This window comes from Chiloscyllium plagiosum, unplaced genomic scaffold (genome assembly GCF_037043375.1).
Source record: "Chiloscyllium plagiosum isolate Xiang-an unplaced genomic scaffold, Cpla_swu_hap1 HiC_scaffold_40, whole genome shotgun sequence".
NCBI classification, from domain to species: domain Eukaryota; kingdom Metazoa; phylum Chordata; class Chondrichthyes; order Orectolobiformes; family Hemiscylliidae; genus Chiloscyllium; species Chiloscyllium plagiosum.
Window position 1 is genome coordinate 38176443 of NW_028270178.1, and position 144179 is coordinate 38320621.

At 42.9% G+C, this 144179-nt stretch overlaps 1 pseudogene; it reads right to left on the bottom strand.

Moving 5' to 3' along the window:
• Positions 1-57864: 57864 nt before the first annotated feature.
• LOC122547006 (U2 spliceosomal RNA) lies at positions 57865-58039 on the bottom strand (annotated as a pseudogene).
• Between the last annotated feature and the right edge of the window lie 86140 nt (positions 58040-144179).

The following is a 144179-nucleotide window of genomic DNA, read 5'->3' on the forward strand; positions in this document are numbered from 1 at the left end:
CGTCTCAGGCGACTGACTGTGTGGAGTTTGCACGTTCTCCCCATGTCCGAGTGGGTTTCCTCCGGGTGCTCCGGTTTCCTCCCACAATCCAAAAAGATGTGCAGGTCAGGTGAATTGGCCATGCTAAATTGCCCGCAGTGTTAGGTAAGGGGTAAATGTAGGGGTATGGGTGGGTTGCGCTTCGGCGGGGTGGTGTGGACTTGTTGGGCCCAAGGGCCTGTTTCCACACTGTAAGTAATCTAATCTAAGAAGGACTGCCATATTCTATAAAATAATTCGGTCTTTCGGTGCACCATATTTGTAAGGAAGTCAAGGGGAATACATTCCATACTTAATCAGTGCCAATTTGAAAGTCCAGGGGGGCCCTCAGCCACCCAGTTCACCAAAATATTTTTCCTTACACAGAAAGAGAGAATGAAAAATAGTCTCTTCCTGTACATGTCCAGGGAGGGAAAGTTCAAAAAGCCCAAATGGAGAGATACAGGGTCCACTTTAATTTCCGTTCCTAAAATTTCTGTCAGGGTACTTGCTACTTTAGTCCAATATCTACGGATCTTATGACAGGTCCATGGGCAATGTACAAGAGTGCCCACCTCTATTTTACATTTGGGACACATTGGAGATGCTCCTGCCTTAAATTTTGCCAATCGAACCGGTGCTATATGGGCCCTATGAAGTATCTTCAGCTGGATAGCCTGGGTTCAATCACAGACAGTAATCCTTCTAGCGTCTTCCCAAATATCATTCCATGTTTCTATAGAGATTTCTAGTCCCAAATCCTGATCCCATGTTTTAAGCAGATTATCCATATCTCCCGATGCTTCATCATGTAGTAAATGATAAATAGTACTGACGGAAGATACCCCCACTGGTCATAGGACACTACATTCTCTATCTGATTTCTAAAGACTATCTAATAACGTAGTCTTCTTCTGTATATAGTCTCGAATTTGGAAGTATCGAAAGAGATCTCCATTAGGTAATCCGAATTTCTGACGCAGCTGTTCAAAAGACATCAGGACCCCATCTTTAAATAGGTCCCCTAGACATGAGATACCCCTGGATCTCCAGAGTTTAAACGTGACATCTGTAAACCCCGGTTGGAATCCCCATGCTCCCACTATCGGTGCATAGGGGGATGTTTTATGTGAATTACCCTCATTTTGCCGCATTATATTCCAAGCCTAAATTGTGTTTAGTATTATCGGGTTTTTACAGTGATCTGTAATGATTTTACTCTTGTCTGAAAATAAAAGGTTAATAAGTGGGTATTTTACTTGAGAGGCCTCGATGTCCAACCAGATTGATTGTGGATCAGACAAGACCCAATCAGCTATGTAACTTAATAGGGAACTTAACTGATATTTCCTAAAATCTGGGAAGTCCAATCCTCCCCTTGCCTGTGGAAGCTGTAGCTTCTTCAGCTTAATGAGGGGCCGCCTATGATTCCAGATAAAGGAATCCAACCAGCCATATAATTTACGTAGAGCCATCCTCGGCAGCATCACTGGAAGCATTCTCATAGGATATAGGAGACGGGGCAGGACATTCATTTTAATTAGTGCTAATCTACCCAACCAGGAAATTGGTAGGTCTTCCCATCGCTGGAGGTGCTGCCTTATCCTTTTCAGTAAATGCACAAAATTAACCTTATACAACTGACCAAATACTGGGCTAATAAAAATGCCTAAATATAAGAAGCCCTGCAGGGACTAACGAAAGGGAAAAATGGATCTGTCAACTAAGGCTTATGCGGAAAGTCAGGAGGCATGGGATAGAGGGAAATTTGGCCAATTGGATAGAAAACTGGCTAACCAGTCGAAGGCAGAGAGTGGTGGTAGATGGTAAATACTCAGCCTGGAGCCCAGTTACAAGTGGAGTTCCGCAGGGATCAGTTCTGGGTCCTCTGCTGTTTGTAATTTTTATTAATGACTTAGATGAGGGAGTCGAAGGGTGGGTCAGTAAATTTGCAGATGATACGAAGATAGGTGGAGTTGTGGACAGTGAGGAGGGCTGTTGTCGGCTGCAGAGGGACTTAGATATGATGCAGAGCTGGGCTGAGGAGTGGCAGATGGAGTTCAACCCTGCCAAGTGTGAGGTTGTCCATTTTGGAAGAACAAATAAGAATGCGGAATACAGGGTTAATGGTAGGGTTCTTAGTCAGGTGGAGGAACAGAGGGATCTTGGGGTCTATGTACATAGATCTTTGAAGGTTGCCACTCAGGTGGATAGAGTTTGTAAGAAGGCCTATGGAGTATTATCGTTCATTAGCAGAGGGATTGAATTCAAGAGTCGTGAAGTGATGTTGCAGCTGTACAGGACTTTGGTTAGGCCACAGTTGGAGTACTGTGTGCAGTTCTGGTCGCCTCACTTTAGGAAAGATGTGGAAGCTTTGGAGAGGGTGCAGAGAAGATTTACCAGGATGTTGCCTGGAATGGAGAGGAAGTCGTACGAGGATTGGTTGAGAGTTCTCGGCCTTTTCTCGTTGGAACGGCGAAGGATGAGGGGTGACTTGATAGAGGTTTATAAGATGATCAGAGGAATAGATAGAGTAGACAGTCAGAAACTTTTTCCCCAGGTACAACAGAGTGTTACAAGGGGACATAAATTTAAGGTGAAGGGTGGAAGGTATAGGAGAGATGTCAGGGGTGGGTTCTTTACCCAGAGAGTGGTGGGGGCATGGAATGCGCTGCCCGTGGGAGTGGTGGAGTCGGAATCATTGGCGACCTTTAAGCGGCATTTGGATAGGTACATGGATGGGTACTTAATCTAGGTTAGAAGTTCGGCACAACATCGTGGGCCGAAGGGCCTGTTCTGTGCTGTATTGTTCTATGTTCTATGTTCTATGTTCTAAGTGGGGTATCATAGCAAGGCCACCCATTGGCATAGCCCTCCGATTTTGAAAAATTAATTTTATAGCCTGACAATGCGCTAAATGTATTAATAACTTGGATTAGGTGAGGTACGGACATCAGAGGATTACTGAGGAATATAAGAACATCATCAGCATAAAGGGCAATGTTATGTTTACCTTTACCTGTAGCAATCCTCGGGGCCGTTATATTAGGATCAGCTCGTATAGCTTCTGCTAGTGGTTCAATTATTAGCGTAAATAACAATGGCGAGAGAGGACATCCCTGACGGCAGCCCCTACCCACACTGAAGCTATCCGAACCTAATCCATTGGTAACCACAACTGCTTTGGGATCACTATCCAATGTTGAGACCCATTTGGTAAACACCTGTCCAACTCCAAACCTTTCCAATGTGTAAAACAAATATGACCATTCAACCCTATCAAATGCCTTTTCTGCATCTAATGAAACTACTAATCCTGGTATGTTTCCCTGATGACAGGCTTGAATCATATTCAAAACCCTTCTAATATTATTGGAAGATCTACGGCCCCGTCTGATCCTCCTTTATGATATGTGGCAGTACACTTACTAGTCTCAATGCTAACGTTTTAGAAAGGATTTTAAAATCTACATTTAGCAAGGATATTGGTCTATATGATGTACAATCTTCTGAATCCTTTCCTTTTTTAAGGATAAGAGAGATATTTGCCTCTTTCAGCGAAGGCGGAGACAGCCCTGACTATATGCATAGTTATACATGTCCATAAGTGGACCAGCCAATATTTCTGTAAATTCTTTATAGAATTAAGCTTGAAAACCATCTGGGCCTGGTGCCTTACTGCTCTGAAGTTGCCTAATTGCATCAAGTATTTCTTGGACTGTTAGAGGAGCATTTAGGACCGATACCTGTTCCGGAGTTAGGCCCGGAAAGGTCACATTTTTAAAAAATGACTGCATCCTCCTAGTCCTATCTTCACAATCCTGCGATTTATGTAACTCAGAATAAAATTCTCTAAAGATCGCATTAATCTTTTTATGATCATGAGTCAAAATACCCGTACTTTCCTTGATTGACGTAATAGTCTGAGGGGCCTTTTTTCCCTTTGCAAGAAATGGTAAGTATCTACCCGGTTTGTCGCCGTATTTATAACCTTTGTCTTGCAAATAATATTTCCCTCTTAGCCGTTTGAGTAAGCGTAGTATTTAGAGTTGTCCTAAGAGCTGTAGTCCTTTGCAATTTAATGATAGAAGGTCTATCAGTATATGCTGTTTCAGCTGCTTTTAAGCGAGCTTCACGCAGACGCTGTTGTTCTCCCTTCAATTTTTTCTGGGTCGCTGAGTAGGAGATGATCAAACCTCGCGTGTAAGCTTTGATGGTCTCCCACATAATTGATGGGTTTCTAGCCATACCTGAATTAATTTCTTAAAAAGTTTTAAATTCTTGAGCAAAGTACTTTATAAATTTACTATCTTTCATTAGAAAGGGGTTCATACACCAATGTCGAAGGGATGTCCCATTGTTCCTAGCCTTAGTTTCCATATATACAGCAGCGTGGTCGGAAATTGCTATACTACCTATTTTACAGGATGATATGGAATTTTAAAAAATCGAGGGCGCAAAAAACATATCAGTTCTGGTATGACATTTATGTGGATTGGAGTAAAAAGAAAAATCTCTGCCCTGTGGATGAAGACATCTCCAAACATCTACTAATCCTAATTCTTTGTTCAGATCCACCAATTGTCTAGATCTGGGAGATACTCCTGTAGTACTCTTGGGAATCCTATCTATTCCGGATCCATAATACAATTAAAGTCTCCCCCTATAATTGTATGACGAGCACCAAAAGCAATCAATTTTGAAAAGGCTTCCGTTATAAATTTAAAGGGATGTGCCGGGAGGCAGTACAAATTTAAAATCCCATATTCCTCTCCATTTATAAGGGCTTTAATCAAAATATATCGTGCAGATTCATCTTTTATCTGATTTAGGATTTTGAAAGGGAAATTCTTCCGAACAAGAATAACAACTCCCTTGCTTTTTGAGCTAAAAGAAGAAAAAAAGGCCTGATCAAATCCACCCAGTCGTAATTTCAAGTGTTCTTTATCCGACAGGTGTGTTTCTGTTAGGAGAGCTATATCAACTCTTTCTTTCTTAAGATTTGATAATATTTTCTTCCTTTTGACTGGCGAATTACTCCCCTTGACATTCCAGGTGCACCACTTAACCGACTGATCAATCATAATCATCCGGACAAATCCGAGACCATTCGGGAGGGGAAACCCTATCCAGAAGTTCCCAATCATAGAGCATATAAAATTTACAAAAATAAAGGCTCTTTAATACACTCACAACAGTATAATAAAAATCTATTTCTAAATAATAATAATAAAAAAACGTATCTAAGTGGAGATTTCCTCCCTTGTTCCCAGGGAGTGTCACGTCCTTTCCAAAAGTCCATCATATCCTCTCCAAACCAATGCCCCACCCTTGACCCATGCGCTCCTCAATAAAATGAGGAGAATTCATGAGGAGAATTAAGCCAGAGTTAACAGTGAGCATTCTACCCCCACCAATACCAACACCTGGCTATATTTGGTAATGTTAATACCATATATAAACATATAACTGTAAAATTACAACCTCAACAAATAATAATTAAATATAATAATGCAAAATAACAAGGGAGAAACAACCCCGCTCCTAAAGACAGTGGTAAAATAGAATATGGTAACCACCTCCCCCCACCAACATTAACCAAACCCACTGGCTTATATATATAAATATATATATATATATATATATATATATATATATACACACACACACACGTATACATACATACCCACACATATACATAAAATAATAAAAGAAAACAACCCCAAGGGTGGGGGGGGGGGGGGGGGAAGGAGAAAATCAAATACATCTCCCCACCCCCGATGATAATATTAAACAGTAAGTAAGAAAAAGGAAAAAAAAGGGGGGGGGGGTGTTGATATAAACCAAAGCGGGGGGAAAGGCAAACCAACATCCATTATCTCTTACAGCTTATCTAAGAGAGTCCAAGAATTTCTTAGCCTTTTCTGGTGATCCGAAGTTATACACGGATCCTTCATGGTTAAAGCGTAGCGTCGCTGGGTAGCATAAGGACTACTGAATATTTAAGTCCCTTAAACGCTTCTTCACCTCATCGAATGCCGTCCTCTTTCGGACCAGAACTGGGGAAAAGTCCTGGAATAACATGATCTTGGATCCTTTATAGATCATAGCTTGGGGGTTTTTTCCAAGATTTCTGGAAGCTTCTAGGAGTATCTGCCTCTCCCTATAGCTCTGCAGCCGGAACAGTACCGGGCTTGGGTGCTGGTTCGAGCCGGGCCCGCGTCGAGGTCGTCAATGTAATTCTCTAAGATCCGGACTTGCTTTTCGAGAGTCCGGACCTGATCCACGGCCGATTGCGCTGTAGTTTCGGAGGTCGCGGCCTTTATCTGCGCCCCTCCAACTCGGCGCTCGATTTCCTGGATGTCTCGGTCGTGCTTCTGCAGCGCGGCCGAGAGTGAGTCCCATCGATTTCGGGATTCTTCGATAAAAGCGTCGATTTTCGCATCCAGTTTGGAGATCATTTCCACAAGGCTTGTCACTGTGGGTAAGTCCCCCGGGACGGCTGTGGACGCCTCAGCTGCAGCTGGAGAGGGTGGGGGAGGGGTTAATCCTTGCCGAGAGCCCCGGGCTCCCTTCCCTTTTGTCATTTTTACTAAATATTAGATTGTTTAAATTTAATACTAAGCAACTAATTAAATTAAATAGCCATTATAAATGATTTGGTGAGTGTGGTGGGGTTGGGTGACCCACTTTACCCAAGTCTTGCGAGGAGCACTACAGACTCAGACTTGCGAGGTCACCGTCATCTTGGATCCCCCACAGATTTATTTTGATGATATCATTGCAATTTGCCTTTGTAATTGAATACCTCAAAGACTAGATTAATCTCATTCTATCAGGCATCAAAGGTAATTTCAATTTGTCTTCAAACAACAATAGTTGTATTATTTCACATACTATCAATGCCACAAATACCTAAATATCTTCTGTTATTCTTTTCCGTGAAGCCCTTCATTTTGCTGAGGTTATTCAGTATCGAGCTCATACTATCGAGCTCCTTGAGAGCAGTTCAGCTGCACTGTTATCCCACTGTTTTTCTTATTCATTCAGTTTTCCAACTCATTTGGGAAATTCTGTCTGTGAATGAGAACTCTAATACAAACTTGAAGCTCATACTGACCACAAGAAGTACTGGAACGTCTACTCAAACAAATACGAGAAAAGTGGCGAATTCAGAACCTTCACTTCAGATTTATACTATGACAGAATCACACAGAAGGGAAGAAACTGGGCGGCCCATCATGTTTGTCCAAACCAAAATTATACTGAATCCACATTCATCCCATTTTCTAGCATTTGGCCCAGAGACTTGAATGTTAGTGCTCATCAAGTATTGTTTAAAGGTTGTGAGGTTTCCCGTCTCAACTCTCCTCCCGGTCAATGTATTGCAGGCCCCTTCCATCCTCGATGTGAGAAGACTTCTCCTTATGTTCCCCTAAGTCTTTCAGCTTAAAATTATCCCACCTTGTTATTGGACCTTCAACAAATGGGAAACAACTACTTTTTGTCTGCACTGCCCATGTCCCTCATAGTATTATCTACCCCGATTCCTGCTCAAAAGAAAGCAGCTCGAGCTTATGAGCCACCCTCTTCAGAGGTGCAATGCGACACCCACTGCAACATTCTGGGAGAATCTGCTTTGCACTCCCTCCAGTCCAATCACATTCATCCTTTGGTGCAGTGACCAGAACTGCACACAGTTCTCCAACTCTGGCCTTAAACAAAGTCCTGAGTGATTTAGTTATTGAAGTGGGAACCAAGAAGGAATGATGAAGGGCTCATGTCCGAACCGTCGATTCTCCTGCTCCTCAGATGCTGCCTGACCTGCTGTGTTTTTCCAGCACTATACTCCGGACTCTAAATCTCACAGGATCCAAGAGAGCTACCAACTGGATCCAAAATTGGTTTGATCGTAGAATGCAGAGAGAGACGATTGTTTTTCAAACTGGAGGTCTGTGACGAGCGGTGTACCACAGGTTCTGGGTCCACTGTTATTGATCATTTATATCAATGAATTGAATGGGAATTTCAGAGTTACCATTCATAGGTTTGTGGATGGCACCAAGGTTGATGGTACAGTAGGCAGTGAAGAGGTTCATGTGGAAATGCAGTGAGATCTTCAACAACTGGACCATTGGGCTGAGGAGTGGCAGGTTGAGATTAATTTACATAAATAGAAGATTTGCATTTTGGCAGGACTTACATTGTAAGTGGTCGGGCCCTGGGAAGTATGAAAAAGCAAAGAGTTTTTTTTCATCGGTTAGAGCACTGAGATTGGGATATCTTGTTGTTGCTGTACAAGACATTAGTGAGGCCACATTTGGAATATTGCATGCAGTTCTGCTCGGCTTACTACAAGAAGGATATTATTAAACTGGAAAGAGTGCAGAAAAAGAGTTACTAGGATTCTGGCAGGACTGGATGATTTGCATTATAATGAGAGGTTAAATGGGCTGGGACTTTTCTTCCTTGGAGAATAAAAGACTGAGGGGTGACCTTACAGAGGTGTATAAACACACATGCACTCAATTCACACACACAACACAGGAACACTCAGCACGCACACAGGCACAGATGCACACACATGCAGTTCACACACACACACACACAAACGTACGGAGACATACACACACACCCAACACAGACACATTCAACACGCACATACGCACAGACACACATACACGTGCACTTTAGATACACACACGCGCACACATATAAATTTACTTTATATCTTTTTTCTGGAATTCCTTCCTTTGCTTGGAGACACCATTGACTCTGCTCATCCATAATTCGTTCAAGCTTCCCACAGAGAAAATGTGCTAACCCGTCTCCATTACAAGCAAACTGGACAATCTCCCAATTTATCAGCGATTTCAAGTTAATGTAGTCCACCACTCTCACTTCGTCTGTCTGTATTCCCATTTTCTAAGGACCGAACAGAGACAAATTGGTATTTCACTGAATGATAAATGAGAAAATTAAGGTTTATTGGGTAATTGGAACAAAAATGTTACCTTGGATTCTTAAATGACCCAGGAAGCCAGACATTGAATCAGCTCCATATCAAGATACTTCAGAATTATTATTGTTCACCCCAGACAAATCCTATCATGACAGACCTTCACCATAACAGAATTATGACTCTAACGTCAACCAGGAAATTGTAACAAACCAATTGGTTTAGTAATGCCCTATAGGGAAAGAACAATGCTGTTTTCACATGTTCAGTTGCAAAAAAACAATAATGATATTTGTGTTAAACTGTAACAAAAGAAGATGGTGATTGACGGGATTGTACTAAAGCTCCTGCCAATAGCTGGTTGGAAATTAAGGAGTAAATACATACGGAGATCGCAGACAGCTGTAAGAAGAATCATGTTGCAACAGTGTGGGACTTTAACTTTCCAAACATAGACTGGGATTACCACAGTGTTAAGGGCTTGGATGGGAGGAATTTGTTCATTGTACTCAAGAAAACTTTCTCATTCAATAAGTAGATGTCACAACGAGAGAAGGGACAGAACTCTCCATCATCCACTGAGAAATAGCACAGGCTGATGATATCCCAAATGGAGGGATCATATATTGCTTTTAGTCCTCATGGGTACAGTTGGACCATACTTCAGGGAATCCTCATCTAACCGCAAGAGCAGGTTGTTATGGATCAGGCCAGATCTCCTCAAAATATTCCAAGATGGTAGCCCACCCATACTTTCGCTTATTTTAAAGGGACATGTGAACTGAATATTCCAGGTGTGATGCAGCTGGTCAAACCACTCGGCTTTAAGCAAATATTATTTATTTTAACACTACTGTTGAAGCATGAATAAAGAGATAAAGAATTTAGAATAACTTAACGAGTTGAAAACCATCCAATTCGATGCAGCAACTTAACTGAGGAACTTGTCCAATTCCCGCAACATCCCATAAACAGTCTTTGGCAAATGGTAAATTCAAACACAAATTCTAACAGATAAGAGAAATTTCAGAGAGAAAGCTAGTCAGGACTAAGTACTGAAGCTTGTAAAATTTCTGCTATTGAAGGCAGCTTCTTCCTGTTACAATTAAAAAGAACTTCGAAAAAACAGAACTGGGGAGAACTCCCCTGCCATTGTTAAACTAGGCTCCAACCCAAACATTCCAACACCTCTGCTTTTACAACCACTCTTGGAAAAAAAATCAACAAAATAATCTTTTAAAAGTGACAGCATCGTCACAACTCGTATACAAAGAATGGCTTTATTTTAAACCATTTCGTCTTATTCTATTAGTACACGACAGCACGTATACATTGCGTTGACGATAAACATGTAAACATGCACTACTACATTCTATTTCAGTCTGCTAACTCCTGCCATTGAACACATTTCGTCATTTATTCAAGTCTCGACAATGCATTGGCAATTACGTTTCTCATCCTACTACATGTATAATTTTCAAACTGAATGGCTGCAATAACAAGTTCCATCTCATTACAAATCACACAACACCACGTTATGGTCCAACAGGTTTAATTGGAAACACTAGCTTTCAGAACGCTGCATCTTCATCAAGTGGTCGTAACTTTGTATACCCCAGTCCAACACTGGCATCTCCAAATCAAGCTGCAATTGAACAGTCTTAAAATTTTGTCATTAAATTTCTCTAAACTTTACTGGTTTATGATCAATATATATGATTAACTCAGGCACATTACTGGCAACAACAGTGTTGAAATGTTGTTATGCCAACACCAATCTCAAGGTCTCCTTCTCAACTGTGGAATATTTCTGTTGATGGATTTCCAATCTCCTGGAGAAGCATCCGATCGGTCTTTCTATTTTCCCATCATCTTCTTTAAGAGTACAGCACTAATATCCACATCACTCACATCATAAGCCACCTTGAATGGCTTTTCGTAATTAGGTATGGTTAATACTGGGGCAGTGGTTAACACAGCTTTCATGCTGTCAAATGCTTTCTGACAGTTTGCCTTCCACTGAAACTTTATGCGTTTCTGCAGCAATTCAATAATTTCGCCAACTGCTAAAATTCAGGATGAACTTCCGGCAAAACCCACTCAATCCCAGGAAGCGTACTAACCCTGTATTCGTTGATGGTATGGGAAATTCTCCAGTAACCTGTTTTGCCTGAACCATTTGATCAACTACTGTCTGTAAGAATTCTACTTCAACTCCCTTATCTGTGTGCTGAGATTCCTCCTCCTGGTGACATTTTGGCAGCACTCCCATTAGTGACCCAATGTATTGTTAGCAAGGACAAATGCTTATTCCTGTTGCATACAGGCCATCCATTACTCCTACCACCACTTCCCCACTTTCCACTGGACACTCTAACCTCACTCGACATAAATTCCATGTGCTAGCACCTTTTTTTTGGCAAAACTCTGAGTTACATATTTCCTCATCTTTCAACATCAAAGATTGACATGATCCTGTATCTCGAAATGCTCTAACCTCTATCTACTGCGCCTGAGCTATGCGAGTAAAATTTACCTTTGCAAGTAAATGGGTTAAGGTCTGGCACTTGCACCTTAACCAACCTCTGACCAGGTTGTACATTCTGTGCAGCTTTTGAGCTTCCATTGTGCTTTTTATTGCCACTTCTACAAAACTCACTGTCTTATCCTGTTTTCCTGCCTCTGTCTTCCCCGTGCGTTTCCTAACCCACCAACACTGCGATCACATGCGGCCTACTTTATTGCAGTGAAAACACCGGAGCTTTTAAATTTCTCTTTCTCCTCAAAGGGATTCCTTTTTTCCCTGTGGGAAGTTATCTTTATGATCTTCACTGAGAGCTACTATTCCTTTACCTCATGAAGAATTTTTAAATCTAATTTCCATCCCTTCCGGATTGAAATTGTTGTTGGCAACCAACCTTTGATTTATGTATCAACTCATAATGATCAGCCATTTCAGCCTCTAATCTTGCTGTTTTCACTCTCTGCTCTTCCACATCAGCTCTCACTCCGCCAGGAAGTGAATTTATTAACTCCTCTAAAATAATTGTCTTGAGAGCATCATGTTTGATCTATTTTTCATGCCCTTATTTACCTATCAAAATTGCTTTATTTGATCCTTTCAAACACAATGTATGTTTGACCAGGTTCCCTCCTTAAATTCCTGAAATCTTGTCTGAAGGCTTCTGGCTCCAGCTCATATACACTTAAAATGGCTTTCTTCACCTCCACATATTGCCCAGATACCTCCTCTGATAGTGAGGCAAATGCCTCACTTGTTCTACATACTAACTTTGTTCAGACCAACAAAACCCACATGGTCACTGGTTACTTCATTTCTTTAGCCACTTTCTCAAATGCAATGAAAAAGTCTTCTACATCCTTCCTCTCAACTTAAGACAATGCTTGGATATAATTGAACAGATCCCCACCAATCCTTGGCAGGGATGGTTTACACATCCTCACTGTTCTCCTCACTAAGCCTACCTTCTACCTTCACCTCCATCCTTGTCAACCAACTTTCCTGTTTAACTGCCAGTCGACATTCTGCCAAAGCGATTCTGTCCTTTCCTTTTGTCTTTTTTGTGCTCGAGCGACTTGCACTTTTTCTGTTTGATCTGCTTTTAATCGGAATTTAAATTGTTTCTACTCTTTTCTATGTTCAAACTGTTTCATCTCCAATTGAATTCCAGTCATTTCCAGAGATTCCGATGACATTTCCAGTAAATATAAATGCCGAGCTATTGTTGGAATTGTCTCTCCTTTTCTCACAGTTGAACGTAACCACAACTCCTCCCTATCTGCCAGGTCCTACAGCTTTGCCTTGCTCACCTTTTTGAAAACCCTCAAAGTCATTTCATCCACTCCCAGAAAACTCTTAGTGATTGAAAGAACAATTACTACACCAAGCCCTGTTTAAACCAAAATAATCCAACCCCCAGATGGTCGAGGTCACGGTGAAAGGTGTTAGTGAAGCTGTTGAACTGTTCAAACTCCTTGTAGGAGCACGATGTAGCAGATGAAAAGGTGGGGAATGATACTGGTGTAGCTGCTGAAGGTGGAATGTTCCCCATAACCTACGAAGATGAGTCGACTGGTGCAGTCAGGCTTGTGGACCTCAGAGAGGAAGTAGAATTGAGTGGTGCAGGGTTTCTGGACTATGAGTTGGCGGTTGCGTGTGGGAGATTCCCTGAGGTGATGAGGTTGTGAATGTTTTTGGATATGATGGTTTAATGATGGAGGTGAGGTCATGGTCGAGGGGGCAGCAGGGGGAGGTTTCCCCGAGTTGGCACCTAGCTTCAGTAGTGTAGAAGTTGGTATGCCAAACTATTACTGTGCCCCCTCTCCCTTGTCCGCTGGTTTGATGGTGCGGTTGGAGTTGGAGTGGAGGCAGTCGAGGGCTGCGCTTTGCGAGGGGGAGAGGTTGGAGTGGGTGAGGGGGATGGACAGGTTGAGACGGTCAATGTCACAGCAGTAGTTGGAGATAGATTAGATTAGATTACATTACAGATTAGATTAGATTACATTACAGTTTGGAAACAGGCCCTTCGGCCCAACAAGTCCACACCGACCCGCCGAAGCGAAGCCCACCCATACCCCTATATTTACCCCTTACCTAACACTACGGGCAATTTAGCATGGCCAATTACCTGACCTGCACATCTTTTGGACTGTGGGAGGAAACCGGAGCACCCGGAGGAAACCCACGCAGACACGGGGAGAACGTGCAAACTCCACACAGTCAGTCGCCTGAGGCGGGAATTGAACCCGGGTCTCAGGCGCTGTGAGGCAGCAGTGCTAACCACTGTGCCACCGTGCCGCCCATAGAGGAGGGGGATGGACAGGTTGAGACGGTCAATGTCACAGCAGTAGTTGGAGATAGAGGTTGGGAGGGTGGGTAACAGATCAGGACGGAGTGCCTAAGTGGTTGGGGTACTCGGAGGGTGGGTGGGAATTACGGTGGGAAAGTAAGCACGGAGGTGGTGGAAGAAAAGTTCGATATCACAACGCATATGGAATTCATTCACAAGGGAACGTAGTGGGATGAAGATGAGACCCTTACTGAGGACTGATCGTTTATCCTTAGTGAGGGGGAGGTCTGGGATGATGATAAAAAACTGGCAGAGCTGTGGTCTGGAATTTAGCGAGCAGGGAACCGCTGTGAGGCAGTGACTGGTTGAGTGTAACTCTTCTCAATCAGGCGCTTACCCTTAGAAGGACTGCTGTTGATATGGTTGTTTGGTCTTCCTGAGTCACCGGGGAGAGGGGGCACATTGATAGGGATAGATATTGGTTCATATGGGAGCAAAGGCGTAGGAGTGAGAGTGGTGTGTGAAAGGAAAGTTTAGGAGTCACAGAGCAAACGACAGAGAACTGGCAAGTAATTTTAAGTTAGCTTTTTATGTTCATGACAAAGATACTGTTAAGTTAGGATGCATAGAGGAAAATGTATTATCTCTGTCAGTTGAGAGTAGTTTACTGCTCTCGGAGAACATACAGGCACATTAATCTGTGTAGTTTGTGGCAACTGTCTTATGTTCACTTGTTGGGTATCACTTCCTCTTGGTGTTCTTTCATCTTCTTGGTCGTTAAAAAAAGTAGCTGCTTGATGGGGACTGCTCTTGGTCGCCAAGCATTAACTTGACTGAGCAACAGTGAAAGGACAGCAACCTCATTCCAAGTCTTCATGGTGTATCACTGGGTGGGGATCTTGCAGATTGTTCCATGTATCTGATGCCCATGTCCTTCACTGTGATCGAGGTTACAGGTTTGGAAGGTGCTGTCTAAAGAGCCTTGATAAATTATTGCAGTGATTCCTGTCGATGGCAACACTGCTGCCACTGGGTGTTGTTTGTGAAGGGAGTGAATTTCGAAGGTGGTGGTTAGGATGCAGAATAGGTTGGTGATTTGACCTGTCAGATGAGAACCATTTTGCGTGTTGCAAAGTTGGAGGATGTTTCATAACATTTGTGACTCGTGCCTTGTAGACGGTGGGTGCTTTCTACATCTATTCTGTCTTTCCCATTTCAAGAATGTTGAAATTTTCTGAGAACATTGTTCACTCATCTAATCTCCAGAGAAAACATGCCCAGTCTCCTCAATCTCTCATTGAAGAGAGATACTCCAAGTGAGATCTCGATTTTAGGAAGAAAACCCAACAGGTAACATACAATTTGCTTTCTGCATTGCTTTTTGTATCTGCATGCTAACGTTCAGTGCGTTGTGAACAAGGATATCCAGGTCCTTTTGAACCCCAACATTTTCTACCAACTACTGTTTACAAAATGCTCGGCAGCGTCAAGTCTCCAAGCAAAGGGGATAACCTCGTACTCATTCACATTCTGTTCCAACTCCCCCGCTTCTCTCACTCACTCAGCCTATCCCAGTTCATCTGACACCTCGTGGTGTCATCCTCAATATTTACATTCCTACAACGTTTTGTGTCATCTGTAAATTTGGAAATGTTACAATCATTCCCCACAGCAGGGACCAAGCACTGATCCTTCTGGTCACAGCTTGACAACTGAGAATGACTCAGGCATGATCTTACTAAATAGCAGCACAGCTTGAGGGGCCAGTTGGTTCCTTGTTCATATCTGCTATGGCATTGTTAGTCCATGTGTCGATTTACAATGAGATGTCTGGAATACGGGGTGGATTGTTGGTATTAAAGATCCGAGTGAAAATATCACCAATGTTGAAATCTTCATGTTGAGTACAGAGTAAACGCCACTGATTATTGCATCATTTCTTGATCATTGTCCATTTTTAAGTGTTTGTGTTAACAGGTTCAATTGCTCCACACAAGTTGATTGCAGCTGTAAATAAAATCTGCAACAGTTAACTCAATAGTAAATGTTAAATCATGAAATGGTTTTGAGAAATTATTGTAATGACAATACAGCTAACATTGAGAACTGGTAACTTTCTGATCCAGTTTTGATGGTGTTCAGCGGAAACACAAGGTGATGCTCCAGGTACAAGCTGACAAACAATGTGAACACTGGCCTATTGAATGAGAAGGTAATCAGTTTCTAGCTGGCTGACCGATACACTGAGGTACCGCTCATCGCTAATATACGAGAGTAGACATGTTTAAAGATGAACTGCTGGTAAGAGGCCAGGACCATGAAGAGTGGAGAGACAAACATCTCCAGAGAGACCTGGAAAAAATACAAACATCAGTTGTTCCAAAGTAGTTTTCATCCCACAGAGAAACTCCACATCTGGGAGTACAGTAGCTGTGATTGGAGACCCAGGGATTAGAAAAACGATTGATAATGCTACAAAAGTTTGTGATGGCAGGATAACGGAGGAAATATAGCCAGAATTTCAACTTGTTTTCAGTTTTAAATTCCAGGGTTTGAACGCTATTGACTGTAGTATAAACCTGAGGAAGCTGACACTGGATCAGTATCCTTACTTTGGGAATGTTTTAGGAGATCTCTGGAAGAAACCAGAGGAGTTGCTGTTGATATTCGATGGTTTGGATGAATTCAATGACAGTATTGATTTTTCTGACAGTTCGAGAATTACAGAACCTCAGTTCATGTGCACGGATCCTGAATACTGGTGTGAAGTGTCTGACACTGTGTACAATTTAATCTAGTACAAGCTGCTCCCAGGATGTTCAGTGCTAGTGACCAGCTGTCATACTGCGTTATGTTTACTGGGGATTTGTTGGGGATGAGTGTAAGGAATATTTCAACAGGTTTTTTGAGGATCAGATAATGACAGCAGCTGATTTCAGACACATGGAGCAGAACGAGATCCTATACACTATTTGCTACAACCCTTCATACTGCTGGATCCTCGGTCTGTCACTGGGACCCTTTTTCACAGAAAAAGACAGGAAACAGCAGCAAATTCCCAGGACCATCATCCAGCTCTATTCCTACTATATTTATAACAATCTTCAAAACAATGGCCAAGAGATTAAAGATCCCCGTGATGTGTTACTGAAGCTTGGTGAGATGGCCTTCATAGGAGTCGCTGAGAAGAAGATTGTGTTTAGGGATGGAGATTTGATCCAGTACATCCAGCAACCCTCCAAGTTCCTGTCTGGATTCATGATGGAACTTCTGAAGAGAGATGATTCAATCTGCAGTGTGGTTTACACATTCCTAGATCTCATCATCCAAGAGTTTGTAGCTGCACTCGCACAGTTACTGTCCCCAGAACCTCGGGATATCCAGAAGCTCCTCAGTGAGGCCCATTGCAAGGAAGATGGAGAATTTGAGAGATTTCTCCAGTTTTCTGCTTGCATCGCCTCCCAACTCAGCACTTGGAGGAACTTCAGGGTAAATGGCTTCATCAAACAACCTGCAAAGTGATTGGGTAAAGGAGAATGTTGAAGAACGAATTACAAACACAGCAAGTGAAAATGATAAACGGAAACTCCTGACAACATGGCAAAATCTGTTTGAGCCTCAGATCAAAGCACTAACTGTGTCCACACTGTGATGTCTAAAAGTCTTTAAGCGTAATGGATTGAGGACTGTGCAATCATATCTTATGTGAGTGAGTTCTATGACACACTCAAACACCTCGATGTAGGTGACTGCTACACTCATTATGAAGGAATGCAGTGTCTGGCTCCCAAATGGCAAGCGTTGAGGTAATGCAACGTTGTTTTCTGTAGCTGCTGCTCCATTGCTAAATGTCATTGTCTAGGTTAATATTTCGCTGTCATGAGAAAACACCCTCTTCTTCACCCGAATAAAACCAGAGGCAAAAAGCTTTATTGAAGAAGCAGTGGGATCATGCTGCCATGACCTGACAGGCTGGAGAATGAAACCTTCACAAACAGTTGTTGGAAATGTTGCAATTCCTCCCAGCTTTTAGAAGAAATTCTTCATGAAATCATGATCAAACATTTTTATGTGCATGATTTAACAATGCATGGACATATTAGGAATTTCAAGCATCAATGTAGTTAAAATAAAATAGCAATATTTCTCATATTACGGCTTCTATAAACTGTTCACGAGAGAAATTAAATGCCATATAACCTATATAGTCAAACAGACTTTGACTTAGAAAATTAGAGAAATAATTTTTCAAAGAATTGTTTGATAGAATTGTTCTCAATTATAATTGAATAATGAAACCTGATAACTTAATGACTCCTTGAAGACCGATTAGAGTTACATCCGATTTGATAGATCTGTATTTCTGCTGGTTTCCACAATCACTGGGTGGTAAAAACCCCATTATAATCATTGACCGGTTATCAGGTCTTTGTGTCTGAGGATCTGAAGAATCATGGAACTTTCAGAAATTATCCCCCCAAAAAAGCAATAATTTGGATTGAAATTCATGCAGGCATTTTGATTGTAACTTAAGATTGAGGAGATCATTCATTATATAACAGGATATTTAAACTTATTAAACTATCAGAATAAAGTTCTGTTATTGAAAACTCCTGGGTAACATGTAAAATAACATCTAATACGACTTCACAGTTTGGCTTACACTCGAATATTTAACTGAGCAATATATTGGACTGAACAAAGAATGTTAGTTTATTATTTCTCACACAGAGTCATTGAGTCCTGCAGCACGCAAACAGACCCTTTGGTCCAGCTCATCTACACTGACCATGTTCCCAATCCAAACTAGTCCTACTTCCTTGCGTTTGGCCCATAACCATCCAAACCTTTCCTATTCACCTACTTATCCAAGAGTCTGTTAAATATTATAATTGTGCCCATATCCACCACTTCCTTTAGGGGAGGAGGGGGCAGCACAGTGGCTCAGTGGTTAACACTGCTGCCTTATAGCACCAGGGACTCGGATTCGATTCCCACCTTGGGTGACTGTCTGTATGGAGCTTGCATGTTTTCCCTGTGTCTGAGTGGGTTTTCTCGGGTTGCTCCGGTGTCCTCCCACAATCCAAAGATGTGCAGGCCAGGTGAATTGGCCATGCGAAATTGCCCATCGTGTTAGGGACATTAGTCAGAGGTAAATGTAGGGGAATGGGTCTGGCTGGGTTACTCTTCCGAGGGTGGTGTTGCCTTGTTGGGCTGTTTCTATACTGTGGGGAATCTAATGGAATCTAATCAAGTTAATTCCACATATGAGCCGCTCTCTGAATTTAGAAATAAATTGCTTAGTATGTCCTTTTTAATATCTTGCTCTCTCATCTTAAAAATGTGGTGCCTAGTTTTGAACTCCACTGCACTAGAGAAAATACCTTTGCTATTCACCTTATCTATGCCCCTCAGGATTTTATAAATCTCCAGAAGGTCATCCCTTAAACGCCTGCACTCCAGTCAAAGCAGTCCCAGCCTATCCTGCATGTTTTTATAATACAAACCTTCCACTTCTAACGCCATCCTGGAAAATCTTTTCTGAACCCTCTCCAATTTAACAAAATCCTTCATAGTGTACACAGTACTCCAAAAGTGGCCTCATCAATGTCCTGTACAACGTCAAGATGACGTCGCAATTCCTACACTCGTGGTCTGAGCAATGAAAGCAAGCATGTTAACTATCGTTTTAACCACCCTGTCTACATGTGACACAACATTAAAGGAACAATCCCTCGGTGTCTCCGTTGGACAAAGCTACCTGGGGCCCTTCCATTAACTGTACAAGTCCTGACCTTGTTAATTTTACTAAACTGGAATAAACTCCATTTGCCACCACTCAGTCTGTTGTGCCAATTGACCAAGGTCTCTTTGTAATCTTGGATAACCTTCGCTGACGACAATACCAACAAAGAGATGGATATGAGGGCAACAGTTCAAAGGAATGGGGATGGGGTGTAAAGAGTTATAAATATAGGAGTCTCTGAGCTTATATATGATAGTAATAGAGAGACAATTGCCTGAAATGCAATTGGAGCACGTGAAGGCAGGAGAGAAATGCCATTGAATACCGGGAATTTGTGGAAACTTTAAACAAGTTGATGAAGTTACTCCACATCGAGATGATCAAAGGGAATGTTGCAAAGACGGTCGTCACAGTACTGGCTGTAGTAAGGCAGATGAATAAGACTGGAACAAAAACAAATACACAAAGACAGCATAACCAGCACTCAGAGAGGTTCCCACATCAATACCATGGTTTAAGTGTGGATGCACCAGTGTCTACATCCAGCACCCACACAAACATCCTTTCCAACAGCACATTCGCTAGCCGTAGGAAGAATTATGCTATTCACTCCCGTACCAGAGCCGCTGTTTAACAAAGGAATTCCAGCAGTACTGTGTCAGTGAGCTGAAATAAATCAAGTTTAAATGGGGCTTTGGGACCCACAGGATGTTGTTGGAGGAATCTGACATGGATAGAAACTGATATGTCCTCAAAGGAAAATCCCCAAGAACTGATTGTTTCTTCAGCTCCATGTTGATCTTCCTCTAACTGGTGTGAAGCTCAGTTAACTATGGCCAAATTTTGAATTAACCTCTACATGATGTGGACTACAGTACACCCAAAACAATGAATAAATCCTCATTCTGACTGAGCTCCATCACCAGACTTACCGACCCTTGAACTGACTATCTCCTGACCCAAACTGCCCCAGTCAACCCATCATCTCCACCTGCTCCTTACCCATCAAACGTATCTCCTCACATCTCTATATCATCCTGTCCCCTTTTGTCCAGAAACTCCCCACATACATTCGAAACACACCCACGACCTCCACCTGCTTCATGACTTGCGGTTCCTCAGCTCTAATTGCCGCATCTTCACCATGGACATCCTGTCACTATACACGCCCATCCACAATAGCGAAGGCCTCAAAGCTCTTCATTTCCTCCTCTCCTCCCAAACCATCCAGCATTCCTCCCCACTCATTCGATTGGTGGAACTGGTCCTCACCCTCAACAACTTTTCCTTCAAATCCTCCCTCTTCCTTCAGACCATGAGCACCTGCATGGACCCTAACGGTGCCTGCCTCTTCATAGGATATGTGGAACAGTCCATCTTCGGCAGCTACACCGGCACCATTCCCGACCTTTTACTCCACTATATTGATGACTGTACCGGCACCACATTGTGCTCCCATGAGGTAGTTGAAAAGTTCATCAGCTTCACTAATACCTTTCACCGTGACCTGTACCATCTCGGACACCTCGCTCCCTTTCCTGGACCTATCCGTCTCCATCTCTGGCGACCAACTCAACAGAGACTCTATTTCAATCCCACCGATCCAACAGCTCCCTGGGCTACACCTCTTCCCAACCCCTCTGCTGTAAAAACGCAACCCTTTTCTCCCAATTCCTCTGCCTCCGCTGTATCTACTCCCAAGAGGAGCAATTCTACTCCAGGACATCCCAGATGGCTTCCTATTTCAAGGACTGCAATTGCCCCCCCACATGAACAACCATGCTCTCCAGCACATATCCTCCACTTACTGAACCTCTGCCATTGAACAAGACCTCTCCAACTGGAACAAAGATAAAACACCTCTGGTCCTCACCTTCCAAGCCCTGATCTCCGGATAAAGAGCATCACCCTCCGCCAATTCTGCCATCATAGTCAGACCCCACGACCAGAGACCTCCCCACTCCTATCAGCATTTCGCAGACACCATTCCCCCTGCAACTCCGATGATAAATCCACGTTCCCCACCAATACACTGTCCACACCCGGCACCTTCCCTTGCCACGACAAGATGTGTAAAACCTGCGCTCACACCTCTCCACTCATCCCCATCCAAGCCCTAAAAGGATCTTTTCACATCCAGCAGAGATTTTCCTGCATATTCAAACACCTCATCTACTGTGTCCGTTGTTCTCGACCCACCGACTCCTCTACCTCAGGGAGACAGGAAGCAAACTCATGGAAAGTTTTAGGGAACATCTCTGGGACACATGGACCCAACAACCCCACCACCATGTGGCTGACCACTTCAACTCTCCTTCCCACTCCGCCAAGGACATGCAAGAGTTTTGTCTCCTGTATCAACAACTCCAAGCCATCTGACGCCTGGAGGAATAATTTCTCATCTTCTGACTTGGGACCCTTCAATCACACGGCATCAACATAGACTTCACTTGTTTTTAATCTCCCCTCCCACCACCTCATCCCAGATCCAACCCTCCAACTCAGCAGTGTTCCCTTGACCTGTCCGACATCTGCAGCTTCCTCCCCAACTATCTGCTCCACCCTCTGCTCTAACCTATCACTATCAGCCCCCATCAGCGTCTACCTATCGCCTTACCAGTTACCTTCCCCACACTGCCATCCCCACCCTCCTATTTATCTCTCTGCCCCCTTCCCCCACCTCCCCTATTCTTGATGAAGGGCTTATGCCCGAAACGTCAACCTTCCTGCTCCTCGGTTGCTGCCTTACCTGCTGATATTTTTACCGTATTTGAAATCCATCTGCTACTCTTCGGCCTATTGGCCCATCTGATTAAGATCCTGATCTACTCTGAGGTAACCTTCTTCCCAGTCCACTACACGTCCAAATTTGATGTCGTTTGCAACCTTAAGAACTGTATATCCTATGTTCACATCCAAATCATTTATATAAATGACAAAAACAGTGGAACCAGCACCAATCCTTGTGGCACCCCACTGGTCATAGGCCTCCAGTCTCCTCCTTTCAAGCCAATATTGTCTCCAAATGGACAGTTCCCCATGTGATCTAACCTTGCTAACCAGCCTTTATTGGATAATTCCAATTTGGGTATGGGATTGTCAGCAGCTAGTCGGTGCTAGTGCCTTTTGTTCTGGGGATTGGATTCGGGTGGTTAAAACAGGGCTTTGTACATTAGTGCCTCTTTCAGTCACTAAGAGTTTTCTTGTGGTGGACAAAGTGTCTTTGGGGAACTTACAGAAGGTGAGCAAGGCAAAGCTATTGGAACTGGCAGATTGGGTGGAGTTGAGGTTACCTTCAGTTGTGAGAAAAAGAAGATAATTCGAGCAATAGCTTGGCATTTACATTTGCTGGAAGTGATTGGAATTCAATTGGAGAGGAGGCAGCTTGAACACCGAAAAGAATGGAAACAGTTTAAATTACGATTCAAAGCAGATCAAAGAGGAAAAAGTGCAAGTCACTCCAGCAGGAAAAAAAAGCAAAAGGAAAGGAAGGGCCAAGCAGAACAAAAAGAAAAGGACAGAATCGCTTTGGCAGAATTAAAAAAGAAAAGAGAGAGAGGAAAGGGAGAAAGAGAGAGAGAGTTTGACATTCATAATCTGACACTTAGACAGGAAATTTGGTTAAAAAGGATGGCGGTGAAGGTAGAAGGTAGTCTTAGTGAGGACATTAGTGAGGATGTGCAAACCCATCGCATCCAAGGGCTGTGGGAATCTGTTTAAATATATCCAAGCATTATCGTACGTTGAGGAGAAGGATGGAGAAGACTTTTGCATTGCATTTGAGAAAGTGGCTAAAGAAATGAAGTGACCAGTGACCATGTGGGTTTTGTTGATCCGACCAAAGTTAGTATGTAGAGCGAGAGAGGTATTTGCCTCACTATCAGAGGAGGTATCGGGGGGAGGTGTATGAGAAATTGAAGAAAGCCATTTTAAGTGTATATGAGTTGGAGCCTGAAGGCCGCAGACAATGTTTCAGGAATCTAAGGAGGGAACCTGGTCAAAGAAACGTTGAGTTTAGAAGGATGAAACAAAGGAATTTTTACAGGTGAATAAAGGCGTGAAAAATAAATAAAACATATGATGCGCTTCGGCAATTAATTTGGAGAATTGAAAAAAATCACTCCCTGACGGAATGAGAGCTCATGTGGAAGAGCAGAGAGTGAAAACGGCAGAGATTAGCAGCTGAAATGGCTGATAATTATGAGTTGATACATAAATAATATTTTGGCTTCCAACATAAGTTTCATTTCATGAGGGATAGAAATTCGGGAAAAGAGAAATCCTCATGTGGTAAGGGAACATTAGATCTTGGTGAAGATCACAAAGAAAGGTTACCACAGGGTAAAAAGGAAACCATTGAAGGGGAAAGAGAAGTTAAAAAATCTCCGGTGTTTTCACTGCAATGAAGTGGGCCGCATGAAATCACAGTGTTGGTGGATTAGGAAAAGCACTGGGAAGACGGAGGCAGGATAACAGGATAAGCCAGTGAATTTTGTTGAAGTGGTAAAGGATAGCACAGTGGAAGCTAAAAAGCTGCACCAGAATGTACAACCTGGTCAGAGGTTGGTTAAGGCGAACATGCCAGATCTTAACCCATTTACTTGCAAAGGTAAAGTTTATTCACATTGCTCAGGAGCAGCAGGTAAACAGGTCAGAGAATTAAGAGATCAAGTCGATCTTTGATGTTGAGAGATGAGTAAATATTGAACTCAGAAGGACTATTGCCAGGTAAGAAGTGCTCGTACGTGCACTTTTTGTAGAGTGAGGTTAGGTGTGACCAGTGAAAAGTGGAGAAGTAGGTGGAGTGGAAGAACTCTCGGCACCAGGAATATAATTTGTCCTTGATCACGATATAGCTGGGTCACAAGTATAAGTGCCGTCTATTGTGGTTGAAAAGCCAGTGTAAAATCAGGCACCTGGGCTATTGCAGAAATCATGTCCTGGGATTTTTTTCCTGACAGTGTGGTTACAGAATCACAAAGTCACCAGCTGAAAGAGGAGGAGAAATTACAGAATACAGATAAGGGAGTTGAAGTAGAAGTATCAGAGTCTGTGTTTGATCAAATGGTTGAGTCAAAGCAGATTATTGGGGAGTTTCCCATATAATCAATGAAGACAGAGTTACTACGCTTCCTGGGATTGAGAGGGTTTTGGCGGAAGTTCATACTGAATTTTAGCAGTTGGCTAATTTATTGAATTACTGCAGAAATTCAGGAAGTTTCAGTGGAAAGCAAACTGCCAGAAAGCATTTGACAGCCTGAAAGCTGTGGCAATCACTGCCCGACTATTAACCACACCTAATTACGCAAAGCTATTCAAGGTGGGTGATGTAGGTGTTAGTGCTGATATCCGTGATGTGGGTGTTAGTGCTGTACTCTTACAAGAAGACGATGGGAAGATAGAAAGACCTATTGATATTTCTCCAGAATCCGAACATTCATCAAAAGAAGTATTCAACAACTGAGAGGGAGATCTTGAGCTTAGTTAGCGTTACAACATTTCGACACTTATGTTGGTAGTAATGTGTCTGAGACAAGCATATATATTGATCGTTACTCTTTAAAGTTTTTGGAGAAATTTAAGAACAAAACTTTAAGGACTAAACCTGTTATTGGAGCTTGTAATTGCAATCACTCAATTTGAAAATTATGCATCTGGCAGGAAGAGAAAACGTAAATGCCGACACATTGTTGAGACTTGAATGAATAAACGAAGGCGTTCAGTGGCCGGAGTAAACAGGCGGAAATAAAATGTAATCGGGCATGTTTGCATGGTTTTAGTCAACATAATGTAGTGTACTAACAGAGTAAGGTAAAGTGATTTAAAATGAAGCCATTTTTGTACTGGAGGTGTGACGATGCTGTCACTTTAAAAAGGTTATTTTGTCTTTTGTTTTTTCCAAGAGTGGTCGTAAAAGCAGAGGTGCCACAATTCCTGGGCTAAAGCCTAATTTAGCAATAGCAGGGAAGTTCTCCCAGTTCTGTTTTTTTCTGGGTTCTTTTGGTTGTAACAGTAAAAAGCTGCCTGCAATAGCAGAAAGGTTTCAAACTTCACCGCTGTTCCTGACTGGCTTTCACTTTGGATCTTTCTTGTCTGTAAGAAACTGTGTTTGAATTTACCTTTTGCCAAAGAATGTGTTTATGGGATTTTGTGGGAATTGGGACAGTTCCTCAGTTAGGTTGCTGTAACGAATTAGATGGTTTTCAAATACTTAAATTATTCTAAACTCGGTTTTCCTTTTAATTAGATTTTTTTTCTTAATTAGATTAGATTACTTACAGTGTGGAAACAGGCCCTTCGGCCCAACAAGTCCACACCTACCCGCCGAAGCACAACCCACCCATACCCCTACATTTACCCCTTACCTAACACTACGGGCAATTTAGAATGGCCAATTCACCTGACCTGCACATCTTTGGACTGTGGGAGAAAACCGGAGCACCCGGAGGAAACCCACGCAGACACGGGGAGAACGTGCAAACTCCACACAGTCAGTCGCCTGAGTCGGGAATTGAACCCGGGTCTCTAGCGCTGTGAGGCAGCAGTGCTAACCACTGTACCACCGTACCGCCCTGTTTGTTCGTGTTTCAACTGTAGTGTTTAAATAAATACTGTTTTGCTTAATGCCGAGTGGTTTGACCAGCTGTATCACACCTGGAATATCCACCTCACATGTACCTTTAAAATAAGTGAAAGTAAGGGTCTAGGCTTCCCTCTTGGAATATTTTGAGGGAGTCTGGCCTGGTCCATAACAACCTGCTCTTGAGGATAGATGAGGATTTCCAGAAGTATGGTCCAACTATACCCATGAGGGTTAGTAGCAATAAATGATCACTCCATTTGGGGTATCATCAGCCTGTACAATTTTTCAGTGGATGGTGGAGAGCTCTGCCCCTTCTCTGTTGTGACATCTACTTATTGATTAAAAAGCTTTCTTGCTCACAATGAAGCAATTCCTCCCATTTAAGCCCTTAACACCGTGGCAATCCCAGTCTATGTTTGGAAAATTAAAGTCCAGACTATTACAATATGATTCGTCTTGCATCTCTCTGCGTTTCGTGGTTATATTTATTCCTTAATTTCCCACGGGCTATTGTCGGGAGCTTTAGTACAATCCCGTCAAACTGATCACCACCTTCTTTTGTTTCAGTTCAACACATATATCGTCATTGTTTCTTCAACAGAGCGTGTAAATACAGCATTTCTCGTTCCCTATAGGACATTAATGAACGAATTGGCTTGTTACGACAATTGACGATCGTTTCCTGGTTGACATTAGAGTCATTATTCCGTATAGTTATTAAGTTGAATTTCTGTCATGATAGGGTTTGTCCACAATAATACTTCTGAGCAATCTTGATATAGAACGGATTCTGTGTCTAGCTTCCTGGCTAGACACAGGAAGAACCCAAGATAATATTTCTGTTCCAATTACTTCAATAAACCTTAATATTCTCATTTATTATTTAGTGAAGAACTAATTTGTCTCTGTTTGTTCCTCAGAAAATGGGAATACAGAGAGTTGAAGTGAGAGTTGCGGACTACATTAACTTGAAATCTGTGATAAATTGTGAGATCGTCTAGTTTGCTTCTGATGGAGACAGGTGAGCTCATTTTCTCTGTGGAAAGGTTTAAGGAACTATTGCTGAGCAGATTCAATTGTATCTCCAAGCAAAGGAAGGAATTCCGGATAAAGGCATAAAAAATATTTATAGTTTTGTGTGTGATGGGTTATTTATAGGTTTAACGACCACTGTAAGGTCACCCCTCGGTCTTTTATTCTCCAGGGAAGAAAAAAAGCTTCCAGTCCAGCCAGCATGCTAGTGAATCTTTTTCTGCACTCTTTCCAGTGTAATCATCTTCTTCATATAGTAAGGCAGCTAGAACTGCATGCAGTATTCCAAATGCGGACTCACCAATATCTTATACAGCTGCAACAAGGCTTCCATTTCCAAATACTCAATGCTTTGACACTTGAAAGGAAACTCTTTGTTTTGTCACACTCCCCAGTGCTCTACCATTGAATATGTAAGTCCTACCGACATGTAACATCATCCATTTATCTAAATTAATCTCAATCTGCAATTTCACAGCACAATGGCTCAGTTGTTGAAAATCTAACTGCATTCCTAGATAACCTTCTTCACTGCCCACTGTACCTTCAATCTTGGTGGCATCCACAAACCTTCTAATGGTACCTCTGAAATCACTATCCAATTCATTGATATAAATGATAAATAACAGTGGACCCAGAACTTGTGGTACACCGCTGGTCACAGGCCACCGGTTTGAAAAACAATTGTCTCCCCTACCCTCTGCCTTCTACCATCAAACCAATTTTTGATCCAATTCCCTCGGACTCCTGGGTCCTGTGACATTCATGATGAAGCGCTTATGCCCAAAACGTCCACTCTCTTACTCCTCAGATGCTGCCTGACCTGCTGTTGTATTCCAGCACTACATTCTCGTTTTGATCTCCAGCATCTGCAGTGTTCACTTTCCCCCCATAAGATTTTACCTTACTCAACAATCCACCCATGCAATACCTTGTCAAATATCTTTCTAAAGTCCATGTGGGCAATGGCTGTCGCACAGCCCTCATCTACCTTCTTGGTTCCCACTTCAAAAAACTGAATCAATCAGGAATTTGTTTAGGCCAGATTTGGAGAATTGTGTGCAGTTCTGGTCACTGCATTAGAGGATGGATTTGATTGGACTGGAGGATTTGAAAAAAGAGATTCGCCCAGAATATTGCTGGGGGTGTCGCAATGCAGTTGTGAAGAGGGTGGCTCATAAGCTCGGACTGCTTTATTTAGAGCAGGAATCGGGGTATATAATACTACGAGGGACATAGACAGTGCAGATAAACTGTAGTTGTTTCCCCTTTGTCGAAGGGACAGTAACAAGGCAGGATAAGTTTAAGCTGAAAGTCTTCTCACCTCGTGGGTGGAAGGGGCCTGCAATACACTGATCGGGAGGGGAGTTGAGACGCGAAAACTCACAACCTTTAAACAATACTTGATGAGACCTTGAAATGTCATAACATTAAAAGCTATGGGACAAGTGCTGGAAAATGGGATGAATGTTGATTCAGTATAATTTTGTTTGGGCCGCCCAGCTTCTTCTGTTCTATGTGATTCTGTCATTCTATATTTCTGAAGGGAAGGTTCTGAATTAGTTTCTTTTCTCGTATTTGTTTGTGCATAATTTCCAGTTCTTGTTGTGTTCAGTATAATCTTCAAGTTCTGTATTAGAGTGCTAGCTCACAGACAGAATTTCCCAAATGAGTTGTATAACTGAATGGACAAGAACAGCAGTGGGATAATAGCGTGCAGTCGAACAGCTCTCAAGGAGCTCGACAGCATGAGGTACTGAATGACTGAGTAACCTCAGCAAAATTAAGAGCTTCATGGAAAAGAATATTAGAAGATATTCAGATGTTTATGGCACTGATAGTATGTGAAATAATACAAGTGTTCTTTGTGTGAAGACAAATTGAAATATACTTTGATGCGTAATAGGTTCAGATTAATCCAATCTTTGGGGTATTCAATTACAGAGGCAAATCTCAATGATATCACATCATTAAAATAAACTTGTTGTCATAATTTGTTTCTTCAAAATCATCTCAAGAAATTTGAAGGTTTAGTCACAGTTTCCCAGTGGAGATGCCATACAGTATTAAAAGAATCACTGGAACTGCGTTAGTTCCAATTTCGAGAGAATTTTCCCGTTCCCACAGATTGCCAGCAGCAGGGAGAGATTGTTTCACAAACAACAAAATGCATCTTCCAGCACAAAATGTAGCTAAAGTATACTATACCAGCCTTGCTGTTGTTGGTATTCCTGATAAGTATTGTAACAACTTAACTTGTATACACCTCTGCATTAAATCAGACTTATTTTTGACTCTTAATCATTTTATTTCCATTTAGCAAGACAATTACTGTTGCCAGATGTCAGTAGCCTCATTTACTGAGTCGAAAGCAAATAGTTGTTTTGTTAGGAGGTTCCTCAGCAATGTGCAGCATTGTCTGTTTCTCAATCCCGTGCAGAATGGATTTATCCTCTGGTCACATTGATGGGGTTTGGCTGAGCATCAGACCTGGCTGTTCGAGAAAGTGTTTAGCAAGACCGCACTCTCTCTGTGGGAGTTTAAAGCCTGCTATTGGTCAGATGGGTTTTATAACAACCCACCTCTTAGTGATACCTGGTGTTTCCCATTCCTTAATCTGAAGGGATTGTGTTGGTAGGTCTTGCTCAGGCAATTCTTTCCAAATGAGAGCTCACAGGTGGACACGATCAATTTGAGCAAGTCCTTACAGAGTGATAAGTGAATGTCAACACGGATAGTTTTGACCATCTTGTCTGTATTTTTTTAGTCAGTGGATGTGTGGAGGCATGATATTTGTGAGGACATTTCTCTGGGAGAGGTGTTGAGCATAGGGTACCAATTATGATGCGTATCATTGAATTATTTGATTGTCAAAAAAAAAGAGTGAGTTGTGTCATTGGTAAAACGTTGGACAGTGCTATGTCGTGGAGTTTATTAAGACAAACACTGACATCTGGAGTATAGTGGTAACAGCTCTCACACCGAGGATCAAATACCTTTGTCCAACAGGATGTTTCCCACGTTGCCGTTTGTTGCTGTTACCCTGTTGCAATTGGAGCACGTGAAGGCAGGAGAAAAATGCCAAAGGTGGTCCATTGAATACCGGGAATTTGTGGAAACTTTAAACAAGTTGATGAAGTTACTCCACATCGAGATGATCAAAGGGAATGTCGCAAAGACGGTCGTCACAGTACTGGCTGTAGTAAGGCAGCTGAATAAGACTGGAACAAAAACAAAGACAGCATAACCAGCACTCCGAGAGGTTCCCACATCAATACCATGGTTTAAGTGTGGATGCACCAGTGTCTACATCCAGCACCCACACAAACATCCTTTCCAACAGCACATTCGCTAGCCGTAGGAAGAATTATGCTATTCACTCCCGTACCAGAGCCGCTGTTTAACAAAGGAATTCCAGCAGTACTGTGTCAGTGAGCTGAAATAAATCAGGTTTAAATGGGGTTTTGGGACCCACAGGATGTTGTTGGAGGAATGTGACATGGATAGAAACTGATATGTCCTCAAAGGAAAGACCCCAAGAACTGATTATTTCTTCAGCTCCATGTTGATCTTCCTCTAACTGGTGTGAAGCTCAGTTAACTATGGCCAAATTTTGAATTAACCTCTACATGATGTGGACTACAGTACACCCAAAACAATGAATAAATCCTCATTCTGACTGAGCTCCTTCACCAGACTTACCGACCCTTGAACTGACTATCTCCTGACCCAAACTGCCCCAGTCAACCCATCATCTCCACCTGCTCCTTACCCATCAAACGTATCTCCTCACATCTCTACATCATCCTGTCCCCTTTTGTCCAGAAGCTCCCCACATACATTCGAAACACACCCACGACCTCCACCTGCTTCATGACTTGCGGTTCCTCAGCTCTAATTGCCGCATCTTCACCATGGACATCCTGTCACTATACACGCCCATCCACAATAGCGAAGGCCTCAAAGCTCTTCATTTCCTCCTCTCCTCCCAAACCATCCAGCATTCCTCCCCACTCATTCGATTGGTGGAACTGGTCCTCACCCTCAACAACTTTTCCTTCAAATCCTCCCTCTTCCTTCAGACCATGAGCACCTGCATGGACCCTAACGGTGCCTGCCTCTTCATAGGATATGTGGAACAGTCCATCTTCGGCAGCTACACCGGTACCATTCCCGACCTTTTACTCCACTATATTGATGACTGTACCGGCACCACATTGTGCTCCCATGAGGTAGTTGAAAAGTTCATCAGCTTCACTAATACCTTTCACCGTGACCTGTACCATCTCGGACACCTCGCTCCCTTTCCTGGACCTATCCGTCTCCATCTCTGGCGACCAACTCAACAGAGACTCTATTTCAATCCCACCGATCCAACAGCTCCTTGGGCTACACCTCTTCCCAACCCCTCTGCTGTAAAAACGCAACCCTTTTCTCCCAATTCCTCTGCCTCCGCTGTATCTACTCCCAAGAGGAGCAATTCTACTCCAGGACATCCCAGATGGCTTCCTATTTCAAGGACTGCAATTGCCCCCCCCCACATGAACAACCATGCTCTCCAGCACATATCCTCCACTTACTGAACCTCTGCCATTGAACAAGACCTCTCCAACTGGAACAAGGATAGAACACCTCTGGTCCTCACCTTCCAAGCCCTGATCTCCGGATAAAGAGCATCACCCTCCGCCATTTCTGCCATCATAGTCAGACCCCACGACCAGAGACCTCCCCACTCCTATCAGCATTTCGCAGACACCCTTCCCCCTGCAACTCCGATGATAAATCCACGTTCCCCACCAATACACTGTCCACACCCGGCACCTTCCCTTGCCACGACAAGATGTGTAAAACCTGCGCTCACACCTCTCCACTCATCCCCATCCAAGCCCTAAAAGGATCTTTTCACATCCAGCAGAGATTTTCCTGCATATTCAAACACCTCATCTACTGTGTCCGTTGTTCTCGACCCACCGACTCCTCTACCTCAGGGAGACAGGAAGCAAACTCATGGAAAGTTTTAGGGAACATCTCTGGGACACATGGACCCAACAACCCCACCACCATGTGGCTGACCACTTCAACTCTCCTTCCCACTCCGCTAAGGACATGCAAGAGTTTTGTCTCCTGTATCAACAACTCCAAGCCATCTGACGCCTGGAGGAATAATTTCTCATCTTCTGACTTGGGACCCTTCAATCACACGGCATCAACATAGACTTCACTTGTTTTTAATCTCCCCTCCCACCACCTCATCCCAGATCCAACCCTCCAACTCAGCAGTGTTCCCTTGACCTGTCCGACATCTGCAGCTTCCTCCCCAACTATCTGCTCCACCCTCTGCTCTAACCTATCACTATCAGCCCCCATCAGCGTCTACCTATCGCCTTACCAGTTACCTTCCCCACACTGCCATCCCCACCCTCCTATTTATCTCTCTGCCCCCTTCCCCCACCTCCCCTATTCTTGATGAAGGGCTTATGCCCGAAACGTCAACCTTCCTGCTCCTCGGATGCTGCCTTACCTGCTGAGATTTTTACCGTATTTGAAATCCATCTGCTACTCTTCGGCCTATTGGCCCATCTGATTAAGATCCTGATGTACTCTGAGGTAACCTTCTTCCCTGTCCACTACACGTCCAAATTTGATGTCGTTTGCAACCTTAAGAACTGTATATCCTATGTTCACATCCAAATCATTTATATAAATGACAAAAACAGTGGAACCAGCACCAATCCTTGTGGCACCCCACTGGTCATAGGCCTCCAGTCTCCTCCTTTCAAGCCAATTCTGTCTCCAAATGGACAGTTCCCCATGTGATCTAACCTTGCTAACCAGTCTTTATTGGATAATTCCAATTTGGGTATGGGATTGTCAGCAGCTAGTCGGTGCTAATGCCTTTTGTTCTGGGGATTGGATTCGGGTGGTTAAAACAGGGCTTTGTACATTAGTGCCTCTTTCAGTCACTAAGAGTTTTCTTGTGGTGGACAAAGTGTCTTTGGGGAACTTACAGAAGGTGAGCAAGGCAAAGCTATTGGAACTGGCAGATTGGGTGGAGTTGAGGTTACCTTCAGTTGTGAGAAAAAGAAGATAATTCCAGCAATAGCTCGACATTTACATTTGCTGGAAGTGATTGGAATTCAATTGGAGAGGAGGCAGCTTGAACACCGAAAAGAATGGAAACAGTTTAAATTACGATTCAAAGCAGATCAAAGAGGAAAAAGTGCAAGTCACTCCAGCAGGAAAAAAAAGCAAAAGGAAAGGAAGGGCCAAGCAGAACAAAAAGAAAAGGACAGAATCGCTTTGGCAGAATTAAAAAGGAAAAGAGAGAGAGGAAAGGGAGAAAGAGAGAGAGAGTTTGACATTCATAATCTGACACTTAGACAGGAAATTTGGTTAAAAAGGATGGTGGTGAAGGTAGAAGGTAGTCTTAGTGAGGGCATTAGTGAGGATGTGCAAACCCATCGCATCCAAGGGCTGTGGGAATCTGTTTAAATATATCCAAGCATTATCGTACGTTGAGGAGAAGGATGTAGAAGACGTTTGCATTGCATTTGAGAAAGTGGCTAAAGAAATGAAGTGACCAGTGACCATGTGGGTTTTGTTGATCCGACCAAAGTTAGTATGTAGAGCGAGTGAGGTATTTGCCTCACTATCAGAGGAGGTATCGGGGGTGGGGGTGGGGGGTGTATGAGAAATTGAAGAAAGCCATTTTAAGTGTATATGAGTTGGAGCCTGAAGGCCGCAGACAATGTTTCAGGAATCTAAGGAGGGAACCTGGTCAAAGAAACGTTGAGTTTAGAAGGATGAAACAAAGGAATTTTTACAGGTGAATAAAGGCGTGAAAAATAAATAAAACATATGATGCGCTTCGGCAATTAATTTGGAGAATTGAAAAAAATCACTCCCTGATGGAATGAGAGCTCATGTGGAAGAGCAGAGAGTGAAAACGGCAGAGATTAGCAGCTGAAATGGCTGATAATTATGAGTTGATACATAAATAATATTTTGGCTTCCAACATAAGTTTCATTTCATGAGGGATAGAAATTCGGGAAAAGAGAAATCCTCATGTGGTAAGGGAACATTAGATCTTGGTGAAGATCACAAAGAAAGGTTACCACAGGGTAAAAAGGAAACCATTGAAGGGGAAAGAGAAGTTAAAAAATCTCCGGTGTTTTCACTGCAATGAAGTGGGCCGCATGAAATCACAGTGTTGGTGGATTAGGAAAAGCACTGGGAAGACGGAGGCAGGATAACAGGATAAGCCAGTGAATTTTGTTGAAGTGGTAAAGGATAGCACAGTGGAAGCTAAAAAGCTGCACCAGAATGTACAACCTGGTCAGAGGTTGGTTAAGGCGAACATGCCAGATCTTAACCCATTTACTTGCAAAGGTAAAGTTTATTCACATTGCTCAGGAGCAGCAGGTAAACAGGTCAGAGAATTAAGAGATACAGGGTCAAGTCGATCTTTGATGTTGAGAGATGAGTAAATATTGAACTCAGAAGGACTATTGCCAGGTAAGAAGTGCTCGTACGTGCACTTTTTGTAGAGTGAGGTTAGGTGTGACCAGTGAAAAGTGGAGAAGTAGGTGGAGTGGAAGAACTCTTGGCACCAGGAATATAATTTGTCCTTGATCACGATATAGCTGGGTCACAAGTATAAGTGCCGTCTATTGTGGTTGAAAAGCCAGTGTAAAATCAGGCACCTGGGCTATTGCAGAAATCATGTCCTGGGATTTTTTTCCTGACAGTGTGGTTACGGAATCACAAAGTCACCAGCTGAAAGAGGAGGAGAAATTACAGAATACAGATAAGGGAGTTGAAGTAGAAGTATCAGAGTCTGTGTTTGATCAAATGGTTGAGTCAAAGCAGATTATTGGGGAGTTTCCCATACAATCAATGAAGACAGAGTTACTACGCTTCCTGGGATTGAGAGGGTTTTGGCGGACGTTCATACTGAATTTTAGCAGTTGGCTAATTTATTGAATTACTGCAGAAATTCAGGAAGTTTCAGTGGAAAGCAAACTGCCAGAAAGCATTTGACAGCCTGAAAGCTGTGGCAATCACTGCCCGAGTATTAACCACACCTAATTACGCAAAGCTATTCAAGGTGGGTGATGTAGGTGTTAGTGCTGATATCCGTGATGTGGGTGTTAGTGCTGTACTCTTACAAGAAGACGATGGGAAGATAGAAAGACCTATTGATATTTCTCCAGAATCCGAACATTCATCAAAAGAAGTATTCAACAACTGAGAAGGAGATCTTGAGCTTAGTGTTAGCGATACAACATTCCGAAACTTATGTTGGTAGTAATGTGTCTGAGACAAGCATATATATTGATCGTTACTCATTAAAGTTTTTGGAGAAATTTAAGAACAAAACTTTAAGGACTAAACCTGTTATTGGAGCTTGTAATTGCAATCACTCAATTTGAAAATTATGCATCTGGCAGGAAGAGAAAACGTAAATGCCGACACATTGTTGAGACTTGAATGAATAAACGAAGGCGTTCAGTGGCCGGAGTAAACAGGCGGAAATAAAATGTAATCGGGCATGTTTGCATGGTTTTAGTCAACATAATGTAGTGTACTAACAGAGTAAGGTAAAGTGATTTAAAATGAAGCCATTTTTGTACTGGAGGTGTGACGACGCTGTCACTTTAAAAAGGTTATTTTGTCTTTTGTTTTTTCCAAGAGTGGTCGTAAAAGCAGAGGTGCCACAATTCCTGGGCTAAAGCCTAATTTAGCAATAGCAGGGAAGTTCTCCCAGTTCTGTTTTTTTCTGGGTTCTTTTGGTTGTAACAGTAAAAAGCTGCCTGCAATAGCAGAAAGGTTTCAAACTTCACCGCTGTTCCTGACTGGCTTTCACTTTGGATCTTTCTTGTCTGTAAGAAACTGTGTTTGAATTTACCTTTTGCCAAAGAATGTGTTTATGGGATTTTGTGGGAATTGGGACAGTTCCTCAGTTAGGTTGCTGTAACGAATTAGATGGTTTTCAAATACTTAAATTATTCTAAACTCGGTTTTCCTTTTAATTAGATTTTTTTTCTTAATTAGATTAGATTACTTACAGTGTGGAAACAGGCCCTTCGGCCCAACAAGTCCACACCTACCCGCCGAAGCACAACCCACCCATACCCCTACATTTACCCCTTACCTAACACTACGGGCAATTTAGAATGGCCAATTCACCTGACCTGCACATCTTTGGACTGTGGGAGAAAACCGGAGCACCCGGAGGAAACCCACGCAGACACGGGGAGAACGTGCAAACTCCACACAGTCAGTCGCCTGAGTCGGGAATTGAACCCGGGTCTCTAGCGCTGTGAGGCAGCAGTGCTAACCACTGTACCACCGTGCCGCCCTGTTTGTTCGTGTTTCAACTGTAGTGTTTAAATAAATACTGTTTTGCTTAATGCCGAGTGGTTTGACCAGCTGTATCACACCTGGAATATCCACCTCACATGTACCTTTAAAATAAGTGAAAGTAAGGGTCTAGGCTTCCCTCTTGGAATATTTTGAGGGAGTCTGGTCTGGTCCATAACAACCTGCTCTTGAGGATAGATGAGGATTTCCAGAAGTATGGTCCAACTATACCCATGAGGGTTAGTAGCAATAAATGATCACTCCATTTGGGGTATCATCAGCCTGTACAATTTTTCAGTGGATGGTGGAGAGCTCTGCCCCTTCTCTGTTGTGACATCTACTTATTGATTAAAAAGCTTTCTTGCTCACAATGAAGCAATTCCTCCCATTTAAGCCCTTAACACCGTGGCAATCCCAGTCTATGTTTGGAAAATTAAAGTCCAGACTATTACAATATGATTCGTCTTGCATCTCTCTGCGTTTCGTGGTTATATTTATTCCTTAATTTCCCACGGGCTATTGTCGGGAGCTTTAGTACAATCCCGTCAAACTGATCACCACCTTCTTTTGTTTCAGTTCAACACATATATCGTCATTGTTTCTTCAACAGAGCGTGTAAATACAGCATTTCTCGTTCCCTATAGGACATTAATGAACGAATTGGCTTGTTACGACAATTGACGATCGTTTCCTGGTTGACATTAGAGTCATTATTCCGTATAGTTATTAAGTTGAATTTCTGTCATGATAGGGTTTGTCCACAATAATACTTCTGAGCAATCTTGATATAGAACGGATTCTGTGTCTAGCTTCCTGGCTAGACACAGGAAGAACCCAAGATAATATTTCTGTTCCAATTACTTCAATAAACCTTAATTTTCTCATTTATTATTTAGTGAAGAACTAATTTGTCTCTGTTTGTTCCTCAGAAAATGGGAATACAGAGAGTTGAAGTGAGAGTTGCGGACTACATTAACTTGAAATCTGTGATAAATTGTGAGATCGTCTAGTTTGCTTCTGATGGAGACAGGTGAGCTCATTTTCTCTGTGGAAAGGTTTAAGGAACTATTGCTGAGCAGATTCAATTGTATCTACAAGCAAAGGAAGGAATTCCGGATAAAGGCATAGAAAATATTTATAGTTTTGTGTGTGATGGGTTATTTATAGGTTTAACGACCACTGTAAGGTCACCCCTCGGTCTTTTATTCTCCAGGGAAGAAAAAAAGCTTCCAGTCCAGCCAGCATGCTAGTGAATCTTTTTCTGCACTCTTTCCAGTGTAATCATCTTCTTCATATAGTAAGGCAGCTAGAACTGCATGCAGTATTCCAAATGCGGACTCACCAATATCTTATACAGCTGCAACAAGGCTTCCATTTCCAAATACTCAATGCTTTGACACTTGAAAGGAAACTCTTTGTTTTGTCACACTCCTCAGTGCTCTACCATTGAATATGTAAGTCCTACCGACATGTAACATCATCCATTTATCTAAATTAATCTCAATCTGCAATTCCACAGCACAATGGCTCAGTTGTTGAAAATCTAACTGCATTCCTAGATAACCTTCTTCACTGCCCACTGTACCTTCAATCTTGGTGGCATCCACAAACCTTCTAATGGTACCTCTGAAATCACTATCCAATTCATTGATATAAATGATAAATAACAGTGGACCCAGAACTTGTGGTACACCGCTGGTCACAGGCCACCGGTTTGAAAAACAATTGTCTCCCCTACCCTCTGCCTTCTACCATCAAACCAATTTTTGATCCAATTCCCTCGGACTCCTGGGTCCTGTGACATTCATGATGAAGCGCTTATGCCCAAAACGTCCACTCTCTTACTCCTCAGATGCTGCCTGACCTGCTGTTGTATTCCAGCACTACATTCTCGTTTTGATCTCCAGCATCTGCAGTGTTCACTTTCCCCCCATAAGATTTTACCTTACTCAACAATCCACCCATGCAATACCTTGTCAAATATCTTTCTAAAGTCCATGTGGGCAATGGCTGTCGCACAGCCCTCATCTACCTTCTTGGTTCCCACTTCAAAAAATTGAATCAATCAGGAATTTGTTTAGGCCAGATTTGGAGAATTGTGTGCAGTTCTGGTCACTGCATTAGAGGATGGATTTGATTGGACTGGAGGAATTGAAAAAAGAGATTCGCCCAGAATATTGCTGGGGGTGTCGCAATGCAGTTGTGAAGAGGGTGGCTCATAAGCTCGGACTGCTTTATTTAGAGCAGGAATCGGGGTATATAATACTACGAGGGACATAGACAGTGCAGATAAACAGTAGTTGTTTCCCCTTTGTCGAAGGGACAGTAACAAGGCAGGATAATTTTAAGCTGAAAGTCTTCTCACCTCGTGGGTGGAAGGGGCCTGCAATACACTGATCGGGAGGGGAGTTGAGACGCGAAAACTCACAACCTTTAAACAATACTTGATGAGACCTTGAAATGTCATAACATTAAAAGCTATGGGACAAGTGCTGGAAAATGGGATGAATGTTGATTCAGTATAATTTTGTTTGGGCCGCCCAGCTTCTTCTGTTCTATGTGATTCTGTCATTCTATATTTCTGAAGGGAAGGTTCTGAATTAGTTTCTTTTCTCGTATTTGTTTGTGCATAATTTCCAGTTCTTGTTGTGTTCAGTATAATCTTCAAGTTCTGTATTAGAGTGCTAGCTCACAGACAGAATTTCCCAAATGAGTTGTATAACTGAATGGACAAGAACAGCAGTGGGATAATAGCGTGCAGTCGAACAGCTCTCAAGGAGCTCGACAGCATGAGGTACTGAATGACTGAGTAACCTCAGCAAAATTAAGAGCTTCATGGAAAAGAATATTAGAAGATATTCAGATGTTTATGGCACTGATAGTATGTGAAATAATACAAGTGTTCTTTGTGTGAAGACAAATTGAAATATACGTTGATGCGTAATAGGTTCAGATTAATCCAATCTTTGGGGTATTCAATTACAGAGGCAAATCTCAATGATATCACATCATTAAAATAAACTTGTTGTCATAATTTGTTTCTTCAAAATCATCTCAAGAAATTTGAAGGTTTAGTCACAGTTTCCCAGTGGAGATGCCATACAGTATTAAAAGAATCACTGGAACTGCGTTAGTTCCAATTTCGAGAGAATTTTCCCGTTCCCACAGATTGCCAGCAGCAGGGAGAGATTGGTTCACAAACAACAAAATGCACCTTCCAGCACAAAATGTAGCTAAAGTATACTATACCAGCCTTGCTGTTGTTGGTATTCCTGATAAGTATTGTAACAACTTAACTTGTATACACCTCTGCATTAAATCAGACTTATTTTTGACTCTTAATCATTTTATTTCCATTTAGCAAGACAATTACTGATGCCAGATGTCAGTAGCCTCACTTACTGAGTCGAAAGCAAATAGTTGTTTTGTTAGGAGGTTCCTCAGCAATGTGCAGCATTGTCTGTTTCTCAATCCCATGCAGAATGGATTTATCCTCTGGTCACATTGATGGGGTTTGGCTGAGCATCAGACCTGGCTGTTCGAGAAAGTGTTTAGCAAGACCGCACTCTCTCTGTGGGAGTTTAAAGCCTGCTATTGGTCAGATGGGTTTTATAACAACCCACCTCTTAGTGATACCTGGTGTTTCCCATTCCTTAATCTGAAGGGATTGTGTTGGTGGGTCTTGCTCAGGCAATTCTTTCCAAATGAGAGCTCACAGGTGGACACGATCAATTTGAGCAAGTCCTTACAGAGTGATAAGTGAATGTCAACACGGATAGTTTTGACCATCTTGTCTGTATTTTTTTAGTCAGTGGATGTGTGGAGGCATGATATTTGTGAGGACATTTCTCTGGGAGAGGCGTTGAGCATAGGGTACCAATTATGATGCGTATCATTGAATTATTTGATTGTCAAAAAAAAAGAGTGAGTTGTGTCATTGGTAAAACGTTGGACAGTGCTATGTCGTGGAGTTTATTAAGACAAACACTGACATCTGGAGTATAGTGGTAACAGCTCTCACACCGAGGATCAAATACCTTTGTCCAACAGGATGTTTCCCACGTTGCCGTTTGTTGCTGTTACCCTTTGATATTCCATTAACAATAGTGTTCAATGTGAAGGGGCTGCCATGTACATTCGTTTGGGATTGCTTTTTTATTGTTATTTTGTTGGTACAGATAGATGCATCCTCTGGATATATTTTAAAACCGATTCACCATGAGGCCATAGTGTTACACCATGGAGTGCAGTGCTCCTACAACGTTGTGACATCTCTGTTCTTGACTCTGGTCTACGCTCAGAACAGTGGAGATTGTGTGATTCACCAGGATTTTTCATTGATGGAAGACAAGTTGGTTTGGGGTGACAAATGTGTGATTTATGATGTTTAATATTTCTGTGTTGCTCCAAGGTCCAATCAGAATCAAGAACTTCCGGCCATACGGACTGATAGTTCGCCCTGCTGTTGGGACGTTCAGTTGATCTGGTGTTTAGGACCCAGGGACTCAGTGAGTTGGATAATATATCTGGGTCACCAGTTGATTCATGTCGGTCAGTAGCACACTGCTAATAGAATATGAATTATGATGTGTGTTGTTGAATACTTTGATTGTCAAAACGACATGTGTGTCGTACTGCCTGTTGATCCGGATTTGCATGGTGTTCTTTGCCCCATAGCATGGGACAACTCTGCACCAACTGTCACACGGGATGTCTGTCCAAACAGTGATTGTGGTTAACAGGTGGGGTGGTTTATTGGAGATTACATTTAGGTGCTGAGTAAAGCCAGACTGTTTTATGGCTATCGAGGGGTGGAAATTGCGTTAGAGTGGGCGTGAGTTAGTATGAAGGGGAGTGTTATTGCCAGCTCGCACTTGGAGGTTCATAAATGTTTGCAGTAACGATAACATTGAGCTGTTCACTCCCACACAACATTGTAAATCTCAGGGCTTCTGCATCAATACTGCTGGCTGGGATGTATCTGGCACAGTCGAGAATGTAGTGCTGGAAAAGCACAGCAGGTCAGGCAGTATCCGAGGAGCAGGATAATCAACGTTTCGGAGATACGCCATTCATCAAGAATGAGGCGTGTGGGTCGGGAATGAGAGATAAATGGGAGGGAGTGGGGTGTGGGCAAAGGTAGCTGAGAAATCAGTAGGTGGATGAAGGTGACGGAGAAGGTGGTAGGTCGGGGGTAGTGAGGGACAGGTCAGGAGGGTGGTGCCTAGTTGGAGGCTTAGGGCTGGTATTACATAATGAGAGGGGAAATGAGGAAGCTGTTGAAATCCGCATTTATCCCGTGTTGTTGCAGGGTCCCAAGGTGGAATATGTGGTTTTCCTTCTCCAGGCATCGGTGGTAACGGTTTGGTGGTGGAGGAGGTCCAGCACCTGCTTGTCGTAGACTGAGTCGGGGGGAGTTGAAGTGTTTGGCAATGGGGTGGTGTTGTTGGTGTGTGCCGGTGTCCCAGAGATGCTCCCTGAAATGATCCACAACAAGGCGTCCTGTCTCTCTGATGTCGAGGAGACCACACAGGGTGCAACGAAGGGAGTAGGTGACACTGGTAGAGGCACAGGAAAATCTCTGACAGACATGGAAGTAGGACCTTAGATGGAGGTGAGGGGAGTAGTGTGGGGACGAATTTTGCACTTCCTGCGGTGGGTTGGTGGGGGTTGTGGACCTGATGAGGGAGTCGCTGAGAGAATGGACTTTTCGGAACACTGATGGGTTGGGGAGTCAAATATATTCCTGGTGGTGGGGTCCGTTTGGCGGTGGCGGAAATGGCTGAGGATGATACATTGTATGTGGAGCTTGGTGGGGTGGAAGTCGAGGACCAGGTGGATTCTGTCCTTATGGCATTGAGAGGGGTGGGGTACAAGGGCGGTGGTGCGTGAAGTAGAGGAGATGCGCTGGAAGGCATCGTCAATCACATGAGAAGTTGTGATCGTGGAAGAAGGAGGCCATTTGGGACTTTCTGAGGTGGAATTGGTCATCCTGGGAACAGATGCGGCGGAGGCGGAGGTTTTGGGAATAAGGGATTACATTTTTACAGGAAGTGGGGTGGGAGGAGGTGTAGTCTCAGTGTTTTACATCAGGGAAGTGGCACTGTGGATCAACCTCTCTGATGCAATAGAGTCCTGTTTCTTCCATTCCAAAATAGTTCACCAGGTGGAGCGTTGGGTAGGAAAATATCAAACAAATTTCATATGGTAGCCAATAACTCTGGAAGATTCAGAAAGCGTGCCAGCCATAATGCCAGAGGTCAGTGCCATACAGAAAACTGAGTCAACAACAATAACAACAAAATCCAGATATTGCTGGAAAAGGTCAGCAGGTCTGGCAGCATCTGTTGAGAGAAATCAGAGTAAACGGTTCAGATCCAGTAACTGCAGATTTACTGTGATTTCTCTCCACAATGTCGCCATGCCTGCTGACATTTTCCAGAAATTTCCGTTTCTGTTTCTCATTTCCAGCATCTGCAGTTCTTTTAGTATTTTTTGAGAAGACAGAGTGTTCTGGAGCATGAGCATTCTGTGATTCCCTGTGTTTGGAGCTTTTTTATTCTTCTCTTGAGATTCAGTCTTTGCTTCCCCAAGAGCTCCTCCTCACTGATGTCGGGTGCTGAGTGATCCAGTGCTCTGCATGATGGATACATTTAACCCTTGACTTACTGTGCACTGGACTGGGGCAGTTCGAGAGTGTGGTGCTGGAAAAGCACAATAGGTCAGGCAGCATCCGTGGAGAAGGAAAATCGACATTTCAGACATAAACCCTTCATCATGAATGAGGCTTGTCGGCCAATGGGGGCAGAGAGATAAATGGGAGGGGGGTCAGTCTGCAGGGAACATAGCTGGGAATGCGATAAGTAGATGAAGGTAGGGATAAAAGTGACAGGTCGGAGAGGAGGGTGGAGCAGATAGTTGGGAAGGAAGATGGACAGATAGGACAGTTCAAGTGGGCGGAGCTGTGTTCGAAGGTTCGAAGGATAAGGTGGGGGTAGGACAAATTTGGAAACTGGTTAAATCCACATTGAGTCAGTGTGGTTGGAGGGTCCCTGTGCGGAAAATTAGGGGTCCTCCAGAGGTCAGGTGGCTAGAGTTTGGCGATAGAGGAGGCCAAGGACCTGCATATACTTGGGGGAGTGGGAGGGGGAGTTGAAGTGTTCACCCACGGGATAGTGGGGTTGGTTGATGTTGGTGTCCCAGAGATGTTCTCAGAAATGATCTACAAGTTGGCGTCCTGTCTCCCAGATGTGGAGGACACCACATTGAGTGCAACGTATACAGTAGATGACATTGGTGGAAGTACAGGTAAATTTCTGTTGGATGTGGAGTGATCTTTTGGGGCCTTGGACGAAGGTGCGGGAAGATGTGTGGGCGCAAGTTTTGCCCTCCACATCACTAGGACACTTGCACTGAGCAACCCCACCGGGCCGTGCCTGAACACTTCAACTCCCCCCCACTTCACCAAGGACATGCAGGTCCTGGGCTTCCTCCATCATCAAAACCTAGCCACCCAATGCCTGCAGGCTGTACGCCTCATATTCCTCCAGTTCTTGATCTTTGAAATTGAAACAAATTTGGAGTGAATCATTTCATATTTGTGATAATGGACTCGGTGTGGGGCTAGATCTAAGAAGGGAGCTATGGCTGCAGCAGAGAGATGGCTGTGCATGGGGAACTCCAGTCTCTTTTTTACATTGAAGGGATGTAGGTGTAGGTCAACACTTACTACCCTTTCGTAATTGCCCTGAGGGCAGGTAACTGTCAACCAACTAGTCGTAGGACTGGAGTCACATGTAGGGTAGATGAGGTAATGATGACAGTTTGCCTTCCCTGAAGGACATTAGTGAGATGTGTTTTCTTCCTGACAAACGACAACTGTTTCATTGTCACGTTAGACTCATGGCAATTTCACCATCTGCCATGGGAATGTTGAACCCAGCTTCCCAGATCGTTTACTTAAGTCCATGAATTAACAGTCTCGTGATAGGTCCATTAAGCCATTGTCCTCCAACATTTTTAGTAATGGTATGAATCTACAGAGATGTACAGGTGGCACGATGGCACAGTGGTTAGCATTGTGTCCTCACAGTGTCATGAACCTGGATTCTGTTCCACCTTTGAGTGACTGTTTGAGTGGCTCTTTCACATTATCCCTGTGTGTGCATGGGTTGCCTCCAGTTTCTCTGGTTTCCTTCTGTAATCCAAAGGTGTGCACATTAGATATGTTGGCTAAGCTAAATTGCCCCGTCGTGCCCAGGATATCAGGGTTGGTGAGTTAATCTTGAGAAAAAAACACATCCATTGGTTGGGGTCTGGGTAGGATGCTCTTCAGAGGTTTGTTGCAGATCTGATGGGCCGAATGACCTCTTTCTGTAAGGTGGGGTTTCTATGATCTTATCACAGAAACAGTCTCTGAGGATTGCCATGGAGAATGCGGGTTAGGTGACGGGGATTCCTAGCCCTAGTGTGTTCTCTGAACCTGGCAGGGTGGTCTCTATTCACAACGAGTGGAGTTTGGGAGCATGAGCCTGGACATCAGGCAGAAAGCTTCACTTAGTCCCTGATAAAACGTGTGATTTCTTAAACAGAAAGTTGCAATGAACAATGCAGCAAGGATTCAGGTTTTATTTGAGTGGGTGCTGTGGTGTACGGTGTTGGACATGTGGGGAAGTCTATGTCAATTGCTGTGGTGTTTATGATTTCGGTGGGTTTTCACCTTGGGACATGGTGGTTGGATTCACTGCTGAATACTTCTATCGTACAGATTGTCAGGAAGTTCAATCCTGTCTGTGAGGGAGGGACTCAATGCCTGATCATCTGTTCATCCAGATTGTGGACAGCATTCATTCCTGGACATTGTGGGGAGATTTAATGCCCTATGCTGTCATTCATACAGTGTGAGCAAGCTGCGCTGTGGAGGCTCCAAAGCCAAAGGCAGAAATTTTGCAATTAATGTCCATGTTAGGTATATCTCATTCATTTATTTATTGTTTCGAGGTGTCAATGTGTGGATGTTGTGGTTTCAGGGGAGTCTCCAGCCAGTCTGAATAACCTATGAAACAGGTGAAGTCAGCTGCTAACAACCCCCAAAAAATTGAGTACATGACTGTGTTTCTGTGAACCTTCTGCCGTTCAAGTTCTTCCCTCTGTCTATTAAAATGATTCATTTAGAGAATTCATTTGCTGCTGTGGTTCAGATTCTTTAAACATCATATGACATGGAGCAACAATTATCTCTGTCCATTATTTACGTCTGGGCTCACGCATAATCGAATGTTTGATAAGTAACTTCAAGTCTGTTTATTCCTCCTTCTCTCTCACTCTCTCTCTTACAGTCAGTCTCGTGGTGATTATAATCTTAGCTCAGCGGAAGTGCGGTCTTTCTACATGCACCACTCACTATTTGGTGGCCATGGCAACATCTGATCTACTGTTCATTACTTTCAACATTGTACTTGGCCGATTTGTGTATTTTTATTATCCACGGTGTTTTCTGGACATTACTCCTGTCTGTAGTGTTATATATGTCCTGGTCCGCGTGACCATTGATTGCTCTGTCTGGTTCACTGTTTCTTTTGCTTTTGATCGATTTGTTGCTATTTGTTTTCATCAGATAAAAACTAAGTATTGTACAGAGAAAACTGCAAAGAGCGTTGTAGCAACAATCTGCATCTTCTTTTCTTTAAAGAACATTCCCAAATACTTTCGATATAGACCTGAAAAGATTATTAACAATATTCCATGGTACTGTGACACCAGGGACAGTTATTATGGTGACCTGTGGAAAAACTTTAAATACATTGAACATTTTTTAACACCAATGTTCCCATTCACTTTTATTCTCTTTCTCAACATTCTGACTGCCAGACACATCTTCGAGGCTGTGAAGATGCGTAAGGGACTGAGAGGTCAGAGAAGAATAGAGAATGACCCAGAGATAAAGAGCAGAAATAATTCTGTGATTTTACTCTTGGCCATTACCACCAGCTTCATACTGTTGTGGTTGACATATGTTTTAATGTTCTTTGAAGTTGGTGATTCACTGGATTACAAAGATTATCGACTCTTTCGAGAAGTCGCATATATGCTGCAGAACCTCAGTTGCAGCACAAATGCACTTATTTACGTGGTGACGCAGAAAAAAATCAGAGATCATTTAAAGTTTGCAGTCAAATATCCAGTAATAAAAATAATTCAGTTGCTAAATAAATCCAGGTAACTGACAGCCAACATTAGGTGCTGCAGATTATGGAACGAAGAGTCCATGTGAGGCATGGTCGGAAGGAGAAGGAGAAATACTAACGTGACAAACCTCATTTTCAAATGGGCAAGGAATGACTTCATCTGAGGAACAAAACGAAAGAGACTGGAGGAACAAAGCCAGTGTAAAGTACTGCCAGCAAGGAGCAACAGTTAGTAGAAAGCTGAACAACAAAACCAAATCTTGAAGAGGAGCTAGACATGCATGAAAGACACATTCGTTCCAAGCAATCACTTCTCTGTGGTTGACATGGATACATAAATCAATGAGCTGGAGGAAAGGATCATTGTTCACTACAGGCCCAGAGAGTGAAACGCAGCGACAGAGTCCTCCACTCTTCCTCACTGAATTCACTGATCCACACATCCCAAAAGAGAAATAAAAAAGAAAAGTGTTATGAAGTGTAAATCATATCCTGTAAATATTCAGTGTCTTCTGATTCTAAGTTTATTTTCCACAGTAATTTGTTTCATTTCCATTAAATCCCTTGTATCATTCCGTTTCTTTATTCCTTCCTTTCCTTTCCATGAACCAGCTGATGGGTTGGCAGGGAATCCAAGCCCAACCAGAGGGACTCCTGGACTCTCTCTCTGCACCTTTCAATGACCCAGCTCCCCCTCCAATTTAAGATGCTCCTTCAAATCTGCCTCATTATATCAGTTGCTTCCACCTGACCCAAAATCACATTCTGTGGGTCAACATCAGCTCTGTTTAATTTGTCATGATAAAGATCTTCTTAAAATGTGTTTGGGGATTATGTTGAGTTAAAGTGGTCAGTGATGGTGCTATCGTGGTGAGTACAACTGCGTTCCAAACAGGTCACCTGGGTTTGTGTCCCAGCAATCGCAAGTTATGAATTTGACATTGATTATTCGGAAAGCCAAAAGACAAAAAGAATTTGATAAGAATGAGACTGCATGCAACTTTCATTCCAAGACAGTAAAATGCTAAGCAGGAGCAGGCAGAGGGAAGTCTGGAAAGAAACTATTTACCTGTTACTTTCTCTCATACCTCCCTCCCTCCCTGCCACCCTCTAATCCCACCAAACTGTCTCTGGCTGTGCTCCATCTATGGTGGAGGCTTACCGCAGGAGGGAACTGGGAGCTGACAGGATGAGCTAGGGCTTGGGTGGAGAGGGCACTCTCTGAGTGACAGACCTGGGGCGATTCAAACAGATTCTGGCGGTCACTGTCACTTTCATCATGTGCACTGAGCAGGGAATGAGTATTTGTGTGGTTCTGACTGTCTCTGTGTGTGAGTGTGGGGAGTGTTTGAATCTCAGTTAAGTTTATTACTTTAATAAGCCCCATTACCTCCCTGAACCAGTCCCTCCTAAAGCAAGGCCCTGGAGCAGGGTCTGTCCCCAATGGGAAAGAGGGGTGTGAGGGATCATTGAGAGAGCAGGGACCAACCTGAATGGACTGCATCACCACTTTAATCTCGTCGTGTCTTTCCTTAACTCCAGTTTATCTCTCTCTGAGCTTCCCTCTTCTCTCTCAATGAGCTCTCTCTCACTGATAGCCTTTCTTTTTGCCTTTTTTCTCCTACTACTTCTTTCAACTTTGTGGATATTTTTCCCAATCTCTTGCATTCTTTCTTCTTGTTTCACATTCTCTCTCTCTCTCCATTGTCCCTGTCTAATTGCCCTCCCCTGTGTGTCTTCATCTCCCCTGAACAGCCCATTCTGAAGTTCCTCCATTACACACCCATGAATATCAGCGTCCCTCTGTGTCTCCATTTTTCCATGCCGTGTCCCAGCTCGTGGAGTAGATGACAAAGGGAGCATGTGCAAATAATAACCTCTCTTTTGACCGCCTACGTAATATCATAGTCATACAGCACAGAAACAGACCCTTCAGGCCAACCTGTCCACACTAAACATCTTCCAAAACTAAAATGTCCCACCTGCCTGTACTTGGTGTGGATCCCAGCAAACCTTTCTGATTCATGAATTTATCCAAACGTGCATCTTGAAAAGGTCATCCGGGCAGGATCTATACCTAATGGTAAGGTCTAGGAGTGTTGCTGAACTAAGAAACCTTGGATTTCAGGTTCATAGGTCCTTCAAAGTAGAGTGGCAGGTAGATTGGATAGTAAAGTACGCATTTGGTATGATTTCCTTTCTTGGTCAGAGCATCAAGTGTAGGGATTGGGAGGTCATGTTTTGGATTTACAGAATATTGATTAGGCCACGTTTGGAATACTGCATTCGATTCTGGTCTCCTTCCTATTGTCGGATGTTTTGAAACTTGAAAGGGTTCAGAAAAGATTTACAAGGATGTTGCCAGGGTTGAAGAGTTTGTCCTTTAGGGAGAGGCTGAATAGGCTGGGATGTTTTCCCTGGAGCGTTGGAATTTGCTAGGAAAGTTAATAGCCTTAAAACTTGTACTTAACCAATTAGACTAAAATATAATGTTGATTGATAGAACACATTTACTGCACACGAGAAAATAGGCAGGGAATGTAAGATAATTAAGAACATTTGCCTTAGCTTTTGCCCGAAACGTCAATTTCGCTGCACCTTGGATGCTGCCTGAACTGCTGTGCTCTTCCAGCACCACTAATCCAGAATCGAGAGCATTCTGTTTGATTGTATCACTACCTGGTATGGCAACTGTACCATTCAAGATCAGATACGGTTACAGAGTGTGGTGAACTCGGCCCGGATAATCACAAAGGCCAAACTGCCATCTATAGAAGCCATCTACGATGCCCGCTGTCAAGGAAAGGCTGCCAGCATTCTCAAATATCCATCCCACCCTGGCAATGTTTTTCTCCAACCTCTACCATCGGGGAGAAGGTACTGAAGCCTCTACACATGCACCAGCCGGTTTAGAAACAGTTTCTACCCTATTGTTGTTGGAATACTGAATGGAATCACAAACTCTGAGTATTCGCCTGTCCCTGTGGTTTTGTTTTTTGCTGTTGTTTACCTATTATTTACTTATCTATGCTACTTAACTCTGTGATATGCCTGTATATCTCGTGGTTGGACGGGGATGGGGCGGGTGTTGGATGGAGGTGGGGTTGGGAGATCGGACGGGGCAGGGATTTGGTGTCAGATGGGGGGGTTCAGACGGGGGCGAGATTCAGGGGGTTGGACGGGGATGGGCTTTGGGGACGGATGGGGAGGGTTTGGGGGTCGGACAGGGGTGGGTTTGGCGCGGGTCAGAATGGGGCGGGGTTTGGGGTTTGGACCGCGTGGGGTTGGGGAGTCAGATGGTGTCGGGGTTGGGATCGGATGGGCTCAGTGTTGGGGAGTTGGAATGGGGCAGTGTTGGGGGTGTTGGAAGGTGTTGGGGGGCGGATTGTGGTTTGGAATTGAGCGGAGTTTTGAGTTTGGAAGGGTGGGGTACAGGGGTTGGACGGGGGCGGGGAGGCGGTGGTTAGATGGGGCGAGGTTTGGGAGTTCGGACAGGTGCAGGGTTGGTGGAACTGAAGGCCACACTGGGGGCGTCGGGTGGTGCAGGGTTTCACACTCGGTGTGCTGCTGCCTCATCTCCTGAACAAGTAGCAGAGTTAGCAAGTGATCGCTGTGTCAACCCCCATTGAACTGACAGGGGAGAGCGATGTGGGGAGTGGCTTTAGCAATGTTGCAGGTCCTTTACACACGTATGTGTGGCTGCTCAGAAAAGAAAAACCCTGAGACAGAGGTAGGCAGAATGAGGAAAAAAGAAACTTCAGAAAGCTCTGAGCCCCAGAGGAAAGGCATTGAAGCAATTAACTGAATAATCAATTATCCGAGCGAAATAGTGCCCAACCATCTCATTTGGATTAGCGAGGTTCCTCTGCATATAAACTACGCTGAAACCTTCCATAAGATTCCAGCCTGAATCTCACTCCTGAGTGTCCGTTATTCTATAAATAAATGCTCCAAACCCCTTGATAAAATTCCGATCACGAACTGATATTCATTGACCTGTTCTTCTATACACAACACCAGTATCCAATACTCTCCATTAGATTCTCACTCCTGAGCATCTGTGATTCCATGTATAAACGCCATAAACTCCTCAGTTAGATTCCAGTCTGTAGTTCACTCCGCAGTATTGACTAATCAATTGTGAACCACAACATACCCTTGACTATACTCCTATTTGTATCTTATTAACTGGTACCTGTTACTTTGTATATTAATACCCCCATCCCTCAATTAGATTTCAGACTGAAATTCACTCTCTGGTGTATTATTCAAGACATAAACTCGCTGAGACCATCGATGATATTCCAGTTCCTAACTCTGTATAAACTAAATGGTTGAATTTTAAATTGGGAGCAGAAACACAGAAAGCGAGAATTTAATTTCTGCCACATTCTGTTTCTCCAAAAAATATGAATTTGATGGAGTGCAGTGGTTCAATAAGGCAGCTCATTGCCACCTTCTCAAAGGTTGATTGGGAAATAAATGCTGTGCCCATTCAGTAATGCTCACATCCCGTGAACCAATGAATATGAACAATCCCTTCGCCTTGCTAGTCACTGTTTCTCCTGCAGACTAAGTCTGCAGGCGAAACATGGATTCCTCGATTCCCTCGTCCCATGCCCTGGGAATAATCTGCAAAGAAGCCTCATACCAGTGGGAGGCAAGGTGGCACAGTGGTTATCACTGCTGCCTCACGATGCCAGAGACCCCGGTTCAATTCACGCCTCAGGTGACTCTCTGTGTGGAGTTTGCTCATTCTCCCCGTGTCTGCGTGAGCACCCTCCGCGTGCTCCAGTTTCCTCCCACAATCCAAAAATGTGCAGGTTAGGTGAATTGGCCATGCTAAATTGCCCGTTTGGTTGTGCTTTGGCGGATCGGTGTGGACTTGTTCCACACTGTAAGAAATCTAATACTGTGATTTGTGAAAAAGATACGGAAAATACTGTTGAATACCTACGTCCTGGAGTGAAAGTGGACTTGACTCAATATTGCAGGGCCCTAGTAAGAGGCAGGCAGACTGACAGAGATGCACACACACAATCACTTACACACACGGACACGGACACGGACACTCGCACAGACACACGCTCATACGAACAGACACACGCACACCAGACACACGGACATACACATGCACGCATATGGACACGCACAATCGCTCACAGTTACACAGAGACACAGAATGATAAAAGTAATGTTGGGACTGTCAAATATTAAAACTCCACTAAACAATCACTGAGTGTCAGGTGAACACGCCTGGGTCTGGCTCAAGACTCGCCTCCCTCTGACACTGGGAGGCTTTGTATCACACTTCGAATTGAAACAAGATGCTGCGTTTGGGAGGAAGACGTGGCACCATGGTAGTAGGTTGCCTACCAATGTGGATGTTCAGAACCAGCAATCTAACAGAATCAGAACAGAACAGAGAGAATCAAACAAAGACCTTGGTGTTGAACTTGTGGTGTAGTACCGTTCTTGTTGTGTCTGTGTGCCTGTGTGGAAGATGTGGAGAGTACAGAGTCAACTTAAGTCAGCATCTCTTGTCAGATTATACCTGCCTTTTAAAGTTTTCATTCAGATATCATCGAGGGAGCTTCACTCTGTATCTAACCCTGTACTTTCCCTTCCTGGGGGTGGTTGATGGGGATACAGTAAAGGCAGCTTTCTTGTGTATCTAACCGCATCCTGTCCCTTTCCTGAGAGTGCCTGATGCGGCTGTGTAGGGGGATCTTAATTTTACAGCATTTGAACTGAAGTTGAACATTCAGCCCCTCAATCCTGTCCCATCAATTAATCGGATCATGCATGATCTGTGGCGAAACCCCATCTTCCTTCTTTTGCCCCATTCCCTCAATACCTTCACTGAAACAAATATTTATCCGTTGTAGATGATACAGCATCCATTGCTGTTTGTGGAAGAGAGTTCCAGACCTTTCCTACTCCTTTTGTAACAAAGTGCTTCCTAACATCTCTCGTGTTAGGAAGCTCTGCACCCGAATTCTCGGGCTTTTTTCCCTCTAGTTCTCGAATCTGCAACCAGCATGAATCATTTGCCTTGATCTCGCCTGTCTCACCCTGTTTAGATCTTGAAGGCTTTGATCAGATTATCCCTTTACATTCTCCATTCCAGAGGAAACAGGCCTCCTTTTTTATAATCTCTCCACAGAATGTCACCCCTGAAGTTCAGGATCATTCTTGTAAACCTCCTTTATACTCCCTGTTTGCACTACACACACTTGCTTGCACTGACAGAGATGTTCCCCTTCGCCCAGTCTATCAATTGCCTTTGTAATTCCAAGGTAGCATCTACACAATGAACATTTTAGCTCAAATAAATTTCATCAACATCTTTTTGAAGTGGGATAAGTCGGCGGTAAATAGAAAAATGAATTGACGGGGAGCAATTTTATAAGAGTGAAAACTAGAGTCTAAATCACAAAGTAAAATATTGTGGATGCTGCATGAAGTGGTGTGGCGTCTGTAGAGGCACACATAGGATTACAATTTTGAGTTCACAGTCACTGCGAGTCAGCTGAACTTGAAATGATAAATCTGCTTCTCTTTTCAGAGTGGCTATGTTCGGTTTAGTAGGATAGACTAAAACAATGGACCGACGTTAAGAATCGGAGGTGGAGAGGAATCTTTGTTGAGCACACTGAAGTGTTAATATTTAGTGTGGAATATTCTATAATTCGGGCAATTGAACTCAGATCATGTGGTTGTTTTATGTGTTAGTCAGCGTCTGGTTAATATATCTGCACAACTTTACTATTGCAGTTGCTATTACTCTTCCTATATATATATATATGTATATATATAGGAAAATATAATCTTTCAATTTGTGGATATCAAAGCAAAGTTTTAACTCCAAACAAAAGTTTGAGACACGTTTTGTGCTGTATCCCTGTTTGCATTTTCCTGATCTGCTCTCAAACCTGGTGATGTTGTCCAGAGGGAAATAGAGTGTCTCCAGAACTTTGCCTGGTCTCCACGGCAGTGACAGATCTCCTGATCAATACAACCATGACATTGGATGATTTCTAGTCCATGTTTTCTATAAGGTTGCTGCCCACCATTCTTACAAATACATTCAGGTCTGTCTTCATATAATTAGGAACTGGTAGTTCCAGCTGGTTGATGCTCACTTTCTCCATATTCCTCCATTCTATGCACATCCATCAACTTAAGGGGCTAAAAGACCCTGAAACACCCCTATCATATCTGCTTCCATTCCCACCCCTGACATTACGTTCCAGACACCTACTACACTCTCGAAAAATACCTCGCCCCCACATCTTGTTTGAACTTTCCCACTTTCAACTTCAATGTATGCTCCATAGTTTTAGACATTTGAATTCTGGGAAAGAGATTCTGACTGTCAACTCTATTGATCCATCTCATTATTCAATGGAGTCTCCCTTCAGCCTCCGCTGCTCCAAGGAAAATACCCTGAGTTTTTCTCGTAGCTCATGCCCTCTAATGCAAGCAGCATCCTGGTAAGCCTCTTCTCCACCCTCCACATTCTCCCAGGAGTTTAGCGACCAGAATTAAAAGCGACACTCTAAGTGAAGCCGAACTAAAGTCTTATAAAGCTGCAACATGACATCCTCGCTCTCCTTTATTCCTTGAAATTTGTGTCGAGTCCATGACCACACAACTCCATCGTTTATACACTTTACCTCACGACATTACCCTAACACCAGCCCTACAGTGTCGCCATGCCAACCATCACATGCTAACCATCACATGAAAACCGGGACAGTGATGGTGACTCGCATTTCCACAGTAACCCACGTCCTGTCTCCCTCTACCTCTAATATGGTTATTTTCCCAATTCCTTCCACAAGTCCTGCCCACTCTGCTACAAGCAGTGGTTAGCACTGCTGCCTCACAGCGCCAGAGACCCGGGTTCAATTCCCGCCTCAGGCGACTGACTGTGTGGAGTTTGCACGTTCTCCCCGTGTCTGCGTGGGTTTCCTCCGGGTGTTCCGATTTCCTCCCACAGTCCAAAGATGTGCAGGTCAGGTGAATTGGCCATACTAAATTGCCCGTAGTGTTAGGTAAGGGGTAAATGTAGGGGTATGGGTGGGTTGCGCGTCGGTGTGGACTTGTTGGGCCGAAGGGCCTATTTCCACACTGTAATGTAATCTAATCTAATCTTTAAAAAAAGCAGGCTGTCTCCACTGCCATGAACTGACTTCCCAAAATTAACTGCTACTACAGGGTCCCCTCAGAATTGCTCCTTGAGAATTTCATCGAACTGATCCCCAATGACAGGAACGGACAGGGTCAGCATGGATTGGTGAACGGGAATTCAGGATCGAAAAATCTACCGGAGCATTTGGAGGATGTAATGAATAGTTTGTGTGGTCACCTCTCTGGACTGTAGCGATACAGATTCCCTGATTCTGATTGTCCCAAACAATGTCAAAGTCCCTGGACATACTGTGCCAGGATCTCCTGACTGAATCCTGTCACCCTTGCCCTGACTGAGAACTGAGACGTTACCATTTGGTTGAAGCACATGCAGTGTGTTTGCTGCTTTAACTGCTGTTCCAAGTGTCTGACAGTACAGCCCCTTGACTGAACACCGCTAACAACAACGATGAGCTGCCTGGCTTATGGCTGTGATAAACAACCAGGCAAGTCAGGAGCACTGTGAAACATTAGGTTCTGGTTCAGGCATCAAAGTGCAAAAAAGTCAAGGAAAGCCAGAGATGTTGTGCCATTCCCTGAGTAGGACATTTCTCAGGTGCTGGAAAGTTTATAGTGATCTTTTTTTTACAGTAATAATGTAATTTGTGGACAGGTAATTCTACATCTTGATGCAGTGCTTTTATTTATCTCTGGCTCATTTCGCCAGCTCCGCAAAGTATCTGTTGGACTGGTTAATGTGAGAATCGGCTCTCGGAGTAATCTGCGCACATTATAGAACATAGAACATAGAAGAATACAGCGCAGTACAGGCCCTTCGGCCCTCGATGTTGCGCCGATCCAAGCCCACCTAACTTACACTAGTCCACTATCCTCCATATGCCTATCCAATGCCCGCTTAAATGCCCATAATGAGGGAGAGTCCACCACTGCTACTGGCAGGGCATTCCATGAACTCACGACTCGCTGAGTAAAGAACCTACCCCTAACATCTGTCCTATACCTACCCCCCCTTAATTTAAAGCTATGCCCCCTTGTAATAGCTGACTCCATACGAGGAAAAGGATTCTCACTGTCGACCCTATCTAAACCCCGAATCATCTTATACACCTCTATCAAGTCACCCCTAAACCTTCTTTTCTCCAATGAAAACAACCCCAAGTGCCTCAGCCTTTCCTCATACGATCTTTCTACCATACCAGGCAACATCCTGGTAAACCTCCTCTGCACCCGTTCCAGTGCCTCCACATCCTTCCTATAGTATGGCGACCAAAACTGCACACAATACTACAGATGTGGCCGCACCAAAGTCTTATACAACTGCAACATGACCTCAGTACTCCGGAACTCAATTCCTCTACCAATAAAAGCCAGTACGCCATATGCCTTCTTCACCGCACTATTTACCTGGGTGGCAACTTTCAAAGATTTGTGTACATGGACACCAAGATCCCTCTGCTCATCCACACTACCAAGTATCCGACCGTTAGCCCAGTACCCCATCTTTTTATTACTCTTACCAAAGTGAATCACCTCACACTTAGCTACATTGAACTCCATTTGCCACCTTTCTGCCCAGTTCTGCAGCTTATCTATATCCCGCTGTAACCTGCCACATCCTTCCTCACTGTCTACAACTCCTCCGACTTTCGTATTATGTCCGACATCAGTGAATATGCAATCTGATTAAACTCACAGGCCTCTGAACTGATAAAATAAAGCCGTCACAAACACACCCATTGATTTCATTTGCTTTTGCACTCTGATGAGAAACATTCTTAAAGATTTACAAGAATGTTGCCAGGGCTGGAGGGTTTGAGCGACTGGAAAAAGGCTGAATAGGCTGGGAGTGTTTTCCCTGGAGCGTCAGAGGCTGAGGGGTGACTTACAGAGGTTTATAAAATCATGAGGGGCTTGGATAGGGTAAATAGACAAGTTATTTTCACTGGGGTGGGGTAGTCTAGAACGAGAGGGCATAGGATTAGGGTTAGAGGGGAAAAAATAAAAAAAAGACCGAAGGGGCAATATTTGCAGGCAGGGCATGGTTCATGTATGGAATGAGCTGGCATGGAACTGTTGGAGTCTGGTACAACATTTAAAAGGCATCTGGATGGTATTTGAACAGGAAGGGTTTAGAGGGATATTGGCCAAGTGCTGTCGAATGGGACTAGATGAGGTTAAGATATCTGGTCAACATGGATGAGTTGGACTGAAGGTTCAGTTACAGTGCTGTACATCTCTATGACTTTATGTACCATAAAGGGGTGGCAAAGTGGCTCAGTGGTTGGCACTGCTGCCTCACAGCACCAGGACCCAGGTTCGATTGTGGCCTTGGGTGGCTATCTGTCTGGAGTTTGCGCATTCTTCCTATGTATGTGTGGGTTTCCTCTGGGTGCTCCGGTTCCTGTCCACATTCCAAAAGATGTGCAGATCAGGTGAATTAGCCATGCTAAATTGCCCATAGTGTGAGGTACATTAGTCACGGGTAAATGTAGAGAACTGAATCTGGGTGGATTTATCTTCAGATAATCGGTGTGGACTTGTTGGGCCAAAGGGTCTGTTTCACTGTAGGGAATGTAATCTATCAAAAAAAAACACATCTTTTCCTGCCTCACAGTGTTCACAAAAACTCTAATTCAATGCACCTGAATCATCCTCATCATCATCGAAATCTAAGCTATTGAATACTTCAATAGCTCCATCTTCTCCCTTTCGTTTTCTGAAATGCAGTTTGCCATTAGGAAGAGCTGGTGAGCAACTTTGTTTTGCTTCTGTTGTTCGGAGTTGGTGGGAAGAGGCGGCATGCACCAGGGATGAAATGAGAACATTGAGAGCAAGTACTGAAAGACGCAGATGAATTGTAACCTCGACCAAGTTGATTTGCACAAAAGCAACTCTGACTTGACCAGACAAAAGCTGTCTGTACGCTTTGCATAGACACAGTACACGAGAAATTCAGCAAATACACACAAAAGTGAACAAATAAACAGCTTTTTTGGATTGTTTAATGAGGGGATGCACCTTTCCCAGAAACACTGCAATACTAGGACGATGCGGGATGTTCGTGGAGCAAGCTCCCAAATCAACTCCTTCCAACAAAAATTAGATTAATGTTCAATCACTAAATCAGGGACGTATCAGATATTAATACTGACAAGTCATTTGGCAGAACGCCTCATCGCAAAATCTTTCCAATAAGCATCAAGACATGGCTTGGCTGGTGGTGAGAAGGGCTCTGCCTGTGAGATCCTTTATGTACGCCCGGACTCTTGAAGCAGCTGCGGAGGGGACGAGACTGTCACACACCTCCTTCTGGAATGTGCCTACGCAAAGGAAGTCTGAAGAAGAATGCAGTGGTGTTTGTCAAGGTTCGTCCTGAGCAGCTCTGTGATGTGGGACTCCGTGCTCTACGGTCTGTTCCCTGGGACTCACACCGAGACAAACATCAACTGTGCCTAGAAGATCACCAACTCGGTCAAGGACGCTGTTTGGTCTGTCTGAAACCTGTTGATATTCCAGCTAAAGGAGCTGACCCCGACTGAGTGTTGCGGACTGGCACAGTCCGCCGTCCAGGACTACGTGTTGAGGGATGTGCTGAAGATTGGGGCAGGGGGTAAGGCCACTGTGTAACGGCTGCCTGTCAAAGAATAGGAGGTCCACACAGTAAGTGGGCTCCGCTGAAGCCTCAACTAAATATATGGATGGTAAATGTACAGGCCAGTATATACAAATGATTAATTCCGATCTCTGTATGTAAAGAAATGCAAGGTTCCCCCATGAATGGTACTACCAATTCTACAGATCATCAAAATAGTTTATGAATAAAGTATATGTTTGAAATTAAAAAAAGGACATGTATTGTCTGCAGGATTTCCCTAGGGCAGGCTGTTTTGACATCACCTTCACGAGTGTGAAACAGTGCGAGCAGCTACTGAAGGTCTTCAAGGCGAAGGAAAGGGAGCCTCTAGTCTCCACCTTGTCGGCGGTCCCGTTGTGTGTGCTTCCTGCAGAGGAGTCGGGTGTTACGATTCATATGTACAACGTCTATGTTCCTGATGTCCTGACCTTCTGGGGAAGATATGTCCAAGTCAAGGGAGAAAGCACCGATGTGGTCGACCCTTTCGGGATCTGGACCAGTAAACGCCAAGTCAGGGTAACCCTGAGGGTCGATGACAACGGTAACATCCTCCACCCACCCTCCAGCTTCGCAACTGAAGGGAACAGAGGCTACCTGACATATGCAGGGCAGCCGTAAGTGTGCCCAACCTGCGGGAAATCGGGACACATGGCGGCCTGCAAGGTAATATTCTGAAGGAATTGCAAGCAGGAAGCAAAGAGCTGTAATTTGTGCGGAGAGGTGGGCCACATGTACAATACCTGCCCAAAACGTGTGGGGAGGGGCGTGTGTGGGTCGCCACTTACGCACAGTAGGCCAGTGGTGGCAACGTGAGCCATGGACCCCCAAAGACCATCAAGGTCCACGCAGACAGCAGGGAAACGGAGCCTTATGGCACACAGAAAGAAGAACAGGTTGGAGTGGATGAGACAGCAGCCAGCAGAGAAACACAACAGCTGATCGTAGCTCCAGCTGGGCAGATGGATGCAATGGAAGAGGATGTAAACAAGGAAGCAGAGGAATGGATTCCTGTTATAAACAGGAAAAGATAATCCTGCGAGGTCCCCAATGCCTTTAGCAAAGGCAGAAACGGCAACTGCATGAGAAAAGTAAGGGTAGCTCTTCTAATGCTGGAGATGGGCGCAAGGAGGGTCACCACCAGAAGAAGAGACAGAGCACCATGGGGAAGAGGAGGGCATTTCCCCCCAAACAGGAAACAACGGACGTCCCTAAGTCCACTCTCCACCCAATGAGAACCAGGAGGTACCCACTGCCCCACAGCTATAGCTACAGCTAACTGAGAGATGTGATCCTCTGACAGTCCTACTGTCAGGCACAGAACTGGATGGTGAGAACCCTTTCCTTGGCTCAATAACAACAGAGCGGATAAATGACCGCAGTGAGGAGCCGGACAGTTCCCTCAGCCCCGCGAGGGTCCAACAGTTCGCTTTCACCATTGGGATGCAGACAGATGCTCCAGAGACAGGACAGTCAAATGGGCAATGGTAACCCCATAAACTGAGGTAAAAGAAGGTTCCTTTGCATAACGGGGGCCCACACAGTAGTTGGGTTCCGCTGACGCCTCAGCTAAATACCAAGAGACTGGATGGTTTAGTTTACAGAACTGTAAATATGATAACTGTAAATACGATTACCTCAACCTGTTCTTGTATGTAAGGACGTGCAACGTATACATATGAATGGCATGACCAATCATACAGGTGCCAAAGATTTATTTCTATGAATGAAGTATATTTTGAAATTTTTAAAAATTGTCAATTTTAATATCTGATACGTCGCTGACTTGGGGGTGGTGTGCTTCTCTGTTTTTTGCAGGAGGGATTTGCATCGATGTCGCGATTTGTCCAAGTATTGTAGCGTCTCTGGGAATGGTGCACTCTTCATTAACGAATCCAAAAAGCAGCTTTATTTGTTCACGTTTGTGTGTATTTGATTTATTTCTCGTGTACCGAGTCATTGCGTAAGAAAGCATAAAGATAGATTTTGGTTGATCGAATCAGACCCGTTTCTCAATTACGATTCATCTGTGTCTTTCTGCATGTTCAGTACTCACACTTAATGTAATCACCTCATCCCTGGTGCATGCGAACCCTTACCATCTACTCCATCTCCAACACAGTTGCCCACTGGCTCTACCTAATTGCAAACATTTTCAAAAAAACAAAATGGAGAAGGTGAAGCTATTGCGGTATTCAACAGTTTTGATTTTGATGATGATGATGAGGATGACTCGTATGTATTAAACGAGAGATTTTGAGATCACTGATATGGCACTGGAATATAAGGTATGGTGGTAACAATGTTTCAACAATTATGAGCTGAGGCAGGGATTTCAGAGCAGTTTTGCAGAAGCAAACAATTATTCGTGATGATGCAAATATCTTTTTGAATTTACCACTCCCTTTATTATGAAGCCACAATGGAAATAGGGTTCTTCCAGAGTCACTAAGAGACACAAAACGTTTTCATGGATGCAGTAAGGATGTTGGCTCACCTGCCACATCCATCCCCATTCCCAAGATTCGGATCCCACCAGCCACTGAGCCCTCTGACTGGGGTTTGAATTTCCCATCAACACAGTAACTAATGCTTGGAAAGAAACGAATCAAGGCGGGGAATGGTTGTCAGTATCAAAACAGGAAGCACTGAATGGAAACAAATAAAGTGTTGTTGAAATACGTTTGTAAACAAAAGACACATTTTACAGTATATTATTTAATCTTTATTATAGGAAACGTCTCATGTGTTTTAACTTTTGTTTGGATGATAGAATCAGAGAATTCAGGCAGGAAGATGGTCAGGAACCTGTTGCTCCTTTTCCCACTCTGGCTTGCAGTGAATGACGATACTATCTTTCAGGACATTTATATTTGTATTCACTTCACTCACTGAGAACGGATTACTTGGGATAAATGTAATTTTGTGAATATCTACCTCCTCTTTCGGTTATGCTTTTGATGTTAGGCTTTCTGTGAAGGGTTGCTCCTTGCTAACAACACTTTACACTGCCTTTGCTCCTCCAGTTTATTTCATTCTGCCCAGCAGATGGAGACATTCCTTGCCCATGAGATAAAGGAGTGTTATCATGTTGCTGCTCCTCCTCCACTTTCAGTCCATTCCTCACGTGGACTCCATGTTCCATTATCTGCTGCATCTCATTTTGGCTCTCAGTTACTTGGGCTTATTCATCAATTGAATTTCTTTTACAACGGGATATTTCATTGAATACTTTAACTGATCTCTGAAGTTTTTCTGAGTCACCACATAAATAAAAGCATTTGTGCAGCAACTTAGGTTTCGCAGCATTAAGGCAGCTTGTAGAAAGAGACAAAAAACAGTGCGATGCAAGAAATGACCGACGTGAAAGAGACATAAAACATACATCACCCAGAGAAGTATGAAGCTGGCAGATATGGAAAAGAGTAAAATCACAGATTTCTGTCTGCTCTCTATTTCTGGATCATTCACTGTGTTTCTCTGACCCCTCAGTCCCTTCCACACCTTCATAGCCCCAGAGATGTGTCTGATAGTGAGAACATTGAGAAAAAGAGAATGAAAGTGAATGGGAACATTGGAGTTAAGAACTGTTCAAAATATTTAAAACTTGTCCACTGAAGGCCATTATAATAACTGGACGTGGTATAGCAGTACCGTGGAACATTGTTAAAGATCATTCCAGGTTCATATCGAAAGTAGTTGGGAGTACTCCTTAAAGAAAAGAAAATACAGATTGTTGCGAGAACCCTCATTGCAATTTTCTCTGTGCAATACTGAGATTTCATCTGATGAATACAAATGGCAACAAATCGATCAAAAGAAAAAGCGACAGTGAACCAAACAGAGCAGTCAATGGTCAAGTTGCTCAGGACATAGAGAACGCAACAAATAGCAGTGATATTCAGGAAACACCGTGGAGAATACTAAAATGGAAATCGAAGAAGGTCAAAATCAATGAACAGTAGATCAGAAATTGCCATTGCCACCAGAAAGCGATTGCTCCATGAGGAAAGACCACAATTGCCCCGTGCCAAGAAGATAATCGTCACTTGACGAACTATTAGAGAGAGAAAGATAAAAAGAAGACTTGAAGTTACTGATCAAACGTTTCTGTGCCTGAGCCCAGACTGTCTGGGATGGATTTCAACACAATGATAGCTGTTGTTCCTTATCACATGAAGTTTAAATAATATGAACTCATGAAATGAACCATTTGCACTTTTAAAAGACATAGGGAAGAATATGAGAAGCAGATTGCTCAAGAAACATTGTTATTGGGGTTGACAGTGGGTTATTTCAGCTGCTTTATAGGTTACTTCGACTGGCTGGAGTTGTCTATAAGACCATAATATCCACACTGAGACACACGAGATCAGTAAAGCAAAGAATGGGAGACACTTACCATTGACATGGGTGACAAATTCCTCTGAAGCCTCCACAATTGAAACTGTCCCGAGAATTGTACATCCACATGATATGAACGACAGTACAGGCCATTCAATCACTCCATAATATATAGGAATAGATGACCTCCCAAACATGAACAAGCACGTAATAGGCATTGAGTCCTTTACTCAGAACACCCTTGCAGTCTGAGTTATGAAGGTTATTACCAGTGAACCTAATCACCATGTACATGTTGGATACTCATCACAATCAGAAGAACTGCAACATTTGGTAAGGTCTCCCCAGTCCCCACTTCACTACCATCCAACCCCCAACCTAACTAAGACTGTATTCCACTGTTCCCACTGAAACAAAACTCATCTCCTTGTGAATAGCAGTCCTCCTTCCCAGATTCAGAGAATACACATGGGCTAGGAATCCCCATCGTTCAATCAATACAATCCATGGACATCACCAGAATTAGACCATAGCTTGTTCTAGGAGATCCAAATAGTGTACTATTACTTGGCCTCTAAGGTTACCTTTTTGGATTCTGGCAAAATTCTAAAGATTAGTGGAAGTGATGGCCTAATTGTGTTATCACTGCTATCACTATTAACTCAAAAACTGACACAACGTTCTGAGGATCTCGGTTCAATATCTGCCACAGCAGGTAGTGGGATTTCATTTCAAAACTAATGTCGAGTTATAATTTCGAAGTATGACAATACGAAGGCTGTCAGTTGTTGGAAAAAAAAATCTCACCTCATTCAGTGATGCCCTTTAGGGCGTGTAAACAGTCACGCTTACCTGGTCTTGTCTACATGTGACTCCACATCTAAAATAGCCTAGTTGATTCTTACCTCTTCACTGGGCAATTTGCGGAAGGGCAGTAAGTGTTGACTGAGGCAGTGACACCCACATCCCTTTAATGAATAAAATAAAATGGAGCTTCCCAATACACAGCCAACTCCCCGGTACAAATGAATGCTTCCTTCTTAGACCACTCCCTGGTATGTGAACATCCCCATACTGAGTGCATTGTCTGAACTATGAAATTCCAAAATTGATCCACATTTGAAGAAAAGGTATTCTACACTCAATTTAGTGTAGGTACCTGGAGTAGAGAAAACCAAAGCATTGACTATGACCCAGCACAGGCAACTGAAGCAAAAGGGTCTGCCTCCTGGCTTTGAGAGCAGCAAGAGTTGGGAAAGTCATTGGACTGTGACACGGATGATGCACCGCAATAGATAATGCGCTATATTCAGCAGAACCACAGCACCAAGCATCCAGTCTTTCATCTTGACATTTCTTCTGCTCTCTACCACCTGGAACATTCTCTTGGACACGTAACCACCGCTCGGGTTCAGAGATATGGAATAGTGTAGGGTAAATGGGCTTCAGATTGGTTTGACAGGTCAGCGCAACGTTGAGGGCCGAAGGGCCTGTCTTGCGCGGTAATGTTCTATGTACGGACATGAACCTCTTCATTATCTGAGGAGTTGTAAACGCTGTTGAACATGCGCAATCATATGCAACCTTTTCTCATTTGGAAGTTATGCCAGAGGGAAGCGCATTGATGAGGCAGCTGAATTTAGAAAAGATGCTGTGGAATTCCTGCCGAGATATATAACGGTTAAAACCTCCAACAGGCAAAACCATCTTCACCTGTAGTCAGGATGAAACCATAGAGAGTTATAATCTCACTGAGTTCATGTTTTTCAAAGTGTAAAAACGTTTGCCATTGTCACAATAAATGAAGGGAGATGGTCACAACTCTGGAAGTTCGATTTGTGAGTTGTGTTAGTGACATAGAGTATGCAGATGTATAATGACTATAATGGACTTTGTGATACAATTATGGAAATTATATTTCCGTTCATGAGACAGACCGAAACTGGAGTTCATTAATGGTGAATATTCATTCAGGTTTAGAGCACTTTTAATAAGAGAGGCTTGTATGGTACAGTAATTCATAGTGTTAAATGCCTGTATTCTGGACTGTTAATTCTACGTGATGCTTACCAAATCAATCATTAGCCATTCTCATCATTTTTCAGGTACTAAAGTTAGTTAATTGTTGAAACAGACATTTTATACCAAATACTATTAGTATTTTTATTTTTATATACTGTCTTCAAACTGATTGATGAAGAGTCTGCATCAAAACCTCTTCCATTAAAGGAGGACATACATCACAAAGTTAAGAGCATCGATCACTGGAACATTAACTCTGGATAGATTACGAATTACAGATACAATTCTTAAAACAAATCTAACTAGATACAGATCTGAAATTGTATCAACATTTCCAGCTCTACAACCATCCTTATTAATGTACAGATAATGAATTAGCGTACTAATATCCCAGAACTTGTCCTAAACTTGCTGGACGTTTAATCAATACCAAAAATATTATTCACGTCAATACAATATGTCCGGTAGGTATTTCACTCAATTCACATTGTTGCCTTGCCATTTTCCCTTTATGAAAAATATCACATCTGTTCATCTCCAATCGGACATTTCACGTTGTATAACTCGCACCAAATAGAAACAACCAGCTGGGAAGATCTCCCCATTTGCAATCCGTTGTATATTTGCAAACTACACTGACAGCTCCATCGGTTGACACAACAGAAATAAGGAATGTAATATAATCGAAGCACTGCATGGTTCATATCGTTATCATCCTAGTTCCCACAGTGGTCAGATCTTACATTTCATTCAGTTCCCCATAAACAGTTAAATACCATTGTCAGAAACAATCCTCATTGTGCAAGGCTATTCGAGTAAGTTGATCCTTTCCAGTTGGTAACCCCCATTCAGTGTAATTTTACTTTGAGAGAAGCTCCCAGTAATACTTGGACACTGGAGTTAGTTGTTCCCCTTTGACGAGGAACGCACACTCAGTAATATTCGAATTGAAAGATGCTCACTGAATCAAATTGTCACTGGAATCGGATGTTCCCTTCAGGCTATTGAACATCATGGAATACAGTTTACAGTGAAAGATAGTAAAACTTGCAACTGGAGCTGCCAGTGCTCCACACTTATTAAAGTGCTGCATTTACAGTTACCCACGGAAAAGGAAGAATACCGGGTCAGAAGTTCATGCTCGTGAAGTTCCTATTCCCACACACAGTCCAATTCTACAATGACACTTCCTCCCTGTAACATAAGGGTACTGCCTAAAGTTTGTGATCCCCATTTAGTACAACTCCATGATCAGTAACACCGTCACTCAGAGTGATTCCTGGAGATCTGGATCAACAGAACAAAATATTCCAGTCAGTCACCGGATAATGCAGGGAACCTATGAGCTACACACAATGTTCTTTCTTTTCCTTAGTTGAGGAATTACACCACACAGGTAGTTTGGAAATCTTAACTGCGTACATTGATATCACACATTAGGAATTCTTCTGCCCAAGCCCACTGCCCAGTAAGTCAGCAATTGTATGCACAGTAATGGATCAGCTTTCAGACAGCATGTGACATTAGTGAGTAGGATTCTCTGGGGAAGTAAAGATTTAACTTCAAAAGAAGAATTAAAAACTCCAAGATAGCCTATCGCAGAATGCTAGTATCCCAGAACACTCACTCTTCTTTATATACTAACCTCTTGCATTATGGCAATTACACATATGTCTTGAATCTTATACAGTCTTGTCGGATGTCAAATTCAATTTATTTAAAATCTTGCCACCCAATTCTCTAGCGACTGCATTTTCCTTCAAGTCAAACATTTTGGAACTAAAGAAACTGGACGTTATTGTATCAAACAATTTGATCCACTGTGTCAGTTCCCTGATGAGGAACACACTTTGCCAGATATGTTCCAGCCAACAGTGCAACAGTGTTGATGAAGTAGCCTTGACATACACAATGTGCTGTAAGAGTGAGTAGCTCCGTGTCATTGTTACTGCAAACATTTATAAACCTCCAAATGCTAGCAGGCAACAAGGAGTCCCTTCAATGCAACTTCACTCCCACCATCAACTTAGTTTAAATTCCTCAATAGCAAGGTTTGTGAAGGTTAGCCACAAAATAGCCTCAATAGCCACAAAACAGTCTGAGGTTACTCAGCATCCAAATGTGACATGCAATGATCCAGCTGCCTGGAAACCACAATCACTGTTTGGACAGACAGTGTGATAATTGCTGCAGTGACGGTCCACACAATGAGGCAAAGGGCATTATGCTGTATCAGTTTCAACAGTTGGTTCATATTCTTTTAGCAGTGCACAGGTGATGGACTATGAATGAACCGGTGACCCTGATAGAGTTTCCAACTCACCGAGTCCCTCAGAGCTGAACATCAGGTCAACTGGAGGGCACAACACGCGGGCTGATTGTCACTCTGTATGTTCTTGATCACGGTTGGACCCTTAATGCAGCACAACAATATCAAAAATCCTAAATCACACATCAGTCACCCCAAACCAACTTGTCTTTCATCAGAGAAAAGCCTGTTGTACTACCCAATCTCCATCGTTCTGAGCCCTGTGGACCAGGTACAATAACCAAGAGTTCCCAATGTTGATGAAGTAGTGCACTCCATGGTGTAACACTATGGATTCACAATAAATCGATCTAAAACATATATCGAGGGTGTTCATTTCCAATATGTCAATTTCAACAAAATAATAAAAGTAATAAAAACTCACCCAAATTGATTGTCTATCTCAAAGTAACAGGAACAAAGGGCAAAGTGGGAAACATCTTGTTGGACAAAGTTGTGTGATCGTCTGTGCGAGAGTTGCTGCCACTATCCTCCAGATCTCAGGGTTTGTCCTATTAAACTCTGCAGGACAGCACTGTGCATCGTTTTACAAATAACACAACTCGCACGTGTTTTTGACAGTTAAATAATTCAACAATACACATCATCATCACAGCCCTCTCAGCGATCTGTCATCACAACTATCATGTTACCAGACTCCCACTGACTGATGAAAATACACTAAATGGTTAAAGCTATCCTTGCTGCCCGTCACGTATCACTCCGTAATGACCTATTCAATCCACGCATTGCCCACATTGTAGTTGGGCTCCCATTGGGAGCGAACTGCTTGAGCAAGATCCAACAACACAATCTATTCACATCAAGGGATGGGAACTACCAGGTATCGCTAAGAGGTGGGTTGTTAGAAAACCCATCTATCCAATAGCAGGCTTTGAACTCCCACAGAGAGAGAGTGATCTTGCTAAATACTTTGTAGACCAGCTAGGGCCGGTGCTCAGCCTAACCCCATCAATGTGGCTTCAGGGCAAACCCATTCTGCACAGTACAGAGAAACAGACAGTGGTGCACATTACTGAGGAGTCCTCTAATCGACAAACTAAGCGTTTTAAACTCAGTTCGTGAGGACAGCATCGTCGAGCATCGGGATTTGTCTTGCGAAATGGAAATGAAATAATTATTAGTCATAGAGTGGAATAAGTTGCATAACATAGAGATTTGCATAACATAAATTTTTAACAACACTTACCGGGAACACCAATAATGACAAGGATGGTATTATACACTTTAGCAAAAGACAGATTAGCGTAATGCATTTTATTGTTTGTTGAACAGCCTCTCCCTTCCTTCTGCTGGCAACCTGTTGAAATTCCAGTTGACACAATTCCAGGGATATCATTTTATGTTTTATGGTATCTCCAGTGGGATACTATCATTATATCTTTACTTTTTAATCATTTTCAACAAATGCATAATGGCATCAGGTTTATTTTAATGATGTGATATCATTGATGTTTAAAACCATGTTTGAATATCCCAAAGATTGGCTTAATCTGATTCTCTTGGGTCTCAAATGTTAATTTCAACTTGCTCTAAACAACAAAACTTGCATTATTTCACTCACTATCAGTCCCATCAATGTCTAAATATCGTCTGATATTCTTTTCAGTGATATCCTTCATTTTGCTGAATCTATTCAGTTATTCAATACCTCATGGTATAGATCTCATTAAGAACTGTTCGACTGCACACCTTTATCACATTGCTTTCCTTGTTAATTCAGTTTTACAAGACATTTTGGAAATTAAATTTTTGAACAAGCACTCTGATGCAGAAACTGAAGCTGAAACTGACCACACCAACATTTGGAACGTACACTGGGAAATATTTTCTCAAAACAAAGACAAAAAATATTCAGAAAGTTAACTTCAAAATTACAGAATGATACCGTCATTCAGGACCACGGTGATGGTAGCGTCATTCAGGACAGCGGTGGTCTATCTGTCAAGTTTGTCCCACCAAACTTACACTAAAGACTGCTCGTGTCTCATTTCCCAGCACTTAATACATAGAATTCCTACAGTGTGGAAACAGTCCTTCAGCCCAAAAGGTCTACACCGATCCTCCAAAGAGTATCACACCCAGACCCACTCTCCTACTCTATTACTCTATTTTTACCCCTGAATAATGTACCTAATCTGCACATCCCAGAACACTCCTGGCAATTCGAATGTCAACATATTGTAACCTGATGACAGTGAGAGTTTCATTAACTCCCTGTTTGATTGCATTGAGGTCCCTTGTACTGGACAGTTCAAAGTGTGACCTCACAGAACCAATGTGACTTCACCGCGTACATCACAGAGAGAGAGACCTGACATCACCGAGAGAGACCTGACATCACAATCGTTTTGTAAAATGGCTTCGTCTGAGGCACGAGGCTGCACGAAGAAACCCAGGGAAGGCAAGGTCACTGCACTGACTGTGTCTCTGGCTGATCTGTCTCAGAGTAAGTGTGATCATAGAGAAGATCAAAACAACTTCACTTTACAAATACTATGAAAAGACCATCAGCGAAGTGATCAGCGAAGTAGATGGTGAGGTTTGCAAGTTTCATCTAAATTTGTTCCTCATGTAATAACTGAGCGTTTAGGTAGAATGTGGAACTAATGCTCTAGAGATTTATTCTGAGGACATTTGGAGTTTATTTAAATTGGCAAGACATCCAGAAGTGAGTCTTAACAAGGAAAACAAATCTTTAATTCCACATGTCATTCTTTTCCTATGACCTAGCCGAACCTTAAATCCTTACCATTGAAGAGCGTAAAGTATGGTTAAAAAAAAGAGAACTGACACGGCACTAATTTAAAGTGGGGATCATAAAGTCCAGTGGCAGTGTATGTGAGAGGGAGAAAGATGGAGCAGAAATTGAGGTGGAGAGGGATTGATTGAGGTTGAGGTAGATATGAGAGATTAAGATGGGAGAGTAATCTGATGGTGAGGATTAGAGGGGAGGACATTGTGGATGGTACAGAGATGATGACCTGCTTCATATCATCATTGACCGCTAATCCACCAACGTCACCAAGGATGACAAACCCAAGTGCTTGTGAAAATGCTAACAGTGTGATCAAATGTGTGCTCATGGTTCCCACTACTCCACATCAGCTTTAAAAGAAGTGTTTCATCCCAATCTCAAGATTTGCTTGTTAATTAGATGAATTTGTCCATGGATTTTAAAGTCTACGCCTTCTCTTGTAACACATCATGCAGATGCAGTTCACAGTCACGACAGGGGAGATTACAGGAACATTTAAATAGAGAGTGACATCTCGCCAGTGGCAGGAAATTCCACCTCACACCCCCCCCCCTCCCCCCCCCATTTTTCAGGACAGATTTATTTCCTGGCATTGCCTGAATGTGGTATTTCCCAGGATGAATGAGAATGGGGGGTATTTGTGGAAACGATTCCAATACTGTGTTATTTTTTGACTCATCATGTACATTCTCTGCTGGAACGAAATTCCACCGCATTGCCATCGTGCTTGGTCTCTGTGAGGCCCTGCCTTTTCCGTGGTAAACCTGAAGACTGACATCTGCACTACCCCCCAACCACTTCATTCACGTTAATCAGTCACGTTAATCATTCACCATGTATTCGATGTTTCTTGCTCTACTTGCCTCTCAATAAAATCTAAGATTCTTACTTAAGATGGAATGTTTTCTTTTCTCTCTGTTAAATAGGAAACATTAAAGCGTGCTGCAATCTTCTGTTTTCCAGGAACACAAGGTTATTTGCCATCTTTTCGCATACTCTTTCACAATTTCAAAAGCAGGCTCAATGTCATTGCCTTGCCTCATGAGCAGATCATCTCGACCCTTTATTGATTAACGTTGATGCTTTGAGGACAGATCATGAAGCTACAAATAGTAGGATATTCCAATTGGTATCCTATTGGTTTCATTATCCCAGACTCAAGCTCTAGTTTATATTTAATCTGTGATCGGTGCCCACATTGCGATTTTTCCCTTTTCCCAGTCCAAGTATCTCATCTGTCTGCTATCCTTTGTAACGGGCCAAATTCTCTCTCTGTTTCTGCCGCTCTTTCTCGTTATTTCTCTAGAACATGGAACAATACAGTGCAGAACAGGCCCTTTGGCCCTCAATGTTACGCCAACCTGTGAACTATTCGAAGGTCGTCGCCCTACACTACACCATCATCATTCATGCACTTATCCAAAGAATGTTTAAATCTCCCTGATGTGGCTGAGTTAGCTACATTGGCAGGCAGGGCATTTATGCCTTTACCAATCTCTGAGTAATGAACCTGCCTCTGACATCTGTCTTAAATTTATCACCCTCAATTTGTAACTATGCCCCCTCATACAAGCCAACATAATAATCCTCGAAAAAAGACTTTCACTGTCTACTTTATCGAATCCTCTGATCATCTTGTGTGTCTCTATCAAATCTCCTCTTCGCCTTGTTCTTTCCAAAGACAACACACCAAAGCCTTTCCTCATAAGATCTTCCCTCCAGACCAGGCAACATCATGGTAAATATCCCTTGCACCTTTTGCAACGCTTCCACATCCTTCCTGTAATGGGGCGACCAGACCTGTACACAATGTTCCAAGTGCGGCAGCACTTGCGTTTTGTACAGTTGCAGCATGGCATCACGGATCCAGAACTCAATCCCTCTACTAGTAAAACCTAACACACCGTATGCCTTCTCAACAGCACTATCAACCTGGGTGGAAACCTTCAGGGATCTATATACGTGGACTTCAAGATCCCTCTGAATATCCACACTACCAAGAATCTTTCCATTGATCCAATACTCTGCCTTCCTGTTATTCTTCTCAAAGTGCATCACCTCACATTTAGCGGCGTTGAACTCCATTTTTGAACTCTCAGCCCAATTCTTCAGTTTATCCAAGTCCCCCTGCAACCTGTAACATTCTTCAAAACTGTCCACTCCTCCACCGATTTAGAGTGTCATCTACAAACTTACTAACCCATCCATTTATGCCTGCATCTACGTCCTTTGTAAAAATGACAAACAACAGTGGCCCAAAAACACACCACTAGTAACTAGACTCCAGGCTGTATATTTTCCATCAAACACCACTCGCTGCCTTCTTTCAGAAAGCGAGTTTCTAATCCAAAATGCCAAATCGCCCTCAATCCCATGCCTCTGCATTTTCTCCAACAGCCTACCATGTGGAACCTTATCAAAGGCTTTGCTGAAGTCCATGTAAACCACGTCAACTGACCTACCCTCATCCACATGCTTGGTCGCATTCGCAAAAAAACTCAGTAAGGTTTGTGAGACAAACCACGTTCACCACATGAAGTCAAATTGCTGCTTGTTCTTGGATCTGCCCCAACAGGGTTCGGGTTTAAGTCTGGATATTAAGTTTCTGTCGCAGTTTGAGTTTGGCCCAGAGGTTGTTGCTGCTTCAGGCTCCAGACCAAAGTACCGTAGAAGTAAACTTCCAAAAATGAAAAGACCGCTGTCATCCAAAAGGACAAGTTCTACAGACACTTTGGAACCCATCAACTGATAACCTGAATTGAAACTACATTGCGTTTCCAACTATGCCATTTAATTAAAAGACCCCAGAAATTCCTCCCAGAGTAATGTACGTCCGTAAATCCACATCCCTTCAGAACGAAGGACTTTCTCTGTTTCATCCACCTTTATTCAATCAATGAAATGTGGCCCCTGTTGAAACATAGGGAAATGGCAACTACATGACAAAGACCAAGCTTTCACAGACAGTAATATCATCAGAACCAGGTCATTTCATTTACTTAAGGGAAGTATTGTAAGGAAGAATTACTGGGCACAAGACGCCAGCGATATTTCTATTATTTTTCTCTCATTAATGAGAGTGCTCAGGTTACTGTGAGAGAACATGCAGGGCACATGATTTAAATTGCTGAGACAATGCAACAGTACCTCTGTAGCGTCGCTCTAATCGGGCAACATTTCTTCAAAAATGAACATTCAACTTTGCTCAACATAATGTGTTCTTTGATTATCACTGAAATCTATGCAAATTCCCTCAGCTCTTCACTCCGACTTTTTTCTTGTAGCGGGCACTGAGAACTTTCTGATTTTAGTGCAGCTATCTCTCAGGCTTGACCTCTCCACAGTACGTCACTCCTCAGCAATGACTCCACAAACAGAGAGCTCTGTCACTATTGACACTCTGAGTGCGTCACACACCCTCAGTACCGCTCTCTGAATGGCAGCTTTGATGGGATAATATGCTGAGTCACAAACGTAGAGATCCTGAGATGAGTGAGATCACACACCAGTTTCCTGCTTTGGAAACTTATGATGGAGAGGATTCATCACAGGATTGCAGACAGAGCCAAGTCAGTGACAATGTGAAGAGCTCAGCTGGATAGTAAGGTAAGAAGGAGAGTGGGAATACAGAACTGACAGTGGGTTATTTAGTTAAAGGAGCAGGGTGAAGTTTCCACAGCTATAAACATATCTTCAGCATGCTCTGATAACCTCCCTGCTGCCAAGTCTAAGGATATCACAGAACAGTGGCAGAAAATTCTGCTGGAGCAGGATCAAACGGGGGAGGTAGCGCTCCATGTTGGTTACAAACACAACAGTAGGAAAGTGGGGAAGTGGTCCATGTTGGTTGTAAAGACCTCAGTAGAAACGTGGGGGTGTGGTCCATGTTGGTTATAAAGATCTCAATAGGAAGGCGAGGACGTGGTCCATGCTAGTGACAAAGACATCAAGTAGGAAGGTAGGGATGTTGTGCATGTTGGTTACAAAGAACTTAGTAGGAAGGTGAGCATGTGGTCCTTGGTCGTTACAAAGACCTCAGTAGGAAGGCAGGGATAAGGTCCATGATCGTGACAGAGACCTCAGGAGACTGACGGGGATGTGATGTGGGTGTGGCTCAGAACAGGGTTGGAAAGCAGAACCTGTAACCGGATCTCAGAATCCTTGTCACTGGCATGTGCCGGTGAGGATTATCGAGTGGTTGAATGTGTGGCTCTAAACCTGGTTCAAGAAGGCAGGCAGCGAGTTTCAGAGGCATTGGGACCAGACCTGGAGCAGGCTAAAGCTCAACAGGTTGCATCTTGGTAGCACTAAAATGAACATCCTCACAAATGGAGTTGCGAGGGCTGTTGGGGAAGTGACAAACAAGATTGGAAATGATTTGGAATGTCAGAGGGATCTTGGCTCTGAGGGAAGGCTGCATTCATATTCTGTCCTTCCCCGATCAGTTTCTGGGTCATCCTTTGCTGGGTCTTAAATTGCTTTCAATCATCAGACTGACCATACTTTCTGGCGTTCTTATCTGCCATTTCATTTCAAACACAATTTGCAAATTTATTTCAACCATCACACCAGTTGGTAACCTTTATAACAAAGCAGAACACTTTATTAGACAGTTTACCAAACTAGATCTACCCTTGTCCAAGAAAGGAAAGGATCAGTGGGCAACCATGAAACAGTTTGAATACATGAGTGAGAATTTAAAATCGACAATTTAGAGGACTTTTTTTTGCTTTTGTCTCTGACAGACACCAACTGACCAAGGAATATTGGGATTTGTTTGGATTTGCCAACCAGGAGGACGGAAGAAATTTGGACAAAGTAAATGTTTTTAATTTATAATGTGGCGTCTAGGGAATGAGGCATTGTTTCCATGAGTCCAGAGGTAACAATGGAATGAGTGATTGTTTCACGATTAGGAGCTGAGGCAGGGGTGTACGTATCTTTTTGAGTTTATCACACACTTTAGTATGAAGCCACAATGCCAACAGGATTCATCGAAATTTAGTTCCCACTGAGCTTGAAGGAGTCAGTGAGAGCCACAAAACATTTTCAGGGAAGCACTGAGAATGTCAGCTCATCAATCACATACGACCGCATTCCCAAGGTGCGGATCCTGTCCGTAACCAAATCCCTTGACGAGGTCTTGGTTTCCCCATCAACACAACAGCTGATTGGTGGAAAGAAACGAATAAGAAAGGGAGTGATAGCAGCATCAGGCCGGGGGTAACTGAACAGAAACAGTCTATTGCTGAAAATGCATTTGTGATCAAGCATTTGTTTTTTTTTTACAGTCTGTTATTTAGTTCTTAAAATAGGAAACTTCTCATGTTTTAAACTTTTGTCCAGAAGTGGGGATCACAGAATTCCACGAGGAAGAGCAGACAGGAGCCTATCATTGCTGTTTCCACTCTGGCCTGAAGTGAGAAATAATCATTTCCTCTTGGACATTTATTTTGCTCCCACTATGAACTGATCACTGGGGAAGACCGTTTTTTTTCTGGGCGTGTCTAATTCCTCATTCAGTTTTGCTTTCGTTGTTCAGCTTTTTCTCCTAACTGTTGCTCGTTGTGAATAGCACTTTACACTGGCTTTTCTCCTGCAGTCTCTTTAATTTTGTTCCTCAGATGGAGTCATTTCTTGCCCATTACAATAGGAGTGCTATCCAGTTGCTGCTCCTCCTTCTTTTGGTCCATTCCTCACGTGGACCCCTTATTCCATTAACTGCTGCAGCTAATGTTAGCTCTCAGTTACTTGGATTTATTCGTCAATTGAATTGTTTTTATAACTGGATATTTCACTGCTTACTTTAACTGGTGTCTGAATGTTTTTCTGCGTTACCATATCAATAATTGCATTGCTGCAGTAACTTAGGTTCCGCAGAACATATGCAACTAATGCAACTAATGCAAAGAGTTTAAAAGCAGCAAAATCGAAGAAGTAAATGGCATCAAAGATGTATAAAATGTACCCCAACCAGAGAAGTATGAAGCTGGCAGATATGTCAAAGAATAATACTGCAGAATTCTGTCCACTTTCTGTCTCTGGGCCATTCTCTATTTTTCTCTGAGCCCTCAGTGCCTTATGCACTTTAATGGTCTCGAAGATGTGGATGACAGTCAGAATGTTGAAAAGTATATTAAAAGTGAATGGGAACATTGGTGTTAAAACTTGTTCAAAATATTTAAAAATTCTCTATTGACGGTCAGAATAATAACCGTACCTGATATGACAGTACCATGGAACATTGCTGATGATCTTTCCCGGTTTAAATGTAAACTAGATCGGAATATTCTTTAAAGAAAATACAGATTGTTGCTAGAACCCTGATTGCAGTTTTCTCTGTGCAATACTGTGATTTCATCTGATGAAAACAAATGGCAACAAATCGATCAAAAGAAAAAGCAGCAGTGAACAAGACAGAGCAATCCATGGTCACGTGGACCAGGACAGCAGTGATGTCCAGGAAACACTGTGGATAATAATAGTAAGGGAATTGGCGCTGGATGAAAAAGAAAATAATGAAGAGTAGGTTAGATGTTCCCATGGCCCCCAGAAAGTGAGTGCTGCATGTAGAAAGACCACGCTTGCCACGAATTAAGGTTATAATTACCATGATACCGACTGTAAGAGAAAGAGAGAGACAAAGGGGGAAAAATCAACTTGAAGTTATTGATCAAACACTTTGTGTCCGAGCCCAGACTGTAAGTATAGACACATAGATAATTGTCGTTCCATGTCATGTAAAGTTTAAAAAATCTGAACCACAGCAACAACCGCTCTCGAAATGAATCATTTTCACTTTTAAAATACATGGGGATGAACATGAGCATCATATTTCTCACAGAAACAATGACCATGTACTCAATGTTTTTGAGAGAATTGGCAGCAGTTGAGTTTACCTGCTTCATATGTTACTCAGACTTTCATTAAGACAACAGCATCCACACGAAGACACCTGGTACCAATAAAACAAAGAATGGGAGGCACCTAGCATGGACACTGATCACAATATTTCTGTATTTGATTTTGGAGTCTCCACTGTTTTGATTTATTCCTGAATGATATTGCCACATCATATAAATGGCAGTACAGACATTGAATCACTCCACAGTGTACGGGAACAGATGAACAAATGATTGGGTCTTTCCCTCATGTACAGGATTGAACATCCTGGCATTTTGAACTATGAAAGTATTCTGCAGTGAATCCAATCACCATGCCACCGGTCGGACACCCACCACAATCAGAAGAACTCCAACATTTGGTACAACTCCCCCACCTGTCCAAGACTGTGCATTACAGCCCATAGGCAAATAGCATCTGAATTGATGCAGCACTAGTCATTGCCAAGTTTTGGTTTTGACATCAACACTGTATGTGGGATTAAGTAAAGCTCTCTGCCTGATATTCAGTCTCATGCTCGCAAAGCGGCTTTCTTAGGCTGTCTACTTGTGAACGGAGATCTCTCTGCCACAATCAGATCACACACTAGGGCTCTGAATCCCCATAGTTTATCCAGCACTCTCCACGGAGATCACCAGACTTTTATCAAAGCTTGGCATCAGGCACTAATAAATGCAAACTGGTAGCCAAAGACAAAATGACAATCAGAAATGAATGAACATGGGAGGACACTCACATAAATCATTATTTATCAGGGAATATCAAAGGATAACAGCACCGAAGGACAAGGTGGGAACATCGCGCTCGACAAAGTTGTTTGATCCTTGTGGGAGGGCTGCTACCATGACACGTCTCAGTATTTGTCCTCTTAACTCTGCACTGCAGTACTGGGCATCTTTTTACAAATCGCACAACTCACACATCTTTTTGACCAGCAAATGATTCAATAGTACACGTCATAATTAGAACCCTGTGCTCAAAACCCTTCCCAGTGATCTTTCCTCACAAATACCATGGCCCCACACATAGACTGACTGACAAAAACACACAGGATGGGAAATTGCGATCACAGCATCAATATTCTCAAATCATTTTGAATAAGCAGACGATGCAAAGAGATTTATTTTAATGATGGGATATTATTGAAATTAATACCTTGCTTGAATACCTCAAAGACTGGATTAATTTGTTCCTGTTAGCTTCCAAATGTGATTTGCAACTTTTCTTCAAATAACAAAAAGTGCATTGTTTCACTTATTAGTGGTCCCATGAAGATTTAAATATATTTTGATATATTTTCAGTGATGGCCTTCATTTCGTTGGGGCTATTCAGTCAGTCGTTCAATATGTCACGTTGCAGGGCTTCTTGATAATTGTTCTACTGCGTACTGTAATGTCACTGCTTTCCTTGTTTAGTCAGTTATTTAATTCGTATTGGAAATTCTGTCTGTGAATGAGTACTCTCATACAGAACCTAAAACTGATACTGACCACAATAACAGCTGGAACTTTAACGAGCTAACATTTACCCAAAACAAAGTTAAAAAAAATCAGAAATTTAAATTCAATATTCTAAAATGATAGCATTACAAAATTCGAAAGAGGCCCTTCGCTCCATCGAATTTATAACGGCAACATTACACTATAAACTACGCGAGTCCCACTTCCCAGCACTTAGTCCATAGTCTTGAATGTTATGACTTTTCAAGTGCTCATTCAAGACTCATAAAAGGCTTTGAGCATTTCCACGTCAACTGACCACCCAAAAAGTGCAGAGCAGATCCTATCCTCTGGGTGTCATGTCTCTTCCAAACCTCCTGCCCTTCTGATTAAATATTTGCTTCCTTGTTATTGGCCCTTCGACTAAGGGGCCAACTGCTTTCTATTTACCCTGTCCACGCTCCTCATAGTCTCACATATATCGATCTTGGCCCTAAATACAGCAGCCCGAGCTTATTCAGCCTCCCCTCTCGCAGCAGTGTGGTGCATCTCCTTCGCACTCTGCCCAATGCAAACACATTCCTCCTTATGATGGAGTGAGCAGAACTGAACACAATACTCCAACCGTGGCCTTAACAAAGGCCTAAACAGCTCCAACAGGACCTCCCTGCTCTTACAATTTGTATCTCAACACGTCTTCTGGAGGCCTTATCTACTCTATTAACCTTCCTGCTGACCTCAGAGATCTGTTAACAAACACTTAAAGATCTTTTGGTTGCTTTGAACTTCCGCATGTCTGACCATTCATTGAGAACTGCTTTGTCTTTCAACCTCTGCCAAAGTCATCACCTCACCTTATCAAGGTTATAGTTCACCTGTCACTGATATGTCCACCTGACCAATCTGTCTATTTCTATCTGCAACCGAAGAATAGTTTCCTCACTGTCAGCCACCCAGTTAATATCTGCATCATCCACAGACTTAGTCATCAACCCCAACCACCCCCTTAGTGCATGCACACACAAACACACACGCACATGCACTCACACACAAACACAAATGTGCACGTTCACACGCGGACACGTGCACACACACACACACACAAACAAACACACATGCGCGTGTGCACACACAAACTAACAGGTACACACTTCATTATCATTTATGAGTAACAATAAGGGACCCAACACTGATTGTTCACTAGACTCCAATTACAGAAACAGCCTCCGATCAGCTTTGCCTGTGCCTCCCCGAGTGAGCCAAGTTTGCAGACAATTTGCGAAGTTACTTTGGATGCCATTTGCCTTTACCTTAGTTTTCAATTTCCCATGTGGGTCCTTGTCAAAGGCTTTGCTGGATTCTATATAAACTGCATCAATTGCACTATCCTCATCTACAGATCTGGTCACCCCTTCGTAAAACTCCACCAGATTTGTGAGTCATGCTAACTATCCATGATCTAACCTTGCCTCTCTAAATGGAGATTAATTCTCTTCATCGGAATTATCTGCAATTGTTTCCCTTACACTGATGTGAGACATTGATCTGTTATTCCTGGTCTTTGTGAGAAATGGAAACTCATCAGCCTTGTCCAGTTCGCTGGTGCATCCCCTTTGGCCCGAGTGGAATGAAAGGCTCAAGTCAGAGTCTCTGTAATGTCTTTAATCAGGTCCTTGGTTTTAATGTGTCTGGACCGAGGGATTTGTCCACATTTAAGCTCACCAATTCTATAATACTTGCTCGCATCATATATAAATCTGCTCAAGACAGATTGAGAGGCTTATTTTTGCAGTTTTCCTTTCCAGTGCTGTTCCTATCCATACCGAGCTGGGGCAAAATGTGTTCCCTGAAACCTTGGGCTTTGAATTCCATTTTCTTCCGATAAGCATCTTCCACAGTCTTCCAGACCAGCTAATATAAGTTATTTTTCATAAATGTGGAAGAATGTCTTAGTTATTTCACACACACACACACACACACACACACACACACACACACACACACACACACACACACACACACACACACACACACACACACACACACACACACACACACACACACACACACACACACACACACACACATCTCACTCACATATAGATTATTCTTCCACATTCGTACTTAATGCCAGCCTTTGTGAAAATAATTTATGCTGTTTATCGACAGGTCCTTCAAACTTCCTACTGAGCAAATGCACTAATCCATCTCGACCAGACACAGACTGCATAGTCTCACAATATTTCCCAATGAATTCAAGCGAATGTTATAGACAGTCCCCACTTCAGAACTGGTTCAAATGTAGAAGACAGAGGGTGGTGGTGGAGGGTTATTTATCAGACTGGAGGCCTGTCGCTAGTGGTGTACAACAAGGATCGTTTATGGGTCCACTATTTTTCCTCATTTATGTAAATGATTTGGATGTTAATATAGGAAGTATGGTTAGTAAGTTTGCAGACGACCCCAATTTTGGAGGTGTAGTGGACAGCGAAGAAGGTTATCTCATATTACAGCAGGATCTTGTTCAGATGGGCCGATGGGCTGAGAAGTGGTAGATGGAGATTAATTCAGATAAATGAGAGGTGCTATACTTTGAGAAAGCAAATCTTACCAGAACTTACACAATTAATGTTCAAGTCCTCGGCAGTGTTTCTGAACAAAGAAACCTTGGAGTGCAGGTTCATAGCTCCTTGCAAGTGGAGTCACATGTAGGACAGTGAAGAAGGCGTTTCGTATGCTTTCCTTTATCGGTCAGAGTACTGAGTACAGGAGTTGGGAGGTCATTTTGCGGCTGTATAGGACAATGGTTAGACAACTGTTGTTATATTATGTGCAATTCTGGTCTGTTTCCTATCAGAAACGTGTTGTGAAACTTGAAAGGGTTCAGGAAAAATTTACAAGGATGTTGCCAGGGTTGGAGCGTTTAAGCTATAGGGAGAGACTGGACAGGCTGGCGCTGTTTTCCCTGGAGCATCACAGGCTGAGGGGTGATTTATAGCGTTTTTCAAAATTATGAGGGGCATGGATATGGTAAGTAGACAAGGTCATTTCTCTGGGGTCGGGGAGTCCAGAACTGGATGGCATAGGCTTAGGGTGAGAGGGGAACGATATCAAAGAAGCCTAAGGAGCAACTTGTTCACGCAGAGTGTGGTACATATATGGAATGAGCTGGCAGAGGAAGTGGTGGAGGCTAGTCCAATTGCAATATTTGAAAAAGCATTTGGATGTCTATATGAATCGGGAATGTGTGGAGGTATATGGGCCGGGTGCTGACAGGTGGGACTAGAGTGGGTTGGGATATCTGGTCGCATGGACGGGTTGGACCGAAGGGTCTGTTTCCGTGCAGTACATGTCTATGACTCTAAGCCAATTCGGGACAAATTAACATTAAATTATAAACAATAAAAGTTAAACCATTATTTTGTAATTAGAACAATCAAGTTGGGTTCTAAATTAACCAGAAAATCAGCCTTCGAATTGGCTCATATCCAGTTACTTCAGATCTATTATCATGGACCTGGATTTATTCCTATTATAGCAGATGTTAGAAGTTTAATTTCATAAATATATGCAATTATTAAAGTAATGTTAACAATGAAACAATGTCCATTCTCGTAAAATCCCATCTGGTTCACTAATGTCGTTTAGGGATAGAAACCTGCTGTCCTTACCTGGTTTGGGCTGCAAGTGACTCCAGTCCCATAGAAATTAGTGTGGTTGTTGGAGCTCATCTAAGCTCCAGGAGTTCCTCAAGATTGTGTCCTTGGCCTAACTATCTTTTTTAACTATATAACTGTCACACCTTCAGTAATAATATCATAAGTCAGTGTCAGTTAGCACAGTTGGCTGGAAAGCTGGTGTGAGATGTAGAGAGATGAGGTTATCCTTCGTTAAAGTCCCCACCAGTTGTCTCTCACTGTGAGAGAACAGCCTTGTGGAACTATGGCGATTCCATCACGGTGTCTTTATGTCCCAATCCAGGAAATAATCACCCGAATATGCTTCAATTGATGTTTGATGTTGAATGAAATTCCAAAGTAATACCAGCAATAAAATAAATTCAATAACACAGGAATTGGAAGCAGTTTGGATTATATGGTCCACATCATTCCACATCTAGATGTGGAAAATTGTCTGATCTGAACAGGGAAAAGAAAGCAGTGCTCCTGTTGTGTCATAAGAATGTATTTATAGATATTATATAAGACAGGCTCATCCATTGTAATTTCAGACACTTTAAATTTGAAAGTTCTTTGATATTCAATAGCTTACTCTTGCCGAATGCTGTGATAAATTACGCTGCAATTCAGTGCCACTGGCATCACAGTGTTTATCCTTTAATAATAACAGACTAAGAATCACAATCATTGTAGACCCATGTGCTCCAGGCAACTGAAATTCACTGATGGCAGCTCGTATTCAGAACATTACTGGACTTGGTGAAATAACTCCACACAGGCTGGTATCCCATTATCAAGTGCCTCTTTGTATACACAGGGAAAGGCCTTCCTCTCAGAGTGTCAGGATGTCCGGCACTCTTTCTTTTTATCTGGGGTTATTAATCTAGTGCAACCAGGGAACGCATATCCTGTCCAGCCTACCTGGTTGACATCATTGTAATTGCTAGACTTGGATGCTAAGGGTATAACTTCCAATTTTGCAGATGCAACACAATTTGACAATGCAGTGAACAGGGAAGAGAATCGTAGCAGACTTTAAGAGGACACAGAAAGATTATTTTTACAGTCGGACTGAGGATGAAAGTGTTCTTCAATTTGTCTGATATTTTCTCAATAAAACAGTCAGAACAGGACTTCTCTGAGAGAGGGAGAAAGAGAGAGTGAGAAAGTGTGTGTGTGAGAGAGAGAGACAGCAGGAGTGATGGAGAGAAAGAGAGAGGGACAACAATGCATAGACTGGGTCGTTTATCCCTCAGTGCACTCTCTAAGTGGTTCTGAGCATGGAAAAGAGATGTGTTGGCAATGATGCATGTTGAAGCTGAAAGTCATTGGGAATCAACAGGAGCTACCCGTGTCCTGCAAACAGGGTGGGTTCAATTCCCATCTCCGGTTTCAGGTTACAATGAAGGACTCTCCTTCTCATCCTCTCTTCCCTCACCTGAGGTCTGGTGGTCCTCAGGTTAAATCCGCACCAGTCACTTCTCTCTAATGAGAGGTTTGACTATGACAACACAACAACAACCCTTGCCCGTGTTTGTCCTGGTACAGGAAACCTGTATTGGGGCAAAGGATAAATGTTAAATATTCCCTGGGATAATCTTTCCCAACTCTATTCCGCAATGTTGACCTTAGCCAAACTGTTTCAGGAGAGCTACAACACTGGGATTAATCTGACAATGGGGTAAATTTCCCCAGAGTGACCTCATGTCTCAATAGCAGGAAAACCTCTAACAAGCCATTACCTCAACATCTACTCTCCGTGATTCCCAAAGTGATGGAAAAGATCACTATTAAACAATAATTGGAAAGTAATGAAATGCACAAAGGCGGTCAGTATAGTTTCAGCCAGGACCAGTTGCCTCCTGATCTCATTAAAACATTGTTACAGAAATGGAAAGGAAAAGAGTGGAACTCCAGAGGTGAAATGAGACTGACTACTTTTGACTCAAATGTTACATTTGACTGAATATTACATCAAGGAGTCCTAACTTTTCTCAGGAGAGTGTCTTTGGTCCAACCACCTTCAGTAGCTTCACGAATCACCTTTGTTCCATCATAAGGTAGGTGTAGGATGCTCACTAATGATTGCAAAACGTACAGCATCAGTCGAAGCTCCTCAATTCTGAAGCACTCCGTTTCCAAATGATGTAAGATCTCATTTAATGATGCAATATCCAGGTAACTAGCAAGTAATGTTCGTGTCTCATGAGTACCAGTCAATGGCCTATCTAGCCACAATGGAGGAGACAAAAGACGCATTCAACACTAGCCTCGAACTATCGCTATTCCGCTGAAGGAAGTGTTCTTGATGACCAAGATAAATGAGCCGCAGAGTGCCGACCGCATCTGGTCCAACCTAAACCTCTTCCCAGTCAGCAGCAGTGTGGAGACCCTCGGTATCCCCACCGGGAAACTCTAGGACTGGCTCAGTGAGAATAAGCAGGAGATACAGAATGTCCCAGAGGGCAAACGTGAGGTATTCCTGAACCGGCAGCTCCACCATAACTCCAGTTAAAAGGAAACCAGCAGAGACACAACTGAAGGTCGAAGTGTATCAAAAAAGCTGTGACCAAAAGAATAGATGGTGGGTGGAGAGAGTGAGCGGGAGGGTCAGTGACTCAGTGACAGCCACAATGTGTGCGGTTTCTTAAGGTCAAACAAAGCCATCTACAGTCTGAGTACCAAGGGAGTGACTACACTGAGAATCAAACACAGAGAATCCCTCATCAAAGCACGAGAGGGAGTCAGCACTCGCTGGAGAGAATATTTTGAGGGCCTTCTCCACCAATTCACAAACTTCATGACAAGTGTTCGTGACACCATCCCACAACACAGTACCCACAGCCACCTCAGCAAACCTACAATCCACCCTGAGGGCAAAAACACCTCCAACAACAGAACAGCAACAAGGCCTCTGGCACAGATGAAATAACTGGTAAAGGTCAAAAATATGGTGAAGCGTCATTCTTGACACGAACCACTTCACAGTCATTGTCTGGAATGAAGGGAGCGTGTGATGAGATCTAAGAGACGCCATTACTGTTCCCATCTTCAAGAAGGGAGACAGGTCCGACAGTACAGAGTGATTTCCCCACTGTCTGCCATGGGAAAGGTCATCACGGGAGTCCTCCTAAGTCTTTCCTCCCAGTGGCTGAAGAGCCCCTCCCGAGTCTCAGTGCAGATTCCGCCCATCAAGAGATAGAATGGCCAGGATTGTCAGTGTGTGACAAATCCAAGCAGAGTGCAGGAAACAGCAGCAGCGTCTGTACATGGCCTTATTCGATCTTCGAGACTTTGACTCTGTGAACCGTGAGGGGTTATGGGATACCTTCCTCCATTGTGGAAACCTGCAGAATTCTGTCACCATTCTCCGCCTGCTTCACAAAGACTTCCAGGCTGTGGTCTTCATCAACACATTCAACATATGCATGATCACGATGTAACAGACACAACTAAGGAATTCTGCAATCAACATATTAGATCTAAGCCCTGCAGTCCTGTCACTTCCAGTCATGAATAATAGTGAACAAGTAAACATCTCATTGCTGGAGGAGGAGGCTTTACATATATCTGCAATAATCAACAATGGGTGAGCCCATTAAATCAATGCAAAGATAAGGCTAAACCCATTCACTCTCCTCTTCAGACAGAAATGCTGCTGGTGGATCCATCTTGGCCTATTCTAGTGGATAAAGACTGGGGTCGTGACAATATCCCAGCAATGGGACAGATGACATCTGCTCCAGAACATGTTGCACCCTTGCACAAGCAGTTTCTGCTGAGTTACAGCACTGATATTTACCTGAGAGAGTGGAAATGAGCCCAGGTATGTGCTGTGCATAAATAACAGGACAAAGCAAACCCAGTGAATTCCCACCCCATCAATATGATATCGATCATGAATATGTGAATAAAAGCTTCATCAAAATGCTACGAACCAGCACCTACACACAAACAACCTGCTCAGTGACGCCACACAGCTCCTGACGTCACTCCAGCCTTCGTCTAAACATGGCCAAAAACAGCTGAAATACAGACGTGGGGTGAGTCTGACTGTACTTAACATCAAGACTGTGTTTGGCGTGGTATGGCTTCAAGCAGCCTGCGCAAAACTGGAGGCAATGGAAATCAGGGGAAACTCTCCACTGGGTGGAGTCATCATTGGCAGAAAAGAAGAAAGTTGTGGTCCGTTAGCTCAGTCGTCACGGAAGCAGGACATCTCTGCAGGAGTTCCTCAAAGGAGAGTCTTAGGCCTGACCATCTTCAGTGATTTCATCAATGGACTTCCCTCCATCATAGGTTCAGACATGGGGATATTAGCGAATCATTACACTGTGTTTAGCAGCATATGTAATTACACAAATACTCCTTATCCAAATGCAGTGAGACCTAGACGATATCCAGGCTTGGAATGAAAAGTGGCAAATTAAATATATGGCACATAAATGCCAAACAATGATCAACTCTAACAACAGCGAATCAAACAATCTTCCTTTGATAAAAGCAAACTAATGCGGATGCTGGAATCTGAAACCAAAAGAGAAAATGCTGGAAAATCTCAGCAGGTCTGGCAGCATCTGTAAGGAGAGAAAAGAGCTGACGTTTCGAGTTTAACTGACCGTTTGTCAAAACTTTGACAAAGGGTCAGTTAGACTCGAAACGTCAGCGCTCTTTTCTCCTTACAAATGCTGCCAGACCTGCTGAAATCAGAAGTCATCCTTTGATATTCATTGAGATTGCCGTTGATGATTCCTCAAAAATCAACATCTTGAGATTAGCATTGTCCAGAAACTGAACTGGACTGCCCATTTAAATACAGGGGTGACAAGGCAGGGCAGAAGCTGGGAATACTGCAGGGAATAGCTAACTTCCTGGATTCCATCTGTTCACCATTGCAAGGTTCAAGTCTGGAGTGTGGTGGAACACTCCCCATTTGCCAAGATGAGTGAGGCTGCAACAACACTCAAGAAGCTTCACACTATCCGTAATAAAACAGTTCACTTGATGGCCACCACAACCAACTTATTCCAACCATTGACTCTCAGTCGCAACAATATGTACCAACTACGAGATGCATTACAGAAATTCACCAAAGTTCCTCAAAAAACACCTTCTAAACTCACAATCATCTTGAAGGACATTGGCAGCAGATACATGGGATCATCACGTACTACAAATTCCCTTCCACGTCAATCGTTATCCTGATTTGGTAATATATCCCTGTTCTGTAAGTATTTCTGCTTCACAGCGCTTCATAACGCTATTGTAAGTCTATGTACAGCACACAGACAACTACAGTTCAAGAAAGCAGCTCACCAACACATTCTCAGCAGCCACTAGAGATAAGCAATAAATGCTAGCCCAGCCAGCAATGCCCATGAATGAATTAGAATTCATTAAAAATGTTGCCCATTCATGACTCTTGGTGGTCATTGGGTTTCAGGTTTTATGAGTGTAAGCTGGGTGGGTGTGGGTAAGCCTGTTGTGAAGAGCTGAAGTGATATGCTGTTTGGAACAATCTGTCAGTTTTTCAGAGGAACGGCCTCCATCCATAGCATCACACAGACACTGAGATTCATATCCTAAATTACTCAGTTGTGAGATAGATAGATAGATATGTCTTCGTATCTGGAATATTTGGAAACATAGTTAAATTATTCTTATGAAAACAATTAGGTGTGGAATATTTGCATTCAAGGGAAAGAATAATTGGATATTTTCAAAGTACTTGAGCTAAATAATAATCTGATGCTGGGTGCGATAACCAGACTCATCCCTCTTGTTCAATGATGAGGTTAAATTGTCAATGTGCGGAAATATTTGGGAAACTGACCAGATACAGTTTGGGATCTGACAGGAGATATTTAGGAGCTGGTCACTCTTTACTGGAGGTGCCAGTGTGATCCAGCAAGACTATATTTAGATTCCGGCATTTGCAATTGTATTTTTGCTATATATGATAGTGCAAAGAACATGTGTTTATTCAACTGAGCATGAACCAGCTGTTTACTGCGGTTCTTGAACTGAGCATTAATCAGCTGGTTACTACAGGTACTAACTTTAGGTTTAATTAGGTGTGGATTCTGATTATTGAAGTGAATAATCTTCAACTGAAAAAATCTTGGTTTGATTTTAAGGTTCAAAGAAATAAAAAGGGGTTAACTCTTTATTGGACAAAGCTTAAAACTGACCTGCATTATATTTCTCACAGGCAAATCCAATAATAATCGTACGTAGTCACACTCCCAGAATCCCACTTTCCAGACAATGTCCCAGACAAGACTATGATCATCTCAGTGCAGGTCCTGTCGCACTGTCAGGACAAAGTCAGCAGATATAGCAGCCACGTGGGATACAATCAAAGTGGGGAGGGGGGGTGATTGTACAATGGAAGTGCTCAGCATTGATTCCTGTACCCATGAAGCCTCAGGTTAAACGTGGGCACAAAAACATTCTGCTGATTATCAATTAACGCATTACTCAAATTTCCTTATTTGAACTCTACATTGAAGGTGGAAAGGAGAGAGAATGGACTCTGTGGGAGGCTTCAGCGTCCATCACCAAGGCAGGCTCAGCAGCACCACCTGCTGACTGAGATGGGACATTCCAAAGGCATTGTCACCAATCTGCCTACCCCACATTTTATCGACACTGCATCATGCAGTGTGGCACTGTCTCTTTGTGAAATGGGGCAGACTTCGAACAGATCGACCAACTTATGACGAGGTGTCCAGGACGTTCAGTGGGCCATCTACTGCATCAGAATTATACCTTGCAGAGACAATCATAGACTATCTTCCCGACATACCTAACTGGAGGATTTGAGATACAGGGAGGCGTTCAATAGCCTGGGGCTTTTTTTTTACTCTGGAGGGTCTGAGACTGAAAAAAGTATTTATAGATGTTGGTAACGTATGAGGGGCATGGATAGGGTAAACAGCCAAGGTCGTCCCAAAGGGTAAAAGAGTCCAAAACGAGGTGGCATTGGTTTAAAGTGAGAGGGCATAGATTTCAAAGGACCTGGTGGGCAATTCCTTCAAGCAAGAGATGATGCATGCATGGAACAAGGACATTTGAATGGATACATGAATAGGAAGAGTTTGAAGAAATATGGGTCAGGATCTGGCAGTGGGACCATTTTAGTTTGGGAATATGTTCAGCTTGGACTGGATGCATCGAAGTGTCTGTTTCCATGTTGTATGACCCTATGGCTTTATGGTGGAAGCTGGTACAATTACAACATTGAAAAGTCATCTCGGTGAGTAGATGAGTAGAATGCCTTCAGACGAGTTCAATGAAGAGTGCAACAGGACATACCATCAGCAGAACTGAAAACCCAACATATGTGGTTCCAACCCAGTGAAGCTACAAAACAGTACGACTTTTGCATGGAACACATGATGGACAAGCGATCAACATAACCAAAGAGACTCAGCTTTCTCCCCACTGGTGCTGCCAGACCTGCCGTGTTCCACCAGCAATTGCTGATTTTACATCACATCTAAGTTTGGCTGATCTCCGCTTAGACACATTTAGTCATAAGAGATGGTGGACAATTAAACCACTGGGTGAGACGGCTGCTCTTCAAGAACCATAACCTCAGTTATGGGGGAGTCCAGAACACTGGTTCAAAAGATAAAGCTGAAACATTTGCAATCATCTTCAACCAAAAATACTAAGAAGTTGATCCATTTCAGCCTCCTCCTGAGGTTCCCATGTTCACAGATCCCAATCTCCAGCCATTTCAACTCATTCTCCCTGATATTACGGAATTACAGGAGGCACTGGATACTGAAAAGTTTGTGGTCCGAGAACGTAAATATCGAAAACTTGTTACCTGCTGAGCCAAAGTGTTCTAATGAGACTCCAGAGAAAGCTCTGCGCTGGTGGCATCAATAACAAGCAAGAAGGAAGGCAGTTATTATTGTTCATGTCAGCAAATTCACCTTCAGGACACCTCTGCAAGAACACCTCAGGAAACATCATCGGTCTAACTATCTTTACCTGCTTCACCAATGGACACTCAAAGGTCCATCAATGAGCAATGTTACTATAGAAGTTTGAGCATAGTTGCTTTCCAAGCGTTTGATTCGGGTTTGATTCCGGACCATTGCAAGGTTCCCATTTTAAATTGACCACCGAGAGGACAGATGAGGTTGGAGATGCTGTCCATATAGAGTTTAGTAAGGCCTTTGACAAGGTCCTGTATGGCAGGCGATTAATGAATGCTCGGTGACGGCACATAGGGAGAGTTAGCTCACTGGATTCAAAATTGACTCAATGGTGGCAAGCAGAGTGTAATTGTTGAAGGTCGTTTCTTGTACTTGTGGCCTGTGGCTAGTGGTGAGCCATAGAGGTCAGTGCTGGGACCTTCGGTATTTGTTATTGACATAAATGATCTGGATGTAAATGTGCAAGTCATGATGAGTAAGTTTGCGGATGATGCAAAATTAAGATGCATCGTTGATAGCGAGGAAGGTTAGCAAAAATTACAGGGAAGTGGGCTGAGGATTGGCAAATGCAGTTCAATACAGATATATGTGAGGTGTTGCACTTTGAAAAGTGAAACCAAGATGGGACTTATACCGTAAATTCTAAGGTCCTGAGGAGAGCTGTGGAATAGAGGGCCTAGGACTACAAGTATATAGTCCTTGGAAAATGGTGCCACAGGTAGACAGGGTGTTGAAGAAGGCATTTTGCCTGCTGGCCTCCGTCAGTCAAAGAGAAGAGTATAGGAGATGGGACATTATGTTACAGCTATATAAGTTCTGTTTAATAGTTTCACCAGGTCATCACCTCATATACTGGTATTCAATGCTGCTATTTGCATGCCCTTTGTACTCTTCATTGCACTAGGGTTGAATCCCTGGCTTGATAGTAATGGTTGAATGGGACATATCGAGTCAGAGAGCCATACAGCACAGAAACAGACTTTTTTATTCAACTCATCCACACCATCCACACATCGCAATCTGAACAACTTGTTGATGAGTTTGCTGAGCTGGTTGGTTTTCTTGCAAATGTTTCAGCGCCCTCCTGAGTGACATCTTCAGTGCTGTGTAGCCTCCGATGAAGCACTGTTATTGTGCTCTTCCTCAAAGTTATACTGTTCTATCGGCATCAGTTTTAAGTTTCATAAAATAAAGAGCTCACACCTCTTTATTTCTTTGAATCTGAAAAGCAAGGCAAACCATTTATTTTCAGTTAAAGATCATTTAATTATTATTCACTTCAGTAATCAGAGCACAGACTTAATTACTGCTCAGTTTAGAAACTATAGCAACCAGCTGATTATTGCTCAGTTCAATAACCGCAGTAAACACCTGATTGATGTTCACAACACATTGCAGTACCAATACATTGAAAACGGCTTCGTAAAGGTCTGAATTCAAATATACTGCTGTTGCACCTCGCTGTCTCGCTAATAAAATATGATTCGTTTATGGGCTGTTAGCTCTGTCCAGAGAGCTTCCAAGATTGATCCTGGCGAGTATACATACATCCTCTCACTGTAGACAATTCATAGTGTTATCAACATAGAACGAAGAAAATTAATGCACAGAAACATGCGCTTCAGCCATTCAAGCCTGCGCTGATCCAGATCCTCTATCTAAATTTGTCGCCTACTTTCTCAGGATCTGTATACCTCTGCTCCCTGTCCATTCATGTATCGGTCTCAATACCATCTCTACCATCTGCACTGGCAACACATTCCAGGCACCCGTCACCCTCGACATAAAGAATTTTCCAAGCTTATCTCCCTTCAACATTTCCCCTCTCATCTTGAATCTGTTAGCCCTTGTAGTTGAGACCCCGCTTTGGGAACAAACTTCTTGCTATCCACCCTGTCGCTAACTCTCATGATTTTGTAGACCTCTATCAGTACCTCCCCCAACTCCATCTTTCTACTGAAAATAATCCTCATTTACTCAATCTCTCTGCATAGCTAGAGCCCTTCATACCAGGCAACATCCTCTGCACCATCTCCAAAACATCCACATCATTTTAGTAATGTGCTGAGCAGGCCAGAGCCCTCCAAACATTTCAAGACGGTAGCCAAGACCCAAACGTTGTGAGTTCCTTTAAGCAGGTGTAAAGTGAATATTCCAGGAGAGATGCAGCTGGTCTAACCACTCAGTTCTAAACTAAACAGAATTTATTTACAAGATTAAGGAAGGAAACACAGCAAGAGAAAACCCCGAATATAGAATAACTTAACTTCTCTGAAAACTCAACAGATCACCCCAACGTAAAGACGGTGTTCCAAATACTTGCAACAATCTCCATAAATACCGCTTGGCACAAAAGGGAAAATAAAACCCAGGGTCTTACAGGAGAGAAGTCAAAGAGAGAGGACCAGTCCGGACCTGTTTCTGTTGGTCCAGCAGCTCCAGGACTCGACTGCTAAAACCCAAACCAAACCAGAGAGAAACTGAGGTGGGAGAACGGGCTTTCATTGTACAAGGGTTTTTAAAAAAACTTAAACGCCTTCTGACTGAGGCAGTATCTGTCTGCTATTATCAAATTAGCTCTAAATCCCTTCAAACCCAGACTTTTTGGAGTCTGTGTCATTTACAAATTCTATCGAAAAAAGCCAAGGACAGCATAACCTTGTAAAAGGAGTTGCTTCATCACACCTCCCCGTTAAAAAGAGAACCATCATTATGTAAAGATGGCTTCATTTTATAAGCCCTTAATCTAAATGGATATTACAATAAAACGCACATATAAATCACATTGACTATAAATGTGCAAACATGCACAACTGCATTCCATTTGAATCTGTTGTATTTCTTCCACCGAATGCTTTTGTTTCTTATTAGAGTCTTGACAATGTGTCGGTAATCGCGTTTTCTCATCCTGCCACATGCACAATCTTCAAATTGAATTGCTGTAACAACAAACCCCATCTAAATGTATGGATTTTTTGTCCTTAACTTTCTCCACAAACTTCAATGGGCTATGATCAGTGTATATGATTGTCTCAGATCCGTTACTGGTAACATAAACACTGATATGTTGTAATGCCAATGTCCAGCTGAAAGCCTCCTTCTCAACCATCGAATATTCCTGTGGATGATGCCCCACCTCCTGGAGAAATACCCGATAGGTCTTTCCATCTTCTCGTTGTTTTCCTGCAAGAGCACAGCACCGACAGCCGTAAGACTTACATCGATAGCCACCTTGAAAAGCTTTGCATAATTAGCTCTGGTTAATGCTGGGGCAATGGTTAACACAGCTTGCAGGCTGTCGACTGACTTGTGACAGCCCGCTGTCCATTGCAACCTCTTGCCTTTCTTTAGCAATTCGGTGAGTGGAACAGCCATGCTGCTAAAATGTGGCAAAAACCTTTGATAAAATGCATTCAATCCCAGGAACCGTAGTCCTGCTGTTTTTATTGATGGTAAGGGAAACTTCCCAATTGCCTTTGCTTTTGCTTCCCGTGGAACATTTTTTCCAATAAGATGGCCCAGGAAAGTGACTTCGGATTTGGCAAATTTACATTTAGCCAGGTTTATCACCAAGCCTGCCTTTTGAACTCAATTGAACAAGTCTGAAAAATGTTGTAAATGTTCCTTCCATGTGTGAGTAAAACTCACCAGGTCTTCTATATAAACAACACTGTATGGTAATCCGGCAATGACCTTATTGGTTAGTCTCTGAAACATGGCTGGCACATTTTTCATGCCAATTGGCATGATTTTAAATTGATACAGTCCATTCGGCGCTACTAAAGCCAAAACTGCCTTTGCTCTTTCTAGCAAAGATATCTGCCAATATTCTCTGAGCATGTCCAACATAGAAAAAAAAATGATTGTACCACCTTCTCAACACAGTCTTCAAACTTCAGAATTGGATATGCATCAGTCTTTGTAACTGCGTTGATTTTGCAATAGTCCATACATAACCATTGGGTGCCATTTGATTTTGGAAACATTGTTATGGCTGAGCTCCAGTCACTGTCACTCGCTTTGATTATGTCATCTTGGAGCATGCGTTCAATGTCCTTTTAAACCTGTGCCAACTTTCATGGGTTATGGATGTTGATTAAATGGAGCAGCTCCATTTACATATCTACATCATGCACATATCTACATCTCCTTTATCTACATCATGCACAATTTGGTTACTACTTCCCAGCTTATTCCCCCATGTCTCCCCATGAGAACGCAATAAATCTTTCAGGTCATTTCGAATTTCCTCGGGAAGGTGACTCAATAATTTATCCCAATCTTTGACTACTTCCTCTTTGTCCAATTTAATTTGAGAAATGTCCAATTCAGAATCCTCTGAACATGATTCTTCCCTCTGTGTTGTAATCATTAACACATTCTCCTTTAGTTTCCCTTCCGTGTCAAAGGTACCTTTTGAGCACATTCACATGAAACACACTTTGATATGTCCTTCTGTCTGGAGTCCCTATAAAGTAGATCACGTCACTCAATTTCCTTTCGACTTGATAAGGTTCACTAAACTTTGATTTTTAAGGTTCACCTATCACTAGAAGTAACGCTTACACCTTATCCCCAGTAGCAAAATTGAAAATTGAAGTCTTTGATTTCGTGTCTGCTTCCTGTTTCATTATATGTGGTGATAGTTTTAAATGCTGTCTAGCCAATGTGTTTAATCATTCCTAAAGTTTGACATGTAGTCCAAATATGTGGTCTCTGAATTCTGACTTACAAATTTCTCCTTAATGAATTTTAATGGTCCTTTCACTTCAGGCCCCATAACTAATTAAAATGGATTGAATTTGGTCGATTCATTTAGTGCATCTCTGATCGCAAAAAGCACAAACGGAATTCCCTTATCCCAATCATCTCGATAGTCTTGACTACAAGCCCTCAACACAGTATTTAATGTCTGATACCACCGTTTTAACACTCCCTGCGATTCTGCATGGGTAAAGAGAAGAGTTGAATTGTTTTACTCCTCAGCTGCACATTATTTCCTTGAGTAAGTTTTTTGTGAAGGTTGATCTGATTGTATCTCTGTGGGTAGTCCGTATCTAGTGAAACAATTTGAGTAATTCCTATGCAATCCTTTTAACTGTGATATTGTGTAATGGAACGGCCTCTGGAAATCTAGTTGACACATCCATTATTGTTAACAAATACTGATTCCCACTTTTTGTTTGAGGTAAGAGACCTATACGATCAACTAAGGTTCTTGTAAAAGTTTCCTCTCATGCAGGATTGGGTATTAAAGGCCGCAGGTTTTATTGCTGCCTGTAGGCTTCCAATTACTTTACATATATGACATGTCAGGCAACATTCAACTCCATCCTTGTCCAGTCCCGGTCAATAAAAGTGTTTTTATTTTATAGCATGAGTTTTTCTTACTCTGAAATGACCCCTGACAGATAGTTCATGCAACTCTCGGCAATTTTAACTACTCGATGTTCTCATTCGTAATGCTTCATTTCTGTAACTCACTGGCAATACGGTTTGATGAACTCCTGCTCATTTCACATCCACCTGAATATGTGATAGTCTCCATTTCCTCGTTAAGCCATTATTTTAAGAGTGTAACATTCAGGGGTGCATTTGGATTCTTTTTCTGTGTATGCCTTTTTGATATAATTGCATTAACTTTTTATCTTTCTGTTGTAACTCAGTTAATTTAACTGAGCTAAAGATGTCTGCTGTCTCGTGTATTTGCCCCTGGTTTGTGTCAACCATCTGATCAAACACGTTCTCTGTTAAATCCACTTCAACTATCTTCTCGGTATATTTGATCTCTCCTGTTTTAGCTGATGACTTTGTGACCTCGTTACCACGCAATCAGGCAAAGTCCCAGGATATGTGTCCTGCAATAGTTATATTGTCTGCATTTCCACTGGCTTTTCAACCACAGGAGGCAGCATTTCTACCAGTGAATCAGCTAGATTATGGGCAAGGAAAAATTGTATTCCTGGAGCTGGGAGTTTGTCTCGTACTGCTACTATGAATTCTCCACTCTTCTCTGGACACTCTCACCTCACATTGCATAATTAAGCCTTTTTGACTCACAGTGAATTCCTATTACCAGTACCTTTTCTGGCAATAGTCCTTCAGGAATACTTATTTTCTCATCTTCACAGACTGAGAGAATCCTGTGTCTCCTAATATTGTAACCACTTTACTTGTTGCTCCTGGCCTATGCAAATACACTTTACCTTCCCAGGTTTCAGAAGATCTGGCACTTCGTCCTTAACCAACCTCCGACTAGCTTGTACTTTCTGTACAGCTTTCTAGCCTCCACTGTGTTTTCTGTTACCACTCCAACAAGATTCACTGGTTTATCCTGTTTTCCACATCTGGCTTCCCAGTGCTTCTCCTTACGCACTGACACCATGATTTCATGTGGTGTACTATATTGCAGTGAATACACTGGAGCTCTTTAAGTTCTCTGTCCCCTTCAAGGCTTTCCCTTTTTGCCATGTGGTTAGTTATCCTTATGATCCTCATCGAGATGTACCTTCCCCTTTCCGCGAAAGAATTTCTCTTTTCCCCACTTTCTATTCCTCACGAGTTGAAATTGATTCTGTTTGCGAAACGTTGTTTTATGGACCAACTCATAATCATGAGCCATTTCAGCTGCTAATCTTGCAATTTTAATTTTCTAAGCTTCCACATGAGTTCTCATTACTTCAGGAAATGAATTTTTGAACTCCCCCAAAATAATTGTATGTCTAAGAGCATCATGGGCTTGCTCTATTTTTAATGTTCTTATTCACTTCTCAAAATTACTTTGTTTAATCCTGTCAAACTCAATGTAGTTTTGACTAGCGACCCTCCTTAGGTTCCTGAAACGTTGTCTGTAGGCTTCTGGCACAAGCGCATATGCACTTAAGATGGCTATATTCACCTGCTCATACGCCCCAGATACCTCACCTGAAAGTGATGCCAATACCGCACTAGCTCTACATTTTGTTTGGATCAACAAAACCCACAGTGTTTGGACACTGCATTTATTTAGACACTTTTTCAAATGAGATGAAAAAGGTTTCCACATCCCTCTCATCAAATTTAGACAATGCTTGAATACAATTAAACAGATCCCCACCAGGCCTTTAGGTACCATGGGTTTACTCATTCTCACTCTCTTCCTCACAAAGCTTACTTTCAGCCTTCATCGTCATCCTTTTAAACTGATTGACCTATCTAAGTGACAATTTCTGAAGTTCAAACTGTCTCTCTTTCTTCCTTTCCCTCACTGATTTTCTCTTTTTTCTCTCTATCTTTCCCGTTCTCTCTCTTCTCTTCTTCTACTCTCTCTTTTTTCCCTTTCTTCTGTTCTAATCATGATTCCTTGTCTTTTGCCTCTAACTCAAGCTGCTTCATTTTCAGTTGAATTTTAGCAATCTCTAAAGATTCGGATGACATTCCCACCAAAGGTAAATGCTGAGCTACATCTGTAATTATCTCTCCTTTCTTCACGGAAGGGGGCAGCTCTCACTCCAGCCTGTCTGCTAATTCAAGCAATTTGGCCTTAATCACTTTGTGTATAAACCGCAAAGTCATGACTTCCATTCCCAGAAAGGTCTTGGTGACTGATAGAGCCATTGCTATCCGAAGCACTGTTTAAACCATCAAAGCTCAATACCTGGAATGAAAGAAACTAACAGCTATCGCTTGCTGCCTCTGAGTCCAACAACCCTAATCAAAACTCAGAACTACAGAGCAAATCCCACATAAGCCCACCATCTGTTATGAACCAGGTAGAATTCCTCAAAACATTTTTGAATGTGGAAGAAAAATAGAAACCCACACAGACACAAGGAGAATGCACAAACCCCGCAGAATCTCCATCGCTGCAGGGGAGAATCGAATGCGGTTCTCTCCTGCTTTGAGGCAACAGTGTGAACCACTGAGGCATGGAGCTATACAGCAGCTTTTAGGAAATAAAGCAAGGCAAATGACTGAAGTGTTAGTCGGGGAACACTTTGGCACTAATGATCATAATACTATCAGTTACAAAATAGTTATGGAAATGAATAAGCCTTCCACAAAAGTTAAAGATCTTAATTGGAGTAAGGCACATTTTAAGGGTATAAAAATGAGCTTTGAAAAGTTGATTGGAATAAACTGTTCGCAAATGGGAGGCCTTCAGTCGTGTGATAATGAGAGTTCAGAAGCATAGTGTCCCTGTTAGAGTGAAAGGCAGCGCTGGATAAGATTAGGGAACAATGGATGAACATAGTTAATTAAGTTGTTGCCAAGAATTTTTAAAAAATCATATAATAAATACAGACTACTATGATCTACTGACTCTCATGACGAGTTTAAAGAGTGAAGCGGTACTCTTAGGAAGAAAATCATGAAGGCAAAGACGGGATGAGATGGAATGCCAGATAAGATTTGAATATTTTTTTTAAAAAAATGATTCTACAAATCCATTAAGAGCAAGAGAGCAAATTGAGTGCAAATTGCCTTTACATTGACGTTGTGGAGATGGGACAGATATTATATAAATATTTTGCATCAGTTGTAACTGTTGAGAAAGAAATGGGTATTAGACTTCTCAGGGAAATAAGGATTTACGTTTTGATAACAGTTTACATGATGGAAGAGAAAGTGCTAGAGGTCTTAGAAAACATAAATGTAGATAAATCCCCAGGACCAGACAAGAGTATCCCAGAACACTATAGGACGGTAGGGAGGAAATTGCGAGCCCCCAATTGAAATACTTGTATCATCTACAAACATGGGTGAAGAATCAAAGGACTGTACGGTGAAGAATTTTATGTCAGATTACAATGTGACCTTGATCTGATGGGCCAATGGGTTTAGGAGAGGCCAATGATTACTTCAGATAAATGTGAAGTGCGTTCAGTCCTGGTCTCCCTGTGAGAGGGAAAATGTTGGTAAACTTGAAAGGGTTCAGAAAACAATTACAGGGATGTTGCCATGGTTGGAGAATTTGAGCTAAAGGGCGGGGCTAAATAGGCTGGGTCTGTTTTCTCTGCAGTGTCAGATGCTGAGGGAAGATCATATAGATGTTTATAAAATCATGACGGGCATAGACAAGGTGAATATATAAAGCATTTTCTCTGGGGTTGGGGAGAGAATAATTGGAGGGCATAGGTTTAGCGTAAGTGGGGAACATTCGAAAGGGACCTCGGGGGTTAGAATTTCACGCAGAGTGTGGTGTGTGTATGGAATGAGCTGCCTGAGGAAGACTGATATAATTACAACATTAAAAGGCATCTGAATGGGTATAGGAATAGGAAGTGTTTAGAGGGAAATGGGCTAAGTGCTCGCAAATGGGACTAGATTATGTTTGGATAACTGGTCGGCAGGGACAGGTTGGACTGAAGGCTCTGTTTCCGTGCTGCATGTCTCTTTGACTCGATGGCTCCATGGCTTAACTCTATGAAATCTATCATGTCTTTGACTATCACACCATCTGGCAATATTCCACTACAACACAACATTTAACATCTTCATAGAGATTTTACAAAACATGATTTATACCAGTCAAAAATAAATAAATAAATGGGTGACTTTGAAACATCTTGTAAAGAGTGAGAATGTAAATTTGACAATTTGGAGGACAACATGTCTGTGTGGGTCACTGTGGTCGGCGGATGGTCAGGAAATGGATTTTGTTGAAAAAGCAATCCAAGAGATTGGATAAAATTTGGATAAAGTAAATGCATGGAGTTTGCATAATGGTGTCAGGCTGATATGGTGCTGGAAAACAAGGGCCACAGGTAACAATAGAATGAATGACTGTGCTTCCCCGATGATGAGCCGTGAGCCTGGGGGATGGTTTATGAGCTGTTTTACAGATGGAAACAATGGAATAAATGACTGCTTTCCCGATAATGAGCTGCGAGACAGGGGATTGGGGTTAGGAACTGGTTTACTGAAGGAAACAATCATCTTGGTGATGATGTGGATTGAACTGATCTCTGGCTCCATTTTCAAGCCACAAGCAAACAGGTTTTATCCAGAGTCCGTTCCCACTGAGCTCAGTGGTGTTTGTGAAAGCCACAAAACGTTTTCACGGAAGTATTGAGGGCATCGGTTCATCTCCCACATCCCGTTCCCGAGATTTTGATCCGAGCTACTACCGAGCCCTCTGATTAGGCCTTGGATACCCCCATCAACACGCAGCTGATTGGTGGAAAATAAGGGATAAAGAAAGGGAGTAATATCAGTATCAGGCCGGGGCAGCTGAACGGATCCAGACAAATTTTGCTGAAAGTACATTTGTAATCAAAAGATGGAGTTGAAACTTCTCTTTTTTAAACTTTTATTCAGCTGTGTGGATCAGAGAATTCCATGAGGAATATGGGGCAGGGCCCTAATGTTGCTGTTCACCCTGCAGCGAACGATGATCCTTTCCTCCAGGTCTTTTTATTGTATCCGGGTCACTTGCTGTGAACTGATTGCTGCGGATAGTTTTTTTTTGTTTGAGTATACCTAACCCCTCTTCTGGTTATATTTGTGTTGTTCAGCTTTCTACTGACTGTTGGTCCTTGCAAACAGCAATCTGCACTGGCTTTACTCCTGCAGTCTCTTTCATTTTGTTCCTCAGATGGAGTCTGTCCTTGTCCATGAGTGTGATCATGTTGCTGCTCTCCCTTCTGTTTTCTGTCCATTCCTCAAGTGGACTCTTCGTTCCATTATCTGCTGCTTCCCATGTTGGTGCTCAGTTATATTGATTTATTAGGAGAAAGTGAGGACTGCAGATGCTGGAGATCAGAGCTGAAAATATGTTGCTGGAAAAGCGCAGCAGGTCAGGCAGCATCCAAGGAGCAGGAGAATGCTCATGCCCGAAACGTCGATTCTCCTGCTCCTTGGATGCTGTCTGACCTGCTGCGCTTTTCCAACAACACATTTTCAGCTACATGGAATTATTCACCAATTGAATAAATTTTATTACTGGATATTTTACTGCATAATTTAACTGGGCTTTAATTTTTTTCTGTGTTACACATAAATTAGTGAATTGGTGCAGCAACTGAGGTTCCGCAGCATATCCACAACTTGTTGAAAGAGATAAAAATCATCCACATAATAACCGGTATCATACATATATAGAATATACACTAGCCAGAGAAGTATGAAGCTGCCAGATATAGCGAAAAGTATAGTCGCAGCATTCTTTCTGCTCTCTATCTCTGGGTCATTCTCTGTTATTTTCTGACCCCTCAGTCCCTTACGCGCCTTATTGGCCTCGGTGATGTGTCTGACGTTAGAACATTGAGAAAAATAATCCAAATGAATGGAAGCAGTGGTGTTAAAATGATGAAATATATTTAAAACTCACCCACAAAGGTTCATTAAAGTAACTGTGACTGGTGTAACAATACCATGGAACATTGTTGATGATCCTTCCAGGTTCAAGTCAAAATAGTTGGGAATGTTCTTTATTGAAAAGAAAATACAAATTGTTGCCAGAACTCTCTTTACAGTTTGCTCTGTGCAATACTGAGGTTTCATCTGATGAAAACAAATGGTGACAAAGCGATCAAAAGAAAAAGCGACAGTGAACCAGACAGACCAATCAATTGCAAAGTTGATAAGGGCCACGTTTATGCTACAAAGAGGAGCAATGCTCAGGAAACACCGGGGATAATAATAGGATGAAAACTCAATAAGTATGACGTCAGGAATAATGAACAGGAGATCAGATACAGCCATCGCAACCAGATAGTGAGTGGTGCATCTTGAAAGACCGCACTTGTCCCTAGACAAGAATACAATCACATTGATACAAACTATAAGAGAACGAAAGAAAGATAAAAGACAGGAAGTTACTGATCAAATATTCTCTGCACCTGACGGTTTTAGTACAAAAAAGTTTGTATGTCATATCGGCCGAACCATTATAGTTAACACTGTCAAATTAAATATTTTGCCTTTTCAAAAATGTAGGGAATCACATGAGGTTCAAATAAATCCAGGAACATGACGTGTACTCAGTACTTTTGGATTAATCAGTAATTAATTTCTTCTGCTTTACAGGTTACTCTGATTGGCTGGAGTTACTCATAATACCACAACATCAACACAAAACCACCGAGGATCAATTAAGAATGAGAGACACAGAACACGGACATTGATTACAAAATTCCTGCACTCATTTGTGGAGTCTCCACAGCTCAGATTGCTTCTAGAATCGCACATCCATACTGTGTAACTATGCTAGAGGGCAGTGAATCCTTCCAGTATTCAGGAATGGATGCCCTCTATAATGACAATGAAGAAATGAGTAGGCATTGAACTGATTCCCCTTGCCAGCTCTCCACCACCCTACCCCCCCCCCTCCGCCCGAACTTGTACAAGATTCAACATAATGGCAATCTGAAGCATAGAAGCTTTCAGCAGGGAATCCAACCACCATTTCCGAGGTTGCAATCAGAAGAATGTTAATATTTGGTACGGAGTCCCCACAAGATCTTAAAGATTGTACACCACCGCCCCCATTCAAATAAAATCTGAATTTATGTAGCTTTGGTCATTGCAAATTTCTGGTTTGGAAATTACGAGATGAAACAAAGCTTCCTGCCTGATGTCCAGTCTCCTGCAGTTGTCCATGTGAACAGAGATCCGTCTCCCAGATTTGGAGCAGAAGCTGGGCCTAGGAACCCCCATAGTTTAAATAGCACTCTCCATGGAGATCACCAGAATTGTACCCCAGCTTGTTCTGGGAGACCTATACATTGTGCCATTGATTGGTCTCAGAGACTGCTTCTGAGCATTCAGTCCAATGCAAAACAATAGGCGAGATGATGGCTGAATGGTCTTATCATATGAGACTATTAATTCAGAGACCTGGGTCATGTTTTGTGATGCTGGGTTCAATGTCTACTATGATAAAGTGCAGACTGCAGATACTGGGGATCAGAGTCGAGAGGCTTGAGGACTCATTCCTGATATAGGACTCTTGTTTTAAACATCGATTCCCCTGCTCCTCGGATGATGCCTGACCTGCTGTGTTTTTCCAGCACCACACTCTCGACTCAAAGTCTGCTATGGCAGACAATGAAATTTGAGTTCAATAAAAATCTGGACTTTACAGTTTAATGGTAACAATTAAACTGTTGTCAACTGCCATGAAAAAAGCCCCATATCCTTTACAGATGTTCCTTAAAGAAGATAATCTTTCATCCTACCATGGCCTGGCCTACAAGTGACTCCAAATGCACGACAACTTGGTGTCTCTGATGTGGATGGATGGTAATTACTGGCCGAGGCAGTCATACCCACTTGCATTGAATGAATAACAGAAAATGGAGCTCCTAACACACACCTAACTCCCCAGTATAGACAACTCCTTCCCTTCTTACAGCATCCCATTGAAATGACTATTCCAACTCGAAATTGATTGTCACAAACATGCAATTCCTAAAACCAATTCACTTTTGAAGATAAGAGATCGTTCACTTGACTCATGACCACTTTCTGCAGTAGGGAATTCCCACACATAGACCAGATCCCAGCACAGTCAACTGAGGCAAAAGGATCTGTCTCTTGGCTTTGATACTCACAAGAGTTCAGCAATTTATTGGGATAATGGACGCCGTGAACTCAGCAAGAACTCAGAACCAGACATCCAACCTTTCGGAGGTGAAACAGTGGTAACCAGTCTCGTTCGATATCCATCCTGATTGACATTGAGATATTTAATGGGAGTAATCATGTCCTACATCCTGTTCAAATATTGCTGGAAGATTAATCACTCCCAAAAATATTATTTAAGGAAACATTATATGACGGTGGAACAATTATTTGAATTCACATCGTTGTCTATTATTTTCATTTTTTCCAAGAAGTCGCATTTAGTTAACCCTAATAGAACACTTCAGTTTGTAAACTTAGTACCAAATATATTCAACCAATGATTTTCCCACTTTTAATCAATTGTGTTTCCAAATTTCATTCACAGCTCCATCAGTGAACAGATCAGAAATGAGAAATGTAACGTAAAAGAAGCATCGCATGGTGTCAGTCAAATTATATTCCTCGTTACAACTGCATTCAAATCTTCCCTTTCATTCAGTTCCCCACGAGTTACATTCTATCCTCAGAGATACTCCTTCTTGTGCCAGACCACTATTGTTTCCCTCTTGTTGGTGACTCATGCTCAGTGTAATTGTATTTCGACAGATGCTCCGCAGTAACACGTGGACACTGGACTCATTGTTCTCCGTTGGCTAAGAACCCAGACACAGTTAGAATTTTACAGAAAGCTGCTCACTGCCTCACATTGCCACGGGAATCGGATGTTGCCTTCAGATTATTGACCCAAATTCAACACAGCTCTCCAGTGAAAGATATTCCCAATAATATTTCCAATTGAGGTCATGACACTTATCGCAATGCTGCATTTACTGATACCAGAGAAAAGCAAGAACACTGGGTCCGAAGTTCATATCTGAGCAGTTCCCCACACTCAGTACAATTCTACAATTACACAGTTTCCCAGCACCATGAGGCCACAGTAATAAGAGGTTATCCCCATTCAGTACAACTCCACAATCAGTAACACCTTCATTCAGAGTGACTCCGGGAGATCTGGAAAAACAGTGCACAATATTCCAATCAATCAAACAATAATGCAGAGTGTGTATGAACTAGAGATAGAGATCTTCTTATCTCAGTTGAAGAATTACACGACGGAGTTAGTTTGGAAATGTTAACAATATGCATTTCTATCAAGCATTTGGAAGTCATATTAACCTGATTATCTGCCTTCAAAAAATCATTCCTCCACACATCCACTGACTATGGAAAGCACACAAAGTCATCAAGGTCATCTGCCCTTCGCTTATCACTCCATAATAATTTACCTGATCCACCCATTGTTTGTATCTACGCTCCCATTTATATTGAGCCACCCGATCAAGTCCAACCAACACAAACCCTTCACATCAAGGAATGGAAGCACAAGCTATCAATAAGTGGTAGGTTATTACAAAATTCATCTGACCAAGAGCAGGCTTTGAACTCCCACAGAGAGAAAGTGGTGTTGCTAATACTTTCCAGACCAAACAGGGCGGGTGCTAAGCCAAAACCCATCAATGTGGCCTCGGGGGCAAACCCATTCTGCAAAGTACAGAGAAACAGATAGTGCTGCACATTACTGAAGAGCCTTTGCATTGACAAACGAATCGCTTTAAACTCAGTAAGCGAGAGCACTATTATCTGGCTTCGTGATTTGCCTTAATAAATCGAAAGAAAATAATCATCAGTCATAGAGCCGAAATGAGTGATTTAATGTAGAGTTTTACAGAAATTTAAATACTTACAAGAATTACCAGGAACACCAACAACAGCAAGGAGAGTGTAATATACTTTAGCGACCATTTGCCTTGGCAGATGCATTTTGTTGATTGTGAAACACCCGCTGTTTTCCTGCTGCTGTCAATCTGTCGAAAGTGGAGAATTCTCTCGGAGTTGGAGCTGACACAATTCCAGAGACTTTATTTTATATTGTGTAGTATCTCCACTGGGAATCTATGATTTTTTAAATATAATTTTGAACAATGTCATTAGGACAACGGGTTTATTTTGGCGATATGATAACATTGAGATTTAGTCTGCATTTGAATCACCCAAAGACTGGATTAATCTGATCCTATTCGGTGTTAAATGTTCCTTGCAACTCGTCTTCAAACAACAATACTTGAAATATTATTTTAATCTCCACCAGTCCCATCAATAACCAAATATCTCCTGATATTCTTTTCATTGACGACCTTCATTTTGATGAGGTTATTCAGTCATTCAATCCCTCATGCTGCCGAGCTCCTTAAGAGCTGTTCTACTGCACACTGTTATCCCACTGCTGTTGTCGTTCATTCCGTTTTCCAACACATTTGGTAAATTCTATCTGTGAATGAGCACTTTAATAGAGAACCTGAAGACAATACTGACCACATCAACAGTTGGAACTTACACTGGGAAATATTTCCTCTGAAAAGATCGGAACAAACTAGGAATTGATTCCGAAACTTCATTTCAGAATTACAGAATGATTGAATCCCAGAGAACAGAAGACGCCCTTTGACCCATCATGCTAACCCTACGTGAAATCTACATTATTCCCACTTTCCAGCAGTGGGGCCTTATCCTTGAATGTTGTGACATTTCAAGTACTGATGCAAGTTATTTTTAAAGGTTGTGAGGTTTCTCACCTGAACTACCCTCTTGGTCAGTGCATTGCAGGCCCCTAACATCCTCTGGGTGAGAAGATTTTTCCTCATGTCCCCCCTTAAACTCTTGCCTTTCATCTCAAAATTATACAACCCGTTATTAGCCTTTTGACTAAGGGTAATAACTGTTTTTGTTCACCCCTGTCCACTCCCCTCATCGTTTTATATACGCCAATCGCTGTTCTAAGTTATGCAACCCCAGCTTTTCCAGCCTCCCTCTTTGCTGCTAAATTGCTGCTGTCCAAAGAATATTCTACTGAATTTCCTTTGCACTCCCTGCAATGCAATCTCATTCTCCCTGTGGTACAGTGACCAGAACCACACACCATACTCCAACTGTGGCTGAACCAAAATCATGTACAGCTCCAACAGGACCTCCCAGCTCTGAAAATCTATGCCTCCACTATGTGCCTTCTTAACTCCTCTATTAACCCATCCTGCTACCTTCATGGATCTGTTGACAAGCATCTCAAGATCGTTTGGTTCCTTTGAGGTACATGTCCTGATGAAGGGCTTTTGACTGAAACATCGATGCTCCTGCTCCTCAGATGCTGCTTAACCTGCTGTGCTTTTTCAGCACCTCAATCTCCACTCTAATGTCCAGCATCTGCAGTCCTCACTTTTGCCTCTTTTGAGGTTCCCAGCATGCTATCATTCATTGATTCCTGCCTTGTCTTGTAAATTCTGTCAAAGTCATGATCTCACAGTTATCAGGATTAAATTGCATATGCCACTGCTCTGCCCATTTGATCAATCTGACTATTTCTCTCTGTAACCTAAGATGAGTTTCCCCACTGAAAAACACGTCAATATTTACCTCATCTGCAAATTTACTTATCATCGCCAACCACCACATGTAAGCATTAATATCACTTATAATTATTATAACCAAGAAGGGACCCAGCACTGATCCCTGTGATACACCACTGGACACCACTACCTGGAATGGTAACCGTACCATTCAAATTGGGCACTGTTACAGAGTGGTGAACTCGATCCAGACAATCGCAAAGACCAACCTCCCATCAATAGTGTCTATCCATCAGGTCTGTTATCAAGGAAAGGCCGCCAGCATTCTCCAAGATCCATCCCACGTTGGCAATGTTTTTCTACAACCTCTACCATCGGGTCGAAGGTACAGAAGCCTGAACACACGCACCCGACTGTTGTTAGAATATTGAATGGACACAAAAACTCTGAACATTTGCCTGTACCTGTGTTTTTGGTTTTGCCACTGTTTACCTATTATTTACTTATCTATGCTACTCAACTCTGTGATCTGCCTATATTGCTCACAAGACAAATATTTTCACTGTGCCTTGGTACACGTGACAATACATGCAATTCAACTCATCAGCCTCCAATTAGACAGCCTTCTACCAACACTGTCTGCCTCCTCGGAGACATATTTGGAACCAATCTGCCAATTTACTCTGGAGGACATGTGTTTTTGTTTTAGTTATCAATTTTCCTTGTCAAAGGCTTTGCTGAAATCTATAGAATCCAGATTAATTCCCTACCTTCGTCTCCAGACCTGGTCACCTCCTCTTAAATTTCCACCAGATTTGTGAGGAATTCCCCCTTCCCCTCCGTGAGAGCCGTGCTGATTGTTCATGGTCAAGCCTTGCCTCTCAAAATGGAGATTAATTATTACCATTGGAACTTTCTCCAATAGTTCCCCAGGCATCAAAGCAACAAACACCTGTCTGTAATTCCCAGTCGATCTCCTCCACCACCTTAAAGAGTGGAAAAAAAACATCAGCTGTCCTTCAGTCCTCTGACATTTCCCCAATGGCCAAAGAGGAATTAATGCTTTGAGACAGAGTTCTCTCGAATCTGTTTGGTCACACTTTCTTCAGACTTTAGGATTTGTTCGGGTTTAAGATCACTGAACCTACAATATCTGTTTGCATCATCCCGAAGTCTGCTCAACAGAGACTGACAACGAGGCTGTTGTTTTTTTTGACATTATTTCATCCCAGTGTTGTTCCCATCTTTACTGAGGTGTGGGAAAATGTGCTCCCTAATTCCAGGTTTTCGATTCCAGTTTTTTCTATAAGCACATTCGAACGTCCTTTGGGACTAAGTTAACGAAAACGTTCTGAAGAAAACAATCACAATGTGGAGGAATATCTGAGGTATTTTACACACGCGGATATTGCACGTGTGTGCTCAAGTACATAAATATCCCACACACGTGTAAATTATTTTTCTGTCTTTCTACTTAATATCTGCCTTTGCATGCTCATCCATACTTGCTTCAAACTTCCCATTGTGCAAGTACACGAACCCATCTCAATCAGAAGCAAACTGGACAGACTCACCATTGTTCACAGAAAAGACAGTTTAATGGAGCTGACAGCCCTCACTTCCTCTGTCTGTATTCACATTTGCTAGAAACGGTGGTACATTGGTTAGCACTGCTGCCTCACAGCGCCAGAGACCCGGGTTCAATTCCCGCCTCGGGCAACTGACTGTGTGGAGTTTGCACGTTCTCCCCGTGTCTGCGTGGGTTTCCTCCCACTGTCCAAAGATGAGTAGCTCAGGTGAATTGGCCATGCGAAGTTGACCATAGTGTTAGGTTAGGGGAATGGGTGGGTTGCGCTTCAGCGGGGCGGTGTGGACTTGTTGGGCCGAAGGGCCTGTTTCCACACTGTAAGTAATCTAATCTAATTAAACGAAATAGAAGCAAATTAACATTGCACCAAACGATAAATAACAAAAAAATAACCCATTACTTTGTATTTACAACAGAAATATCGAGTTGGGTTCTAAATCAGCCAGGAAGCCAGCCATTGAGTTGCCTAATATTCAGACATTTCAGAACTATCATGACATAAGGCAAATCTTATCAATGACAGTTCACAGAACTATTCCATTAAATATATGGTATTATGACTCTAATATTGAGCATGAAATGTTGTCAGTTGTTGTAAAAAAAAAACACCTGGTTCTTTAATGCCCTTTAGGGAAAGTAAACTGCTAACATGACCTTGTTTGACCGACAAGTGATTCCAGACCAACAGAAATTGGTTTGGTTATTGGAGGTCAGCCATCTACACTCCAGGGCCTCACTGCAGACGTTCCTCGATATTGTGACCTCGGCTTAACTATCTTTTGTGACTGACCTTCTCTCAATCATAATGCATAATGCTCAACAGCATTCAAAACTCCATGTTGCAATGCAACAAAATCCCGGCAACTTCCAGCACTGTGCTGACAAGTAGCAATGAATGTTTGTGCCCCACAAATGCCAAGCAATCACCACCTCCAATAAGAGATTACCTAAATGATGCTTCTTTACATTCAGTGAATTTGCTGAGACTGAATCCCCTACGATTAACAGCCTGAGATTTATTATTGAGCTGAAAATGAACTGGACTCACAATATAAATTCTGTGACTACACACGCAAATCAGAGGGCAAGAATACTGCAGCAGCTAATGCATCGCATGACGTTGAAAGTCTCTGCACCATCTACATTGACATCATCAGGAAAGTTCTGGAGTACTCCCCACATGTTTGGACAGGTGTATCCCCAACAACCCTCACCAGATGGTATACCAGCATGAGCAAGCAGTCATTTAAAAGCACTATGCTGTGCACTCTTGAAATCTAAAATGGAAACATAAAGTGCTGCAGATTTTCAGCAAACCTGGCAGCATCTGTGGAGGGAAAGAAAGAGTTAACCTTTTGAGTCCAACATAACTTTTCTTCAGTACAGTCCTGGAGTGGAGTCATTAATTTCACCAAAGACATCCATTCTCTTGCTCTCTTCATAGTTATATCAGGCCTACTGAGTTTCTCCAAAACATTGTTTTTAAGATGAAGTAGCCAGTTTGATTGGCATCACATCTACAAACATGCAGTGAATCCAACACTGGTGCTCAGTGGCAGCATTGTGTATCATTAACAATACACACTGCAGAAATTCACCAGTGCTTAGAAAGCATCTTCCAAATCCAAGACCAAAGCCATGCTAAAGACAAGGGCAGTAGGTGCATGGGAAAACCACGAACTGCATGTTCACTTCCAAGCCACATACCATCTTGACCTGCATAAATATTCCTTCAGTAAAATCCCCATAGCCCCATAGGACTGTAGAGCTGCCTTCTCCTCATTGAGACATGATTGGTCATTGTTGTAACCTGAGGGTCATTGTACTCCAGGGCAGGGATGTGTTTCGAGAAGGTGGGAAATTCCTGATGATCTCAGTGTGTGTGGGAATTGAACCTGTTCTGTTGATGCCACTCTACATCACAAAGCAGCCACTCAACCACCACTGCTGCAGTGGGGCAGTCAGCACAGTAGGCTGGTTGGCTGGTGTTAGATGTAGAGAGGCGAGGTGATCCTCAGTTGAAACTCACCGCCAGATGTGTGTGTGTGTGTGTGTGTGTTGGAGAACAGCTCTTTGGAACTGGGGTGAATCCTTCGGTGTCCTCCTGTCAAAATCCTGGACAATCCCTCCCCCTCCCCCCTCACACCACCAACCGATTGTTCCTCCACTGTTAGGACTGCAGGGACAGAGGAAGGCAACTCCCATCACATTTTCAAGGGCAACAAACTCTGCCCCAGCCAACAAAACCCAAGCCTCTTTAATTAATTGATGAAAATCGTCTGAATAAAACATTTGACAGCCAAGAATTTGAACGCTGGAAAGTTGAAGCAAACGTATTAATATATTGTTGTACAAACACTTGGATTTCTTTGTCTGTCTGTTTGAAAGAGCGTTTGTGCGTGTGTGTGTGTGTGTGTATGTATGTGTGTGTGTGTTTGTGTTTGGACAGGAAGCGGCGTGACCATTGCTGCAAGAGAATTCAAATTCCATCACTTTGTAACCATGATGAGGCATTGAGAGAGACCAGCGCTGGCCGAATTTTCTTTGAGAAGTGACTGAGCTGTGAAGCATTTTCTGAGAGCACTATCAGGATGTGGTTAGTCCATGTAGCAGATCATAAAATCTCTGTTGCGAAATTTAGGAAAAGCTTCCTACAATCCTGAATAAAATCTGATATTTGCTCAATCGTATATCTCTGATGCAAATATATCACACGTGATTCAAGATTGGTCAGTGTTCGTGTTTCAGAGGAATAAAACACAATGCCCGTGCCAACAGTGCAGCAAATTGTCATTGCAGCAAGAGTGTGTTATGTAACCAGCACTGAGGCTGCAATTGGATTTGAACTGACAATGATTGATTACTGTTAGTGGAAGGCTATGATATGGAAGGCACTGACCTGAAAGAGATGGGAATGAGACCTGGGTCAAGAGCAGGCTGTGGACACTCTGTCTGAAAAGAGTTCCCATCACCTGTCCTGTGGGGATAGGCTCACTGCCAGCACTTCAAACCCTCACTTTCCAGCTGGAAATATTGTTTTACTGAATTATCTAATGTCATTTCCAACTACTGTTTTTTTTTCAATCCAATGTGTACAAAACAACCCGTACCTGAGTAAATTTCTTAAATAACTGCAAATAATTAACTGTTAAGTTAACAGAATTGACTCGCTCGAGGTTTGCTGTTAGAATTAGAACTGGAATTAGACTTTATTGTCACATGTACTACAGTATATGAATAAATGAGGACAGAGTCGCCGTTCTCTGTCGCCATCTTGATGTCAAAACGAAGATGTCTGCAATACTTCCATTGCTTTGGCCATACACCAGTCAGAAATTTTCATCTCCTAAAAAAAAATCCACTCTGTTGGAGAATGGGGAAACCGCTATCCAGCGAGTGAAAGAGCTTACTTTAATTTCTTTATACTATTGCGCTTCCTGATGATTCATGGTTCCGTCGCAGCAGGATACATAGATGTGTTCAATTTAATCTGGCAGATTCGACATTGTTTGGTGATTCTATTGGAATTAATTGAGGATGGACCATGTGGCATTGATGATGGTGAATGTTGACCTTAGTTTTCTTTTAAAATAAAGTGACACATCAACGGTCATGGCAGTAAGTAAAGGCGCGAGGTGCAATGGGAAATGATTGCATGAGAAAACTGTGGCTTGCTGAAATGGAAAACAGTTGAAAAAGCACTCACATTCCTGATTCTTCTGAGGCTTTAAGTTAGTTGCACAATTTCTAGGTTTTTTTCTTCCTTGGCCCGAGCTGCCTTGTCTTCACTGTGGATGTGCAATCCCTCTGCACATCCATCACCTATCAGAGGTCTTCTTTAACCACTGCACTCCATCAAACTAATATTTTTTGGGGAAACAGAATGTGACACAAATTAAATTCTACTTTCTGTGTTTCTGCTCCCAATTTAATATTCAACAATCTAGTTTATACTGATTTAGGGACTGGAATCTCATCGATGGTCTCAACGTGTTTATGTATTGTAAGACACCATGGAGTGAGTTTCAGTCTGAAATCTAATTGAGCGATTGGGGGATTACTATGCAAAGTAATAGGTACCAGGGAAAGAGTAACAGATAGGAGTATAGTCGAGGGGTACGATGTGGTTCATGGCCAATTAAACAATATTGGGGAGTGAGGTACATACTGAAATCTGACTGAGGAGTTTAGGGTGTTTATTTATGGAACCACAGATACTCAAGAATGCGATAAAGGCTGGAATGTAATGGAGAGTTGCAGGTGGTGGTGTTATGTGTGGAGGAACAAGTAAATGAAAAATCAGTTACAGATTGGAATTTTATCAAGGGAGCTGCAGCCTGTATTTATAAAATAACGGACACTCATGAGTGAGTTACAGTTTGGAATTTAATCGAGCGGTTCAGGGTAGTTTATGTATAGAATAACAGATACCCGGGAGTGAGATACGAACTGGAAACGAATCTAGGGGTTCAGGGTAGTTTATGTATAGACTAACAGATACCCCAGGAGTGAGACACTGACTGAAATCTAATCGAGCGGTTCAGGATAGTTTATATATAGAATAACAGATGCTGAGAGTGAGATACAGTTAGAATTTAATCGAAGGGTTCAGGGTAGTTTATGTGTAAAATAACAGATACCCGGGAGTGAGATACTGGCTGGAATCTAATGTTGTGCCGACATTTTATCCTACTGGAAGATCAAACTAACTGACATACTCTTCACTTTACTGTCATCCATGTGCCTATCGAAGACAACATTAATCTCCCGATTGTATCTGACTCAACTGCCACTGCTGTAGACAGGCAGGAGGCTGTAAGAACACAGCAAGCCAGGCAGCATCAGGAGGTTGAAAAGTCGATATTTCAGGTGTTATCCTTCCCCAAGGCTGTGGGTGGTTGTGGGGCGGGGCTGCAGATAATGGAGGTAGCGGCGACAGGGTGTTGACGTGGGGATTCATGAAGACAGGTCGAGGATACGACCTGGTTGGTCAATGGTAGGCATGGATCTGGTTGGTGTCTGATCGGAGTGGGATGTGCTGCGAAGGGAATCGCACACCCAGCACTCTTTGTATACAGAACCTACCTCTGACATCTACCTGAAACCTTCCTCAGGTACCACCCTGGTGCCTGTTACTCTATATATTACTCCCCCCATCCATCAATTGACTGTCAGATTGAAACTTAGATGTAAGATGTGAACTCGCTGAGATCATCAAAGAGATTTCAGTCCCTAATTCAGTATCAACTGGAATCTAATTCAGAGGAGTCAGTGATTTACATACAGAGCAACCAAATACGAGAGGGGAGAAAACAGGGGAGAATGTACCCATCATGGACTAACTCAAATATGAGACTGGCCACTGTTGTATGTGAAAGTTTTACACCTGTTCTGGAAGATGGGAGTGTTTCAGGCAGATACTCCCACAGTGATCAGAAGCGAGCAAGGGACTGAAGGAGATTTGGATTTCCAAATGGGATCGGGTCAAGACATTCATCGATTTAAACATTGACTCAGCTTGGAAGGGAAATTGGAAAAAAGACAAATCACAGGAAGCTAAGCTGCTCATTCAGCAATCGTTTAGAAGGATGAGTGATGTATTCCCAGATTTTACTCCGGATTGAAGTCAGATAATGAGGAAAAGGCATCAGATTATTGTGAATCCGCACTGGGACATTAAAACTGATGTGATCATTTTTTTTCTGATCAAAGCAATGCCAAACTTCGCTGATCCTTGATGTACGGAAGTCATAATTTACACGACTTACTGCCTCCCCACTCACCAACTTTGAACACCTTTCCCTTCTGTTTTCCCCATTCACTGAACACATGAATATCCTTTTATAGTTTCACTACCATGCTGCTGATACTGCTGCCTATCTCATAATGTCTCATTTATCTTGAATCCTGTGGAATTACAATAACACCAACAAACGCTCAAAATTCCATCTACAGGTTTGTTTATTTGTAGATGCATTATTTTCAGTTATTTGTAGATTACACACAATTTGAGCTCCCAGCAAGTGCCTGTGGTATTTAATAAACACTTGATTTTGGGATGGGGCCTAGACACACAGGATTCACACTCTGTGACTGATACTGAACAAGGCTGCACACTTACAGTGCAATGGCTGAGCTATTTCAGATTTTATATATTTGAATCTTTCAGATCATTGAATGTTCTGTGAGTGTGGATTCGAATCCACCAAGGCAGGTGCTGAATTTCAAATTCCATTCTAATTTGGATCTAAAATGCTCGGCCATGTCTCCTTGTCGGAACCTGATCTTGTTCACTCAGTCCCTTCTCTCTATGTCCCATAACTCTCCCTGGGATTGCTCAGCTCTCTTGCTCTCTGTTTCTTTTTCTCACATTCTCTCCCTGGGTTTTCCCTCCCTCTATCCTCTCTTTCTCCCTGTATTTGTATGACATTCTGTTTCTTTCCCTAGGTTTTCCCTCGCTCTATCCCCTCTTTCTCTCTGTATTGTCTGGCATTCTCTTTCTCTCCCTGAGTTTTCCCTCCCTCTATCCCCTCTTTCTCTCTGTATCTGTCTGACATTCTGTTTCTCTCCCTGAGATTTCCCTCCCTCTATCCCCCCTTTCTCCCTGGACCTGTCTGATATTCTGTTTCTCTTCCTGGGTTTTGCCTCCCTCTGTCTCTCCAGCTGTCTGTCTGCCTTTCGCCTATTCTCCCATTACCTCCCTCTGTCTATCGGTCCTTCTCTCTCTCTCTCCCTGCATTTTCTCTCCCTCTTTCTCCCTCCTCCCATGCTGTGTCCCAGTGACTGAGGAAGCGGCACTGGAAAGCTTTGGATTCAGTCCACAAGATGTTGTACACTTAATGCAGTGGGATCCACCTTTCCCCCCTTCTCCTGGATTTTAACCCCCACACCCCCCCCCCTCAACTGTTGTCCAAACTTGGGGAGGGGGGAGTGGAAGGGGCATGAAGTACGTTTCTCATTGAGTATGTGGCCAAAGATGGCTCTTGCTGTGCAGTAAAATGGTCATTGCGAGTTTTGAGAATATTTGTACCTCAGGTTGAGGTTTTGGATGTAGCTGAAAGGTTGATTTCCAGACGTTTCATTATCTTACTAGATTTTCAGTGGACTTTATGCAAAGCAATGCTGAAACTTCCTGCTTTCTATTTATATGTTTGGGTTTCGTTGGGTTGGAGATGTTATTGCCTTTGGTGATGCTACTTCCTGTGGTGAAGTCACTTCCTGTTCCTTTTCTCAGGGGGTGGTAGATGAGATCTAACTTGATGTGTTTGCTGATAGAGTTCTGGTTGGAATGCCATGCTTCTAGGAATTCTCGCCTATGTCTTTGTTTGTTTTGTCCTAGGATGAATGTATTATCCCAGTCGAAGTGGTGTCCTTCCTCATCTGCTTGTGAGGATACTAGTGAGAGAGGGCCATGTCTTTTTGTGGCTAGTTGATGTTCATGTATTCTGGTGGCTAGTGTTCTGCCTGTTTGTCCAATGTATTGTTTGCTACAGTCTTTGCGCGGTATTTTGTAAATAACGTTAGTTTTGCTCATTGTCTGTTTAGGGTCTTTCAAGTTCATTAGCTGCTGTTTTAGTGTGTTCATGCATTTGTGGGCTACACAACATTTACCTCTGCCCCAAGGAGTGGGGTTGACCACAACATTGGGGCAGTACAATATGAGGGAAGCACATTTGCTGAGGCAAATATTTGGGAGGGCATAACCGTTGGAGAAGGTCACAAATTGGGAGGGAGGTAAAAACGGGGGCAAAATCTTGTTGGGTGATACAAAATTGTGTCGGCACTTTAAGGTCTGAAACAGAGAACAAAGAATGGGAGAAAGGGAGGGTGAGAGAGAAACAGAGATTGGAAATGGAGGAAGGGGACAGAGAGAGAAGGAAAGAGAGAGAGAGAGAAAACAGGGAGAGAAAAGGACAGAAAGAGAGAATGTCAGAGAGAGGGGGAGACAGAAGGACTGAGAAAGAAACGCTGTGAGATATAGAAGCATAGACAGAGAGAAGGGCAGAATGAGAGTGAGAGAAGGACAGAGAGTGAGAGACAGAAGGGGAAAAGTCAGACAGAGACAAACAGGGGTAAAGACATGGACAGACTGAACAGGTGATACTCAATATTCCAGTTGGTCCCAACTTTGTCGATGGTTTCTGACAATCCTTTTCTCCCATTAGGATCATACCCTGTTCCTGAGGTTTTCTTCAACCTGGGAATGTATCAGTGGGTCTCTGTGTAACAGGGTTCTCTGTTGTTTTGCGCATGAATATCCTCCCTTTCCACTCCTTCTCTCCTCTTCCTCCTCCCCATCCTCTTCCCCATCTACCCCTCCACGGTTCAAAGTGTCACAATCCTAGCCTCTGCTATGCTCCGCACGCCTCTGTACAAGCAGCAGATTTCTTTCAGAGACAACATCAAAGTCTGTGAATCTCTCACATTGAATATTTGTTTTGTTCTTCAAAGAATGTCTTTGGAGACACAGAGCATGTCAATGTTTAACGGCTTGCGATGTTCAACTTGTGATATTCTGAGAAGGACATTAATGTGCCCAGTGCTGCTCCAATACCCTCCTCCTTTCTCACAGTGAGAGTACATAAGAAAATATTATAAGCTGCAGAAAGTGTAATAAATTTCACCCTAGTCTCCTTATGAAATGGTTCACTTTGAGGTGCCTGAATAAAATTGCAGTGGAAACACTCTATTAATGTGTTGCTGCGTAGCCATAATCCTACCAGTCCATTGGGGGCTGCTTTCTCATGTGAGAAAAGTGACTGATGGTGATTTAACCTGAGGATCACCAGACCTCAGGCGAGGGAAGACAGTTTGAAGAGAGTCTTTCATGGTATCCTGAAACCTGTGATGGGAATTGAACCCATGCTATTAACATTACATTCCTCTGTGAACCATCAATCCAGGCAACTGATCGAAGCCAATTCCCCTTTCACATGTATAATATCAGGAATACTGCTCAAAGTCAAATCATTTCCACATTCCAGTGAGAGCACAACATTTCTCTACATGAGCATGTTCCACCTCAGTCAAACTGACGATTTCCACACCGGCCTTGTATCTGTCGTTGTGTTGATGGTGCTGTCAGTTTTGGATGGTGCTATGAGCCTCTGCTCTCCCTTTTTAACTGAATCCTTCAGGTTTTTCACACTCCATCACCTCCATGTAATGGCATGGGCAGGCCAGCAGAGGGTGTCATTGTATCACTTTCACCGCAAGGGAGATCCATTGCACCATTTTGACTCTGCTCCCCATTACAGGAAATTTCTGCCTGGACTGCATTGGAGTAGCAGCACATTAGAATAGATCAGCTTGATGCTGAAAAATAGGGTGTCCAACCATTTGTTATCAAATGTTTGTGGGTGGGTTCTGATAATGTCATGCAATCGCCTGCCACAATTTCTAAAATCAAAATAATTCATAGATGGTTGTTTGACACATTAGTATGGTACCTGTAGAGTTGTCATTGAGCAGTGAGACTATGTATTTAATAGTGGAACATTTCTCTGATTAACTATTCTACTTAACTTCATCAGCACCTTCCAACGGATTTGATTTTGATTAGAGACTGACAGAGGTTTCGAAGCTGGCAGGAATTGCCCTTTAGGAGATTCCATTTCGCCGGTAATTCCTTTGGATAGTGCTGCGACGGCAAATCCTCAGGTTCCCAGCTCAACTCTCGACTTTCACTGGGATAAAGACTCTCTGTCAGGAGCGTGAGGGAATACTCCCCACTTGCCTGAATGGGTGCAGCTCCAACAATAACCGAAGAATCTCAACACCCTCCAGGACAAAGCAACTGCAAGATTGGAACAACATCCACTCCCTCCACCACCAACACACAGTAACACCAGTATGTACTGTCTCCAAGGTGCACTGCAGGAAGTCACCAAATATCCTCAGACGACACCTTCCAAACCCATAACCATTTCTATCTAGAAGGACAAGGCCGTCAGATACATGGGAACACCACCCCCTGCAAGTTCCCCTCCAAGCCACTCACCATCCTGACTTGGAAATATCTCGCTGTTCCTTCACTGTGGCTGGTTCAAGATCCTGGAATGCCCTTCCTGACAACATTGTGGCTCCACCTACAGCACATGGAGTGCAGCAGTTCAAGAAGGTAGCTCAGCACCAACTTTGCAAAGGGGCAATGAGTGATGGGCCATAAACACTGACACAGTCAATGATGCCCATGTCCCATGAGAGAATAAGAAATATCATTCCATGGTCTGCAAATGATGGGACTCTCCTGTGGGGCTCACTGTGAATTTTATTAATTCATACAAGGAAATCGTGTAACCAGGCATTTGAATGCATGGCTGATCTTCGCTCTGAACCCAATGTTCCTGTGTAAATAAATGTGTTTGTGCAACAATTTAGGTTCTGCGCCATGCAACCAACGCTCCTGAAATTGTACAGAAAACCCGAGTAAACGGCAGCATTGATTCCTTGAATGGCTTAAAGTAAGAAATTCCCAACAAAGATTAACCACAGGAGGATGAAGCTACCAGCGATGATGAAGAGCAAAATCACAGATTTCCTTCTGCTCTCCATCTCTCGGTTTCTATGATTCTTTCCTTTGCTCTCACCCTTCAACCTCTTCCAGACTCGACTGGTCACTAAAATGTATCTGTCAGCGCATTGAGCAACAGAATTAAAGCGAATTCCAGGAAAGAGGTAAAAACCGTATCAAGCCAATCCAATACCACCCACCAAGTCTCAGTATGGTAGCTTGACTTTGTATTACAGTAGAATGGTACATTGTTGATTACCCACCAAGGCTCATATTGAAAATAGAAGGGGATGTTTTTCAAACAGAACATGGTGCAGATTGTTGCTAGAACCACAGTCGCGGTTTTCTCAGTGCATTAGTTTGTTTTCAGCTTCTGACAACAAATGGTCACAAATCGGTCAAACGAGAAAGTGAACCAGACAGAGCAGTCTCTGACTGTACAGAACAGTACCCCAGTAACACAACACACAGCAGTGATGTCCAGGAAATGCCGTGGGTAATAATAAAAGCGAAATCTCCTCACAGTAACCTCAATGATAATGACCATCAGATCAGCAGTGCCATAATCACTAGATAGCGAGTAGTACAAGGGGAAACACCACTTTTTCCCTGGTAAAGGATAACAATCACCAACAAATTAACTGTGGGAGACAAATGGGAAAAGATGCAATGAATGACTGATTAGAAATTACCTCTCACCATTCCAGAGACCAATGAGATTTTACCAACAAGTTCAGCACACTGTGCATTTGTGGGAACGGTTTGGATTGCGTGAGTTTGAATTTTAAGACTGTCACACCGATTACCGATTGTCCTCCAGCCCAGTCCCTGCAGAGATTGTAGAGGTTGGACAGAGACTGAGCTCATGGTCCCTCGGAGGAGAGCAGACGTAACTATGTGATTTTGTTTGGTTGCAAGGTAACTATCTGAACGAATGTAATAGGTTCTTCAGTTCACAGCTCCAACTCCAGCAGGCACATAACCCAATTAGAAACAGTGATCTCAACTCAGTCATTGGAATGGTGATTGTACAGTCAATAATCCAATCTCTCCCCTTCTCCCTGTATCAGTTCATCCCCTGCTCTTAACGTTGGACCAAATCCTGATTAGAGCCACAACAAGAGCAAGAAACAGATCATCAGACCCTACACCAGATTTGAAACAAGGCTACTCCATGTGTCTTACATTAAGTGAAGCATAACAGAGCATGCAGGTCTCCGTTAGTGACAATGTGTGAGTGTAAGAATTGTCGTGATGATTACCCTATAAATCTACACATCTGTACATCACAAATATCTGAATGTGTAGGGATCAAGAGGGTAATCTGTCAAGGTTTGAATTCCCTGACCAGAAATGGTGAGGAAGAGAGAATTTCCAGAATGGCTGGTGGTTTGATGAAGCTTTACAGATCAAAATGGGGCACATATCCCACAATGCATTTGCCTAACAAAACAACCTATCCCATTTAAACTGACCAACTGATCCAATATCCACTGCTATTTGTGAATGAGAGTTCCACATCACTACCATCCTTCTTGTGTAGAAGTGATGAATATATGTTGCTGGAAAAGCGCATCAGGTCAGGCAGCATCCAGGGAACAGGCGAATCGACGTTTCGGGCATAAGCTCTTCTTCAGGAATGAAGCCCTTCTTCCTGAATCTCTCCTCATACTTTCACATCGGATGAAACCGGAACCGATGACAGAGCACCGAGATCAGAGAATGCTGCAGCAGCAGTGACAATGGGAGTGTCTGTCAGTGAAGAATTGTACCGAGAATGCTGCTCAGTGAATTGCTGTCACTGTTTCCATGTCTGAATAAGGCTGACCAGTCAGTGAGCTGGAGACACTATTGTCAGAAGATAATACCAGACAGCAGATCAGCATCAGATTAAAACAAGTTCAATTCTCATAATGCCATACAGGGATGCCAAGAAAAGCAAGGAACGTGAACTATTGGTCGATGCATTTTTTCGTGCGTGGTGATCTATCCCCTCAGGCACCTGACAAGCTCCTTGTTTGAGACTCTGAGCTGATGCATTCCCAGAGACACTGCCTTATACTGCGTGGAAGCTCCTGGGGAGGTGGAGGTGACAGCATTACTCAGCTTTTTTGCTGTTTTTCAAATTTCTGTCAATGAACAAATTAATTACAATAACAATTTTTATCCCGATTATGAAGGAATGTTGCTGCTCAGTGCATCATCAGGGAATAACAAAAACAGAATCTGGAATCTGCCAGTAAGAACACTCTCCACTCAAACATCATGAGCCCATCCCCAGACCACAGATTATTTCTTTTAATGTTGCATCAGGGAGGTGTGAAAATATGTATCAGAAGTGTCTTTCTGCTTCTAGGGTAGGAGCTGCCTGCTTTTAAAAAGAACATTTCACTCAATGATTGAAGTGTGAATCATCTCATACACCGAATGTGTGTGTTGCTGCTGAGGGCAGCATGTATTCCCCATTCCCTAGTTCCCAGGATCTGGAGTCACATGCAGGACCGAGTGAGGAGAACACACTGCCTTTCCTGAGGGAAGGGGACTCAGTTAATAAGATGGGCTTCCAGCAATGGAGACATCACTGACCTCATTCTTACTAACACTATCCATTCAGACATCTACAGAACTGCAGAACTTTAAATGTGAACAGGGATGGAGTCGCTTTGGTATTCAGAAACATACATCTTTTAATGGGAGAGGTTCGGCTGAAGGTGGAAATAGCAACCGTATCGGATGTTAGGTATGACAAACGACACAGTGAGGAAAAACAAACAGTAACTGCAGGAAGAGAAAACGGTGCCTTTATTGAAAACTGAAATCTAACCTCAGCAGGTCTGGCAGCATCTGTGATGAGAGAACTACATCCCATTTCTCCCACACCAGTCTCTGAGCCACCAATTTCCCTCCCTAATCTGAATGGCCCTGTACCAATTTACACTTTGGAGAGATATTAATCCAAAGGCTCAGCTTCTGAATTCGTGAGCTCGTGACACTGAATCGGCAGAACCTTGTTTCTTGCCTGCTATGCGTTGGCTGTACTTACGTGGATCAGTAAGATTCTCTCCTGCCCATGCCATTGCAAACTTATCGACGTCCGTGAAACCCAGCGCGGGAAGGGAACACAGCCTCCTGGACTCACGTTCATTGCTGCAGAAAAAGGTGTCGTTTCCTGTGAGCCCCCTCCTATAATTCCATTGCTTTTCGTTTTCTCCCTCTTGACTGGTTTTCTGTTCCTTCTGGTGTCACTCTTGCCAAAGATGAGGCTCCTGTATCTCTGCTGTCTGACTCCCTACGCATACCTCGCTCACAATCGAACTCTCCTGTCACTGAACACTGACCAAATCAGTCAGTCTAACCCTAAAAGGTGTGAGGGCCTCCTGCTACAAATATTCAAACAAACATTTCCCCCTACCGAAGGCGCTGTCTGTATTTCAGCTGAACGCTCACATACTACAGCTGTGACACATTGCTCATTGCTGCTGTCCTTAATGTCCTCCAATTGACTGCTTCTTTTTCTTGAATTAAGTATATATTTACACGTTTTCACATCTTTTGTTGAGCGTACAGCTCATCGCGAGATTAATATAAAGCTTACCCTGGTATTCCATTGTCAGACGCCCCCAAGTGATAAGTTGCTTTCATTTGACAAAATTCATACGCTCCAACCAGCAGGGATTGAACTGACCCAGTTATGGAGGAGCCATTTTCAGATGCTTCTTTAAGTAAATAAGATCAAGTGTTCCTAGCGGAGATCTAGTCAAACCCTCCCTTAATGTGGGAATTTGCATTTTTACACAGTAATTAGTATAGGTTACTTACAGTGTGGAACAGGCCCTTCAGCGCAACAAGTCCACAGCGAACCGTCGAAACGCAACCCACCCACACCCATTCCCCTACATTTACCCCTTCGCCGAACACTACAGTCAATGTAGCATGGCCAATTCACCTAACAAGCACATTTCTGGACTGTGGACGAAATGGGAGCACCTGGAGGAAATCCAACCTAATAATATGTACAAATAAAATTTGATTTGTCCAAAAGTTTAGATTCTCTCGCTTGGTTCTTCATTCTCCCGTTAGACTTTACTCTCGTCGGTCAAATTGCATCACCTTGAAGAATGAGGATGGTGGTGGAGGGGTGGTGGGAAATTCACAGCAATAAACATCCAGATACACAAGAGAAGGGCGCCACCATAACAGCTGCTGAAATGTGAAACAGAAAGAAAAACATGTAATAAAGAAGCAGTTGTAACAATTCTCAATTTTCCTAAACATCCATCTGGGTCCGGAATATCTGCTTAGAAATAAGAACGATATTTTTCACTTAGTCTGGTTCTATGTGACTCCAAAACCTGAGCAATATGTCACTGTCTCTCCGCTGCCTTTTAGGTGATTACTGATAGGTGATAAACTTTGGAATGTGTCACTCACACCTCATTAACAAATGAAGAATCTGAAATATACAATAAGGCATGGTGGAATGGGATGTATTTCAGGATGGAATTCACCTGTTGAAAGCATTCTGGCCTGAGACAAATCACATCATGTGCAGGACTCCAGATTCCGAGGGGAACAGATGCCTCGAAGTGTTTTCCGACAGCAAGAGATTGCGGAGAAACCAGGGTTGGGGGGATAGGTGTGCAAATCAGACACGTGATGTAATGAAGCCTGGACAAACGCAAATGGAACAGTAGTACCATCTGAGAAGGCTGAATGGCTTCATCCTTTTGCTCGTTCTTCCCCGTCCTCCCGTACCCGTACCTTGCTTTTCTCATCAGAGTAAAGGCTAAATTCTTTGGTGCTGACAATCTGAAGCAGACACTGATGGAGAGACTCAGCAGGGCTGGCAGCATCTGTGCAGAGACAGAGAGACAAACAGAGTTCAAGTTTCCAGTCTGCACTCACTCTTCTTCAGAATGTCTTCAAGAATGGAACTGGAAATGTGAGCCGTGTTTCTCTCACACCTCGGACGCTGCCAAACTGGCTTGGGATTTATCCAGCATTCTCCGCGCTCGACTTTCCCCAATGAAAGACATCCTCACCTCCCACCAACTACCATGATTCCCTGTCTCCATCAGCAGTGATGGGCTCAGACACTATCAGGGACACAAGCAGCTGAATCAATACTTTCACCATTCTCTGGTGATCACTGTCCAGGCGCACAGTATGAGGCGCACGAGCACCGGAGCGTGTTGTGTGAGCAAACAGATGGATCAGCAGCTAATTATCACACAGCTACGGTGGGCACAGCCTCCAGCTTCAACTTGCTGAAGGGTCAGACCATTGACTGTGCCTACTGTGAATGGGAGAGGGTGGATGGTACAGGATTGTTACAGTCTCCCATCCCACTCTTTGTGGAGGTCGCGACACACATTGGTGGCTGTTGTTGGCTGAAGTGGGAATGGAACCTCTGAATTCGGGACAGGAATTTCTGTCGCACTGCAGGATCCCACGGACGATAAGCGACTCCCTGAGGGGGGAATCAGCAGCCTTAGCTGAGCCTGGAAAGTCTATGACATTGATTCCAGCCTCTGCCTCATCAGTTCAGCTCAAACAGAGTCTGCCAAGCCTGGGTTTGAACTCTCATCATCAAAACGCTGACGGGGTCTCTAGACTAACGGTCCAACAATAATGCCTCTCGGCCATTACCACCCCAGTAATCACATCCCATTCTAGTCCCATTTCCAGCACTTGGCCCACGGCCTTGCATGCTTTAACATTCATCACATCATGTCTGTGCTGAACATGGTGCGATGCTACTCTAATCCCATCTGCCTGCTCATCGTCTACATTAATAAACTCACTGTTTTTTTTAAAGAATACAATATATTGCAGAAATAATCTAAATTGTAGGTAATATTAATGTTTTTAGGAGCAAACCTTCGAAGAGTATTACGTCTTAGCAAAGTTGGATATATTAAACTGGCTTTGCTTAATTCGCCCATGCCTGGGCTCCTCCATATAACCTAAGGAAATAATGGGTAAGAAGGGAATCTCCAGTGTAGAGTTTAAAATGAATGAGCGTTTTTGCCAGTGTGGGCAATACATTCTCTCAAGTGGGCTATTTGAGTTTGATTAATTTGAGAATGATATATTTCAAAATGGCGCTTAGGGCTTCGAGACTGCTGAAGAGCACAAATTATGGCCTCAAATAGGATACCCGTTCGATACTCAAACCAGATCATAGTTGAACCCTACGAGATTTGTTTGTGTTACTTCTTTGCTGCTGCCTATTTTAATTGATTATGTGTACATTGTATATACTTATAAGCAAGAAGGGAATTTTTACAAGGTTTGTGAAGGTTTGTATCTCAGGTTGAGGTTTAGGGTGTAGGTTTGATCGCTGAGCTGTAGGTCTGATATCCAGACGTTTCATTACCTGGCTAGGTAACATCATCAGTGGCGACCTCCAAGTGAAGCGAAGCTGTTATCTCCTGCTTTCTATTTATAATATTTGTCCTGGATGTGGTTCCTGGGGTTTGTGGTGATGTCATTTCCTGTTCGTTTTCTGAGGGGTTGATAGATGGTCTCTAGATCTATGTGCTTGTTCATGGCGTTGTGGTTCGAGTGCCAGGCCTTTAAGAATTCTCTGGCATGTCTTTGCTTAGCCTGTCCCAGTATATATGTGTTGTCCTAGTCGAAATGGTGTTTTTTTTCATCCGTGTGTAGGGCTACAAGGGAGAGAGGGTCGTGTCTTTTTGTGGCTAGCGGGAGTTCGTGTTGGCTAACTTTCTTCCTGTTTGTCCGACGTTGTGTTTGTGGCAGTCCTTGCATGGAATTTTGTAGACGACGTAGGTTTTGTCCATGGGTTGTACTAGGTCTTTTAAGTTTGTTAGTTTTTGTTTGAGAGTGTTTGAGGGAGAGAGAAATCCACCAACGAAACCCACCCAGAAAACGAACAGGAAACGACATCACCACAAACCCCAGGAACCCCATCCAGGACATACATATAAATAGAAAGCAGGAGACAATAGCTTCGATACATTTGGAGGTCGCCGCTGATAATGTTACCTCGCCAAGTAATGAACCATCTGGATATCAAACCTACAGCTCAACGAGCAAAACTACACCCTAACCAAGAAGGGAATGTTTTATATTTTACTACAATGGACACTCGACGGCCTCCAACCTTTTGGGGAATGACCCTTCCAGGTCCTCCTCACCACCCCAACTGCTGCTAAGGTCGCCGAACGTTCTGCCTGGGTTCATCTCCATCATGGAGGAGAAAGTGAGGACTGCAGATGCTGGAGATCAGAGCTGAAAAATGTGTTGCTGGAAAAACGCAGCAAGTCAGGCAGCATCCAAGGAGCAGGAGAATCGACGTTTCGGGCATAAGCCCTTCTTCAGGAATAAGGATGGTGTCCAAAGCAGGCTAAGATAAAAGGTAGGGAGGAGGGACTTGGGGGAGGGACGGTGGGAATGCGATAGGTGGAAGGAGGTTAAGGTGAGGGTGATAGGCCAGAGAGGAGGTGCGGGCGGAGAAGTCGGGAAGATGATTGCAGGTCAAGAAGGTGGTGCTGAGTCCGAGGGTTGATACTTCATCTCCATCATTGCAAGCTCATCAGACGGGCCCCTTGCAAGGAGGGGAGGAGATGATCAAGATCGAACTTGCCCTGCTGTGTGGATTTGCCATTGCCTGCTCTGATGCACACGAAGGGACAGTTTGTTTACCTGTGCAATCCTGAGCAACCAGAGATCTGTGTACCATCTGTGCCAGGAAGATGTCCTTGTGTGCCGAGAGACTGAATGTTACCAAGAATGACTATTGCAGTGGTCAACTGCATCAAAAGATTGAAGAGATGATTTACAGAACAAGTCTAAATGGTCTTTAACCTCTAAAGGTGTTGTGTGCCAGTTTCATTTGTACTATGGTCATCCCTGGTAAGCCTTGTCCGCTTTCAGATAGATCACGTCGTAAGAGAGATAAAGGGGGATGTTATCCTTCACTAACAATTTGATGCTTGAAACCCATAATAAAATATTTGGAGAGAATGAAGTTGCATTCTTACATCAGAAATAGATTTCCTGACCCCTTTTATCCTTCCAAATAATAACATGAATAGTTCTAAAGTATTTACAGGATTATGGACATCCTCCAATAAATCCGTGATATCCTATCCAAATTGCTACACTTGCAAGGGATGGGGATGCACTTATGTAAAAGTGCCTAAAACTATCCCCTGTGCTATGATTAAATGTATCAGTTGTCACTACTTCCCCGAAAGACCCCACATCCCATGCGTATGCCTTAAGGATGAATGTGTCTCTATTACCACTGGTATTTCAATGCTTTGTGGGATGGGTAACAACACCCACCTTTATTATGACACTCCTAATGGCAGTAATATTTTCCAAATTATTGGATGGGTAGAACCATTCTGGGATGTCAATGACATTTTTTATCAAAAGACCCACATCATTCGACTAAATGATTTCAAGCCTTTACGTTCGTGACCAAATCTCAGGGCATGTCCTGTCCCACTGGCAGGACAGAGGCAGGAGAGGGAGCAGCCCCGTGGGATACAGTCAAGGGGGATGGGTGAGTGATAAATAGGTCACGTAGTAAAAGAGATAAAGGGGGAGGTTATCCTTCACTAACAATTTGTTTCTAGAAACCCATAATAAAATATTTGGAGAGAATGAAGTCGCGCTCTTCCGTCAGAAATAGATTCCCTGACCCCATTTATCCTTCCAAATCATAACATGGGCGTACTGAATAGTTCTAAAGTATTTACAGGATTATGGACATCCTCCAATAAACCTGGGATATCCTATCCAAATTGCTACATTTGCAATGGATGGGGATGCTACTTATTGGGAGGGTTCCTCCATTATCTATACTAAACTTGGATTTTTTTTCCAGTTATAATAAGACATCTAACTATCTTATCCTGCATGGAGCAAGTTCTCCTCATGCTGTCCTGATTTGGAGATGCTGGTGTTGGACTGGTGTGTACAAAGTAAAAAATCACACAACATCAGGTTATAATCCAACAGATTTAATTGGACGCACTAGCTTTCGGAGCGCTGCTCCTTCATCATGTGGTTGTGGAGGACACAATTGTAAGACACGGAATTTATATCAAAAGTTTACAGTGTGCTGTATCTGTAATTATACATAGAAAAATACCTGAATGGTTTGTTGAGTATTCCATCTGTTCGAATATCATGATAGTTTCACTTCTTTCATGGGTAAATCGCAAAACATTTTTAAAAAGTTGCATTCTCCGGTTAACATTAACAATTGGTGTTCGCGAGACAATATGTTGCAGGTGTTAGCCCCCTGTGTTCTCTGTCTGTCCCATAATGTTTTGACTGATTGTAATCTAAAAAGTGAGACGTTAGAGTCTTACAAGAATTCGTGCAGTTTTTGAGCAAAGTATCATGTAGCTCTTCAAGTCCAAATTCACCCTACAATCGTATATGTTTATGCGTTCATGTTGGTCTTTGTGTGTGTGTGTGTGCCTGTCTGTCTGTCTGGGTTGGGGATTTGTGAATGTGAAAGAGAGTGTATATGTGTGTGCGTGAGTGTAGAGTGGTCTAAGTCTCTGAGAGGATGCATATGTGAGTGTGGGAGTGTGTGTGTCTGTAAGGGTGTATGTGTGAGTGTCTGTGTGCATGTCTGTATATATGTGTGACCGTGTGTATGCGTGTGTATAGGAATGCCAGAGTGTGTGTAGGAGTGTCTGTGTGTGTATATAGTGCAGTGGTGGTCACATGTAGTGTGACACGACACAAAAATTATTGCCAAGGAAACAATTAGGTGTGAAATATTTGCATTCAATTGAAAAATAATTGGAAATTTTCAAAGTGCTTAGGCTAAATAATAACTTGACCCTGGTGAGGTAATCTTACTCATCATTTAGATTAGGTAACTTACAGTGTGGAAACAGGCCCTTCGGCCCAACAAGTGCACTCCGACCCGCCACCCACCCAGAACCTTCACCTCACACTATGGGCAATTTAGGATGGCCAATGCACATAACCAGCACATTTTTAGACTGTGGGATAAAACCAGAGCACCCGGCGGAAACCCTCGCAGACACGGGGAGAATGTGCAAACTCCACACAATCAGTTGCCTGAGGTGGGAATTGAACCCGTGTCTCTGGACCTGGGAGGTAACAGTGCTGACCACTGTGCCGCCCAAGCGTGCTATGTTTTCATTAGATTTCAGTCTTAAAATTGAACTAAACAAATGGGCGGGTTTGGTTCTTGGGTAATCAAGTGGCTATGATCACAGAATTTATCATCTTCAATAATGACACTTTGCTGTTAATGACCAATATGATATTGAAAGAATTTTCATAAAATTTCAAGTTTGAGTCACACACAATAATGTTAGTTGGTATCATGCTGGCTATCAATGTAGATGCACAACTCTCTTTGGACACTGGGACTGGGGAGCTGACATGTACTGGATATTGCTGATGAGGGGTTCAATGCGAAATGCCATGTAATTCATCACTTTACACCTTCAATAAGGATCTGCTCCAAAGTGTAGAATCATGAAGCTTATGTGGCACACTATGTGTCATCAATGCGGACAAACTTACGAGACACGGTAAATTTGAACTGAACCTTGTGCCAGTCCATTGGCCAATCTGCTCCATGCACTTCCCCCTTGTTCAAGGGCGAGTCTAAATTATCTGTTATGAGGAAATGTTTGAATAACTGCCCAGATCCTGTCTGAGAGCTATCTGAAGATATTTAGAAGCTAGTCACTCTTTACTGGAAGTGCCAGTGTGATCCAGCAAGACTATGTTTAGATTTTGGCCTTTTCAATCGTATTTTGGATGTATATGGCTGTGCAAAGATCATGTGTTTACTCATCTGGTCATGAATCAGCGGTTTCTGTGGTTATTGAACTGAGCAATAATCAGCCGATTACTGCAGTTACTAAATTTAGCAATGATTAGATGTACATTATGATTATTGAAGTGAATAATCTTCAACTGAAAAAAACATTTATATTGGTTTGATTTTAAGATTCAAAGAAATAAAGTGGGATTCACTCTTTATTGTATAAAACTCAAAACTGACATGAAGTATATTTGTCACAGGCTAATCCAGCAGCAATCAAACTTAGTTTCGCTCATGGAATCCCACTTTCCAGGCAATGTCCCAGACAACACTATGATCATCTCAGGGCAGGCTCTGTCCCACTGGCAGGACCGAGACAGCAGAGCGAGCAATCCCGTGGGATACAGTCAAGGGGGATGGGTAGGCGGTACTCTGGAAGTGCTCAACATTGATGCCTGCCCCCAGGATGCCTCATGGAAACAGGTTAAACCCGTCACGGAAACATTCTGCTGATTATCAATTACCACATCGCTCGATTTTCCCTGTTTGAAACCAACATTGAAGGTGGAAAGGATAGCGAATGCACTCTGTGTGGGAGGCTTCAGTGTCCATCACCAAGACAGGCTCAGCAGCACCACCTGCTGACTGAGCTGGGACATTCCAAAAGGCATTGTCAGCAATCTGCCTACCCCACATTTTAAAGACACTGCATCATGTGGTGTGGCACCGCTTCTGTGCGAAATTAGCAGACCTCAAACAGATGTACCAACTTATAACAAGTGTCCATGAAGTTCAGTGGGCCATCTGTAGCATCATAATTATACCTTGGAATGTAGAAGAATGAGGGGTGACTTTATGGAGGTGTATAAAATCATGAGGGGCAGAGATAGGATGAACGCTTATAGCCTTTTTTCCAGGAATGGTTAATTGAAAACGAGAGGGTATATGTTGAAGGTGAGAGGGGAAAGATTTAGAAAGGACCTGAGGGGTAACTTCTTCACATAGAAAGTGAATGGAATGAGTTGCCAGAGAACGTGGTTGAGGGAGGTACAATAACAACATTTAAAATTCATTTGAAAAGGTACAGGGATTGGAAGGGTTTAGAAGGATATGGACCAAATGTGGGCAATTGGAACTAACGCACTGTCAGCTTGGAACAGTTTGGGCCGAAGGGCCTGTTTACAAACTGTATAAGTCTATGACTCTAAGACCAGAAAAAAAAGCCCAAGTTGAAAGGCTGTTCATGGATTGTTGAATTGCCCTCTTCATACACGAGGATGTCATTTTATAAAAACTGCATCATTGAAATTGTGTTTTCTTTTATTTTTCGGAATGATGGGTAACTGAGGACACCATTGTGGAATTGGGTAAGTAATACCTAGAAAAAGGACTGTGGGTTTTGAAATCAGGAACCAAACAGAAGCTGAGTCGGATCTAATCGAAAGCATCAAGTTCCTGGGAGCGACGATAACCAACAATCTGTCCTGGACCACCCACGGAGATGTGAGGGTCAAGGAGGCACAATAATGCCCCTTCTTCCTCAGGATGCTTGGGAAATTGGGCATGTCAATAAGGACCCTCACCAACCTTTTCAGATTCACCACAGAAAACATTCCATCTGGGAGCAACACGATTTATTCCAGAAACTTCTCCACCCAGGACTGTAAGGACGTTGTGAACAAGGCCCAGACCATCACACATGCCATCCTCCTATCCATTGACTGCATCTGGACTTCTTGTTCCTGGAAAGGCAGCCGATATCATTAAATATCGTTCCTATCCCGGATATAATTTCTTCCACCCTCTTCCACCAGACAGAAGATGCAAAAGCTTAATTCCACGTACTAACAGGTTCAAGACAAGCATCTTCCCTGTTGTTATTAGACTGTGAATGGATCTCTCAAATTTTAAATCTAATGTTGAGACTGCTTTTGTAACCCCCGTGTTGATGTAACTTTGTCTGCCTCCCTCTGTTCAATAATCCTGTTATTTATATGTCTTTGATTTTATGATTTGCCTGTACCGAGCACAAAGCAAAACTTCTCACTCCACTTACGTTATTTGTGGGGATTGTTGCAAGTATAGGAACAGCACCGTTAAGTTGGGATAATCTGTTTGGCTTTCGAATATGTTGTTATTCTGTATTCTGTTCTGTGATTCATTCAGAATTCTTGTAAATAAATTATGTTTTGTTTCAAACTAAGCTGTATCTCTCTGGAATATTCACTTTACACCTGCTTAAAGCAACTAGCAAATTGAGGGTCTGGACTACCTTCTTGAAATGTTTGGAGGGCTCTGGCCATTTCCATTAGAGAGTGGGGGCTCATCTAGAAATTGTTCAATAGTTCCGATTTGGGATGAGGGTTGTTGGTCTTGAAGGCAGTGGGTGTTAGGTGTTAGTATCTTTAATTCCGGGCGTTAAATTTGGTTGGTTTAAACAGTGCTCAGGATAGCAATGGTTCTTTCAGTCACCAAGAGTTTTCTTGGAGTGGAAGAGGTGACCTTGGGGGCTTTGCAAAAAAATGATTAAGACCAAACTTCTGGAATTAGCAGACATGCTGGGGTTGGAGCTGCCACCTTCTGTGAGGAAAGCAGAGATAATTACAGCCGTAGCTCAGCATTTACATTTGCTGGAAACAGCGTCAGAATCTTTAGAGATGGCTAAAAATCAACTGAAAATGAAGCAGATGAGTTAGAGACAAGAGATAAGGCAAGAGCAGCAGAAACGAAACGATTTGAATTATGATTGAAAGCAGAGGAAAGTGTAAAAGAATGACGTGCTTTCGCAGAGTAAAAAGGAAAAGAGAAAGGAGAGAAGAGAAAGAAAGAGAAAGTGAAGAGAGAGAAAAGAAGAGACAGGAAAGGAAACGAAGAAAGAGAGGGCGTTCAAAATTCAGAAATTAGCACTGAGACAGGAAAGTCAGCTTAAAATGTCGGAGATGAAGGTAGAAGGTAATGTTAGTGAGGATGAGCAAACCCGTGGTAGCCAAGGCCTGGTGAGAAATTGTTTAAATATATTCACCATTGTCTAAATTTGATGAGAAGGATGTGGAAGCTTTTTTCATCTCATTTGAAAAGGCGGTGAAACAAATGTAGTGGCCAGTGACCATGGTTTGCTTGATTCAAATAAACTTTGCAGGTCGGGGTACAGAGGTATTCACCATGCTATCAGAGGAAGTATCTGGGGCGTATGAAGAGGTAAATTGTGCCAGCAACCTACATACAATGTTTCAGGAATCTAATAAGGGACTCTGGTCAAATCTGCATTGAGTTTGAAAGGAACAAACAATGTCATTTTGATAGGTGGATACGGGCATTAAAAATGTAGTAAGAGTAGAAAGACAATGATTTTGGAGGAGTTCACTACTTCCTGAAGTAATAAGAACTCAAGTGGAAGAGCAGAGAGTTAAAATGGCAAGATTAGCAGCTGAAATGGCTGATGATTATGAGTTGTCCATCAAGTAAATTTTGGCTTCCAGAATCAGTTTCAATCAATGTGGGATAGAAACTGGGGAAAAGAGAAATTCTCACGTGGATAGGGAAATGTAGATCTCAGTGAAGATCATAAATATAATTTAGCACTGGATAAAAAGGAAACCCTCGTAGGGATAGAGAAGTTAATAGGTTCTGGTATTTTCACTGAAATGAAGTAGGCCACAGGAAATCACGGTGTTGGTTGTTCGGGAAAGCACTGGGAACCCAGATGTAGGAAAACAGGGTCAGCCAGTGAACTTTGTTGGAGTGTTAATGGAAATCACAGTGGAGGCTAAAAAGCTACACGAGAATGTACAAGCTGCTCGGAGGTTGGTTAATGAGGAAGTGCCAGATCTTCTTAACCACGTAGCTGTGAGGGTAAACTTTATTTTCATAGGCCAGGAGCTGCAGCTAAAAAGTTTACAATATTAAAAGACGCAGGATCCTCTCAATCTGTGATGTTGAAAAATGAGGAGATACGTACTTCTGAAGGACTATTGCCAGAAAGTTACTAGTAACGAGAATTCACGGTGAGACAAAAAACACTCAGTTATGTAAAGTCAAGTTCGGGTGTACAGAGAAGAGTGGTGAAGTCACGGTCAAAGTACTGGCTCTCAGTTCCACGAATAAAATTTGTCCTTGCTAATGATATAACTGATTCACCAGTACAATGGTTGAAAGGCCGTTGAAAATTCAGGCCACTGAATTGTTGCAGGACACTATCCTGGAATGTTTCCTGACTGTGTGGTAACATGGTCACAAAGTCACCAGATGACACAAAAGAGATAAATGTGTACAGATAAGAAAGTTGAAGTGGATTTAGCAGAGTGGTTGAATTTTGCCAGATGTGTAATTCATGTCAGGTAATTGTAAAACCACAGGTGGTAATAAAACTCTCATCTTTAATACCTATTCCTGCATTTATGGAACCGTTTACAAGAGTCTTATTTGGTTGTGTAGGTCCTCTTACTCAAACAAATGTGGGTATCAGTATTTGTTATCAATAATGGATGTGTCGGCTAGATTTCTAGAAGCCATTACGTTACACAACATCGCAGCTAAAAGCATTGTAGAGAGATTCCTCACCTTTCACGAGATACGGACTACTAAAAGAGGTACAATTAGATCAAGGGTCAAATATCACGTCCAAACTATTCAATGAGGTTATAGATAGCTTGGGGATAAAACAATTCAAACCTACTGCGTATCATCCAGAATTGCAGGAAGCGTTGGAAAGGTGGCATTAGACATTAAAGATCATTGAGGGCTTATAGTCAAGACTATCCAGATAATTGGGACAAGGGAAATTCTTTTGTGCTTTTTGCAATCAGAGATGCACCAAATGAATCAACCAAATTCAGGCCATTGAATTAGTTTTGGGGCATGAATTGAGAAGACCATTAAAATTGAAATTGATTATGGAGAAACTAGTAAGTCAGAATTTAGAGACCACATATTTGGACTATGTGTCAAATTTTAGGCATGATAAAATAGAGCTGGGGAGTTGGCTAGACAGCATTTACAAGTGTTGCAGCATATCATGAAACAGGAAGCAGACAAGAAATCAACAATTCTCCAAATTTGCTATCAACATTAGTGTTACTTCCAGTGATACGTGACCTTTAAAAGCAAGGTGTCGTCAATCTTATCAAGTCAAAAATGGATTGAGTGAAGTCAATTACTTGATTGGGACTCCAGAGAGAAAGAAATCTCAGAGAGTCTGTCATGCAAATATGCTCAAAATGTTTTGACAGAGAAGGAAAGCCAATGATTGATGGCATACTTGACCAAGATAAAAACTATCTTGGCTCTCAGCCTTTGACTTAGTATTTGGAATATCTCGCTTTAGGAAAATACTGCTGGAGATGAAGACTGAGGTTCTGAAATTATAATTTGATGAACTATAGGGCCTATATACCAGGCTCGATAACGGGATTGCTTTTTGAGCTCGTTAGCTTCTCCTTCCTTGAGCAACAAGAAGATAGCTGCACTGTGCTTACTTTTATCTTCAATTATTGTAAAATGTGGAATGTAAACTAAATTGTTTGTATCGTTGTAGAATTATAGACTCACTGTTCAGTTCAAGAGTGTGCTGTGGGACAGTGGAGACTGTGTCGGAGCCTCTTCGTGAATTCTCAAAAAATAAAGCATCTTGAAAGAAGGCCTGAAGTCTCAGAATAAGTAGTTTCTTCGACAGAATCTGGCATAGTCAGGCACGTTTCCAATTAATATGAGATCAGAAACAAAGCCAAAGTAAAGGAGGAAATAATGTGTGGGGAATTCCGAACTGAAATGGGCCTCGGCCTGGTGTTCCCCTCACGGAGATGTAGTATAGACAATATCTGGCATCTGGCAGGTGGCGCCAGCTGGGACAGACTACTGAATGTATGAAGGAAAATCTTGGAGAAGTCTAGACTTACAGGGCAGTGAGAGAGATGAAGAAGTGGGAGCTACTAAATTGAAATCAGCTCTAGACTTCAAGACCTTGTGGATAGAAGAGAAACACCGGTGAGTGCTTATAGAAGATTAGTGCATGTGGGCTCGGCTCACAGTTTTTTTCCCCTCTTTTCCTTTCCTGGGGGTTGATATCTATTTGCCTCTCTGCAAACACAGATGTGAGGCACCCAGAAAAAGGCCCAAAGTGAAAAAGTGGAAAAGTGAACAAAACATCGCAACAGAGATCGCAATGAGATCACGGCAACAGGTAGGCAAACACATTGTTCCACCGGGATCACCAACGGATACGGTAATCCATGAAACACAAGGTTTTGGGTATGTCACTCCTTTTAGTAGTGATCTTTATGGATTGTGCCAGGCTGTTAGTCCTACGGAGTCTCTTTTGCCTTAAATTAAGGAATGGCAAAGAAATTACTCAGGAAGGATTTAGCGATTCCACGTGGAACAAATGTTATATGATGCAATGTTTTGTTAAACGGTTAGAGGTTGCTAAGTGTCATCAACCTTCCCAAATCTAAACCTAAGGAAAATGCTGGTGCAGAGAAAGAGCCACCTCACAGTGCCTCGATGGGGCTGTATCCCCATGCGGCTTGAATCTCAGGAGGACACTGTTTTGGAGAACATCCTCCTGGCCTCCTGTGTGAGAACAGCAGGCCTGGCCTCTTCACCCTCCACATTGCCAAGATGTAAACATTACTACTGACCTGCCTACAATCCCACCTGAAGAAGTTTTCCTCCTCTCTCTACAAGATGAAGGGCTTTTGCCCGAAACGTCGATTTCGAAGCTCCTCGGATGCTGCCTGAATTGCCGTGCTCTTCCAGCACCTCTAATCCAGAATCTGGTTTCCAGCATCTGCAGTCATTGTTTTTACCTCGTTGATTATAACCCTACTGCGAATCCTCTTGCAAGGATGCCTGCCTTGAAGAAGTTTTCCTCCTCTCTCTACAAGAATCTCAGGGAGTTTCTCTCCCACTGCAACTCCCAGGTCATTTCCTCTGCCCTGAAGCTCTTCAACCATGTCCTGAAACAAACCCGCTACTACAGCGGACATATCCGACCTGCCCAGCTCCTTTTCCACCTATCCACTCCACCCTCTCCTCCCTGACCTATCACCTTCATCTCCTCCCCCACTGACCTATTGTACTCTATGCTACTCTATCCCCACCCCCACCCTCCTCGAGCTTATCTCTCTGCCTTTATTCCTGATGAACAGCTTTTGCCCGAAACGTCGATTTCGAAGCTCCTCGGATGCTGCCTGAATTGCTGTGCTCTTCCAGCACCACTAATCCAGAATCTGGTTTCCAGCATCTGCAGTCATTGTTTTTACCTACAATCCCACCTGATTCTACCCAACCCACTATGATGCAGCTGGCAGTCAGACTGAAATGCATGACCTGGATATGGCATCTGGGATGCTCTCCGCCACCTCTGATGAAAATGAACTTTTCAGTTCCACTCCTCCCGTCACCCAACTCCCCTGAGTGATGGTCGGTGATATAGCTGTCCTTAAGCCTTAGTTCTCCTCTGAGGTTAGAAGTATGATCAATGGGGTTTCAAACCCACTGAAGATGCTTATCCCCTTCCATAATTGGCTGGTCAAAAGCTGCCAATATATGACCACTGACCCGGGATGTTCCTCTCCTACTCAGAGTTGCATATGTCACCTGTTCAGGATTCCTTTTCAGTCCTGGCCGCGAAAATAGAGGTCGGATCAAGGAACTCACAGAGTAGCAGCGGGGTCAGGGAAATATCCACCGGGATGGGTGGCTCCAGGACGGAGCTACGTAGGGCATCTCAAATTATCCAGGCAGCATAACGACTTTGGGGAGGTCACTTGATGTTTTCAAAAGAAAGGGGAGCCTCTCATTGATTTTCTCACCCATTTTTAGAAGCATAGGAATCATCCATGGCACCGGTCATGCCTAATACCAATGTCATCTTTCCCTCACGATCCCTGGATTCGGCTGGTTACACTGTCACAGACCTCTGCTCAGCATTTCCACTGCAGGAGGATAGCCAGGATCTCTTTGCTTTCTCCTACGGTAGCCAACAATTCACCTGGAGCTGTCTTTATCAGGACTATTTCGACAGCCCGGCAGTGTATGCTGCAGTGATGTAAGGGGATCTGTCTCAGATCTTTCTCTCTCTGCCTTGTTGCAGCACTGTGTTACAATATGCTGATGACCTGCTCGTTACCTCACAGTCCCACGTTGACTGTCAGAAGGACTCCGTGAACTTGTTGATCCACTCAGCTCCTGTGGGCACCACGTTACTGAAGGAAACCTTCAATTCTGTCGGCCCTTGGAACAATGTCTAGCCTGCATCCTGGAGGGCAGGACCCACTACCCGGGTCCTGATCATGTTGTTGCTATTCTCAATGCCCTGCGACCCTCTATACAACAGGAAATGCTATCTTTTCTCGACGCGGTGAACTATTACCACCAATAGGTGCCTGAATATCGGTACATGAATGTGATTGTGCGTCAGTTTACATTGAAGGGAGAACCTCATTCTACTGTTTGCACTCCTGAGCAGCTGCAGGCGTTTGAGGAACTCCGAACTACTCTGCCACAGGCCCAAGTCTTGGACTTAACCGATTATCGTAAGCCTTTCGTCCTCTATGTGAACGAATGAGAGAGTTTTGTCAGTGGAGTCCCTGTTCAAAGCCATGATGAGCCTATTACTCCTCTCAGTTGCCTCCGAAGATCTGTGGCCTGCCAGCCTGCCTCCATGCTGTCGCTGCCCCCACTACCCCACTCTAAAAGGCAAACCCCATTGTTCTGTATTCATTGTCAGTCCCAGCTTGGAAAATGGGGATTGAGTAGCGGAACCCGGTGTCAGGGAAATACCCCCGGGACGAGTGGCTCCAGAACTGAGCTATGCAGGTCATCTCAACTGGGACCATTGTACTGTTATTGCCCCGCAGGCTGTTTTGCCCCTTCTCAATTTGGCTGTTCCTCAGCATTTCCCAGCAGCCACTTGGACTGGGTATGAGGTCATGCAGTTGTCCATGCTGAATTCTATCATTCCGTCCTGCTGCTTCAGTGAATTCTGTTCCCTTCCTTCCAACCTCCCCTGACTTGGACTCCGACCATCATGCGGGCTTACAGGTGGCAGACTCTGTGACCGCTCCTTTCTTTGATTTATCCTCCACGTCCTTTAAGAATCCTGACCTTGCTCTGTTCATGATAGCTCGTCCATGCGTCCCGCCGATGATCGCTCCTTTGTTGTTATGGTGTTATGCCCTTTGAATTGCTACACGCGTGCACTCTCCTGTCTGTGACCTCAGCCGGGGTTGCTGAGGTTTTTGCTCTTAACCGTGCATGTAGCCTTGTCACAGGAAAATCTGTTAATATTTATATTGATTCCTGTTATGCCTTTTGGGTGATCCATGACTTTGGTACACTCTGGAAAAACAGTAGAGTTTATTACCTCATCCTGTAAACGTACGCGACATGTAACATTGATCAACAACCGATTGCAGACAGTGCTTTACACTGCACGCGTCGCGGGTGTCAAATGTGAAGTGCATTATACCTCCAGGGATGAGGTATCCCACAGTCACACTGTTGGAGATACTGCCGCCCATTAGGCACTGTTGGCCCCTCCTTCGTTAAGCTACAGGTCCCCTCCACCATCGGCCTTCCAGCAGCTCTCCAGGTACAGAAGAAAGCTGCAGAGGTAGAGTACGTCTTCTGAGCTTGTGCTGGATGCTCCCCTGACGTCTCTGGTCTTTGGTAGGATCCAGATGGCGGGGTGGTCTGTCCACGTACTCTCCTCCATGCACATGGGCAGGGGCAAGTAGGAAAAGGAGGGATGCTACATCACATTGCTTAACAATGCTTTGCTCCCGGTATGTCTACTGTCATCAAATAAATATCTGAAACCTGCCTGATCTGTCAAAATACACTCAAAAAAGAATATCTGCATATTTTGATCATCTACCTATCCCTGAAGAGCCATTTGGGAACTTGCAGATTCATTTTGTCCCTTTGGCTCCCTCAGGACTGGTCACAGTAGAAACATTCTCTTGATGGATACAGGCTTTTTGCACGAGAAGAGATTATGGCCAATCATTAGTAAAACATCTTATGAAAGATTTAATCCCCTGACATGGAATACTGGGACAAATGAATAGTGACAGTGGTGCTCTCTTTACTGGGAAAATAATAACAGCACTGTGTGCAGTCTTGGGATTTGTGTGGAAGATTCATATCCCCTATCAAAGGGATGCTAAAATATTACCCTTGCAAAGACTTGCCACAAAATTTAACTAAAGTGGCCAGAAGCCTTGCCATTACCCTGTACCCCCTCTGAAACCAGGTTAATACATCCGCTGATCTAACCCCGTTTGAAACTCTTATGCAAAGTCCCATGACTACTGGTACATGACACCCTCTGCCACATCGGAAAAAGCTCTGATGTGGCTTGATAAGAAATCCTTGCAATACTCCCAAACCCTGAGTGAAGCAGCCCAGACCAATCATTCAAAGGTAATAGAGGACACGCCAAAACCCGTTGGGTCTCACACAAACACCATTTAGGCCTGGCGATTTAGTGAATGTTAACTCTCTGAACAAAGTTCTCTCTCTCTATCCTCGGTGGAAGGGACCGTATCAAGTATTACTGATAACCGGAACCGCTGTTGAATTGGAAGGATGTTAGGAGTGGGTGCACATGGCCAACTGTAAAATACATGAGCCCACCAACTCGGCAATTATTGAAGTGAATGATGAGAACCCTGTGAATGTAATTCCGGCGCCTCCTCAGGCCGCAAACGACTGAAATTAGTGATGTATGGCCTTTTGGTGGGCATGCCAAAACAACACCATTTGCTTCACAAGACATGGGAATGTATTGACTGACACTTATGTGGGATCTCGTCAGTGTTCTTCCATTATTTCCTGGATTTAAACCATCCAAAATTTGACAAGCTAATGTCAGTTTTCATTTAATTGGTCTAGTGTCCTTTATAAGATGCCAGGCTTCCTGTGGAAATATGTGACTCCCAAATTGTGGAGGGGTGGAGATTCCAGATGAACCTCCCACAACGGTACTTATTTTATTTGGGATTTTAAGGATTTTCTTCGCTTCGATTGGAGAGGGTCGATTTCTATGAGATATGTACGAAGTGCCTCACATTGGAGTCTTGGATGAGTTACCTTCACCACTGAAGCCCAAGGGACCCCTCACCAGATTCCTCACCTGGATTGGGATGTTTACTCCTTCTATTGGAATCTATCTGCATTCCCAAGAATTGAGCACATTGAAAATAGTATTGATAAATGTCGCCAATGATGGTGAGTCCCTGACTGAGATCAATGCTGAGATTATCGCAGTTAGAACAGTGGCCCTTCAGAACCATTTGACTTTGGATTGTCTATAAGCCAAAAGGAGGGTGGCACTTGTGCCGTTTTTGGGCGGGAATGCTGTACCTACATACCAGACAACACTAAAAATGTCTCCAATTGCCTGCCCCTCTCCTGTGGTTACGTCCGAGACCGGGTGTCCCTGGAGAAGGAGTATGCGGTGTCTACCAACGCCCTCGAGCGGTTCAGGGAGAGGTGGGCACCACAGGGAGTAGAGTGTTTTATTTCCTCCTCCAACTCTATTGTAATTTAATTCCTGCCTCCCCTTCAACTTTTTGATCACAGAGCATGAACTTTTTGATGTGAAGGGCACAGCTTGTCACTGGCCACGCTGGTGTTTCCTTTCTTCCTGGTGATGAAAATTGCATCTTGATTTGTATACCTGTTGTCTTTCACTATGTCTGACACCTGCACACACACAACATGGGTGCAAGGGAAATATAAGCACTACCCCAGTTTGGCTGTAGTTTTGGGGGAAAGAAGAAAAAACGTCTCTGATTTGGTGACTCGCATTCACATGGCAGTCGAGAAATTGAGCTCCCTCCTTAATTCCTGGTGGTCCTTTGACATTGCCAGGCTGGGTAAGTGGGAATCCTCCCTACACATTGGGCGTGTTCCCTTTACTATCATACTCCCGATACTTTGCATCATATGGAGAACTACAAGCTGTTTTTGTGCGCAGTTCATTTTCTGCTCCAAAACAGATGGAATCTTCTACCGGACCATATCCCATGATGATCTCGACAATGAACAAGCGTGTGTGAGTATGCACACTTTTCCAGAAGGATGTGCAAACCCCTCTTTCGGATGCGCCTGTTCCCTTAACTCAGGCGTGGATCTGGAAAATCAACAAGGAGGGAATTGTGGAAGTCGTAAAAACTTGGCCTACTGCTGCATGATGGGATACTTGACAAATATAAAGATATCTTGGCTTTCAGCCCCTTGCTTTACTGAGAAAATGCTGCTGGAGATAAAGACTGAGGCCGTGTAATTATAATTTGAAGACATATAGGGAGTATATCACAGGGTCGTTATTGGGAGTGCTTCTTGAGCTCATTAGCTTCTGCTTCCTTGAGCAACAAGGCGATAGCTGTTACTGCGCTTATCTTTATCTTGAATTAATATAAAGCGTGGAATGTAAATAATGTTGTTGCATCATTGTAGATCTATCGAGTGATTGTTCAGCTCGAGAGAGGACTGTGTGACAGAGGAGGCTGTGTGACAATGTCCCTGTCAATTCATGAACAATAAAGCTTCTTGAAAGAAGACTGAAAGTCTCAGACTGAGTAATTTCCTCAACAATAGCGTCAGAGGATGAGTCTGAGTGGGATGCTTCTTTGTCCAAAATTGGAATCAAGCAGGGCGACCAACTGCCTCCTTTTTTGTTTTATTGTTCACCAGAGGCGAATGAACAGCTTTTGTAACTCATGCAAGTGTTTCTGTCACATTACAAATTGGCTATCTATTGCTAACTCTTTCACTAAGATTCCTCAATCCACCATTGCCAATTTATACATCAACCCTTTGATTTTCTCATTCTCAATTTCCATTTTATGGTCAATTCTACCCAATACAATAAGATTGTTCGTTAATACGATATCATTGCACAACTACCAATCAGAAGAACCTCTTCTCAAGTTTCTCCTTCAATGAGTTGGTCTGAAACAACATCATATGCCGACTTCAGCAAATTGTCCTCGACAGCATTATTGCTAGTTTGGTTTTTCCAACCTATATGTTGGTTAAAGTCAGCCATGATTGTAGTCATACCCTGTCTGTCCACTGCTTAATGCCTCCGCGTCTGTCTTCAGCACTGTTTTGAGTTTATAGACAAATACTGCCTTTATTTGGTGGTTCTTGCATTTCCTCCCTCGACCTGTACAGGTTCACTTGGCAGTTAGAAAGGTTAGCATTCATTTCAAGAGAATAGAAAGAGCAGGGCAGTCCTGCAGAAATTGAATTCGACTGTGGTCAGGCTGCATTTGGTTTATTGTGAGCAGCTGTGGGCCCAAAATCTAAGTAAGGATGCGATCGCATTGATGGGGAATTCGAAGTTCACAAGAAAGATCTCAAGGATAATGTGCTTGTCGTAAAAGGAGCAGTTGAAGAGTTTTTGTCTGTAGTCAATAGAATCTAGAAGGATGAGAGAGGATCTGATTGAAACCTACGGAAAACGAAGACACCTATAGACAGCGTACATGAAGAAGATGTTTCTACTGGCAGGACAGACTCAGATGCAAGAGCACAGCCTCACAGTGAAGCGACGATCCAATCGAAATCAGGTGAGGAGGAATTTCTTCAGCCACAGAATGGTGAAACAATGGAACTCATTGCCGCAGAGGGCTTTGAACATCAAGTCATTGTGTGTATTTAAGAAGGATATCAATAGGTTCTTGATGAGTAAGTAAATCAACGTTTCAGTGGCGCCAACAAGAGAATGGGGTTGAGAAACGTGTCAGCATGATGGAAAGGTGGGGCAGACTCTATTGGCTGAACAGTCTGATCCCACTCCAGTATCTTCCGGTCTTAATTCTGCAAGGTTCCAGGAAGTAGAGATGGATAAAAATGAGAGGAGAGTGGGAGGAGCAAGGATAGAAACGAGAGACTTCAAGCGAGGCAAGAGTGAAGGAGAGAGCTCCGTCTGGAATTTGGGAGAAAGATGTTTGATGGAAAAGAGGAGCCAGAACAACTGGAAATCAGTGAGATGTAAATTTCTTGCAGTTTTGTTTGGAGGACTGCATTTATTCTTGAGGTACAAAAAGGGGCGAGGCAAGGGAATGCCTGTTTTCTGATAACCATTGGATCCATTATTCAGTTTCAAACGACGATTGAGACCTGAGATGTGGTAACAAGTGTGGAACCGCCGGGTTTATATCGTCCATCTGCTCAATGGAAATGCACCCATTGTGATCCCATTCTGTGGAAAGCATGATCAGCAGAACAGCTTTCTGTGTGGAGAAGTATGTTGGACATTTTAAAGAAAGTGTAATGAATTGCTGCCTTCTTTTTTCTGTGTTCTTGTATTAGTTCAATGCTCTGAGACGTACGGGACGAGTTTTAAGTGTGCTTTATGATCTTGGGTAGTTGTAATTCTAAATATTGATGTAT